The sequence below is a fragment of the Hoplias malabaricus genome, chromosome 13 (assembly GCF_029633855.1).
Source record: "Hoplias malabaricus isolate fHopMal1 chromosome 13, fHopMal1.hap1, whole genome shotgun sequence".
NCBI classification, from domain to species: Eukaryota; Metazoa; Chordata; class Actinopteri; order Characiformes; family Erythrinidae; genus Hoplias; species Hoplias malabaricus.
Window position 1 is genome coordinate 5569668 of NC_089812.1, and position 143334 is coordinate 5713001.

General features: G+C 42.3%; 5 protein-coding genes across 7 annotated transcripts; 3 read left to right on the forward strand and 2 right to left on the reverse strand.

The window, feature by feature from the left end:
* Positions 1–1174: 1174 nt before the first annotated feature.
* On the forward strand, positions 1175–24395 carry LOC136664707 (ethanolamine-phosphate cytidylyltransferase-like). Its single transcript, XM_066642061.1, has 13 exons — positions 1175–1396; positions 9387–9475; positions 10686–10847; positions 11853–11919; positions 12092–12176; positions 12269–12310; positions 16413–16551; positions 17455–17537; positions 17869–17946; positions 18056–18121; positions 18895–18960; positions 19407–19495; positions 20884–24395. The coding sequence occupies exons 1-13, from the start codon at positions 1275–1277 to the stop codon at positions 20996–20998; spliced, it is 1203 nt and encodes a 400-aa protein (XP_066498158.1). The 5' UTR covers positions 1175–1274; the 3' UTR covers positions 20999–24395.
* Positions 24396–24736: 341 nt separating this feature from the next.
* On the forward strand, positions 24737–45256 carry LOC136664779 (guanine nucleotide-binding protein G(o) subunit alpha-like). Of its 2 annotated transcripts, none has more exons than XM_066642179.1 (10): positions 24737–24978; positions 25769–25943; positions 27300–27391; positions 28934–29026; positions 31444–31604; positions 36596–36724; positions 41235–41364; positions 41546–41617; positions 43536–43623; positions 44926–45256. In XM_066642179.1, exons 1-10 carry the CDS (start codon positions 24946–24948, stop codon positions 45114–45116), a joined length of 1164 nt encoding a protein of 387 aa, XP_066498276.1. In that variant the 5' UTR covers positions 24737–24945; the 3' UTR covers positions 45117–45256. The 2 variants fall into 2 exon arrangements, with proteins under 2 accessions (XP_066498276.1, XP_066498277.1); XM_066642180.1 differs by having other exon boundaries at positions 24747–24978; positions 25790–25943; positions 44926–45250.
* Positions 45257–45340: 84 nt separating this feature from the next.
* On the reverse strand, positions 45341–49392 carry LOC136664781 (neuropeptide B-like). The gene is made up of 2 exons (XM_066642181.1): positions 48385–49392; positions 45341–46062 (listed from the first exon to the last, which is right to left on the reverse strand). The coding sequence occupies exons 1-2, from the start codon at positions 48637–48639 to the stop codon at positions 45937–45939; spliced, it is 381 nt and encodes a 126-aa protein (XP_066498278.1). The 5' UTR covers positions 48640–49392; the 3' UTR covers positions 45341–45936.
* Positions 49393–52704: 3312 nt separating this feature from the next.
* Positions 52705–62977, reverse strand: LOC136665287 (E3 ubiquitin/ISG15 ligase TRIM25-like). Of its 2 annotated transcripts, XM_066642847.1 has the most exons (8): positions 62757–62842; positions 61664–61839; positions 57562–58154; positions 56872–56967; positions 54538–54771; positions 54292–54457; positions 54113–54178; positions 52705–53714 (listed from the first exon to the last, which is right to left on the reverse strand). In XM_066642847.1, exons 2-8 carry the CDS (start codon positions 61692–61694, stop codon positions 52789–52791), a joined length of 2112 nt encoding a protein of 703 aa, XP_066498944.1. In that variant the 5' UTR covers positions 61695–61839; positions 62757–62842; the 3' UTR covers positions 52705–52788. The 2 variants fall into 2 exon arrangements, with proteins under 2 accessions (XP_066498944.1, XP_066498945.1); XM_066642848.1 differs by lacking the exons at positions 61664–61839; positions 62757–62842 and adding an exon at positions 62905–62977.
* A 52-nt stretch (positions 62978–63029) lies between these two features.
* rnf213a (ring finger protein 213a) lies at positions 63030–111523 on the forward strand. The gene is made up of 67 exons (XM_066642926.1): positions 63030–63239; positions 69894–69997; positions 70140–70300; positions 70429–71133; positions 71214–71380; positions 71841–72011; positions 72099–72301; positions 73041–73330; positions 73446–73705; positions 73792–74001; positions 74952–75144; positions 75325–75380; positions 76799–76970; positions 77080–77229; positions 77314–77412; positions 77495–77617; positions 78683–78866; positions 78955–79128; positions 80965–81117; positions 81212–81828; positions 81980–82139; positions 82495–82712; positions 82816–82953; positions 83033–83197; positions 83310–84594; positions 85161–85339; positions 85427–85582; positions 85682–89290; positions 89409–89533; positions 90645–90740; positions 90832–90953; positions 91060–91173; positions 91291–91349; positions 91426–91564; positions 91658–91793; positions 92342–92533; positions 92622–92752; positions 93217–93374; positions 93478–93687; positions 93812–93999; positions 94085–94205; positions 94295–94395; positions 94482–94664; positions 94809–94975; positions 95068–95173; positions 96657–96771; positions 97049–97250; positions 98226–98413; positions 99106–99228; positions 100580–100690; positions 100782–101024; positions 101120–101195; positions 101397–101431; positions 101523–101623; positions 101950–102106; positions 102308–102482; positions 104947–105038; positions 105373–105624; positions 106313–106445; positions 106534–106617; positions 106749–106929; positions 107091–107292; positions 107403–107480; positions 108342–108539; positions 108675–108764; positions 108893–109071; positions 110513–111523. The coding sequence occupies exons 2-67, from the start codon at positions 69895–69897 to the stop codon at positions 110664–110666; spliced, it is 15618 nt and encodes a 5205-aa protein (XP_066499023.1). The 5' UTR covers positions 63030–63239; position 69894; the 3' UTR covers positions 110667–111523.
* Positions 111524–143334: the final 31811 nt, after the last annotated feature.

Consider the following 143334-nt stretch of genomic DNA (forward strand, 5'->3'; position numbering starts at 1 on the left):
AAAAGGCACCCAACACTAAAGTCAACCCAAGCCGCCATTATTCACCTAAACCTCCAGCGCGGCGAAGGTCTCATTCTCATTGGAGCATGTCCGATGGTCACGTGACTGTTGGGGTGATTATGTAAGCGTGTCGTCTGTCTGCTGACTGAAGGAGTCGGTGGATTTCTTTTTCACGCCTCTATTCGGACAAACCCCGCCCCCTAATCTGTGATTGGTTAATTTTCCACAGTCTCGTCCGAATACGGGCGGGGTAGAGATACGCATCAGATTAAGGACTCTTGGAGCGCGTGTAGCAGTAGCCAATCATAGTTCATAAAATGGGACATTGACCAATCCTACCGAGCACAGCGGCAGAGTTAACCAATCACAGTGCAGGGAGCGGGGATTGTCGGGATACGAGCGGAATCAATAGAAATATTGAGCTTGTATATGTATTATTATATGATTATATGTTAAGATTATATATATAAATATATCAAATTGATTTTCTCGTTATGACAGAGATTATAACGTAACATTTTCTTTACTTAATTATTCCTTTATTTTTTTATTATTAAAATAATGTCATTTAATAATTAACTTTTTTTACTTGCTTTTTTCTTAAGAAATTGCTTTTTTTATAATGCTTTGACAACACAAATATAATTTGAGAGAGAGACAGAGAGAAAGGGAGAGAGGAAAGAGAGTGAGAGAGAGAGAGAGAGAGAGAGAGAGAGAGAATGAATGGGAGAGACAGAGAGAGAGATAGAGAGAGAGAATGAATGGAAGAGAGAGAGACAGAGAAAGGGAGAGAGGAAAGACAGAGAGAGAAAGAGAGAGAGAGAGAAGGAGAGAGAGAATGAGTGGGCGTGAGAGGAGAGAGAGAGAGAGAGAGAGAAGGAGAGAGAGAGAGAGAGAGAGAGAATTAATGTTATTTAGGAAGTGAAAAGCAGCTGCTTGCTGAAAAAACTGGAACATATTTGTTTTTATCCCTTCGCTCTATTCACTCCCTGTCGTTCAGCTCTCCCTAACGGGCGCCTCCTAGCGGTCCTCGCTGACACTGCAGCTGAAACAGAGATGCTAGGAGTTGTCAGACTGGCTCGGCGGGCGCTGGACGGAAAACGGGCGGAGAGCACGCGGACGCGGGTATCGTACGACTGTGGGGCTTCATGACGCCACTTCCCCATCAGAGGAGGCGTAGTACAGAGGGAACCGGCTCTACCGAGGAGGACGCTGCGGCACCGAGCACACTGCGGCTCTCTGCGTGTTCAACCGACAGTATAACCCCGTTCACTATGATGAAGAATGGACACCACCAAGAGAACAGAGCGGCGGAGGACAGAGACACGAACCCGGTGAGTGTCGCATGCAGCCCGGAGAAGAGGAGGCGCATCATCCGCGTGTGGTGTGACGGATGGTGAGTGATGATCTATTCACATTTATTTGTCTGTGATTGAGATTTTGCATTTATTACACACATAAACACACACATATATATGTGAGTGTGAGAGTATATATATATATATATATATATATATATATATATATATATATATATAAAATGCCCAAAATAGTGATATCTGATATGACCTGATCCATCAGTATTGAATTTACATAGAAATGTAACACATAATTGTAGAGGGTCACTGATACAGGTCAATAAATTATACCAAGTATGTCACTGTGCAGCAGGTAGTGTCTCTGTCACAGTGTGGTGTGTTCTCCCTGTGTCCGCGTGGGTTTTCTCCGGGTGACTGTCTGTGAGGAGTGTGGTGTGTTCTCCCTGTGTCCGCGTGGGTTTTCTCCGGGTGACTGTCTGTGAGGAGTGTGGTGTGTTCTCCCCGTGTCCGCGTGGGTTTTCTCCGGGTGACTGTCTGTGAGGAGTGTGGTGTGTTCTCCCTGTGTCCGCGTGGGTTTCCTCCGGGTGACTGTCTGTGAGGAGTGTGGTGTGTTCTCCCTGTGTCCGCGTGGGTTTTCTCCGGGTGACTGTCTGTGAGGAGTGTGGTGTGTTCTCCCCGTGTCCGCGTGGGTTTTCTCCGGGTGACTGTCTGTGAGGAGTGTGGTGTGTTCTCTCTGTGTCTGCGTGGGTTTCCTCCGGGTGACTGTCTGTGAGGAGTGTGGTGTGTTCTCCCTGTGTCTGTGTGGGTTTCCTCCGGGTGACTGTCTGTGAGGAGTGTGGTGTGTTCTCTCTGTGTCTGCGTGGGTTTCCTCCAGGTGACTGTCTGTGAGGAGTGTGGTGTGTTCTCCCTGTGTCTGCGTGGGTTTCCTCCGGGTGACTGTCTGTGAGGAGTGTGGTGTGTTCTCCCTGTGTCTGCGTGGGTTTCCTCCGGGTGACTGTCTGTGAGGAGTGTGGTTCCGGACCCACCGCCGCCCTGAACTGGATAAGGGTCACAGAAAATGAAAGAATAAAATATATCATACGTTTTACATGGCCCAATTTTTTTTAAAATTTATTTTAAAATCCATTAAATTTAAATTTAAATGAAGTAGGTGTGAATTAAAATATGCAGAAATGGCACCCGAATGTTTCATACATGTTCCTGAGAATGTCATCACAATGAGCAAGTTTTACTGCTTCTTTCTGTCAGCCTTTCTTTGATGATAGATGAAATATGAAAGTATGAAGTATCACTTTCAAAGCGATTGTTTCACTGGTTCCCACACTAACACCTGACAGCGTGAATTAGCTTGTTGAAGAGCAGAGGGCAGGGCCTTCAGTCTGAACTGGAGAACTAGGAATGGGGGTCTGGGTGCACAGCGGGTTTATTACTTTGCGACTGGGGCCAGACAATATGTGTTTATTCTTACTGTGATTTCTTAAAGATCACTGATCAACTGAACGGATCAGTCCTTAGATCAGAGTGAACTATTATGTATGGTTTTCATTTCTGCCTGCTCCTAATAATTAAACCACAGCTGTTCATTGTCCTGTTTGCAACCAGACGTTCGGTCCCCAGTACGGCACCCGCACCAAAGAATCATGTCACTCCAACCCATATAAGTCCTTGGGCAAGACTCCTAATGCAAAGTTGTCATACTGTAACCCGATAAGAGTGTTTTCCCAATGCAGTAAATGTAAGTGTGCATTAAGAAATTGTCTCCAGCTACTGGGGATAAGCCATTACTGTCCATTCCTAACCAGAGGAGTCCACAGTCACGCCAACAGTCAGAGCCATATCTATGAATTTTAGCCGTCGATTCAACGTTGAAATAACGTAACGACTGCCGTCTAATCAACGTCTTTTTAATGTTGAAAATGAAAGTTGAAAAGATGTCCAAACACAGACGTTGAAAAGACAACTATCAGAAGTATTTTGGACGTCCACTGACGTTATTAACTGGCCACCACTTAACTGATTTTCTAAGATGGATTTTGGACGTCCATTGACGTTTAAAATATGTCCTTGACAGACGGATTATTTTTAGACCTATTCCTTGTTTGCTCGGATGTGATCAGTTTAAACACTGATATTCATGTAGTACAGAGTTAAAATAAGTTTGGTTTAATGTTTATGACGCAGTTATAACAGACACATATATTCTGATCTGCCACAAATTTAAAACCAGGGCTGTTAAATCCCAGTCCCGGGGATCTACCACTGTGGAGATTTCAGATTCAACCGCACCACACTCTAATATCCAAATGCCCCTGTCGGCCTTCACTGCCTGGATCAGGTGTGTTTGATTAGAGTTGGAGCTGAACTCTGCCGGGTGGTAGATCTCCAGGAACAGCCCTGTTTAAAACCGGTGTAATAAAACTGAATATTGCTTTAGTGGTAACAGTGAAGGTGTCGGAGAGATCAGGCAGCGAGTGAGGGGGAGGTTGTTATATGAGTGGAAAACCAACCAGGAACCAATCAGAGAGTAGAGTCCAGTACCGTGCAGTGTAAAAACACTATAAGACTGAACTTTAAAAGTGTGAGAAACATCCCGCAGGTGCTTTGAAAAGCTGAAAGTGTCCTGACGAAAGTGGAAGCTGTAATAAGAGTGTAATTGATATTCTCTTTAGTTGTTGGGACATCTGTGCCTCCTGTGAAATGAAGTGTGTAACTTAAAGGCTATTCTGAGTGGACAGTAAATAAATGAAGGATGGTCTCTGACTTTTACACAGTTCTGTAGAATTCTCTCTCACTGAACCAGGGGCGGAGTTGGCTTTTCAGAATATCTGCATTCATTTGATAATGTGCTACTTTGAAAAGAACGTCAGTATAAAACTCTGTGTTGAGTCGAGCTACACTTAAGGAACAAACTGTAACACGCTCACTTTGGGCCTCCTCGGGCTTCACAGTGTGTGGGCCGCAGTGTGACTGTGTGCTCTACCACAGTCTTATGAATCACAGCGAAAACACAAACAAGCCCACTATTGTTCAGGGAACGCGCTTGTGTCAGAGTGGCCAGGGTGTACATTAACGTGGCCCTGTTTAGAACGCATGCTGGTTCTAACCCTGCGAGATGGCGGTCTCACCTGGGGCGTGCGGCTGGGATACGACAACCAAAAAAAAGGCTCTGAATCCATGTGCATATAGAGCGGGATTACGGGGGCTTTCTCTTAGAGAATTCCAGACATTTCGCTCTGTCCCTCTATTGTGCTTTAATGGAATGTTGCAGAATGTTTCGGATGCCTGAATATTAAACGGTGGGATGAGCTCGCAAAGAGGGACAGAGTAAACATGGAACGTTGCTGTAACCTCCCTAACCCCTGCCGCACACACCTGCACAGCCCTCGCCTTCACCCCAGCTGTGGCCGCTGATAACCTAGCCACGGTTCGTCGTGATTCCCAGCTGGGGCCCCCAGGCTAACGCCGTCTTGAGGATTAATCTCTAATCACTGTGGTGTTGCAGTGAGCGTCCAGTACCTGATATGAGCTTTTCCCAACGAGGCACATGAGTTTTAGAAGCAGGATCAAAGTATATCTCAAAAACAGAAACGTCACCGAGGGCAAAGTCTGTTCACGGTAACCCTGTTTTTTTCTGCTTATCCACGCCAAGGGCGGAGGGGAGGATGAACTGACATTTACAACTCAATATTTATTTTGAGATTGCGATCTCTACACGCTCAGCACTGGCTCCTCTCCTGTGTGAGGACTGGAAGCTTTGATATGGACTGACGTGTCTTGATAACGGATGTTCTGTTGGCTTGGCCTTGCCCATGTCGTACCTTGGCTAAAACAGGACAGCGTTTGACGGTATTAAAAGGCCTGTGTGTTAGTGATGGTGGGCGGTTTCTATGAAGCCTGTCTCGTTTGATATCGCGAGTCATCTGTCTCTCTATCTTCACTGTCGTACTGCTGTGAAGATCATATTCGGATGTCGATGTAAGGGCTGAAGTGTCAAGGCTTGTTTTGCCGAGTGAAGTGTAGTGCTGTGTCATACGTTATTTTGAATCCAGGATCAATGGAAGCTCTTGTCCGTTTTAAAACAGCTGAGGAAGTTTACATATTGATCTGTGATTGACAAGTGGAGATGAATCCAGAAGCTGACGTTCTGGAAGCTGATTAAGACCTAGTCATGTGTGAAATTCCATTGTCAGTGTAAAGACAGTCAAGTGAAAGTGTGTTAATGATAAGATTGTGATAATGAAAGCTGTGGTCTGTGCTTAAAAGGCAACAGCAATGTTTTTTGTTTTTTATTTTAAATCCAGGGTCCTGGAGGTTGTGGGTTCGATTCCCGCTCCGGGTGACTGTCTGTGAGGAGTGTGGTGTGTTCTCCCTGTGTCTGCGTGGGTTTCCTCCGGGTGACTGTCTGTGAGGAGTGTGGTGTGTTCTCCCTGTGTCTGCGTGGGTTTCCTCCGGGTGACTGTCTGTGAGGAGTGTGGTGTGTTCTCCCTGTGTCTGTGTGGGTTTCCTCCACGTGACTGTCTGTGAGGAGTGTGGTGTGTTCTCCCTGTGTCTGCGTGGGTTTCCTCCGGGTGACTGTCTGTGAGGAGTGTGGTGTGTTCTCCCTGTGTCTGCGTGGGTTTCCTCCGGGTGACTGTCTGTGAGGAGTGTGGTGTGTTCTCCCTGTGTCTGCGTGGGTTTCCTCCGGGTGACTGTCTGTGAGGAGTGTGGTGTGTTCTCTCTGTGTCCGCGTGCGTTTCCTCCGGGTGACTGTCTGTGAGGAGTGTGGTGTGTTCTCCCTGTGTCTGCATGGGTTTCCTCCGGGTGCTCCAGTTTCCTCCCACAGTCCCAAAACACACGTTGGTAGGTGGAATGACGACTCAAAAGTGTCTGTAGGTGTGAGTGTGTGAGTGAATGTGTGAGTGTGTGTGTGTTACCCTGTGAAGGACTGGCGCCCCCTCCAGGGTGTATTCCCGCCTTGCACCCAGTGATTCCGGTTAGGCTCTGGATCCACCGTGACACTGAATTTTATAAGCGCTTGCAGATAATGGATGGATGGATGGAATTTAATTATGTAGAAAAAATACATGGAATTCCCTTTAATGACAACGTTCACAAGTTTATAAAAAAATATACTTTTTATAAACTTCAGTGGATGTTTCCTCAGAAATTTGCTCGCTCTGCAGTCTGTCTGTGTGCTCAAAACCGCTTTAATGCCCCAGTGTCTGTAAATGGGTAAAAAAACAAAGTGTCTTGGTCTCGTGCTAGGCTTTCTCTCTCTCTGCTCACGGCAGAGAAACGCCATCTGGAGGTTTTTAGACAACGGAGAGACTCCAAAGGCTGAAAAGCACCAGATGAGGATGTTGCTCTATTTCAAGGTTTTTGTGATGATTCAAACAGCGAATAAAAACTTACAGACAAGTTCAACTTCACCTTACGTAGACAAACAAGAAAACAGTGTTTCCCTTTAAACCCCGGTTTAGAGAACAGCTCATGTATAAGGAACACCAACTCTCCTGACCTCAGTCAGTCATTTTCACAAAGAGCCCATTTCTCCTGCCTTGTTTTGGAAAAGGTTGAAGAACCATGCAACCAGGTGCTGATCCAATACCATGTGCCTAATTATTGCAAAATTCTATTCTGCTTCTGCATGTGATCTTTTGCTCTGTGGTCAGCAGAGCGAGGAGCTCCAATGCTGCGCTGGTGTCTGCTAACCAGTTCCACTAGTTAATATTTTATAGCTCCTCTGATGATGTGCTCGTGACCGGAGGGGCCTGCTTAAAGAAACAGTAGAGCATGACTGCTGTGAACTCCAAAGTCTGTCTTCACTCACACCCATACGTACACACTCACATATGTGCATTATGCAAGTCAACGTCAGCCCCATCCTCTCCTCCCAGCCCTTCACCTCCCCATGACCGCTCACATGTGACTGGATCTGCCATCTGCAGCCCACTCTCTGCCGGCTGATTGAGTGTTAGTGTCGATTCACATCATGTGGCCCGTTTTCTGCAGGCTGGAGCAAAGTAGCAGAAGATTTAAAGCCGTTTGTTCCCTAAAAAATGACTATAAATGAATGAGCGCTAGCTGGGATTGACTTTGTGGGATTACACTCACTGGAAAAGGGTCACACTGGGGTTCAGTGTTGTGCGTGAGACTGTGTTTTCATGTTTGTGTGTGTTATTTCTTTAAAGATAAACTACACACTTAGAAGAAGTTGAGACTTGACCTTGAAACAGTGGAAATCTCTTTCAAGGGCGGCACGTAAAGTGATAGCAGTGTGTCTCCACACTGTTGCTTTACTACAGGACCTCGACGTCACTTGCTTTACTTATTAATCAGCTGAACTCCTGCATGGATTTAATAGACATTTGATAAAATGGTACGGTAGCGGTACAAACCGTGTAAATCTATCTTTAAAGGTACAACAATGTTTAAAAGTCCAGTTGTATTCCCTTAAGGCACATTACATTGTGAACACTTGTAAGTTTCTTTATAGAACTGTGTCAATATTAAAAACATAGTATGAGAACGGGAGATGAAACTACAAACATAATAGAATAAGGTACAGTTATGTTTCTTGAGGGTACCACCACAGTGACCAATTTTCTTACAGTGTACCTTTACCTTTGAAATATAATGTTTTTGCATTTACAGGTTGTTGTAATAATCTATAAATAATACCAAAGTATCAAAAAGTACCTGGTGCATTCAGAGCATTAACTGAAACTAAGCTGCTGGACGCTTTGATGCGGTTGTGATGTGGTGCTGGATCATTCTCAGCGCTGCAGTGACACTGACGTTGTGGTGGTGTGTTAGTGTGTGTTGTGCTGGTGTAGAGTGGATCAGACACAGCAGTGCTGCTGGAGTTTTTAAACCCTGTGTCCACTCTCTGTCCACTCTGTGAGACACTCCTCCCTCGTTGGTCCACCTTGTAGATGTAGAGTCAGAGACAGTAGCTCATCTGTCGCTGCACAGTGTGACATCTGTCGGTCGTCCTCTAGTCCTTCATCAGTGACACAGGACGCTGTCGGCTGGATGTTTATTGGTCGGTGGACTGTTCTCAGTCCAGACACTGAGGGGTTTAAAAACTCCAGCAGCACTGCTGTGTCTGATCCACTCTACACCAGCACAACACACACTAACACACCAACACCACCACACCTGTTCTGTGGGGGTCCTGGGGGTGAACTTCTAGACCATTGTATAACAGGATAGAAGGTGGATAGCAATTTATACAGAGCAACAGATGGACACATATTGTATTTGGAGCGGAATCATTGAGATGGCTTTAATGCTTAGGACAGTTGACTGGTTTATATAAGCACATATAAGCCATTGCATTTTTAGTCATTGTAGGCAAATAAAAGCTTATTATAACTCCTATCAGCGTTTATGTTTCTCCTAATGATCTTATGATAAACATAACCTGGTCTTTATCTGGTGTTTACTTCCACTATGCGTGGATATGTATTTTTTTTATCCCAGTAGAAGAATATAACCAGGAATTCATCTGAAATATGTGGTAAGATAGCTGTAAGGTTTTCAGTAATATGTTCATTAATAAAAATGATATTATATTATATTATATATATATCTAATGCATGTTTGGGTAGTAGCTGTTTCTATGTTAAGCAAGTTGTAAATTACATCTGGGTTAATATCTTTGAACAGGGCCTAGCTAATGTGATTAGCTCCTCTGGCTAATCTGGATATAAGGGGCTCATATTCTGCGGTAGTGAATATTTATATATGAGAAATACTTGGTTAGCTTTTCTTCTGGGTGCTTCTGAGCATTTATCCCAAATGTATGCTGTCTCCCCTGGTAAACATCCTTCCTTCAAAATGAATCAGTCTCAGTATCAGTAGATGGGAGCTAGTGGAATTAAGGTGGAAAGGAAGTCATCCCCACTAAAGGCTTCCACAGACCCTGTTTTGTACAAGAAGTTATGTAAGAAGCTTTGCTAGAGCAAATTAAAAGGCTGTGGGTGGTGGGTGGGTAGCTCCGACTGTGTGGATCTGTGTGTCTCTGTCTGTGTTAGTGCCTTCCACTGTAATTCAGAAACTGTCCTTGTTTAATTCCCCCTTTAGTTATGACATGGTTCACTATGGACACTCCAATCAGCTACGGCAAGCCAAGGCAATGGGGGACTACCTTATTGTAGGAGTGCATACAGACGGTGAGTTTTCACGTTCACACACACACACACACACATGCACACACACACATACACACACACACACAGACTTTCTCTCACTTTCCTCTCTTTTTCCACATTCATTCCTTTCCAAATGTCTTCAAATGTTAGGTACATTATTAATAATAATAATAATTAATGCTATGGACAAATCTGGATTTTTATCAATTTTTTAATCCATTTTTGTGAATGAAGGTTTATATTGTAAAGTAATTAGTAACAGAATATTAATGGTATTTGACATACAGGACATTTTTAGACACACTGTTTTATTAATGTTATTCTGTTAAGCAAAATTGAAATACACACAGCACTATTTATGCTTTAATAAACCAGGCTGCCATTGCAATTTCTTAAAAACAAAATCTGTTTTATATTTAAACAACAACCACCTTGCGCCCAATGATTCCAGGTAGGCTCTCGACCCACCGCAACCCTGAACGGGATAAGGGTTACAGACAATGAATGAATGAATGAATGAATTTAAACAACATTAATTATATTTGGGCGGCACAGTGGAGCAGCAGGTAGTGTCTCTGTCACAGCTCCAGTGTCCTGGAGGTTGTGGGTTTGAGTCTCGCTCCGGGTGACTGTCTGTGAGGAGTGTGGTGTGTTCTCTCTGTATCCGCGTGGGTTTCCTCCGCATTGGAGACTCAAAAGTGTCCGTAGGTGTGAGTGTGCGAGTGAATGTGTGAGTGTGTGTCGCCCTGTGAAGGACTGGCGCCCCCTCCAGGGTGTGTTCCCGCCTTGAGCCCAGTGATTCTGGGTAGGCTCTGGACCCACCGCCGCCCTGAACTGGATAAGGGTTATAGACAATGAATGAATGAATGACTTAAATTTTGTCTGTGCATTAAATAATGTGCGCTAATAATGTGCGCTAACCCCTGGCCGGTTTGAAACTTAATGCAATGTAAAAACTAAATAATAATAGCATCATTCTTCTAAACAGTAGGCTTTAATTTGATGGAATAACAGGCTTGATGCTAACTGAGCTAAAGCTTCTTGCTAATGCTAGCAATGCTAGCATTAGCTAATGCTAATATTAGCATGCCAAACAACACAATGCGCTGTGTTTTTCAGCTACGTGAGGTGAACTGAAAATCGTATTTGTCTGAGTTTATCTAGCAGTGTACTTCTTGTCAGTGTGCAATGTCATATGTTCTTCCTATGTTTTGCCCTCTTTCAACTGTAGAAGAGATCTCAAAACACAAAGGCCCCCCAGTCTTCACACAGGCAGAGCGGTATAAGATGGTGCGGGCCATCAAATGGGTGGACGAGATAGTGGAGGGCGCCCCCTACGTGACCACTCTGGAGACTCTGGACAAGTATGCATGTGACTTCTGTGTACATGGAGGTATGGACCACTTCAGCTACAGCCTTCCGTTATTGTTGGCTAAACGTTTGTAACTGGTTAAGTTCACAGTTTACAGAAGTTTACATAAAGTTGTCACATGCCATAAACAAGGGCTGATTACTGTTTATCTTCATCAGATACTGTAATGTTGATTATAGTTTAATTTATGGTTTATTTTTGCATGCAACATTTGAAGATACACCAAGATGGTGGTTAAAATAATCTCCTATAAAATGGGATGGCCCTTCAACAGGGTGATACGTCATCAGAAAACACACACACACACACACACACACACACAAAATCAGTGCTTCAGCTGTGCTCTGCTTCAAGTCTGCAGAAATATGAGAGCATTACAAGCTTCTGGACCATTACATAGTTAAATGAAGGGCCTTAAAATATTTCCATAATCATATATTATCAGCCACCTCCTCACACTGTGTCATATGAAGCTGAATTCAGCTGCCTTATTGATGGCTTTTTGTAGGAAACCTCCAATTCCACCTTAACATTGTAGCCACAGGCACTCGAATGTCATCTCTTCTCCATTTAAGACGGAACTGGATATTCAGAGACATCTGCAAACTATTAGCAGGATTTTATGCTTGTTACGAAGTAAAGGGACATAATGCACTGAAACTACATGAAATTGAGATAATACCGTGTTTATCATAGTTTATTAAAGGACAAAATACTGACATTAGTCGCTGTTTTGGTCACTTACATACTTTTATTTTATATTTAATTAATCGTTTAAGCTCATTTTATTGTGTTTTTAAATTTGCTTCAATTATTTTAGAAGAGTGACAAAAATAACTCATGCCTAGTTCACTCAGTTTAACTTAATCTAATTTAAATGACATGTTGGTAGTGATTTAGAACAGATTAGTGGTTCCAAAATAACACAACTTAAGCATATTTTCTTTTTTGACAAAGGTCACTTCTGGTTTTCTCTGTTTACTTTGAAATATGTCGCCAGCTTCATGTTTATCTCCATTCCTTTAGATGACATCACTCTGACAGTGGACGGCAAGGACACGTATGAAGAGGTGAAGAAGTCCGGCAGATACAGGTAAGGGTGCTCACAAGGGACATATGTAAAAAAATGCAGCAGATGTTGTTCAGCGTGAGCCGTGTGCTTGTTAGTGGAATGACAGTTATGTTGTGGTGTATGTTTCGGCTGGTGATTGGATCATATATGACACATACCGTGACTGTAAATCAACACTCTGTTAACTTTTCAGGGAGTGTAAGAGAACTCAGGGCGTGTCCACCACAGACCTGGTCGGTCGCATGCTGCTGATGACCAAAGCTCACCACAGCAACATAGTGAGTCTTTATTTGTGGAACCATTGGACACTGTTTGCTTTGATTTCTTCTGGAGGAAATAACAAAGCCATCCACATTCTTTGCTCTTTCAGGGAAGTTCAGATTATCAACAACATACAGACAACTTTGGACGGGTAAGTGTTTTTTGAAAAGGGAAAATACCCTAAAACATCCTCTACAGGGCGATTCTACATACAGCTCAGTGAAATAAATTTTAGTTCAGAATGTATGTGTATTTGCTGAGTATCACAGATATTGGAAACAATTTAAACAATATAAAATGTGACGTTCAACTGACTGTAAACACCACATCTAGCTCTTACAAAATCTATTTGAGTCTTCAGCCAGCCTGGGTGTTGTGGGAGGAGCAGGTTAGAAGGAGGAGTTATGGACAAATTCCAAAGAAACAGCAACAATTAATCTTCTAAGCCATAAGGAAACAAGAGGTATTCAGAGAGCTGACTGGATTCTCCCAAGGCCAAACCCCATTTTGGGCTCACGGCATTCCACTAAACTCAAGGGAAAAGCACGAATAAGTATGAAATGTATTTGTAAAACATCTGTGAAAGTTTCAGTGTTTCATACACACACACACACACACACACACACACACACACACACACACACACACACACCAGTCAGTCATTTTTAAAGTACGGTGTCCACCCAAACAATAGGCTCATCTGTCGCTGCATCAGTGAAACAGGACGCTGTCGGCTGGATGTTTTTGGTCGGTGGACTGTTCTCAGTCCAGACACTGAGGGGTTTAAAAACTCCAGCAGCACTGCTGTGTCTGATCCACTCTACACCAGCACAACACACACTAACACACCACCACCACGTCAGTGTCACTGCAGCGCTGAGAATGATCCACCACCACATCACACCTGCTCTGTGGAGGTCCTGAGAGTTTGCAGAGCAGCATGTAAACTACAGTGTGTGACTGTAGAACCACAAGGTGCACTGAAGAAACGAAGAGTTCATTTTAATAATAAGGACGATCTGTGTAGGTTTTCAGATTCTGTCCTGACAGAATAAACTGTAAATATACCGTATTTTAAAGGCTGTTTTTACTGGGACCTAAATAAATCAAGTGTGTTCTGTGACGTTTGCACAACAAAGAATATGCAGAGGAGGCGGAGCTGATATTGATTAAAATATTCAAAGTTTTAACCAGTAATCAAGTGATCAGGTATATTTGATCTCATTTTAATAATGCTCTCACAATGTTGAACATAATTTATGGAAATGATCCTCAGAGACTTTACACATGTGCTTCCAGGAGATATTCCACATCCACAGGAAGACAGAGACAAGCCACAAATGTGCTTAGTCATCCCAGTCTTTTTATAGTTGTACTATTCGTTTTTCCACCCACATTTTCTCTCTTTCCCCCTCATCCCTCAATCTGCTAGCTTTGCCCTCACTCAGAGATGCCAACTTGGCACTCTGTCAAAGGGCTGTATTATGGTCTGGGTCTAGAATCAGTGTTGGTCACAGTTAGAAAGTGATGAAGGCCACTGCTGTTGCCGAGTTGTAAGTAAAAGAGGGAAACGATGAATTACTTTATTTGCATAAGACTGGCGGGTTATTAGTTACACTCTAAAGGATGAGAAAGAAGTGTTGGCAATGCTCAGCTGTTGTTGGGGATGTTTTTCCCAGACGACTTATCCCAAAGAAGATGAATATTTATTTTACTTCCTTCCATTAGGTGGTGCTTCAGAGACGTTAATGGTGTCGCTGGGTCATATCTCACAAAGCTGACACAATAGCTTTTCATACTAAAAGCCCATTGAAACACTGTAAATCTAGTCTGTGTCTGTGTTTAGAATGCTGTGATAATATTATACACTTAATTCCTTGGCATCAGGGTGGTGCAGCAGGTAGTGTCTCTGTCACAGCTCCAGGGACCTGGAGTCCCACTCCAGGTGACTGTCTGTGAGGAGTGTGTTCTCTCTGTGTCTGCTTGGGTTTCCTCCGGGTGACTGTCTGTGAGGAGTGTGTTCTCTCTGTGTCTGCTTGGGTTTCCTCCGGGTGACTGTCTGTGAGGAGTGTGGTGTGTTCTCCCTGTGTCTGCTTGGGTTTCCTCCGGGTGACTGTCTGTGAGGAGTGTGGTGTGTTCTCCCTGTGTCTGCTTGGGTTTGCTCCGGGTGACTGTCTGTGAGGAGTGTGGTGTGTTCTCCCTGTGTCCGCGTGGGTTTCCTCCGGGTGACTGTCTGTGAGAAGTGTGGTGTGTTCTCCCTGTGTCCGCGTGGGTTTCCTCCGGGTGACTGTCTGTGAGGAGTGTGGTGTGTTCTCCCTGTGTCTGTGTGGGTTTCCTCCGGGTGACTGTCTGTGAGGAGTGTGGTGTGTTCTCCCTGTGTCTGCTTGGGTTTGCTCCGGGTGACTGTCTGTGAGGAGTGTGGCATGTCCTCCATGTGTCTGCTTGGGTTTCCTCCGGGTGATTGTCTGTGAGGAGTGTGGTGTGTTCTCCCTGTGTCTGCTTGGGTTTGCTCCGGGTGACTGTCTGTGAGGAGTGTGGTGTGTTCTCCCTGTGTCCGCGTGGGTTTCCTCCGGGTGACTGTCTGTAAGGGGTGTGGTGTGTTCTCCCTGTGTCCGCGTGGGTTTCCTCCGGGTGACTGTCTGTGAGGAGTGTGGTGTGTTCTCCCTGTGTCCGCGTGGGTTTCCTCCGGGTGACTGTCTGTGAGGAGTGTGGTGTGTTCTCCCTGTGTCTGCTTGGGTTTGCTCCGGGTGACTGTCTGTGAGGAGTGTGGTGTGTTCTCCCTGTGTCCGCGTGGGTTTCCTCCGGGTGACTGTCTGTGAGGAGTGTGGTGTGTTCTCCCTGTGTCTGCTTGGGTTTGCTCCGGGTGACTGTCTGTGAGGAGTGTGGTGTGTTCTCCCTGTGTCCGCGTGGGTTTCCTCCGGGTGACTGTCTGTGAGAAGTGTGGTGTGTTCTCCCTGTGTCCGCGTGGGTTTCCTCCGGGTGACTGTCTGTGAGGAGTGTGGTGTGTTCTCCCTGTGTCTGTGTGGGTTTCCTCCGGGTGACTGTCTGTGAGGAGTGTGGTGTGTTCTCCCTGTGTCTGCTTGGGTTTGCTCCGGGTGACTGTCTGTGAGGAGTGTGGCGTGTCCTCCATGTGTCTGCTTGGGTTTCCTCCGGGTGATTGTCTGTGAGGAGTGTGGTGTGTTCTCCCTGTGTCTGCTTGGGTTTGCTCCGGGTGACTGTCTGTGAGGAGTGTGGTGTGTTCTCCCTGTGTCCGCGTGGGTTTCCTCCGGGTGACTGTCTGTAAGGGGTGTGGTGTGTTCTCCCTGTGTCCGCGTGGGTTTCCTCCGGGTGACTGTCTGTGAGGAGTGTGGTGTGTTCTCCCTGTGTCCGCGTGGGTTTCCTCCGGGTGACTGTCTGTGAGGAGTGTGGTGTGTTCTCCCTGTGTCTGCTTGGGTTTGCTCCGGGTGACTGTCTGTGAGGAGTGTGGTGTATTCTCCCTGTGTCCGCGTGGGTTTGCTCCGGGTGACTGTCTGTGAGGAGTGTGGTGTGTTCTCCCTGTGTCCGCGTGGGTTTCCTCCGGGTGACTGTCTGTGAGGAGTGTGGTGTGTTCTCCCTGTGTCCGCGTGGGTTTCCTCCGGGTGACTGTCTGTGAGGAGTGTGGTGTGTTCTCCCTGTGTCTGTGTGGGTTTCCTCCGGGTGACTGTCTGTGAGGAGTGTGGTGTGTTCTCCCTGTGTCTGTGTGGGTTTCCTCCGGGTGACTGTCTGTGAGGAGTGTGGTGTGTTCTCCCTGTGTCCGCGTGGGTTTCCTCCGGGTGACTGTCTGTAAGGGGTGTGGTGTGTTCTCCCTGTGTCCGCGTGGGTTTCCTCCGGGTGACTGTCTGTGAGGGGTGTGGTGTGTTCTCCCTGTGTCTGCTTGGGTTTGCTCCGGGTGACTGTCTGTGAGGAGTGTGGTGTGTTCTCCCTGTGTCCGCGTGGGTTTCCTCCGGGTGACTGTCTGTGAGGAGTGTGGTGTGTTCTCCCTGTGTCTGCGTGGGTTTCCTCCGGGTGACTGTCTGTGAGGAGTGTGGTGTGTTCTCCCTGTGTCTGTGTGGGTTTCCTCCGGGTGACTGTCTGTGAGGAGTGTGGTGTGTTCTCCCTGTGTCTGTGTGGGTTTCCTCCGGGTTACTGTCTGTGAGGAGTGTGGTGTGTTCTCCCCGTGTCTGCTTGGGTCAGTGTTCTAACCAGGTTCTAAGTCTGAAACAATTATCTGTGTTTTTGAACTGTTGATCTTTCAGGGTCCAAAAGGCCACAGTCCTTGGACAGGGGTCTCTCAGTTTCTGCAGACGTCTCAAAAAATCATCCAGTTCGCTTCAGGGAAGGAGCCACAGCCTGGAGACACCATTATATATGTGGCTGGAGCATTTGATCTCTTCCGTATCCTTCCAGATATACATCATTCAACACCATTTCATGCGTAATCTCAATCAAGGCACACTTGTGTGAGTGTATTAGATGCACAAATAAGTCTTAAAGCATTTTTGTCTAACATACAACTGTAAAACGAAACATTCACCCAAGCATTTGTCATGTTATGGTTTGCGTACTATTAAATGACAATTAAATAACACTAGCTATTTTAATAAAAACAAACAAACAAACAACCCTAAAAACCCTAAAAGTTAAGTATTAATAGAGTGTTCATGATCGCTTGCTGCTGACTGTCATTTTTAAAACTATGCAGCTGTTAACATAAAGTGATAAAAGAACGGGAGAATTTTTGAATATGCAATTACAAAACAAAAATGTATTTGTACACTTAATATTATGCTAGGTTTTACATCCATAAGTAGAGCTGATCATTCATTCATTCATTGTCTGTAACCATTATCCAGTTCACACACTCACACCTACGGACGATGTGAGAGTGTGAGTGTGTGTCGCCCTATAAAGGACTGGCGCCCCCTCCAGGGTGTGTTCCCACCTTGCACCCAGTGATTCCGGGTAGGCTCCGAACCCACCGTCGCCCTGAACTGGATAAGGGTCACAGACAATGAATGAATGAATGAATGAAATTAAAAATAAAAATGAATACACTTTCAGTCTCAAACATCTTTCCCACTGCCAGGTTGGGAGTGTTCCACCACCACCATGTTCCAGTCAAGAGAAGGTCTTTGATAAAAAACTGATCCTCTGAAATTTGAGCAATGATAACAGATATGATGTAATCCCTGATCATCACCACGTGATATAGCACAGGACTTTACAATAACGTGGCTGGTGATTTATGTTCTTTTTAAACACTGAAGACGTACTTTACCTTGACTTGATATTCTCCAGATATTGGTCATGTGGATTTCTTGGAGGCGGTATACAAGCTTTCAGACAAGCCATATGTTATAGTGGGGCTGCATTTTGATCAGGTAGGAATTAAAAAAACATTTTAGATTCTGTACATTGCTGAGACGCTGGAAGTAGATCTGTATGTTTTTTTTTTTTGTGGAAGAATGTGCTTTTTAAATACTGTACAAGTGTGAACTGACATTAAGAATTAAAAATGCAATTAAATAAGAAAGATCCAGCACAAAGAAACACATCACAGTTTTCTGAAACGTTTTCTGATGTAGCACTTCATACTTATTATTTAACAAGAATTACAGATTCATCAATGTCATAAATTTTAAATTGGAGAGAAGTAATTTGCCATTTGTATTGAACTTTTGTGTGTGTGTGTGTGTGTGTGTGTGTGAGTAGGAGGTGAACCGGTACAAAGGGAAAAATTATCCCATTATGAACGTCCATGAAAGGACACTGAGCGTTCTTGCCTGTCGGGTGAGTCTTCTCTTCTTCTGTCTATAATCATTTTTTTCTTCTGTCACAACAATTATTTGAAGGAGATGAAACTCTATTTGTTTCTTGTCATTTCTTTTGTCTTTAAAAGTATGTCTCTGAGGTGGTGATCGGGGCTCCGTACACGGTTTCTAAGGATTTGCTCGACCATTTTAAGGTACGAGGTGCCTAGAACAGGGTATGTTTTTCTGGGAAGAATATATTGGCTTTTTAATAGATTTTATCAAAGTAGAGATGTCATTTTGGTCAATATTTATATTGGGTTTTGGTTTTAGGCCGACATCAGAAACCCCCATGTGCCAGAAAAAACTAAATTTTGGTCATGTAACAATTCTGGGCATAAATGGCACATAGATACATAAGTAAAGTATTTCATTTAAAAACCGCTGACTTAAAAAAGCGGCGGCACGGGGGAGCAGCAGGTAGGTGTTGCAGTCACACAGCTCCAGGGGCCTGGAGGTTGTGGGTTCGATTCCCGCTCCGGTGACTGTCTGTGAGGAGTGTGGTGTGTTCTCCCTGTGTCCGCGTGGGTTTCCTCCGGGTGCTCCGGTTTCCTCCCACAGTCCAAAAACACACGTTGGTAGGTGGATTGGTGACTCAAAAGTGTCCGTAGGTGTGAGTGTGTGAGTGAATGTGTGTGTGCCGTGTGAAGGACTGGCGCCCCCCTCCAGGGTGTATTCCCGCCTTGCGCCCAATGATTCCAGGTAGGCTCTGGACCCACCGTGACCCTGAACTGGATAAGCGCTTACAGATAATGAATGAATGAATGAATGAATGACTTAAAAAAAATTGTTGGTATCGGCTCAAACCTAAAATACAGTGTTTCACCACCTCCATTTAAAGTGAATATGTAGATGTAATCCTCTTTCACTGCATGAACTGTCCTGCGATGTGTATTTAGTTTGTTTGCTGTATCTTTCCATTGTGCAGGTGGATCTTGTTTGTCACGGGAAGACTGAGGTGTTTCCGGACAGAGATGGCTCGGATCCTTACGCCGTGAGTGGTCTTCTGATACATTTCTTTCTTCATAAAAAGTGGACGCACATATAATGCCCTAGAATTTAAAACCTGTGTAATAGCAAGTGTCCAAACTGATTTTGTTTATTGTTTTAGTCAAAATGGCCAAGCACATCTTTGTGTTCATTTTTCAACTTCAGGGTAAAAAGCACATATTTTACCTATTAATCAGTATAAATTATTTGCATTCAGGAGACCGCTGACATATTTACCCACACTTTCATTGCTCACTTTGGTGCAGTACTAGTTTTTATATATCTATGTAATGTAAGTGCTATGTAATATAAGCTTTTATTTAATATTTCATAGTGCAGAGTGTTGCGTAATGATTCGTTTATATTTTCAGATAAGGAGATTATCATTGTGTAACAGAGTAATCTATATGTGTGTGTGGTTGTGGGGTGTGATTGTGTGTGTTTTGGCAGGTACCTAGGAGAAAAGGCATACTGCGGATTGTGGACAGTGGAAACAGCCTCACCACTGATGACATTGTACAGAGGATAATTAAAAACAGGTGAGGTTTTTCTTTGCTTCAGTGACCTGCTGTGTGCTGAAGACCATGGGCCAAGACTAACAGTTTGTGCTGATTACTTCCAGCTTGTAACTCTGAACCAACTCTGAGAGCAATACATTAAAACACTGACAACTTGATTCCATTCCAGGGAAGTGCTGTAACATTATAGCAAAGTTTCAGCAAAGGAACCTTTCCAATGAGACAAAATTGTTCATTTTATCGTGCTGAATTTTAAAAGATTAGTCTGGAAAATCAAAAACTTACATGTGCTTAGTGCTGTTAAAGTTTTCTACGTAAAATCATGTGATTAATCTGGAAAATTTAGCATGTTATTTTTCTTTTTTTTTGAGAATTTCTGAGCTGTTTGCTGCACCCTGCAATTTTCTCAATTAAAACTTGTGTCCGCACTTTGTTGTGTTTGATGCGAACACTCACTTTGAAACCTTTACTCAACAAATTTATTCTAATTCAAATACCATAAATAATACTCTGAAATTCATTCATTCATTATCTGTAACCCTTATCCAGTTCAGGGTTGCGGTGGATCCAGAGCCTACCTGGAATCATTGGGTGCAAGGCAGGAATACACCCTGGAGGGGGCGCCAGTCCTTCACAGGGCAACACAGACACACACACATTTACGGACACTTTCGAGCTGCCAATCAACCTACCAACGTGTGTTTTTGGACTGTGGGAGGAAACCGGAGCACCCGGAGGAAACCCACGCGGACACAGGGAGAACACACCAACTCCTCACAGACAGTCACCCGGAGCGGGAATCGAACCCACAACCTCCAGGTCCCTGGAGCTGTGTGACTGCGACACTACCTGCTGCGCCACCATGCTGCCATACTCTGAAATATTAAAATAAATTAAAAAGGACTATCTTCTAACCTGTTTGTTGTGCAAATGGCCAAGCACTCTAGGTATTTAAAAAAAAAAAAAGGCTTGTTTGTGTTGAGTTTGACACCACTCATTTTTAAGTTAGCCAGGCAAGGATATTGGACATTTGAGAGACTCCACACTTATTAACGCCAATTATCCTCATTTTTGCCATACATGCATATGTTAAATTATGTTTTATGGTTAATATCATAATCTGTGCTATTAATATAGTTTTGTTGTTTTTCGGGGTTCAGTACAAATCTGCTGCGGCCATATAAACTTGACCATTTGTAGTGGGGATTGGATAGTGATCGTTACATTTACTGTTATTTACTGTCATTAAGCTGTGGAAGTCCAACACTCCTTTAACTATTACAGCAGCACTGAAGATAATCAGATTGTTGTACAATGAAGTGGCTTTGATAGTAGCTGCTGCTTTGGAAGGTCATGTTATGTGCACAGTGAAATGGTTTTGATTTCATACTCTGTATTGTGTCTACCAGGCTGCTGTTTGAGGCCAGGAACCAGAAAAAGGAAGCCAAGGAGATGGCGGTGATTCAGGCCATGAAGCGGCGAGAGGAGGAAAAGGCTAAAGAGAGAGCACAGGCGGTGCTCTAGGAAGCTCACTCTCTAATGGGCTCTAACCACTGATCGAAGACTGTCCAGACCTTCTCCAACGTGTCCTTATACACTCTCCGTTATGCTGGAGTAGATACAACACCCACAAGTGTGAACCACCAGCAGCTGTGACAAACTAACCTTTAGCTTAATCCTTCATGTGTAGCCTAGCCTAGCCTCAATGCTTTGGCTAGGACTTTTAGCCCTGAAGACGAAACCCTTGTGTGTACTTTGCATCTACTGACAGAATCCTTACAAGAGTCTCTCAGTTTTCCTTGTTCAGTAGCCAAGTGGTAATTCTGGTTCTTTGTACCCCCAAGATATTCAAGATATAAGTGTTAGCAAGTGCTAGCATAGCCCTAACGAAATGCTGCGATTAGCTTGGCTCGCCATTGGGAACTAAGCACGATGTATTAGCTTCTCAAGACAAACTTTACTGTCTGATTTAAACACTAACAGTGCTTATATGTTGACTGAGCTAATACAAATCTGTTTCAAATTTGAGAAATTATTTAGGACTTGTTTGAGCGTTACTGACTGTGGAAGGTGCTATGTTATTTTAACACTGTACCCTTCCTGGCTAACACTGAGTAGGAGTTCCCAGCTGAGGGGACATTTTAATTCCTTTTTGGAAGTCTGAGTTTCAAGCTATAGTTGAATGCAGCATTATATTTGGAGTCTGACAGAGCTAATGAATGAAGATGCTATGAATTTGGGCACTCCTGGTCGATACGACCTGCTCCACAATGACAAATATGGTGTCTCTGTGATCAAATGCAGCCTGCAATTATCTTCTGAGTGTCAGACATTGTGCTGAACCACATTTTCTGCTGCACCACATTTGTAAAGTTGCATCGTATGAGATCACATTGCGTTTTTCTGTGACTGGACCTGTCCATTACTGCCTTGGACTGACTTGGAGAAAGGAGATCTCTTGATAGGGTTTTTCTGGGAGAAGATGCTATTGTCTCATAACATTTTGTCACCCTCACTCGCACTTGGGACTCCAAGGTTGTCCTTCTTTCTCACTGATGTTTTAGTAACAACCCACACTCTGGACATTTTACGACAAACACTTACTGAAATCTGCTCATATTCCTGTAAATATGTATTGTATGTAACATGTACCTATTATAATTGATCTCTATATTATATCTTTATCTCAGATTTAAATAAGTTATGCTGATAGATTTTGTTTTGTAACGAAGTTTAGTTTATTTTTAAAATAAGAGTGCATTTTAGAGTTAGTCATGTCCATAACATTTGACAACATGAATTTTTAATCTCTTCTACTGGCACAACAGACATAACCCCAGTAGGTAGAGGAGCATGTCTCAGGATGGCTTTAGTGTTAACTGTTTTCTTTCCCTGTGATTGGTACTTTAATGTCTTTACAACAGGAGTGTTTCGCTTTATGCCAGGTATGCGCGGCCTGCATGGTTTTATATGGACTCTAAGGGTTACGAAATCTAGGATCAAACTCCTAATGATATTACTAGAATGCCTAAAGAGGGACGTACGCATTCCTTTCATGACACAGCTAAACCCTACATAACCCTACATAAACATTAATAAAGGCTTATTGCAACAACGGTCAGTTTTCATAAAGGATGCTTTGGACAGGTTTGATGTAGTTTCCCCTCAGCTTGACTTATGAGAACTGAGGCTTGAAATAAGCCTTTATAAATGTCCATACTGATTTATACCTGTAATCGAAGAGTAATGTAGTGTGTGTAAATCTATGTGACAAATACATAAGTCTAATTAACTTAATTCTAACAAATTTCATAAAAGGTAGTATTCAGACAACAGTTGGCTTAAGACTTTACAATCTCTGAAGGTTTATAGCAGTCATAAAAATTATGACAAACATGATGACGCTAATCAGCGATAAACACTATGAACATTTATGAATGTGTCACTAGTGTAAATGATGTAATCAAGCCATTTGTGTGACGTGACCCTTTTCCAGATCACTTTAGTTCAGAGGTCAGGCCACACTCTACAGAAAGGAATGCTGATTAAGCTCAGCTGATAGACTAAAATCCCAGGATTGGCCACTTGATGTCACTGTGCCCCAAGATTTTTGTACGGTCGTAAACATTTTCCTGTGCTGACAGGTAGTTTTAGTGCAGCCATTTTCAGATGTAGGATTTACGGATCACATTTTAAAGCATTTGCTCATCCCACATGTAGCCTTAAGTCTTAAAAAGGAACTCCAGCAACTTTTCCAAATATTTTGCCATTGATTAAATAGCTAGGATGTAAACAAAGTCATTCTGAGTAATATGATGTGACATTCCATGCGACACCACTCTAGAGAATCCTATCTGTAATTCTTCACAGTGCTGGTGACAGAAAACACACATCCAAAGATTTGACTGTGCCCAATACCTACAACACAGGGAAACTACTCCATGAACTGTCTATGAATACATGACATTTGGCATCTGATACATGGTGGTAGATTAGTTTTGGCTTAAAACATTTTTGGAACAATTCACTGTCAGTAGATAAATGCAGGATGATGCAACTACAAATATGGAATATTTTTTCCCCCCAATTTCCCAATCATCACCTTGATACATAGAATGTCTCAAAAGATATCACTGGTGATTACGGAAAGGAAATAACAAAAAGGCTATGTTTGCTTGTTGATAATGTGCCACCTGGTTCCATATCACCACCACTGTAAAGTAATCCAAGGTTCTCTACAGTGCACCAGTTCACTTCAGACCACTCTGAATGACTGTAATAACATGAACTGTGGAGAATTTTGACAATAGGTGTATTTCCCCCCACACCTGAAACTGTATTTGTAATAATTCAGAAAAAGCCAGACTGATAACAGCTAAATTCATCAGTATGTTTATTTTTATTATATTTATAATATAATATTTAATTAATCCAATATCAATATTTTTTAACAAAGGCTGATGCAAACACTGACACTACATATGGACTTTAAGGGGAATTCTACCAATTTTTATTTTATTTTTTTTCAAAATTGTTGCTGTTGAAATACCCAAACAGAACTCATACATTGGCAAATGTATCTTTCCATTCCTTACTGTGGAACACAGTCACTGGCTCTGAAGGATAAGTCTGATTTTGATTAGAACATGTCAGATTCTTCAGATTCTAAGAAAGAGAGTGGACGAGTTGAGTTAATCTCATGAGCTTGGTTACTCACAGTGCTTCATCAGCGGCCTAGTTTATTGTACTGTCCCAGTGAACTTCATGTATGCCCTTGTACATACAATATTGTACAAAAAAATGTTACAATATATGATTGTCAATAACATCCAAAGCTGTGTCTGTGAGTTGTACCTTCCTTTGATGTAACAAGGTTGAAAAAGCTTGATTAAATTACAGAAATTGTAAGTTTATTGTGAATAAACCCACCCAAGAGAAAATAAAGACTTTAATCTGGTCCAAAACAGGCAGACAGTACCATGGCTGAGCATTTCCCATTAGCAACTGCAGTGTTCCAAAAAATAATAAGAGTACATAGGAGACATTTAAAGTCTTCAAAAATAGATTAAAGATCGATTAAACGACAGGCCTTTTCCCTCAGTTGGCGTCATAAGAGGTGGTGGAGTGAAAATTAAATCACATATCTCTAGTTTAGCAGTTTGTAAACCGAATGCCAACTTAGAATTATGAAATTTAGAAGTAAATGGAGGATGAGGTGAGGAGAAATTTGGTCACGAGGACATTTTTATTGGTTTTGTTTATGTTTTTCTTCGAGGGTCGAGTCGTAGCTGGTCACATGACAACGAAAGGCCCGCAAATATGGCGCTGAAACTCAAATCCAGAGAAGATTAGGTTTCATTAACTTGACGCTAACAGGACGTTTTGTGGCGCTGTTTTTTGTGTACACATTTCTTTCACTCACTTTCAGTCAAACGGTCTTTTAATCGTATTCCGAGTTGTTTGGCGGAAAAATGTTTCGCTGTTTCGAACTGTCCTTTCTGCAGGTAACGGCTTTTTTTTTTAAACGAGGCCTGGGTTTAACCGTTACACGCAGCTGATTAATAACTACTTTTTGTGTGGTGAAACTATATTCTTTTAATTCCTGAGTATATTATTATTTCTACTTAAGTAAGCTAAAATTAGTACAATTCGTATTTTTGTTAGCCCTATTTCATTGTGGGAAACAGAATCTGTGCTGCCTGTTTTAGCTATTACTATTTTATTTTAGACCACAAAGTGAAGAATAGGGCTGTACAAACTTGCGCTGCAGGTGAAGATAGATGCTAAAATATTCCACTCTAGTTCTGTACATTAATGAGTATTTAAGTGGATTTTTGAGAAAGATTGTAACTAGTTTGAATTCAATCACTTTTTTTTCCTCGAGTAACAATACATATATGGTCTTATGTGACATTTTTATCCATTGCTGTTGAATTTAGTTTTTCAAAAGGTTTTTTTTGCTTTAAACATCTTTAGTGAAGTGATTATTTATTATGCTCTATACATATTTCCGGTGACGAAGAAAGTAAGACAAGTGAGATACAGGCCCTGGATGAAATTGAGCAGGATCTCCACTAGACCACTAGATGTCATAGCTTTCATAACTTGGAAAAAAAAAAAAAAAATATATATATATATATATATATATATATACATACATACATACATACGTACAAACACAATAAATGTCTGGGAGTGTCTTCACTGTTTTGCTTCCACTGTCATTTTAAGAATAATTTTTTTTTGTTAAAAGTTTCTACACTTGAGAACAGTAAATGTTCTATGTTTTTATATGATGTTATGGAATGTGTGGAGGCCTGTGGTAGGTCATTGCGGCTGTGCCTCCAGCACAATGTGTCAGAAGAACAGAAGAAGCAGAAAAAGGCGCGTGACCGCAGCTTTAGAATAGAGAAAGAGCTGAGAGAGCACAACATACATGAGATGAACGTGGTCAAACTACTTCTGCTGGGTAAGAGTCTTTTAAATTAAGTTCCTCGTTGTGTCAGACATCTCAGAGCTGTTTTCCACATGATGGATTGAGAAACACAGCTGATAAGAATCCCAGTACAAGCCAGGGCTGAGGAATAAAACCACCTTAGTTTGTTTTTCAGTAGGAGATTTGTCAAATGTCAGCCATGTTTTGTTTGTGCTAATGTGTTCCTTAGTAGACCTTATAGCCTGTAGATAGAGATTTAAGAAAATGTGGTCCTTGGTACACAGCTGTGATTTGCAGGAATGGTTCCCTTCAAGCAGAGCTTTGTGATCTTATCAACTAAGGGCTGATCTGGCTGCAGGTTTTTATTGCAGTAAAGCAGAAGCACAACTGATTCTACTTTTCTAATCAACTTGTCTCAGTCTCCCAACAATCAGATTCATTACATGAGATGTGTTTCTACTTTGTTGAAATGAACACCTGCAGCCAGCCACACAGGAGCTTCTCAGGATAACACCAGCACCTTAAAGGAATAGTTTACAGGACCAAAAAAAAAGAGGGAAAAAGGTCTTTTAACTGAACAGGGTCTTTACCTGTAAGCCACCATTTTAGAAATCCTCAGCTTCCTTTTTAAGGATTGTAAGGGAATGATGATGCATTATAAACAATAAGTATTTTGTCTGAGCCATAAATTGGCGCTAACTGTCTCAGGTTTGTGGCAGTTTGTGTGATTTGGTGGGAACCAAGCTAAAGGATAGACTTGGCAGTGCTTAAATTGAGAGAAAGTGAGGATATATACGTATACTCTCACACACACACACATAAAATAACAAAGATAAAACCAAAGACTGCAAAACAACATAATTTGTGTCTAAAAATATCAGATTCAAAATTATATTAAAATAATATTTAATTTGATAAAACGAATAGACTAGTCTGGTGGTGCTGTCGGTCGTGTTTCTGTCACACAACTCCAGGGTCTTAAGTTTGTGGGTTCTAACCCTGCATTGGGTCTCTGTCTATCAGGAGTTTGGTGTGTTCTCCCTGTGTTTGCGTGGGTTTCTTCCATGTGATCTGGATTTCTCCCACATTCCACAAACACACGTTGTTAGGTGGGTTGTCCATGTGAAAGTGTCTGTGGGAGTGTGAAGTGATGGACAAGTGCCCCTCCGGGGTGTGTTGCTTCCTTGTGCCCAGTGATTCTGGGTAACTTTCGGACCCACTTCGACCCGGAACTGGTTAAACAGTCCCAGAGAATGAATAAATAAATGAAGTTCAAATCATTTCACAATATGTAGTTTTGAAAATGTGTGTAAATCAAGTGATAGTTTACACCCTTACAGTGTACAGTTTTAGATAACCATAAATACCACAGTTTGTCTGAATGTCTAGGAACTCCAGAGAGTGGCAAAAGCACCCTGGTGAAGCAGATAAAGATGATCTATAACCATGGTTTCACCAAAGAAGAGCTTGCAAGCTTCAAGGTATTATTTATTATGAATATTATTATTATTATTATTATTATTATTATTTTTGTATCCTGTCATGAGTTATTGTTTATTGAGACTGCTGTTTGCTGTGTAAACTGTGCTTTGCCTCAACAATATCTCATGGGCTTCTCAGGTAAAATTTCCTTCAAGGAAATACCCGGTGTCTCTTTGGAATTAATGCAGTGAAAATTGGTGCCTATTTTTGGACAAAACCCACTTTCTCTGAGGGTGCGGCACCAGATCATGGGAACATATAAATCCTACACTCAAGTGTTTGTTTGGAGATGCAGGGGAATATACAGTCCTTTGTCTGGATTTTGAGACCCTGCATGGTGCAGCAACATCTTACATTTTCCCCTTCTTACACCTTCTTCCCTCCTTCTTTCTCGTTCATATTTTTAATTCGTACTTTGGTTCTGCCCCAGAGCCCTATTCCTACTCTCCTACATCCTTATAATTCTCTCTCCTCTTTCAAAACTCTTTCAGCTTGCCTTCTCAATTAATTTCAAATTAATTAAAGCAGCACTGTTGTAATTTGCTAATGTTTGGTTAATTAATATTGTCTTTTACTATGTTTTACTATGTGCAGCGTCATATTAAAAATATTGTGGCCACCTATAGTTTCTACACTCACTGTCTGTTCTCTCAGCTCCACTGACCACACAGGAGCACTTTGTAACTCTAAAATCACAGATGGTACTCTATCCGTTGCTCTGCATACTTTGTTCAACCATTTTCACCCTGTTGTTCAGTGTTCAGGCCCCCGTACAGCAGTTATTCAAGTGGTGGATAATTCTCTTTTAGTTGGCTGGATGCTTTTGGTCGGTGGACTGTTCTCAGTCCAGACACTGAGGGGTATAAAAACTCCAGCAGCACTGCTGTGTCTGATCCTCTTGCATCAGCACAACACACACTAACACACCACCACCACGTCAGTGTCACTGCAGCTGAGAATGATCCACCACCACATCACACCTGCTCTGTGGTTTGAAGTAGTCCTGAAAACAAAGTTTGTCGTGCAAACAAGTATGCAGAGCTACAGGTTCAGTCTGTGCTCCTGTGTGGTCAGTGGAGCTGAGAGAATGAATAGTGAGTGTAGATACAAAGATGCTGCCTGACTTTTCTGGTATGACTGATTTTCTCAGTATTACTGTTTCCTCACTCTGATCTTTGGTGTAACTTTTTGTGGATGTTTGGTTAGAATACTCAACCCAGCAGAGTCTTCGTTAATTTTGAGGTTCTTAATGAAACCTGATTAGTCATCTTTATACAACACTATATCATGAAGTCATCCTAGTGCAGTGTGTGTGAAAGGCAGTGGAGAAACAAGAGTGGGCTGTAGTCTCTACAGCTATAATGTGATGCTGCCACAAGAGAATAATCCCAGAGACATTGCAGTTAATGAATGACGCAAGCATTTATAGAGCAGATCATTCATAGCCTATGCTCTGTGTTACGAAATATCACTTTGTTAATTTTTAGTTGTGTAATTAATTGTATTGTTTTTTTCCACCTGTATCTTGCTTCAACACTCAGCCTGCTGTACTAGACAATCTGTTGACGTCTATGAAGTTTGTCCTGCATGGTATGGGCATGTTACGGATCAATCTGGCCAACAGGAAGAACAGGGTGAGTGGTGGTGCCTCGAACACAGTTCATCTGTAAACGGAGCAGAAGGGAGCTCTGTTAGAGTATAATCCAGCAGTCAGACATTGACTCAGGGTTTTCAACTTCATGTCACTTAGTTGTGAGGTTATACCGTAAAGGTGAGTCCTCAGCCGTCCATGGAAGGGAGTCCAAGACATCACAATAACCCTCCTTCTGTGGACGGCTAGGACGCCTCCCCTCAGTCACAGAAGCACAGTGCTGGCAGCCACAAGTGTGTGTTGACTGACGTGAGAGATCTGGGCATTTGGCATTGTGGGCAGCGGGCTGAGCTGTCCAGTGGCATTGTGTTAACAACAGTGCCAAAACAGGTGGTGGCTGGCTTCATGCGTCTCAGAGGAAGCATGTGTTGGCTCTCGTCCTCCCAGGTTGGTGGCATTGTGAGTGATTTGGAGAGTCATAGCTAAAGGGTGGGATACGTTACGACAAATGATTGGGAAGAAAATTAATATAAAATTTAAAGAAATACAAAGCACTGATGAAATTATACTGTTTTGTGAGCATACACGTATTATAGAAAATGTTATCACCCTCATTGTTCTTTAAACAAATATAAAAAATATATATCCACGCTTGAACCGATTTGTGCTTCAGAAATGTGTAATAAATGAAGTGTAATCTTCTATGCAGCTGTAAGTGCAGCACAATTTGTGTTCACTTTGTTCAGTGTGACATAACTGTGCAGGACTTGCAAGACTTAATTAATACACAGCTTGTTGTTTTTTCATGTTTGTGTTTGTTTTGCTTCATTTAGTGCCATCTTTGTCCTCACACATTTAACCTGAACCTAGTGCAGTGATTGGAGTTGGAGAGTGGTACAGTTCTAAAGTCTGAATTTGAGATATATATACACTGATCAGCCATAACATTACGACCACCTCCTTGTTTTAACACTCACTGTCAATGCTCCCAGCTCCACTGACCACGCAGAAGCACTTTGTACATCTACATGTGCAGATTATAGTCCATCTGTTGCTCTGCATGCATTATTTGCCCCCTTTCACCCTGTCCTCCAATAGCCAGGACCCCCACAGGGTGGGTATTAACAGCACTACACTAACTTTAACATGGTGTCTTGTTAATTAGGTGGTGTTAGGACAAGCAGAGCCCCCCCCCCCCCCCCCCCCCACACCTGTTGTACACTTTGTGTTAGTCATTCTCTCTTCCATTATCAGTGCTCACTGGAGACTGCACACAGGATGGCGTAGGCTGGATGTGCTTGGTGGATTTTTTTTTTTTTTTTTTTTTTTTTTTTTTTTTTTAAATTCATAAGGAGCGCTGCTGTGTCTGATCCACTTTTACCAACAAACTGCTCCTATGTGGGCAGTGGCCCTGAGAGAATGGACAGCGAGCGTAGAAACAAGGAGGTTGTTATAATGTTATGGCTGATGTAAAGACTAGCAAGGGTTGAGTACAGCCAGAAAATGGTGTAAGTTTTATATATAAAACAAGTCTATTTAATTACTTTTAAAAATGGTTATGGGCGGCACGGCAGCAGGTAGTGTCGCAGTCACAGCTCCACTGACCTGGAGGTTGTCCCCCTCCGTGTGACTGTCTTTGAGGAGTGTTGTGTGTTCTCCCTGTGTCCGCGTGGGTTTCCTCCGGGTGACTGTCTGTGAATAGTGTGGTGTTTTCTCTCTGTTTCTGTGTGGGTTTCCTCCGGGTGACTGTCTCTGAGGAGTCTGGTGTGTTCTCCCCGTGTCCGCGTGGGTTTCCTCCGGGTGACTGTCTGTGAATAGTGTGGTGTTTTCTCTCTGTTTCTGTGTGGGTTTCCTCCGGGTGACTGTCTCTGAGGAGTCTGGTGTGTTCTCCCCGTGTCTGCGTGGGTTTCCTCTGGGTGACTGTCTGTGAGGAGTGTGGTGTGTTTTCCCCGTGTGTCTCCGGGTGCTCCGGTTTTCTCCCACGCTCCAAAAACACACGTTGGTAGGTGGATTGGAGACTCAAGTGTCTGTAGGTGTGAGTGAATGTGTGAGTGTGTGGTGCCCCCTCCAGGGTGTGTTCCTGCCTTGCACCCATTGATTCCAGGTAGGCACCGAACCCACCGCCGCCCTGAACTGGATAAGAGTTACAGACGATGAATGAATAAAAATGGTTGTGACAAATATATTGTCTCACATTCTCTACGTTTTAAGACCACTTGTTTAATGTTATTGCCATATTTTTTTCTTTGCAATACTGCTCTTGCAGAGGACGGTCATTACCAAATGGACGTGCTAACCAGTATCTCCCTCTTTATTGTTTTAGCAGTGTGTTTTTTCGTATGTTGTAAGTCATTCCTAAGTTTCAGAATTCAGTCGGATAATCACAGTATTAGTGTTTTATTGATTCATTTGTTTTTCTCTGTCAAATCTAACGTAAAGATTTTGTTTTGGACGTCCCAGGCCCATGTACGCTCTGTCCTGTCCTGTGAAAGCTGTGTTGGAGAGGACAAGGAGCTGCTGCCTTTTGTGGCTTACGCTTTCTGCAGCCTGTGGGGGGATCAGGGAGTGCGGGCTGCGGCATCCAGGGGCCACGAATACCAGCTGAACGATTCGGCATTATAGTGAGTGTTGTCTGCTATCCTCTAGTGTGAAATATGTTACAGTCTATCGATGTGTGTTGCTTCAGGCAGAGCCACCAGGAAATGACTCCTGTGACATTTACTGAAGCACCTTTAATTGCTGCCTTGTTAAAATGCGTTATTTGTGAGTGTCCTGGGGAAACAAAAGAAAATGGGAAATGGGCTGAATAATTACAGGAGAGAGGTCACATTTGATTTGTTGTTGCTTGCAGATGCAGTGTGTTGTGCATAGTCTTGTGTATTATTCAAACAAATAGTCAGTCAGCCAAAGATACGCAATACTGTAGTTTCTTAACCTTTTCGTTGGAGCTACTGTAACATGTTAAAGCAGACACCCAGGCTGTTCAGTACTTTTGCTAAAGCACAAATTTAAGATCTTCTTTATTAATGCTTTTAGAAGTGTTAGAAATGCCCAGTTTGACAGTTACCATGTCTCAGTGCTCAGCGAGCTCACCGTGTAAACAGCATCAGTATTCATTTTACTTTACCACACAGTGGTTTTCAGATTATATTGAAGATTTATTTGTACTTCAAGAACAGTGACCAACTGCATTTTCCTTTACAAAGAGAAAATACTTGAACAGTAAATGGGTTCTATTCTAGAGCAGAATATAAAAAGCTGCGTAAAATAAAGCATTTATATGGTTTTATTTTATTTTTAAATGTAGGACTGCTGCCACAAAAATAATAAAAAAAATAATAAATGTTGTGTATTTTAAAACTGTCTTGAAGTATTGTATGATGTTTAAATTTTGAGCATGTCTGCCACCCCCTGTGTCTATAAAGTAATGTAACCACAGATTAATTTGTAAGGTTTTGGAGGGAATCTTGTTTCTTTTGCTGGTTTTTATCTCAGGGAGTGGAAAGAGAGAGGTGGGTTTTGTGATGGCTGTAATTTTGTCCATTTTTATAGATTCCATAATATCACACAGTGTCAGACCATGTAGGAAGTATATGTGACATCTGAAGATTGTCTTATTTCCAGTCTGGACCTCCCTCAGGCTCTCTTGCACCTTTTTTGATTTATACAAAGACAGAGTCCAGTCCTTTGACAGCCAGGGCTTGAGTTGACGAGGGAAAGAGCATACTGCCCTTCCAGTTCATAAAATACAGACCAATTTACTGTTTACGTACTACACGTACCGTCCATCCTGTCAGCTTCACTGTCCATACAGGAGCACTTTAGTTCTACAGTTACAAAATCACAGGAGTGCTGGTGCGAGTGGATCAGACACAGCAGTGCTGCTGGAGTTTTTAAACCCTGTGTCCACTCACTGTCCACTCTGTGAGACACTCCTCCCTCGTTGGTCCACCTTGTAGATGTAAAGTCAGAGACAGTAGCTCATCTGTCGCTGCACAGTGTGTGTCGCTCGTCCTCTAGTCCTTCATCAGTGACACAGGACGCTGTCGGCTGGATGTTTTTGGTCGGTGGACTGTTCTCAGTCCAGCAGTGACACTGAGGGGTTTAAAAACTCCAGCAGCACTGCTGTGTCTGATCCACTCGCACCAGCACAACACACACTAACACACCACCACCACGTCAGTGTCACATCTGCTCTGTGGGGGTCCTGAGTGCTGAAGAACAGGGGAAAGGGGGATAACAAAGTATGCAGAGCCACAGACAGACTACAGTCTGTAATAGAACTACAGTGTGCTCCTGTGTGGTCAGTGGAGCTGAGAGAATGGACAGTGGGTGCAGAAAAAACAAGAAGGTTGTCATGATGTTATATGATGATGATTGCATTCCTCCATGTATTTTTTTTCACCCATCATTTATTAGCGTTTTTATCTGTTGTGAAATGAGACCATTTGATTAGTTTTTTTGGGGATGGGTCTGAACTAAGTGGAAATGATATGATCCCAAGCTTCAAGCTCCATGCATTGCCTCCATGTGTATCCTGTGTGAGTAGGAGTAGAGGTGTCTAAGAGGTCTATTGTGAGCTTTTTGTTTTTTAATAAGCTGTGGGCATTTTGGCTACAGTGGGCCTCCAGTGTGATCACTAGGTCCAGTTCTTGTGTGGGCTTCGTTGAGCACTCTTGAAACTGCTGCCATTATGCTGAGCCCTTCATGATGAAGCCAGCTAGACCCTGTTAGTTGCTGTGACGTCACTAGATGCTAATGTTGTTCTTTTCGTTCTTGGTCACAGGGTTGTTTTCTCTCATTTAATTTAGTTGTTATGATGATCCAATTTCTTAACTCTGTTGTGTAATCGATGAAAAAGATGGCTTAGTTTTATAAATTATTGTACAGCTAAGCTAACCTTTTTTTCACAAAACAAATCTGCTTAACAGATCTTTCATGTTGCCACTGACTATTTTTACGGATGACTACGTCAGGTTTTGAAAACGAACGCACGTATATTAACAGTGTCCTTCACACAGAGTCTGAAACTGACGGACTGTGACTCTGCATCAGGTTCTGTTTTCTGAACGATAAATTCATCATTGTTCTGACTCAGTGAACCAATTTCTTCCTCCTCTTCCAGCGTCTTCTCGTGATTTCAGAGTCGACATTGCAAGACACACGTTGGACTTGTTGTGAAGGTTCCACTATGTGTAAAAAATCACATTTGTTATTTTATGTAAAAAATTGTTTGGTTTGAGAAGACTTTTATTCAAAGCTTTGCCTTTTTTACATCTGAGGAGTATTTCTTGTTTTTACAGCTTCTATAACTGTTCTAATCCAAAGCACATCAAAAGATGACAGGCTTATCAGATGAATCAGAAAATGGCTAGTGCTGTTTATTAGATATCGTAATCAGCGAGCCACAGGTGGATAATGCAGCGGTTGATTGACAGATGGTTAATGGCTCCCTGGGCTAAGACCTGTGGCAATGTCCTAGTTTTGATCTAAATTCAATAAAACATCATTCCTTAGGATTAACTTTTTAACATGGCCTTCTAAGTAGATCCCTGCAAACTCTACATCAGCTAATCTACTCCCACATACCGAGCTGCAGGTTGGTGGGTGACTGTTGTGAGTAATTCTTCTTTCTGGTCACTATTTGGGTTTTGATCAACGGAAGAGGAATCATGCGTATACTGAGTATGTGCACAGTTCTGCCGTAACATTACATTACCTTTTGATTCTACACTCCACTGATCATACAGGTCCAGTTTGTATGGTCCATCTGTTACTCTGCAATGTTTAACCCGTCTGTGGCAGTGAACACACACACACTAGTGCACTAGGGGATGTGAACACACACTAGTGCACTAGGGGATGTGAACACACACTAGTGCACTAGGGGATGTGAACACACACCCAGAGCAGGGGGCAGTTGTGGGTTCAGTGCCTTGCTCAAGAGCCCCTCAGCCGTGGATTGAGGAGGAGGACAGTGCTGTTCCTTCACTCCCACTGCCGCTCGTGGGAATCAAACTAACCTCTTCTCTAACCATTAGGCCACAGCTGCCCACACTGTTCTTCAGTGATCTGGACTGCACAGGATCCCCACAGAGCAGATATGATTTGGGAGGTGGACCACTCTCAGTGCTTTGAGTTAGACACAGCTACATTTTGATTCCTCTTGTTTGATACCTTGTAGTGATTTGTTTATTGCTGCAGTGTTTGTGTCAGTCGTTCTCTGGTCTGTAATCAAAGGTCACCAGGCACTGCCCACAGGAAGCTTTGGGTTGGTGGACAATACTCAGTCCAGCTGCTACCTAAGGTGTTTATAAACAGCAGCAGTACTCCTGTCTCTAATCGTCTTGTACCAGTGCCTACACAACAACACCAACAGGCCATGTCACTGCAGTGCTAAGAATCATCCGCCACTCAAGCAGTATCTTTGTGGTCATACTGTGGAGGTCCATTCCCTTGAAGAACAAGGTGAAAGGGGCTAACGATGTTTACACACCAACAGACGAGCTATAAATTACACACACAGGCTGTTTTTAAATGGATAATGAGTGTGGAACAAGATGGTGACTTTGAAACTATCACTGCTGGTCCTTAGCTATAATTTCACCTACACCTATAATTCTTTTAGTCTTCATATCTTAACCTAGAGGTGGCATGGTGTCCATGAGAAAACATACAGGCAGCATTCAGCCTTTAAGACTGCGCTCATTTTCTATGTTGATGAAATAATCTAGCTACAAATGAGAGGTTTAGCTGTTTTTTTTTTTTTTTTTTTTTTTTTTTTTTTTTTTTTTTTTTTTAAATTTGCTTTATTCTGTTGGTTTGGAAAGTTCCCTGCACATTTTATCCTTTATTTAAATCACAACGTCCCTAAGTGACATTTACTGAACGTCCTGGGTGCAGTCACGTGTGTGTGTGTGTGTATACATGTGACTGCATTTACCGAGTGACAGTGTGTGTGGTGAGTTCATAGAGGCTACAGAAATACTTATTGTAAAAATGTATTTCTGTTCCTAAAAGGTGTGCTTTAACATTTTTGACCATTCAAATGCTGTAGTAACCTGTCCTATGTTACACACGACCCATTCAGATCCCATTTCAAGAACAACATGTTGGAATACAAGATATAAAACTGTTGCTGTGATGTCTTTGACACTGGGGATTTAGTTACAAATAATTACAGAATACAGTCTTCCATGTTTTATTTTTCTCATAATTAGGCTTCATGGTGATCCGAGTCTGGGCTTTTATGGGTTAAAATAGATTACAAACGCTAAACTTACAAACGTTTTCTACATGAGCAGCCTGAGTGCGCTGAATGAGGCTGCGCTGCCTGACTCCGGACACAGAGTGGAAGTGAGTAGGAGGCATTGAGGATGGCAGGAGTTGTCGCACCTTCTGCTGCCTCTTCATTCACTGTCAGCACAATGTTCCAAGTGGGGCTTGGTGTTCTCAGCCACTTGCAGTCAATAAAACTGATAGAAAACACCCAGTTCTTTTAGAGCTGTTAAATGTCTTTTCAGAGACAAAATTAGCTAATATTTATCGTCAAGGAAAGTTGACTGTATTCTCCCTGAAACTTTATTTCACTGTGCGCTGTCTACCTCTGCAGCTTCTTTGAGAACATGGGCAGGATCATTACCCCAAACTACACCCCAACTGAAGCAGATGTGCTGAGGGTGCGAGTGAGAACCAGCGGCATCATCGAAACACAGTTTAGCCACAATAACTCTATTTACAGGTAAGACATGAAACCTCGTCCTATAATGTAATTGTACAAACAAGCCCTGAATGTAAATGTAAATGAAACCAAAATGTAATAATGTTCAAACAATTTGTAATGTTTTCCACTAAATATAGGGCTCAAAGACAATATAATTTTTTTTTTTTTTTTTTAACTGGGAAATGTTACTGTTTTCTGAAAAAATAAAGGCCGTTTTTAATTTGATGCCAGCAACATGTTCCAAAAAAAGTTAGTATGGGGCTATAAAAGACTGGTAAAGGTGTGTAATGCTAGAAAAAATAGTTTTCAGTATGATTGGAGTTTATTCAGGGTGGCACTGTGACGCAGCACGGTGACACCTAGCTCTAGGGGCCTGGAGGTTGTGGGTTCAATTCCCGCTCCGGGTGACTGTCTGTGAGGAGTGTGGTGTGTTCTCCCTGTGTCTGCGTGGGTTTCCTCCGGGTGACTGTCTGTGAGGAGTGTGGTGTGTTCTCCCTGTGTCTGCGTGGGTTTCCTCCGGGTGACTGACTGTGAGGAGTGTGGTGTGTTCTCCCTGTGTCTGCGTGGGTTTCCTCCGGGTGCTCCTCCCACAGTTCAAAAACACGTTGTAGATGGATTGGCGACTCAAGTTGTCCGTAGGTGTGAGTGAATGTGTGTGTCTGTGTTGCCCTATGAAGGACTGGCGCCCCCTCCAGGGTGTATTCCTGCCTTATGCCCAATGATTCCAGGTAGGCTCTGGACCCACCGCAACCATGAATTGGATAAGGGTTACAGATAATGAATGAATGAATGGAGTTTATTCACACTCCCTTTTTGTAAAGGTCTTAATTGACTTGTTAAAACTGGTTAGAGCTGATAGAATTGTTGTCATAAAGGCAAACTATGACCCTTTAACAAAGTACAAATATTTGTTTAGAAAATGAGATGTCTTTCACTCTGTTTATCACCTCTTACTGGGCTTAAAGGACCAATCTGTTATAAACCCTTACTTTCAGTTATCAACTTTTTGCATCAGCACAGTTTATTGAAATGAAAAGCAATTGAATTAACCTTTTATCAAATGTTTACACTTTCCCCTCATTAACTAAGTAACCCACCCCATAAACACAGAGGGACGTTGGAGAATTTGTGTCACATTCTGCAAGTTTAAGTGCCGGTGTGTATCCTCTCTGTGAAATACACAATACACAATGCACAATACCACCACCACCACCCAAGGTAGAACAAAGCACAATCATATTTGTTCGTATCTTTGTGTGATTTATGAATTAGATGGTTGTATAAAAAAATATTGCAAAAGGAGTTTATTTGAATGATGTTTTGATGTTCTTCAAAACCAAAAATAGTGAGAATTCTCCAAAGAAAAATCATCATATTTAAGCTCTATATCCACAGGCAGTTGTTGAATGCATGAAATAAGATGATCACTAATATATATATAACGTTTTCTAAATACAAACCCTTACTGATGCCTTCGAGCTCATTAAAGGATAGATGCGTCTTTCAAACGGTGGAGATGGGTTTCTCCAGTACAACACGCGGATCTTTGATGGGGAATTTGGAGGATGTCAACACTTCAATTTTGTCATGTTCTTTAAAATGTTCCTGAATAATTTTTGTACTTTACGATGTCTATGAAAACATACACACGCCTGGATTTCAGACATAGTTCATCTCTACTATTTTATTTATTTATTTAGTAGAGTTGTATTGACTTGAATGTAGCTCTAGATTAGTTCTAGATCTTTTTGTTATTTCTATTGTGGGAAAGAAAATAAAAAAACCCAAAAACTTTAGTCTAGGCCTATGCATGACAAATGTTTAACATTTAAAGCTTCACTGGGTCAGTGGGTAGGTCTTCGCTGGGTAAATCATAACAGATCCACACAGCTGGAAGAGGATCTCCTGCTGTGGCCTGATTCTGAGCCATGAAATATTGATTGCCTGACTTGTGGAGGTGAGGACGTTGAGAACATTTCTCTTTCTCGTTCTTACCATTTTTCTCTCCTGCTATTTGCTCCTGGCTCCCTCAGAAACCAAAGATCTGTGTACCACCTTTCACACTGACCATCTGTTTCTGTCACAAGGAAACCTCAAAAAAGAGAAAGAGAACACCTACATGTACATCACCTAGTGTTCCCAGAAGCGTCACGAGGAGGCTTGGGAAAGGGTTCGTCGTCATATGTTCGTCACAGAAGTGGAAAAGTGATTTGGAGATGGTTTTAAAATGTCTCTGAGTGCCCGATCTTGTTTGTTTTCAAAAAGGACCTTCTCCCCTGTTGATTGTGTACTAAATTGGCAGGTGGTCTTTTTCCTGTAATTACCGCAGTGACACACAGTCCCAGGCCAGAAGCGGTACCGAACATTATTATCGACCTCTGTGCATAACCACATCCATTACTAGTGTGTGGTTCAAATATGCTGCACACTGTTCCCTTTGGTTAAAACGTACTGTACACGTTCAGTTTGCTGCAAGGAGTTACTTTTCTGAAAAATAAATGTTCTCTTCCTTGTGACGCCAGTATTGATGACGCTCAAACGTTCAGCCAAATCGTCTTCAACAATTGTTTTTAGAAAATGGACTATTACTGATTATTCAGACTGGACGTTGATGAGCATGGTGCTCCAAAATACACAGCATTAAGAATTGGCTCTTTATTTTTACCAGAACAGATTGCTCCTGTTCTTTACTCAATAAAATATATTATTCAGACGATTGCAAAAGAAGGCTGGGGATACCTAGCTTTCACTTGCACCTTTCTGTTTGTAACCTGATTTATAAGGAGTGTGTGCAGAGCTTGATGGCTGAAGTTTCTTCTGATGATGAATCATGAAGGTGGGAGGAGCCAGGACATTTTTGTGTGGTTTTGAAATGACCTAGACAAGTTATTATTTACGTAATAAATATTGGGTTGGTTAATAGCTGAGGAAATTCTGATTAATCCACCCCCCAATCCACTCCCCTCGTGCTTGGCTTCATCAACACGTTTATCTTTAGTCATTGAAGCTGGAACATGGAGATGTTTTATTTTCTGAGCTGTGAGCTTTCTTCCCCCCCCCCCCCCCCCCCCAATTAAAGCTTGTGTCTGAGCTTCGTTGTGATTTTATATTAACACTTTCCCTGAAACTTTTACTCAGACTGTTAAGAGATTCGAATTCAAATATAAAACAAATACTCTGAATTGTTATAATTAAAGTAAAAGACAGTTTCCTCTTAACACTTTTTCATGCATGCCACCAAGCTTTTTGGGAAAGTCCTCTGATTGTTCACATTGACTCTCTGGTGTTGCCATGGTACATTTTCCTAAAGATTAGTGTTAAGGTTTGGATCAGGGTTCTAAGTGTGAACTAAGACTGGAATGACTTGAAACGTGATGAATATTTTCACCAGATGAGTTCATTGATGTAGGATCTTGGGCAGTCAGGTCTCTTGTGGAATCAGATTGATCTCTCATCTTTCATTTCCTTTTCCTTTTGACACCAGTGTAGGTGTGATCAGCCATGCACAGGTGTTAAACGACCTTGGGCAACTTAAAATTAGTCTCTGGTCTTGTGTCAAAATATCAACATGGGATTTGATAGCTTTGTGACGCTACTAAATAGTAGTGGAAAAACCTTTTTTTTTTAAAGCAAGATTGAGAAGTCATTATGCAAACAGGTGCTTTATTCCAAAACTGCTCTCATGAAATCAAGACAAGGCTACATTTCAGAATGTGTGTCTCTCTCTTATTTCCTCACTCAATATAGGTGCAACAGTTTTACTAGTTAGACACATGGTCTGTACTGATGAGGCCACACTTTGTAGCATGTGCATGATGAGGCCTGTCACTGTCTTGCTGAAATAACCATGGACTTCCCAGGTAAATGTGCTGCCTTGTTAGCAGCATCTCACTCTCAAGTTTCAGTATATGCTCAGTTTTTGTCATCACACAGACACCCACCCATACCCTGATGGATTTGCTTTTGCTCCTTTGGCTGAAAAAAAATGTTTGGTTCCTTTCATCTTAGCCACTGAGAATTTGTTTGTTTTTCCTGAAAACAAGCTTAAATGTGGACTAAAGTCCACAGCACACATTTCCACTTTGTTTTTGACCGTGTCTGTATGCATAGAATTTGTGTATGACTTCCTTGTTGAGTAGGGTTTTTATTTATCTGACTGTAAGTGACAGTAGTTTTCGAGGTACTCGGGAATCCATGTGGCTATATTCCCCACAGTGCGCACTCATTAAAAGTGGTCACTCTGGTGGTACCCTCAGGGTGCATATTCAGTATTTCAGTTAGGGAACGTCATTGTACCATGTTCTATATTCATTGTAAATTAATTGATTTTAAAGTTGTATTTTTTTCCCCACACCCAGTTTCCATCTCCAGAACTCATGTTCTTTTATTTTACACAGTTCTATAATGAAACAAAATGTTTTCTTTGAGTGTATTTTTACAGAACCAAAGATTTTTAAAAGCAAATTGGGTTCCACCTACTGAGAACCTGTTTTGATAATTGATCTGGGTGTTGTATTGTTGTTCACAGAATGTATGATGTGGGCAGTCGGCGCTCGGAGAGGAAGAAGTGGTTCAGCTATTTTGACGATGTCCGGGCGGTGCTCTTTGTAGTGGCTCTGAGTGGGTATGATCTCACCCTTCCTGGACACCCCACTTTAGTGAGTAACAGTCAGTGGTATTTAAAGTTTTTGAAGCACAAAGGTATAATGAACATTTGAGTATGACTTGTCAATGTACAAAAGCAGTGAATTGTAGTGTCGGACGTGAGTTAATGAAGGAAGTGACCTGGAGGCCTTTCTTCATATTTTTCTAACTGCCTATGTGTCCTTTTCCCCGAAGAACCTTCTGCAGGAGAGTTTGGAGCTCTTCACCACTGTATGTAACTGTGCACACTTCAGAAAAGCTTCACTGGTGAGCTGACATTATTAAAAACACTCACTTTTTTCATTTTTTGGGCTGGTGTATTGAGCCTACGTCGCCTACATGCTGTGTTAATAATAAGTTATAGTAGTGATACCTTGATTATATTTGAACATGCGTTGTGGCTCTAATATCTACAGTTATTACAGACATCAAAGGCTTTCGATGCTTCTCAGTCGTGCTGTAGAACTGACTAATTACTTCCAACTATAGAAGTCTATAAAAAGCGTGATCAACTGTGGGGAGTCATTTCAGCTTTCAGACGTGTCAAGTTCAAAAGCCTCCGTCATGACCCGACCAAATTAGATTAAAACTTTGTTTCTATGATTCATGGATTAAATATTGACCATAAACCCCTTTGAGACTAATTGCTGTCCTTATCTTTTATGTAAGCGGATATTAAATGCATTTCAGTGGAACGGTTCACTAAAATGTGTGTCTAACTGTCTCAAGTTTAAGTTTACAGAGGGTCTGTGAGGTTTATGATTGTGTCCTGTTGAACATTGCAGTAAAGAACAGAGTAAACCAGTTGAGTGGAAAGTCTGAATGATTAATATTTAAATGATGTATTTAAAGTAATAAAACAAAATCACTTTTCGCTAACAGTTGCTGAATTTGTGTCACACATGAAATGTCAAAATACGTAAACACCCACTGGGATTGTACACATTGTGTACGCAAATGTGTAAATTCGTATAATCTTCGTTAGAAAATCATGAAATGGGCTGCTCTACTGAAGCTGCACTTGAGCCTGAAATCACCAAGCTCATTGCCAAGTGTGGGCCAGAGTTATGAAGCATTGTGCTGTGGAGGAGTTCAACTGTTCTCATTGGTGGTAGAGCACAGTTCCAATCCCTAAATGAGCGTAGTGAGTAGGTGGAGATACTGTCAATTTTTTTGCATTGGCCAATCAAAAAGCTGAAGTACCTGTCTATCATTCTTGTGCAGATAGTGGTGAAGTCGCTAAGGACCAGACCTTTACTAAGTGTTGAGGGTCTAATGTGTTTTGTTGTGGTGTGTGTTTTGGGCTGGGTAAATGACTCTCTCGTTCCCGTACTTCTGAGTCATCTTCAGGTGGAAGTTCATGTTGAGGTTTTATCAACACTCGCCAGATGTCAGTTGTAAGGTTTAAAGAGAGTAGACTTCTCTTCACAAAGAGCTTGTTGGTACAAATGTGTTGTAATGTACTTTGTTAAACTCCTCTTACTGTGTTGTAGCTCATTAACAAAATGCCTAACAGTTAACCAGCGTTACACAGGATTTTAAGACAGAAGCAAGTCCCACTGCATTCAGAATGCACTGTAAAAGTCTTTACTAACTGACATGAGTTCACACTGAGAACAAATCTCCTCCACCTCATGTTTTAACGGATAAATCAACTAAAATGTGGTTGACGGCCAATAGCAGTTTTTCATTGGCTGATGCAGAAAATGATTGACAGCTTCCTCCCTAAAAACCCACCCACTCTTGGTCTCCAGTCTGCACCATTCCCCTTCTCAACCACAGTGTTTTAGTATCAGGTGTGCTCTCCTGACTGAATGCAATCAAATCCTCACAGAAGAGGTGAAGACTAGGGTAAAGATCCCTCTGAAAAGTAGAAGCTGTTTGTGCAGCAAAGGGGTGGATAAATTCCCTATTAATATCTTTTTCATTTCAGAAGAAATGTGATGAGCAGGTGTTGGATGAATATTATTAGGCTTCAGTTCAATAAAATGAAATAAATGTTTATCGTGGTCAGATGAGGCAGAATGTTACATTCTATGTATAAAACTTAAAAGCAGTTGTATTGTGTAAACAAAGTACAGTGCCATTTATTGATGGTTTGCAGAGATGAAGATTAAATGATGTGGAGAATTCAGTCGTTTGCAGTTTAATTTTGATTTGCTTACAGCTCTGTATCTGTCTACAGCTTTTATTCATGAACAAAACGGATCTGTTTTGTGAGAAGATAATACGCTCTGGGAGACACCTGAGACTTTATCATTCTGGATTTAATGGTGAGGCCCACATCATCTAAAGTGAAGAACGTGTATAAACACCGTCACAAGCTGGTACAGTTCCCAAGTTCAACAGAATTCAGCTCTGAATACAAAACCCTAATACAGTAATCCCTCGCTACTTTGCAGGTTTTTTCAAGGGGGGGGGGCTTATAGCCACTATTTTGCAGATATTGAGGGAATATCTAGGAAAACCGTGAAAGTTGAATAGCCAAAATATTTCATTAAATCCATTAAATTTCATAAAATTCTTCTATATTTTTTTGCTATTGTTAGCCTATTATTAAAAAAGAGTGCACATCTTTATGATTTCATTTTCAAATCCTTTTCCTCTTTTTAGTTCATTTATTATTCTATACGTTATTAATTTGAATAATGTAGTAGACTCTGTGCATCCTCTTGGTAGCAGACGACACGCATCATACTGCACAGTAACTTCTTGCTGACAGTGCGTTGTAAGATGACCTGTGATTGGGGCAATTGGAGAGACGACGAATGTGATTGGTGCATAGATTAATGCTTTCATCTGCCCCTTTTTGTCTCTCTATTGTTCATGTCCACATCCGAGTGAAATTTACGCTAAATCACAGCTTAGGAATGACTCTATTAAAGAAACTGGTAGGAAATGACATGTAGTTCCAGCTGAAAAACATAGAATGAATGTTTAATGCAAAGAGTGGGTTGTTAACAGCACAGGGAGGGTTTTAAAAGTCCAAATACTCGTTAAATACATTAAAAAATATCCTTCCTCTACTTCGCGGAAATTCGTTTTTCGCGGGTGGTCTTGGAACGCATCCCCTGCGAAAAACGAGGGATCACTGCACATTTAACCACACACTTAACATTGGCTATGTGAAGTGTGTGGTGTGGGGGCTTTTTCTCTGCTACTTCATTTGTTCCTACTCAGAAATAAAAGTGAGCTTGAATCCAGAAGTGCTCCCAGATGTTGAGTGACATGACTTTGTTGATAAGACTCGCTCTCGCCGTGTGAACACAGGGTCAAGGGGAGATTTGAGACTAGATTGTAGTTCACATGAAACTTGTGTGAGTGTGTGTCGCCCTGTGAAAGACTGGCGCCCCCTCCAGGGTGTGTTCCTGCCTTGCACCCAATGAATCCAAGACAAAGTCCTTGTACTGTGTGTGTGGTGGTGTATGTAATATGCCCAGCCCGACTGGTGCTGTATTAGATTCCACTGTTTATCTGCTTTGGTCTTAACTCCACTGTGGAGTAAAGAAACACACACCACCACACACGCTCGCGCTCTCTCTCTCTCTCACACTAGTTTCTCTAATGTCCCACAGGTCCTGACTACAACGTGAATGCAGCCGCTCGTCACGTCACTGCTCTGTTTGTGGCTCGTTGCACCACCTCGGGCAAGCTGGTGTACCCTCACTACACCAACGCCACTGACACGGCCTCTGTGCGGGACGTGTTCTCCGCCGTCGTGAACACCGTCACGGGGCAGAACCTTGAGGCTGTGTCCTTGTTGTAGGAGAACGAACATTAAATCCTTAATCGTTATGTAAGGTTTTTATTTATCAATGTATTTTTTATTAATGTGTGTTTAATTTAACAAGTGCCCACTGTGGTTTATTTGATTAAATTATTTTTCAACAAAATATCATTGTGTTGCATGACTTTTTTTGGCTGTTAAAGCAAAGACAATCATTGACTTATTATTTTTGGACTTTTATTTCACATGTACTTACATTTTAAAACGTACTTGTTGCTCAGGTTTGTCTGTAGATGGCCTTTAATGTACACCACATGTTAATAGTGGCATGTTTTACAGAATACAGTTGTAAACAAAACCTTTATCTGACCAGGAAGTGTTTATTTTTCATCCCCAAATGACAACATTTACACACAAATACAATGTGTTTAAAATGAAGTGTTAGAACCTGTTTGTTTCCTAACTTCTTATTAAACTTAAGTCATGGGTGAGTTCAGTTTACACAGCAGCACCTGGTGTAATTTAAATAATAATTCCACTGAATAACTGGGCGTGCCGTGGTCTGATCTTCTCTAAAACAGCATTTCAAATCACTCCTGTGGCTTTCTTTAAATTTAACATTGAGTTACATTCGAAGGATGTTGAAAAACAAGTGACATTTCCCATTTAATGAAGAATTGATTCGCTGATTTGGAACCGTACTGAGGCTTGGCTCAGTTCTACTGCACAGAATCAGAGTTCTGGAACCGAGTGCACAACGCCCAGAATAATTGTACACATACAACACAAGTAGCTGCAGGGGCTTCGTCCATGTTTCTCGTGGAGGTAGAGAGTCTCCTGTCGATGAAGCCGTGGTTCTTCAGTTATTTTCACACTCTCTCGAGTCCAGTGAAATTAACACCGACGCCTCACATCGGAATAAAGCTCCCTCGTCTCGGGCCAGTTCACAGCTCTTCAGGTTCGTCACGTCTTTAACACAGACATTCTGCACACACACAGTGAAGAAACGTTCACAGATTAGTTCACATCTGCCCAAAAACGATTCAGATTCAGTGAGTCGGTTCTTTCAAGCGAGTCGATTCACTGGATAACATTCAATAACAAGAAATGTGAGGAACTACAAACGATCACAAAAGCAAAACGCTTAACAGTTAAAACGCGTTATAAACTACTGATAATATTTTAAGACAGAAGCAATTACCTCTGCATTCAAAATGAACATTAAAAATAATTAGTAACTGAGTTCACACCGAAAACAAATCTCCACCTCAGGTTTTAACGGACAAACGAAGCCCAAACCGGAATATTCCCCTCAGAAATGTGATCAGTCTAAATCCGCATTTCACAAGACACACTGTTAATTTGAGTAGTATTTACTTTCAGTTCCTTTATAATTTACTGGAATACTTTTAAAAATACACAGGGAAACTGACTAATCTGAGATCAAATTCGAAGTTTGATTCTTTGCATTTTCATTACCACAAATAAGAATAAAAGAAAAAAGAACCGATTCAATAGATCGATTCATTCACGAGTGTGTTTCTGTTTAAAACCGTGAATTCTCCAGAGAAACATTTTCATGGTGGAGTTTAAATGTTGAGGAACGTGTGGTTGTTTACTGCACCTTTTTGAAAATGCAAAGGGTTCTTCTACACAATTAAAACGATGGTTCTACAAGGGCTCTTCATTAAAGAACATGGTTCTTTATAGAATATGATTAAAGAATTATTTGTATCATGAAGGGGTTCTTCAGACTGATGGAGAACCTGCTGTAGAGGGTTCTACATGGCACCAAAAACGGGTTCCTCTGCTGTAACTTCATAAAAAGAGAACACTTTTTGGTGCCACTTGGAACCCCTTTGTAAAAGGTGCCCTATAGAACCATCTAGCACATACTCCACCGATCTGAAGAACCCCTTCACAGTCTAAAGAACCCTTTAATCATGCAAACGTTTCTTCACACGTTCAGGGTTCTACATAGAACCATTCCCTTTACTAAAGAGCCCTTGTAGAACCAACGTTTTTAAGTGTGTAGTGTTGTGATATTCAGAAAGACATTTATTTTGTTTAAAAAAAGAACCATGAAACAGGTACAATGTGAAATTGCACTTTTTCACAATCCAAATTGATAGAACCCATGGTTCTAAAGAGAACCTTGCCTTTACTACACAGCCACTGAAGAACCCTTTTTAATGTGTTACCATCATTACTCTCAGTGTTTACAGAGAGAATATGGAAATAAACCACTTTGTAAAATGTGAAGTTTCTCACTCATTGCTCTCTCTGTCAACTGTTCCATTCCACCTTAAATACTACAGCAGCTACATTAGGGACCTTCATTCATGCATTGTCTGTAGCCCTTATCCAGTTCAGGGTCGCGATGGGTCCGGAGCCTACCCGGAATCACTGGGTGCAAGGCAGAAACACACCCTGGAGGGGGCGCCAGACTTATATCAGACATAGATTAATATTGTTTATGGTTCTCTGGAGAGGTGGAATATTCAGGGGCAGAAAGTGAGTATCCGCCGCCCTGACTCTTCTGAGGCGGGAGGACAGGGTCTGAGACACAGAGCAGAGCAGAGTTCTTTTACCGACCAGATCCTTGGTGCACATTAATGTGCTTAAAGAACTTTAAACGTGATATTACTAACTTTACTGTTAAAGTAAAACCATGTAATATTTTGACCTAAAAACTGCAGCTTCATAATCACTGTGATGCTCCACTGAGCTGTGACCGGGGAAACAGAGCCTCTGTCACACCTACTCTGGGCTCAGCACTGCAGGAACTACACTGTGTAACTTTTGGAAGAGGATAGGAAACCACCCTCACTCCTTCACCTTCTGATTTCGGTACAGTGCCAGAGAAAAAAATGACAGAAGGAGGAGCCCCAGGAGTGTTCCCATATCTTACCTAGCGTTCCTTTAAATACAATGCTGTTCATGTTCTACCAGTGAGTCCCCACACTTTAAAAAAGAAGGTGCTAGAAAGGGTTCTTTGAGTGATGCCGTAGAAGAACCACGTTTGGTTCCATAAAGAACCATTGTTTAAATTGGTAAAGAACCTTAAGAACGTGCAGCTCGTTTGTGGAGTGTATATTGTACCAAAGGTAGTGATTTTCCTCTGGTGCTGTACAGATCTGTCTGTAATATTTAGTTTATAGAACTCCATGCTGCTCCCCATTTTACAGAAGAACCATCTCCAAAATTAAAGGGTCCCTCCAGGGTTTTCTGTGTCTGCAGCTCAGTGTAAGGCACAAAGGGAGTATCTTTTTGGAGTGATGAATGTAGGTGCCGTTGAGGGTCTTACCGTGCTGGAGAGCTCGTGTTCTCGGTGTGAGGGTGAGAGAGAGGGCAGCTGGTTGTCGGTGGTCTCCGGACTCCCCCCTGTGTCGAGCTCCCTCCTGAAGGGCGAGCGGCGCAGCCCGGACAGCAGACCCGAGGCTCTGCCCACGGAGTAATAGCTCGGTCCGGCGGCCTGTTTGTACCACGCCTCCGCGGGTCCGTACACGGAGAAGACGGAGAAAACCACGAGCACCAGAGCCCACTTCTCTACCCTCAACATGGTCAGAGATTACAGAAGAGGGGGCTACTTCTAAATCGCTCCTCCTCCTCCTAGCGGTCACCTAGACTCTGAACTTCACCTGAACGTCTCCCTCTCCCCCTCTCCTCTCCTCTCCGTGGTTTATATAGGCATCGAGATCGTGTCCTCGCGCTGCGATGATTCATTTCCGCCCCAGGATTCCTCCCTGTGCGCAGCTTCACAACAGAACCACCCTCATAAAGGCATTACATTTGTTCATTAAGTTTGTAAATGGTGTAAATTAATTAACAAAGCAGTTATTGCACAAAAAAGTGCAGTGGCCTAAAGCTTCAAATAATTATCCAGCCTTCATCTACACTGTGAATTAGGGTTTCCAACTTTCTGAAATGAAAATAAGGAACACAGAGGTGGGAGAAGTGCGCACTTGTAAATCTTTGTTGACTGTAGTCAGTCGGATAAAACATTTTTTGTTGTCAGACATTTATTAAGCCACCTGCCTTTAGAACAATGTCAATGAAGAAGCTGTCCATTCATTCATTGTCTGTAGCCCTTATCCAGTTCAGGGCGGCGGTGGGTCCGGAGCCTACCTGGAATCATTGGGCAGGAACACACCCTGGAGGGGGCGCCAGTCCTTCACAGGACGACACACGCACACCTACGGACACTTTTGAGTCTCCAATCCACCTACCAACGCGTGTTTTTGGAGTGTGGGAGGAAACCGGAGCACCCGGAGGAAACCCACACAGACACAGGGTGAACACACCATACTCCTCACAGACAGTCACCCGGAGGAAACCCACGCAGACACAGGGAGAACACACCACACTCCTCACAGACAGTCACCCGGAGGAAACCCACGCAGACACAGGGAGAACACACCACACTCCTCACAGACAGTCACCCGGAGGAAACCCACACAGACACAGGGTGAACACACCATACTCCTCACAGACAGTCACCCGGAGGAAACCCACGCAGACACAGGGAGAACACACCACACTCCTCACAGACAGTCACCCGGAGGAAACCCACGCAGACACAGGGAGAACACACCACACTCCTCACAGACAGTCACCCGGAGGAAACCCACGCGGACACAGAGAGAACACACCACACTCCTCACAGACAGTCACCCGGAGAAATCCCACACGGACACAGAGAGAACACACCACACTCCTCACAGACAGTCACCCGGAGGAAACCCACGCAGACACAGAGAGAACACACCACACTCCTCACAGACAGTCACCTGGAGAAAACCCGCGCAGACACAGGGAGAACACACCACACTCCTCACAGACAGTCACCCGGAGAAAACCCACGCAGACACAGAGAGAACACACCACACTCTTCACAGACAGTCACCCGGAGAAAACCCACACAGACACAGAGAGAACACACCACACTCCTCACAGACAGTCACCCAGAGAAAACCCACGCAGACACAAAGAGAACACACCACACTCCTCACAGACAGTCACCCGGAGGAAACCCACGCAGACACAGAGAGAACACACCACACTCTTCACAGACAGTCACCCGGAGGAAACCCACGCAGACACAGAGAGAACACACCACACTCTTCACAGACAGTCACACGGAAGAAACCCACGCAGACACAGAGAGAACACACCACACTCTTCACAGACAGTCACCCGGAGGAAACCCACGCTGACACAGGGAGAACACACCACACTCTTCACAGACAGTCACCCGGAGGAAACCCACACAGACACAGAGAGAACACACCACACTCTTCACAGACAGTCACCCGGAAGAAACCCATGCAGACACAGAGAGAACACACGACACTCCTCACAGACAGTCACCCGGAGGAAACCCATGCAGACACAGAGAGAACACACCACACTCTTCACAGACAGTCACCCGGAGCGGGACTCGAACCCACAACCTCCAGGGGTTGCCTATGTGTCTGTGATCAAAAATGTTTAACGATATTGTATTTTTGTATTAAGTCAATTTATTCTCATATATCTTGGTAATTTAATTTTCCATTCATTTACTATATTTATTCAAATTTTCAAAGCTCCTTAGTGTGTAATGAAGCAGAGGATGCCGCCCTCTTCTCCAGCTCCTCATTCTGCATTAAATCATCACACTCTTTGTGTTCGGTTTTGTTTAAATGCTCCTTTGGTCTGTGAAATGTTTCTTTTTTTCCACGGTGGTGTACATTTATAGTCATTTAAAGAACTGGGACCTTTCACTGTGCTGTTAAATGATTTATACAAAGCTTGTGTACATTTTTATCCTCAGAAAATGGCCACTTAAACATCCCAAATGTCCTTTGATGAGTCGTAGTTATAATGTTTAGTTCTATTTTATAAAACCCGCTTTAATTTAAACAAAAGCCTGGTCTGTGTGGAGTATCTGAGAGATTTGTCTAAAAGACGTTCTGTTCAAGGTCTCTGTAAAAGTCCGGTGATGAACCACACTGTAACTGACCGCCTTAGAGCTCCACCTGGTGGTGACATTAGAACATCACACTATGAAATAAACGGCGGGACTCGTTTGTGTAAACAGAAAGGTTTCAGCTGGAAAGTGTACTCTATCTGAACACAACCGGGACAGTGCCTTTAAGTTCGCACTGAAGGGAATCAGTTTCATTTAAAGGGTGAGGGGTCAACAACTCGCTTTAATTAAAAAACGTTTAGTAAACTAATGGATACACTATGTGAGGATCAGTGGTGCTGAAATATTCTGTTTATCTCCAACAAGTAAAATAACTCGAGTTTATTTATTTATTAATTCATTAAAGTGTAATTTGGGTCAAAACTAACTTCAACTGAAATGAGTCGATTCAATGTTCATTCAGTTTCCAATAAGTCATTGTCCATTCCCTCAGCTCCACTGACCACACGGGGGCACTCTCTAGTTCTACACTCACAGAAACGGGGAAAGGGGGATGAAAAAGACTGCAGAGACAGTAGAATTACATGTTCTCCAGTGGAGCTGATAAAATAGAGAATGATTGTAGACACGTGTTCAGTGTGTTATTACACTATATATTCAGACGCTAATAAAGATACAAATGGAACAGTTGGCCCAATAAGGAAGGTCGGTTAGTCTAGGGCAGGGGTCGGCAACCTGCGGCTCCAGAGCCTCTGATGCGGCTCAGCTTTTGAAAATAATTAATGAGTATTTAATTAAAATGTATTTTACTTTAGTTCGTTCATTTTCAAAATGTAATTCTATGAAGATTGTGGCGATCTTGTAACATCTAAAATAATATTTAAAATATTTTGTCGCTGTTGATACACGTCACAACTTCCAATGTGCGATACCCGCCAGTGTGCGGTTTCTTGAACTTTCTGACCGCTGACTGCACGGCGCCAGTAAAATAATGACGGCACGCAGAGAGAAGACAGCTTTTTTGTTTGCTGCCAGTGGATAAGTTCTGCGTTTTTTTCCATTACTAGAGTTAAAAATATTTTGTTGCATGCAGAAATGTTATTTCATTTTCTCTGCAGTCGTTCATTGATTTCATAAATGTAACACAGTATAGTTTGTTTATACAGAGCACAAAGGCAAAAAAAAAACCTGTTATGCGCAGTGTTATTTCATATAAAATTTCAAAAGGGTTTTGTGGCTCCCAGTGTTTTTTTGTACTGTGTGAAATGGGTCCAAATGGCTCTTTGAGTGGTAAAGGTTGCTGACCCCTGGTCTAGTGTGACCAGACGTCCTCTTTTACCCGGACATGTCCTCTTTTTTAGAGTTAAAAAAATGTCCGGCCGGAATTTCACAAACGTCCGGTATTTTGTTTTTCTAGAGCTTACATAGAACTTCGAGAACTTTCGTTCACAAACTAGTCCCGCCCTCCCCTACTCCGATTGGTTCGCTTGAGTGAGAAGGGGGCGTGGTGAAGTAGCCTAAAATCTTCTGATTGGACGGTCTGACTGTAGAGCTACCGTTATTGGTCGATAACCTTCTCTGTAAACATTCATGTCTGTCAACTGTCATGGGCGAGAGCTCATCACTCCACCCCCCCCCACCCTTTCTGCATCTCAGATCTGGTCACCCTAACAAAGTGCTCCAGAGGAGCTGATAAAATAGAGAATGATTGTAGACACGTGTTCGGTGTGTTATTACGCTATATATTCAGACGCTAATAAAGATACATATGGAACAGTTGGCCCAATAAGGAAGGTCGGCTTAGTCTTTCAAACCCAGTTTCTCGCAGCTGTTAGCGGCACACACTTCTTTTCTGATGGTCATTGTCTTCTCTGGGTCTCGGAGCCAGACTGCAGGGTACAGAGGTTCAGAAAGCAGTGCCTGAAATCTGTAGCAGAGCTTCACCTTAAAGTCAGACACAGTGAAAAAGGCCAGCCAGCCTCTGTCACAGTCCAGATGCACCCCTATCTTGCCAGGAGGCTCATGGGAGATTATGTGCATCTGCTGGTTATGGCAAGCAAAAAACCCAGTGACGGCTTTGTTTTCTTCCTCGTGTCCTTGTGTAGTGGTCTTCATGACCTTCTCGGGGACTTCTGACTCTGCTTTGTCTTCATCTGCCGCTTTATCTTCTGTTGTTTTTGAAGCCTGACATCTTTCTCCTCCATGTTTTTGCAGCAGAAAGTATTCCAGCTTCTGACCCTCAGATTTCTTATTGCATGTTCTCCCTTGTTTTGAATCCAGCTTTGTTTTGAATCCATTCTGTTCCTCCCTTTTACATGTGGCTCCTTCCATAACATTTGTCCTTGATGTTGCTTCCTCACCGTCTGTTACTCGGTTCCTCGTTCTATCAAACGTTTCCCACTTATCCCCGGCCTTCTCTACGTTGAGCCATCTGACGCACCAGGAAGTCTGGTCTTGGCCCAAGCTCTGGTAGCACTCTTTTCCGCTTTTATACGTCACGCCCACAGCCCAGTTGCTGTTGAGATCCTCAGGAGGACTGATCTCCCAGTAGTGCTGCCCTGTTGTGAAATTCTGAGAGCACAGCACCCTGAAGCCCATCTCTGTATTGACCTGGTAGTCTTTCCAGCCCAGGAGTCCACCACTCTCCACTGTGATAGACAGGCTGTCTTCAGATAGGAGCACTGAAGCGCTAGCAGTCAACGGGTCAAAAGTCACTTCACAGGAGTCTAGAGGTCGAAAGATAAAACACAAGAAAGGCTGGGCAATAGTTTGATATCAATACATATATATATCGCAATATAAACGTTTTGATAACATTTTTAAACATATTTTCAATATTTCAGTACATTATTTACACCATCTGTCACTGACTGACAGCCATTAGAGGGCGCTGTCATCAGTTCATTGAGCTCAATTTGAAATAAAAATAAGAATTGTATCGTGATATAAATTTTGGCCGAATCGTCCAGCTCTAAACACAAGTTTCAATTAGAGACATTTTTAAAAAGCATTTCTCGCTGAAAATCCTGACATGAAATACACTCTATTACTTCCTCTTCCTGCTTCAAAACCTTAACATAAAGATGAATATAGTCTTGTCCATTCAAACCATAGTATGTCTTACATTTCAAAAGGTTTTGACGTCGTTTGCTGTTCCCACTGACAACTTTAAAAGCCTCCAGTGTCAGATCTGTGTAGGAAAGAACCCCAAAATATAGCTGTGAGTGTTTTCCTTTGTCCTAAATACCATCAAACGTCTTATTTTCACATCAACACACAACGGTAAATCCAAACTTCCCTTGCCTTTGTCTCGCAGTTCTTCTCTTCTACTTAGGGTTGCACAAAGCTGAGATTCCAGACTTTCGTTGAGGTGTTGCAGGTCCAAGACCATCCTCTCCACGGCTTGACCATCCAGCTGAACGTCAGATTCCTGCAGTTGCCTGACGTTGGGGGGAAGTTGAGGCAGGGGCTATAAAAGAGACAGGTTAATCATTAGAGTAATATACTGGAGGTTATTCTTTTATCTTAAAGATTCAATCCCCCACTAACCAGAAGAAAGTTGAAGTAAGAGTCATTGCTTCTGCATTCCTTGATCTGATCCATGACACGGGATATGGAGAGCATGTGCTTGTCCAGACGTATCTCCTGCTCGTTTATATGTTTGAAGGCTCCCACTTTCTCAGCCTCTATGAAAGCTATGACTCTGTCCTGGGCATGTTCAATGGTGTCCCTCAGTGACTTGAAGCAGATGTCCACTTCCTCCTTCATCTTCTCTGCAGCAGCCTGAAGTTAGAACATAATGCAGACAGAAATATGTGGAGAGAAACGGCAACAGTGTCTCCAGGACATTGTGGAATGTTTGGAATTGTGTCTTCGATTTAATCCAGAAAGTTGGGACAGATTGTGATTTTTTGAGTAGCTTGTTGCAAAAAAAATCATTGGGCGCAAGTTGGGAATACACCCTGGAGAGGGCACCAGTACTTCACAGGGCAACACACACTTACACATTCACTCACACCTACGGACAGGTTGTGGGTTCGAGTCCCGCTCTGGGTGACTGTCTGTGAGGAGTGTGGTGTGTTCTCCCTGTGTCTGCGTGGGTTTCCTCCGGGTGATTGTCTGTGAGGAGTGTGGTGTGTTCTCCCTGTGTCTGTGTGGGTTTCCTCCGGGTGACTGTCTGTGAGGAGTGTGGTGTGTTCTCCCTGTATCTGCGTGGGTTTCCTCCGGGTGACTGTCTGTGAGGAGTGTGGTGTGTTCTCCCTGTGTCTGCGTGGGTTTCCTCCGGGTGACTGTCTGTGAGGAGTGTGGTGTGTTCTCCCTGTGTCTGCGTGGGTTTCCTCCGGGTGACTGTCTGTGAGGAGTGTGGTGTGTTCTCCCTGTGTCTGCGTGGGTTTCCTCCGGGTGACTGTCTGTGAGGAGTGTGGTGTGTTCTCCCTGTGTCTGCGTGGGTTTCCTCCGGATGACTGTCTGTGAGGAGTGTGGTGTGTTCTCCTTGTGTCTGCGTGGGTTTCCTCCGGGTGACTGTCTGTGAGGAGTGTGGTGTGTTCTCCCTGTGTCTGCGTGGGTTTCCTCCGGGTGACTGTCTGTGAGGAGTGTGGTGTGTTCTCCCTGTGTCTGCGTGGGTTTCCTCCGGGTGACTGTCTGTGAGGAGTGTGGTGTGTTCTCCCTGTGTCTGCATGGGTTTCCTCCGGGTGACTGTCTGTGAGGAGTGTGGTGTGTTCTCCCTGTGTCTGCGTGGGTTTCCTCCGGGTGACTGTCTGTGAGGAGTGTGGTGTGTTCTCCCTGTGTCTGCGTGGGTTTCCTCCGGGTGACTGTCTGTGAGGAGTGTGGTGTGTTCTCCCTGTGTCCGCGTGGGTTTCCTCCGAGTGACTGTCTGTGAGGAGTGTGGTGTGTTCTCCCTGTGTCTGCGTAGGTTTCCTCCGGGTGACTGTCTGTGAGGAGTGTGGTGTGTTCTCCCTGTGTCTGCGTAGGTTTCCTCCGGGTGACTGTCTGTGAGGAGTGTGGTGTGTTCTCCCTGTGTCTGCGTGGGTTTCCTCCGGGTGACTGTCTGTGAGGAGTGTGGTGTGTTCTCCCTGTGTCTGCGTGGGTTTCCTCCGGGTGACTGTCTGTGAGAAGTGTGGTGTGTTCTCCCTGTGTCTGTGTGGGTTTCCTCCGGGTGACTGTCTGTGAGGAGTGTGGTGTGTTCTCCCTGTGTCTGCGTGGGTTTCCTCCGGGTGACTGTCTGTGAGGAGTGTGGTGTGTTCTCCCTTTGTCTGTGTGGGTTTCCTCCGGGTGACTGTCTGTGAGGAGTGTGGTGTGTTCTCTCTGTGTCTGCGTGGGTTTCCTCCGGGTGACTGTCTGTGAGGAGTGTGGTGTGTTCTCCCTGTGTCTGCGTGGGTTTCCTCCGGGTGCTCCGGTGTCCTCCTACGCTCCAAAAACACACGTTGGTAGGTGGATTGGAGACTCAAAAGTGTCTGTAGGTGCGAGTGTGTGAGTGAATGTGCGAGTGTGTGAGTGAATGTGTGAGTGTGCGTCGCCCTGTGAAGGACTGGCGCCCCCTCCAGGGTGTGCTCCTGCCTTGCACCCATTGATTCCAGGTATGCTCTGGACGCACCGCAGCCCTGAACTGGATAAGCACTTACATGTAGAGCAATGTCAAATATAAAATTCAAAGGTCAAAATGGCAATTATCATTAATTCATTCATTGTCTGCATCTGTTTATCCAGTTCAGCGCTGCGCTGGGTCTGGAGCACAGCTGGAATCACAAAGCGCATGGTGGGAACACACTCTAGACAGGGCCGGCAATAATCAGTGATTTATAATTAGTTGAGAATTCTGGGAGATATCCAATGCTGGGCTTTTGAAATGAATGAAAAACTGTTGTATAAATATAAATTGCTTACATCTACACCCTCAAGCAGCCGATCTAAGGCTACATTGGCTTTTTCAAATGCATCTTTCCTGCTCTGAGTTTCTTCAGCCACTGGATCAATTGAAGCCTGGAAAAGAGGACAACATCACAACATGCAGTTACCGCTTTAAACATTATTATGCAGGAAAAGCATTGATTTAATTCAGTTTAAGCACTAGTTAAATTGAGGTAGAAAAAAAACAATCTTTAAGGATAGTGTTGAAACGTGCTGATCATCCACATCATGGTACGAATGTTACAAACCTAATACTGTTTTGTCATATGGAGGTTTGCCCTGCACTGAAATTGTCCTCACCACTTTAACAAACTCAAATATCTGACACACAGCAGCAGGACTGTAAAACGTGGTAATGAAAGTCTCTGAAAACCTCTCTAATGTGTTTACGAAGCCCCAGTGTCTGTAAATGGGTAAAAAAACAAAGTGTCTGGGTCCGGTGCTAGGCTTTCTCTCTCTCTGCTCATGGTGTAAAGTACAAAACCTGCCTGAGATAAACCTATCCATCAAACACCTGCCCAGTGGTTTCAACTGTTGTACAACCAATGGATTTTGTGTTATTGTCTAAATATAAGTAATACATCAAAATAACAGTCTCCTGTATGTATCCAGAGATCATTTCACACCACTTCCCCTGATGCTGCTTGTGGACTTCAGTTATCTCACCTTCCACTCCCTTCTCATGTCGTTCACTTCACGTATCTTGCAGGTGCGGTGCTTGGCTGAGCACTGCCAACAGAAAGCCACTCTATGAGTCATGCAGAACATCTCAAGCAAATGCCCATGCTTCCTACACTGCAGCTCCTTGATGTCCTTGACTGCCGCGCACAGACTGTGTTTCTTCAGCGCAGGGCTTTCTGCGTGGGGCAGCACGTGCACACTGCAAAAGCTGGCCAGGCAAGTAAGGCAGGTCTTAACCGCAGGCAGCTTACGACTCTCTTCGCAGACATCACAGTCGGCTCGTTCTTCATCCGAGTCAGAGCAGAGCTCAGGTTCTGCCCACACCTTGGCAACATGCTCCATTATGGAGCAGAGGACGGTGTTGGGTTGCAGGTCTGGCCTGGAGAGAAACTTTCTCCTGCAGTGAGGGCAGTAGAAAGGTGAAGATGTTTTACCCCAGTGGCTTTTGATGCAGTTCATGCAGAAGTTGTGCCCACATGGTGTGGTCACAGGCACTTTGACCAGTCCTTGGCAGATGGAGCACACCAACTCGTCCTCTGGGAGAAGCAGTGGGATGATAGAGGGTTTGGAGGCCATATCTGCTTGAAATAATAATGAAAAAGGCTTGTTGTTATATGTATTCAAAACACAGGGCTTTCAAAAATAGAGGAAAGCAATTGGGATTGATGAGAAATAATACAACAGCTACTTTCCTGGTTGTGTACTACACACTAATACTGTACTCTGTATAGGGCAATATTGATATGAACAGAATACAATCCAATGAAAAACTGCCAAGAACAAACAAGAAACATGACATCACCATCAAACATAGTCATACTGGCTTTGTCAATATTAATATTTGTAAACTAACTTTAAAATTGAGGGCAGTGAACTGGGAGGTGCCCTGTAAATACCATCAGTCAGTGACAGAGGCTGTAAAAAAACGTATGAAATATTGAAAATGTGTTTAAAAATCATATCATTGTTATTGAAAAATGTTATATTGCGATGTATACTGATATTGAATTATTGTCCAGCCCTAACTCTATACTATGTACTAACCCTAAAAAGAGTTCTGAAAGCTAGTACACAACATATTAACATATTATTCTTATTAACAGGACTGATGAACTGTTGCTATGACAACGTATGTCATACCAAGCTGTAGCTGCAATGTTGTATGTCTTTTTCAAAGTCTGAAACTTAAATATCTCCACACTTCATAGTGCAGTGTAGTTCACAAAATAATGGTTTTTACACTAATTTTATAATCTGTGAAGTGCACTATGTAGAGAGAAGGGCGCTATTTGGGATGTGAGAAGCTTCTCCCTTACTGTTTCCCATGACAATAGTGTCCTTCATAGACGTACTCAAAAACTGAATGGTTCTAAGTGTGCACTATGAACTTTTTAGTATACTCAACTTTGACTATAGTAACTGTAGTACATACTACATACTCAAGCAATGGTTAGAATATGTATAAAAAGTGTAGTTCATGATTATAATAAAAAAAAACCAAAACACTTATTATAAAATTTGGAAGGTGTTCTCTCTGTAGTTGGTTTGCTCTTGAAACTGCTCTAATGTGTTTACGAAGCCCCGGTGTCTGTAAATGGGTATTAAAAAAAACAAAGTGTCTGGGTCCAGTGCTAGGCTTTCTCTCTCTCTGTGCTAACGGCAGAGAAACGCCATCTGGAGGTTTTTGGACAACGGAGAGACTCCAAACACTGAAAAGCACCAATTGAGATGAGGATGTTGCTCTATTCCCGCTCCATAGGGGGGTAACACCAACTTATTTCTGCTGTTTCAGATCATTTAAGATGGAAATGTCTCCAAACTCAGGAGACGGCTAACTGCATTAGCGACAATGCTACAAAACTAAACAGCTACAAATGAGTTTCAGTGGGAATTCAAACAGTGATTAAAAACTTCAGACACCAACAAACAACAGTCGATATTTTCCACAATCGTAAATGTCCCCTTTAAGTGTGCAATTGGGACACAGCTAATGTCGTTTACCATGTATGAGTATAAATAAGCAGTTAGCCTACCCTTTTTTTACAGAAACAAACCCGACTCTGCTGGGAAGGATGTACACCAGAGGCGATTGCTCTAAGACTGCAAGGGAAGCTCGGATTCCCCTAAAATGTCAAAAAATAAGTGATCAAATATATACTGTTGTGTGTACATGTCATTGAATAAATATGCACTACAACGCGCTCAACTTTTGTTCAGAATCAGCTTCTTATCACTGGTAAAGACACGGCTTTTCTCTCAATCATTTCCGCAGCTTCACAGTGCTTTAAGCGTCCACAGAGTTCAGTAGTGAAGCAGCGAAACGAGACGAGTCATTGGATAAATGCTGGGCTTTGTCCCGCCCATCGGACGCTCAGCGTCTCTCAGGGTCTATGGGGCAGTGGGCTGGCCTCGGCTGGCCCGGACGCTCAGCTTCTGCATGATGATTGGATGATCTGTCTGAGGCTGAATCCCTTTTTGATTGACAGCGAAATGAGCGAATCAGCGATCCCTTGGTGTAAAGATCCGTGGAAACATTAAATTTTCATTTTGTTCTGAGTTGAACTGGGGACTTTCTTAAACCTCTTAGCTGCATTTTCTTTGTTAAAAACGACTAGTGACAAATCGAGCTTCTATTTCTGGTGGGGTTTTTTGTAGCTGCTTGTGTTTGGAGACTGACTTCTATCGCAGTTTCTGTCCAGCGGGTGCTGCTGAGCCCCTCCACCGTCACAAAGCACTCACAGATGGACACACTTCACATGGGCCAAGGCCGTTTAAGCAGCCTAGCTCTGCTGGCCATTGATAGCACACTAGTCAAGTCCCTGGAAAAGACGCCTTGTTGGTACGACAGGGTCACAGATCGTTTTCTTGAAAAGGAACAGAGGGTAGAATTTACGTATAAATAAACCGACACATTTTATGATGTAGGCCGAAACTGAGCTTCCCCTCCAGCATTCGCCACTGATGTACACTATAGATTTAGTGAAATACGGTCATGAGGATTTGGTTTTATTCAGTCACAAATGTATTAGTGAGGTTAGTTACTGATGTGTTTTCCACAGCGAAAGGCGTCAGACAGATCCTTCCTGTGGCCTTAGGAGGCATATATCTCCTGACTGTTCATACAGAGCACAGTTACTAAACAGTGTGTGAGTGATGTCGCTGAACTGTGGCTGACAGTGGTACTGCACTCTTAAATGTGTATAAGAGTGGGATAGTCTTCCAGCACGCTGAGTCACAGTGATGGAGAAAGGGGAAGCACTGCATTTCAGCGCTCTTCAAGAAAGTCCCTCTATGAGACGCTGTTTAAATATGGACTTTGTTCATGAGCTGGATTTGGATTTGAATAACAGGGGGTTTGTTAGCTGCAGTGGATTAGTCGTCTTCCCCAGAGTTTAGTCAGTTCAGAACAGGCTTTATGCATTTTAATTCAAACAGCAAAATGAAGAGTGATCATTTGCAAATGAAAAGACCCCCAAAAATAATAAAAATAATGCGTAATTAATCACATCTAATTATAAATTGTTGGACAGCCTCACTATATATAATCGGATCCACATGGGCCCATAGTGGTTTGGTCTTATTTGAATTAATATTTGACAGATTCGTCAGCATGATGTTTCATTTTGTTTTACTGTATTATATATCATTTATGTGTTTATTTTGAGATTGTTCTTTTTTATAACATCAACCTGCCCAGGGACTGCAGATGAAAATGAGCCATTCAGCTAAATCTGCCACATTTACTTTATGAAATCATGATGTAGGTTAACGTGTATTGTCCCTGTTATAAATAACAAATAACAAATATTTGCAGGTTTTGGTCTTTGTTTAACCCTGGTCCCTTCTCTGACCCTAAGGGGCAGCCATATTTGGAGACAGCCCATATCCTGTGATACCAAGCTGGCGGCCCATTATCTTAATGGTAACAATGTCCTAGCCAAACAATTATTTGTCATTGTACGATGTTCAACTAAACGTATCTTCCGCATTTAACCCGTCTGTGTCAGTGAACACACACACACACACACACGTACACTAGGGGCTGTGAACACACACCCAGAGTTGTTCCCAGTGTTTCAGCACTGACCTGCTGCTCTCAGCGCCCCCTGTGACTCCATTGGCTGCTGAACAATGATAGACAGTAACCTTGGCTGCTGATTGGCTAAATAAAGTTGAAGCCAATGGCTTGGCAGAAATGTTGGGATGGCATCGGGGATGGCCAATCATATTGAAGGGGCGGGGCACTGGCCACCCTGGCCTCCCCTTTAAAACCGTGCATCATTCAAACAGAAAATAGGAAGAAAGGTAAACTTATCTTTTGAGGCAATCGCTAGTTTACCATTCCCCACATTAGTGAGACGTCAGAGGGCTCACACACCCAACACCGCGCCTTAAATATGTCCTGAAGACAAGTTCTTACAGCATGTCTAGACACAGTCTTAAGACGTCTCAAGATGTAGGATGCATTTTATGATAAATAACATTTGCATGAAACATGTCCCAAAAACTAATGTCAAAAAATGCATCCCATTCATGTTAATTAAGTCATAGCATGCACACTAAACTAGTTAGTTTGGATCATAAAAGCTTGTTCTATGCACACAATGCATTCATTGTGAGCTCTGATTATTTCCAATCCACATCAGGGGTTATTCCACAAAACAGGATCTCTCAGTTTAGCCGGATAACTTAAGCCCAAAGTCAACCCTGTCCAATAGGAGAAGAGCGGACCCAGTAAACAAGGAACGTCCCTGGACGTTCAAAGTAGGTCTAAAAGTAGTCTGTCCGTCATAGACATATTTTAAACGTCAATGGACGTCCAAAATCCATCTTAATAAGTTAGTTAAGTGGTGGCCAATCGATAACGTCAGTGGACGTCCAAAACGCGTTTTATACCAGTAATTTATTTCGGGACCAATTAATAACGTCAATGGACGTCCAAAATACGTCTAATAGTCGTCTTTTCAACTTTCATTTCCAACCTTAAGAGAACGTTGATTAGACGGCAGTCATTACGTTATTTCAACGTTGAATCAACGGCTAAATGTTTACTGGGGAAGGATCTTCCTATCAATCCTCAGCGTTGCGTGTATCTTACTAACGGTGGAATAACCCCCAGAGCAACGCGTACGACTTCGTTTACCTCATCATTGAGTGAAGCAAGAATTGATGTAATTCACCTTTAAAACGAGATGCGCATCTGCAGAGAACCTGCTTTATTTCACTGCTATCAGTTCTGTAGAGTGCTGAGTCTAGTCTCTCAGCTGTGCAGCGTAAATCAGAGTTAATCTGACCCTTCACTCTGGAAATCGAACCCTCTTTTCCTACCGTGTTTGTTTATGGAAATTCCCGAGCTGGAGAACACGTGTTAGCCCTCAGTCCGCCGACCGGCCTCAGCTCGCTCCACAGAGAGAAGACGACAGGAGAAACCAGCTCGGGAAGTTAACGCCCCTTTCTCTCGAAACGAAACTTTCTCCATTATAAATACGCACTGCTTTCTTTCATTTTCTCTTCTCTCTCTCTCTTTCTGTGTTTCGCGGGGAGGTGTGCTCTAGGCACCACCGGTCCTCATAAACATGTCTTAGAGAGGCGATGTACCGCTCATATGAGGTCAACTACAGCTCGTTCCGTGTTTAAGACAGAGATACACATGTACGGTGCAGGTAAGTTAAGTCACCTGACCTTCTAATGACATATTACTGCATAGTGGTTTTCCTTTAACTAACGCTTCTCTGCGGACACACAGCTAAACAACAGTTCACCACCTCACACTGAGGAGAAGCAGAGTTGTACCGAGGGCTGAATTAATGTCAGCTAAAGCTACTGATGCTGCTAACATTAGCCTGTTAGACTGCTACCGTCATGATATATCAGGAGTGTCCCCTTTTATATTCGCTCATCCGGGGTTTAAACAGTTTTTATCAACTACACGGAGTACTGTCTTCTTCTTCCTTCTCATATTCCCTAATGACGAGGGTGTTCGCCAGCTTCTCCCTCCAAACTCTTCGTTCCACCTTAAAAGCTGCAGCAGTTCGCACCAGTGGGCTACTGAACATTTAAGGTGGAACGGAGAATATTATTAACTGCGAATATGCAGCTAATAAATTCACTCTAAACTCATATATTGTTCAGAAAAAAAAGAAAGTAGGTTGTAATTGTTTTCTCTGATATTTGTGATGATTGTGAAGAAGTGCAAAAGAAGCTGCGATAGTGAAACCACGATAAACACTGACCCCTGCCGGGCGACTGCAAAATAACCGACATTAAATCGCCTGAGGTACATTTTTTAACTTCGGGGCTAGGGTTCAAAAGTGGAATAACTTCAATGTATTCGTGAACACTGTCTGTTTTAATTTAAATGTTATGTAACTGTAGAGTTAGAAGCAGTAAATACAGTTGGTTCTGTAAGTTATGTTCCTTAAGTCAAGTCTTTATTAAGGAGATAATTCATATGCTCTAAAATTTAGTGAAGTTGAATTCCTGAAATTTGAATTGTTTACGTGAGTATTACATATTTATTGTTAGTCACTGTGTAAGTTACAGATATATTTATTTAATCTGTATTTATACACTGCACTTCTATCTATCACAGCCTACAACATTATCATTATTACCAATTCAGTTTCCTCATATCGGAGACTAACCTCCCTTCTGTGTCCCATGACTCATCAAAATACAGGCGGGAGTTTCCTCTCCCTGTTGTATGGTGTTGTCTGTGTTACATTAGGGCACACTGTTTCTCAGAGCAGGGCTGTGGAACTGCTATAAACACTACTCCCGCTTGCAGCATGTCCCGCTTTGTACTTTTATGCCACACAACGGCTATCGAGGCACAGAAGGACATGACAAAAACAGATAAGAATCTTTGGATGAGTTTTGGTGAAGTTAGCTCTTTGGTAAACTATAAAAGGATACAGTTCTGTTGTGGACAGTGTTTTTTCAGCTTTTACCTTGGATGAGCTATAACAGTATAATGACAGCGTGATGCACTGCCAGTTTTCCAGACTTGAGTTTGTGGGAGAAATAAGAAATCTAAAATAATTTATACAGGGTTATGTTCTTTTTTCAGATTGCTGCCCTGCAAATGAGCTCATAAACCGAGATAGGGAGACCTTCATACACAGGTCTCAGAGAGTTAACAGAGATATAAACACACCTAGAGAGAGAGAGCAGATAAAATGAAACACACACACTCACAGACAGGTCACACACACACAAAAACGTAGAATATAATACATTTTCTCATAAATAGTTCTTCAAAAGGTCATTGGTGGTTTTGTTTTTTCCACTTTGCTAATAATTTGTGTTTAATATGATGTTACTTTGAAACATTTACAGTATGTGTTCTAATACATTAAAATTTCAAAGGTTAACACACTTAATCAGCACCTCTACAAAACAGGCACAATTTGTGTGGAGGGTCATGGTCAGGATTCCAATGACACTGACGTGGTGGTGTTAGTGTGTGTTGTTTTGAATTGAATTGAATTGAATTGCATTTATTGTCACATACAAAGTTATACAAGTACAACTTGCAGCGAAATTACATTTCACTCAAACGGGTTAGGTGTGCGCAACAGACGCGACGGCAGCAGGTGCCCCGCGCCATCTTACAGTTAGAAAAAAAACAGCTGGATTACAACAGGGAAGTGGTGGTAAAAAAAGAAAAAGGTCACAGACTATGCCTTTTGATATGAGTAAATCAGACAGTCACTGCTGGACCAACTGAAAATCTTAAAAAACAGCATCATGTGGGCACTGAGGATGGCTACCACACATCGTGCAGCAACAGATTAGCTACTGTCTTTGATTGCACCCTTACAAGTTGGGTAGGTATGTCTAATAGAGTGTAGCAGTAAGGGACCACAGTGTTTAAAAACTCCTAGCAGCAATGCTGTGTCTGATCCGCTTGTACAAGCACAACATAAGGTAACTCAACCCAGTCATGTAAGAGGAAATGCTGCGCTTATTATTTTTCACTGTTCAGAATGTACCTGCTCTGTGTTGGTCCTTTGGTGGTCTTGACCAGTGAAGAACAGGGAAAACTTTAGAGCTAGAAAGTGCACCAACAAAATCCATTCCCAATCCATTAGAGCTTCACATAGGGTCCACCCCACTGTCTTCCAACCTGCAGCCACAACATTCCTGTTGTAATCATTGAGCATTTAAATCCTACACCTGACCACTAGGGGTGCTGTGGTCATTTATGATCGATCAGCAATCAGCTACAACACACACCTTACTCACTGGGCCCAGCTCTTGTGTACCCGCCTCAGTCACTGCATCACTAGCTTTTCACAGGTGTCATCAGGTAGGCACCTCCACTCGTCAGTGTTTAGCTGAATTAAGCCCATGACACCTCCGGAAGGCTCAACAGTGACGTCTGGCGTCCAAGACCCACCTCCCTTCAAGCCAGCCTTACAGTCCTATCTTACCCTTTACCATCCACACTGGCCTCCCTGGTGACTAAAGATGGACCAAGCCCCACTGGCACCGTTAATGCACCCCCAGTGCCACCAGTCCAATCAGCTACCTGCAATATCACACACTGTAAATCCACACTGGCGTGTTTGGTGACTAGGGCTGTAATAAGCCCCACTGTTTTTAAATCATCTGTGTCTTGGACACATTTTCCCTGTCTGTTTTCTGTTTCAAAGTTCTTACAAATAAGTTAAAATATATGGAGCTGTGGAACTGCAAAATCATTAAGAGTATGTTTATCTGCTGTGGAAAACAGTCAAGTGTTAAATGCTAGTGAAAAACAATAAAACATGACAGACAAAAGAGTAAAAACAGGAAGGAAGGGAAGACCTTTGCCTTCTAGAGGAAGGAAGCCAGTTTGGAGTCATAGGAAACAAATGAAAAAACAAAGTATAGATGTATTTTTTCAAATAAAATACCACTTATTTCATCTGCATTCAGAAGTTTTTTATTGGAATAATTACCCATTTGTAAAAGATTTATTTTTGGCGGTATGTATAACAAAGGGGTGGAGGTGTGTAGTTCAGATGGTGCAAAGTCCTGTAATAAAGATTATATGCAAATGGCAAGGTGTCCTCCTGGGTTTACCACCCTGTAACAACTGAAAAGGACCTAGTTATAAAAGGACAATTTTCTTGTGAATAGCCTCTGATCCACCCAGAAGGTTCATTGCATTTTATTATTTAATTTTTTAAAGTTAATTTTTCTTTAAGAAGTAGTGATTATACGTGAGAAAACATCCATGCAAAGTGTTTATCTGCAGTAATAAGATATTTAGCTTTATAACAGAAAAGATTTATTTTATTGTTTGATTGAAGCCAGGCGGAAAGGTGGTGCAGCAGGTAGGATCCTGGGGTTGTGGGTTTGAGTCCCGCTCTGAGTGACTGTCAGTGAGGAGTGTGGTGTGTTCTCCCTGTGTCTGTGTGGGTTTCCTCCGGGTGACTGTCTGTGAAGAGTGTGGTGTGTTCTCCCTGTGTCTGCGTGGGTTTCCTCCGGGTGACTTTCTGTGAGGAGTGTGGTGTGTTCTCCCTGTGTCTGCGTGGGTTTCCTCCGGGTGACTGTCTGTGAGGAGTGTGGTGTGTTCTCCCTGTGTCTGCGTGGGTTTCCTTCGGGTGACTGTCGGTGAGGAGGGGGGTGAGTTCTCCCTGTGTCTGTGTGGGTTTTCTCTGGGTGACTGTCTGTGACGAGTGTGGTGTGTTCTCCCTGTGTCTGCGTGGGTTTCCTCCGGGTGACTGTCTGTGACGAGTGTGGTGTGTTCTCCCTGTGTCTGCGTGGGTTTCCTCCGGGTGACTGTCTGTGAGGAGTGTGGTGTGTTCTCCCTGTGTCTGCATGGTTTTCCTCCGAGTGACTGTCTGTGAGGAGTGTGGTGTGTTCTCCCTGTGTCTGCGTGGGTTTCCTCCGGGTGACTGTCAGTGAGGAGTGTGGTGTGTTTTCCCTGTGTCTGTGTGGGTTTCCTCCGGGTGACTGTCTGTGAGGAGTGTGGTGTGTTCTCCCTGTGTCTGTGTGGGTTTCATCCGAGTGACTGTCAGTGAGGAGTGTGGTGTGTTCTCCCTGTGTCTGCGTGGGTTTCCTCCGAGTGACTGTCAGTGAGGAGTGTGGTGTGTTCTCCCTGTGTCTGTGTGGGTTTCCTCCGAGTGACTGTCAGTGAGGAGTGTGGTGTGTTCTCCCTGTGTCTGCGTGGGTTTCCTCCGGGTGACTGTCAGTGAGGAGTGTGGTGTGTTCTCCCTGTGTCTGCGTGGGTTTCCTCCGGGTGACTGTCTGTGAGGAGTGTGGTGTGTTCTCCCTGTGTCTGCGTGGGTTTCCTCCGAGTGACTGTCAGTGAGGAGTGTGGTGTGTTCTCCCTGTGTCTGCGTGGGTTTCCTCCGGGTGACTGTCTGAGAGGAGTGTGGTGTGTTCTCCCTGTGTCTGCGTGGGTTTCCTCCGGGTGACTGTCAGTGAGGAGTGTGGTGTGTTCTCCCTGTGTCTGTGTGGGTTTCCTCCGGGTGACTGTCTGTGAGGAGTGTGGTGTGTTCTCCCTGTGTCTGCATGGTTTTCCTCCGAGTGACTGTCTGTGAGGAGTGTGGTGTGTTCTCCCTGTGTCTGTGTGGGTTTCCTCCGGGTGACTGTGTGTGAGGAGTGTGGTGTGTTCTCCCTGTGTCTGCGTGGGTTTCCTCCGGGTGACTGTCTGTGAGGAGTGTGGTGTGTTCTCCCTGTGTCTGTGTGGGTTTCCTCCGAGTGACTGTCAGTGAGGAGTGTGGTGTGTTCTCCCTGTGTCTGCGTGGGTTTCCTCCGGGTGACTGTCTGAGAGGAGTGTGGTGTGTTCTCCCTGTGTCTGTGTGGGTTTCCTCCGAGTGACTGTCAGTGAGGAGTGTGGTGTGTTCTCCCTGTGTCTGCGTGGGTTTCCTCCGGGTGACTGTCAGTGAGGAGTGTGGTGTGTTCTCCCTGTGTCTGCGTGGGTTTCCTCCGGGTGACTGTCTGTGAGGAGTGTGGTGTGTTCTCCCTGTGTCTGCGTGGGTTTCCTCCGAGTGACTGTCAGTGAGGAGTGTGGTGTGTTCTCCCTGTGTCTGCGTGGGTTTCCTCCGGGTGACTGTCTGAGAGGAGTGTGGTGTGTTCTCCCTGTGTCTGCGTGGGTTTCCTCCGGGTGACTGTCAGTGAGGAGTGTGGTGTGTTCTCCCTGTGTCTGTGTGGGTTTCCTCCGGGTGACTGTCTGTGAGGAGTGTGGTGTGTTCTCCCTGTGTCTGCGTGGGTTTCCTCCGGGTGACTGTCTGTGAGGAGTGTGGTGTGTTCTCCCTGTGTCTGTGTGGGTTTCCTCCGGGTGACTGTCTGTGAGGAGTGTGGTGTGTTCTCCCTGTGTCTGTGTGGGTTTCCTCCGAGTGACTGTCAGTGAGGAGTGTGGTGTGTTCTCCCTGTGTCTGCGTGGGTTTCCTCCGGGTGACTGTCAGTGAGGAGTGTGGTGTGTTCTCCCTGTGTCTGCGTGGGTTTCCTCCGGGTGACTGTCTGAGAGGAGTGTGGTGTGTTCTCCTTGTGTCTGTGTGGGTTTCCTCCGAGTGACTGTCAGTGAGGAGTGTGGTGTGTTCTCCCTGTGTCTGCGTGGGTTTCCTCCGGGTGACTGTCTGTGAGGAGTGTGGTGTGTTCTCCCTGTGTCTGCGTGGGTTTCCTCAGGGTGACTGTCAGTGAGGAGTGTAGTGTGTTCTCTCTGTGTCTGTGTGGGTTTCCTCCGGGTGACTGTCTGTGAGGAGTGTGGTGTGTTCTCCCTGTGTCTGCGTGGGTTTCCTCCGGATGCTCTGGTTTCCTCCCACACTCCAAAAACACACGTTAGTAGGTGGATTGGAGACTCAAAAGTGTCAGTAGGTGTGAATGTGTGAGTGTGTTAATTTCCTGGTAGGCTTCGGACCCACCGCCGCCCTGAACTGGAATGTTAAATGCTGACACCATACCTAAATCATGATGAGCAGATAATATCTGCTCAGTTTTGTTTATTTTCCTGCACCCTTCAATACACAGTTTGTTGCTGTTTTTTTTTGAGTGAGCTGTGCAGTGTAGAGCTGCTCTTTTATTTGTGTTGTTTTGTTTTAATAGAAAACAAAAAGAAAAGATCTCTTCTTTTTTATTCCATTGTGAAAAAAGTTTAAATGACTCTGAAGCTTCTGTATCCCTTCTATACACTTCTTATAATTCACAGATATAATTAAAATACATCTTCATAATTCACAGATGAGCTGCTTATTTAGGCTACGAAACATGCATTATTCATATATATATATATTTATCCTAATCTTTTATCTTTGCACAATGATCATTGTCTTGTGTTAAGAATGTTAAGTCCAGCTCTTTGAGTTTTGTATATTGTTTTTCAGGATGAAGTGTCCCCGTTGTGATCATGAGTCGTTGGAGGAAACGGCAAGGTTCTGCAGTCAGTGTGGGACTAACCTAATACCACAGTCTTCAGAGAAAAAAGAAGGTAGGCTTAAATGGTGCAGTGAAAAGTCATACGTTTGCTAATCCATGACTGTTATGGCTTTGAAATTACAAATTAAATTCTTATTAAACATCCATTTCTATCAGAGATATTCTTAGATATGATGTACTTTTTGCATTTTTAGACAAAACATCAGAACACACTGCTCTGTCTTCAGTCATTTCACCGGACACTGATGCTGAAATGACAGAAACAAGGTCTGACTCCTTGACTACGAACAATCAGCCAACAACTGTGTCTCCTAAAAGGCCAAATGAAAGCAACAGTCCAACTCCCAAAAAAAAGGTAAATAACAACGAAAATGTTAGCCTTGGAGATAAAGCACTTGATCATTTATCCTCTGTTTTCGAAGCAGTCCCATAACATACTTTCAGTTATTATTTTGCCTCATTTTATTACTTCTGACCTTTCAGAGGAAGAAGAAGAGGAAGAACAAAAGGAGATTGTCTGATAAGGAGTCTTTGACTTCAGATCTCTCTGGCATCTCCCTCGATGAAAAAGCCACAGAGATCAGACGAGAGGAAGCCATGTTTTCTGACAGTGATGAATCCGCCTGTGCTACCGATGAGACGCCTGACTCACTCACGGACACGTCTGTCCAGTGTGAAAAGAAGGACAGTGTGTCTGCTGGATCCTCTGGCCTTAGTTCTTCAGAACTTCAGAGTAAAGCTGAAGAAGACAACCCTAACAAGGATAAGACTTCATCGGAGCAAAGCAAGAAGAGGTCAGCTCAGGAACCCACTCAGGAATGTCCTAAAAACGCCCAGGCTTCTACAGAGCAGAGCAAGACGGGTTGTCCTGACCATGTAAAAACACAAGGTCAGAAAACTCTGAACACTCACATGGACAAGGGCAGCGATGGCACCTCCAGTCCATCAGTGCCAGAATCAGATCAGACAAGTGACCAAAAAAACACCAAGGCTGAGTCTAAGAGCGTGAAGGGCCAGAAAGACACATCTAACAAAGCACAAGCCACACTGGACCAGAATGCCAACGTGGAGCAGAATTCAAGTATTAGAACCAGTACACGCAAACAGAAACAGAGCCAGGACAAGGACAGCCAGCAGTCTACTTCTGGCAGTAGTAAATATGTGTTTGGACCACAGAGCAGACCCGAGGTAAATGTATAGAACATGTGGTTTGTGGTTTGAAATGCACTTAGGCTTTCCCATTTAACTCTACCTTTCTCTACCTTTAGGCAACAAACCGAGGCTCCAGTGTACCATCAGAAAAAGCGAAAGTGGAACTGAGTCAGCATCAGCAGTCAGCTGATGCAAAGGGAGATGCTTCAAGTGGCACCCAAAGTGCACAGTCCACAAAAAATGAGGATGGAGAGGCCAAGAAAAGCATTTCACCTCCAAATAGGTATCTAGAATCTGTCTGGCTCTAAAGTGAGCTGTCAGACCATTTGTAGCATCAATAACAACAACTGTTTTAGAACTCAGATTCCACTTGAGAAATGCTGAATATTGAAAAGGATTGTTCATGTTTAACATATAACAAATCTGTTGTATTCATATGTGTTTTTCTTTGGTACGAGCTGCTCGAGTCGCTCAGTCGGCCTCTGTGTTTAGGTTCTCCTCCATGTGGCAGATAGCTTCAGAAACATGTGACTACAGCGTGGTAGCGTGGTATTAAAGGGACAGTACATGAACAAACAGTGAGGATATAACAGAATAAAAAAAAAGATTAGACTTCTGAATGTTGGTTTAGATTAATTTTCAGTTAATTGCCCAGCGCTACAACAGATCAAGACTAATAATGCCCTTAGTGTCTGAGCTTGTAGACCGGTTTACTCATACTATTCTCTCCATGTAATTTGCAGCATTCCTGCATCAACGCAGCAGATTTCATCCAGCGAGAGACTCAACATCTACTTTCATGCAGTCCTATCGAAAGATTTCAAGTTTGACCCAGACGAAGACCGCGTGTTTTTAAGGGCTGGCCGTCACATTGGAGAATGGGAAGCCAATTTGGTGGAGCTGTCTGTGTCACGGTAACAATTAGCTTTTTCTGAGAAGCTAGTTCTTATATTCGCGCTCTTATTTGAATTAATATAAGCAGGTCTTTTCTGTCTTTCCAGAGTTATCGATGATCATGGATTTCTTGTAGAAGGGAAACTAACCACCACCAAGCAGAAGGCAGCTACTGTGTCCATACCCTACAAATATGTTGTATATAGGAACAAGAAGAGTAAATATGAATATGAGTACATCTATAAACTGGATTCCAATGTAATCACCAACAGGTGCCTTTTTGTTAAGGCGCATCTGCTTAATGAAGAAGGTTAGTGAATTAAAGTTGGGTTTCTTAGAATCTGGAATTAATTTACATCTAACTGTAGTATATTGCGGTGGTGCAGCAGGTAGTGTCTCTGTCTCCGGGTGACTGTCTGTGAAGAGTGTGGTGTGTTCTCTCTGTGTCTGCGTGGGTTTCCTCCGGGTGACTGTCTGTGAGAAGTGTGGTGTGTTCTCCCTGTGTCTGCATGGGTTTCCTCCGGGTGACTGTCTGTGTGGAGTGTGGTGTGTTCTCCCTGTGGGTTTCCTCCAGGTGACTGTCTGTGAGGAGTGTGGTGTGTTCTCCCCGTGTCTGCATGGGTTTCCTCCGGGTGACTGTCTGTGTGGAGTGTGATGTGTTCTCCCTGTGTCTGTGTGGGTTTCCTCCGGGTGACTGTCTGTGAGGAGTATGGTGTGTTCTCTCTGTGCCTGCGTGGGTTTCCTCCGGGTGCTCCGGTTTCCTCCCACGCTCCAAAAACACACGTTGGTAGGTGGATTGAAGACTCAAAAGTGTCCGTAGGTGTGAGTGAATGTGTGAGTGTGTGTCGCCCTGTGAAGGACTGGCGCCCCCTCCAGGGTGTGTTCCTGCCTTGCGCGCAGTGATTCCGGGTGGACCCTGTAACTTACAGACAATAAATGAATGAATGTAGTATATTGGCTGGCATTAGCTGTGGGTTTTGAGAATATGGTTAAGGCCAACTCTAATCACAAATTTTGACACAAAAATCTCTCTCTCTTTGCATTTTCAGGAGACTGGCATCAGTACGATGATATAATCTGTGCAGAACCATCCAAGAGTATGTTGAAAAAGTTTAAAGATGCTTTTTGGCCTGAGCAGAGGAAAGATGTGATCCAAGGAAGAGAAATTGCAGGGCGGGTTATGCTGCAGACCATTTTTGACCTCCTACGAAGCTGGAGCAACATAAACCTCAAGAGTTTCATCAGCCAGCTCAGGCAGTTCCATCAAATCTATGGAAACCCCTTTGTATTCGAAGATACACATAAAAAGTGGTATTCTCTGGATTATAGCGAAAAAGATGTGAGTTGTATTAATGTGACAAATGGCTAAACTGACTTTTCTATATTCTGTCACACCCCAGCAGTGTCCAGACTGAATAATCACATTCAAATGGTTTCTTTATGGGTTCTTTTAGGTGAGTAACCTCCTGAAGAACTTTATGCTAGAAAGTGTGATACCAGAACTGCAGAAAGACTGCCCTGGTAAAAGTGCCTACTTTAAGGAACCTCTGAAGGCAGCCATCATCATGCTGTATGTGTGGAAGCAATACAAACTTAAGCTAGAAAAGGGGGAACTTGCCCGTCTCTGCACTGCCCTCTGTCTGCCAAAGTGGCCTAAAGATGAGTTCCTTCCGTTCTGGGCAGACATACAAGAGTCGTTTTCATTCCTAAAAAAGTAAGTACAGTAGGGGGCAGATTTCCAGTAGCAGTTCATCTAAGTATTCCACATCTTAATCTTCTGATTTCTCCTGTTCGGTTTAGTCTGCCTGACATGCTGCTGGAGCTAATGAACCATGTGAGTTATGAAGGGATGACCCGATGGGTTGTTGTGATTCCACTCTTGCATCTTCTCAAAGGAATTGTGAAACCGTTTGAGCCTATTTCACATACAGTGGAGGTCAGAAATGAACAGACATGGGCCGGACTCCAAGGACTGAAATCAACCAGTTCGTTATATTCACAAGACAAGAGGTACTTTACTGTCTCATAGTTTCTACATCGACTGAAAGCTCCCTCTTCTGTGGGAAATATGTTTTTTTTTTTTTTTTTTTTTTTTTTTTTTTTTTTTTTTTTTTAACAGTAAAAAGAGTTGGACTATTTATTTTTCAAAACAATTTGTATCTCAAAGCTACTGTTGTGCTTATATATTTTATTCTAAAAGTATATTTTTTGTTGTAGGAAAATTATATTTACATAAAGAAACAATATAAGATGTTTTCTGGTAACCTCACTGCACTGAACAACATCTGTGAAAAACAAGCAGTTCAGAAATAAATAAATGAATGCATAAAATACATTTTTATATGTATAATGTGTGTATGTTGTGCTTGTACGAGTGGATCAGACACAGCACTGCTGCTGGACGCTGCTGGAGTTTTTAAACCCCTCAGGGAGGAGTGTCTCACAGAGTGGACAGGGTGTGGATACAGGGTTTAAAAACTCCAGCAGCACTGCTGTGTCTGATCCACCACCACACCACACCACACCTGCTCTGTGGGCATCCTGAGCATTGGAGAACAGGGAGAAATGGAGTAAACAAAGTGTGCAGAGCACGAGATGGACTACAGTGTGTAATTGTTGAACTACAGTGCGCTCCTGTGTGTCAGTGGAGCTGAGAGAATGGACTGTGAATGCAGAAATAAGGAGGTGGTTGTAATGTTATGGCTGATTCGTGTTTGTAATGTTAATTTTCTAATGCAGGTTGGTTTAGTTTTAACATGACGATTTCATTACCACAAAGACACTGGGCCATTGATTTAGAATTTAAACCTAATTGTTCAGTCGATAACAGCTAATACACTACAGTAGATCAGTGTAGAACTGAACATGACATTAACAGCATGTAAAGCCAAACATATCAGTGAAATGTGTTAGTTTAGTGTTTTTAAATCATACAATTAATGGTTCATCTATCTCTTCAGGGCCATGCTGAACCTCATGAAAGGGAACCTTCACCTGGTGGAAATCGACAGACTGCTGCCTCGCTCATGGACCTGTCTGGTAACCATTGATGACCTGATGGAGTGCAGCACCAATGTTCATGTGGAGCTTTTGGACATGTTGCAGATCTTCTCTCAGAAAGTTCCTGCTGATATTTCTTACAGCAGTGCCACAGTGAGCGTGAAATCTTTGCTGTTTTGTAGAAAAAGTATTTAGTGATCAATATTGAATATGTGCTGCACAGAAAAATAGGAGTGGTATCTTTGTTCTCTTGTATATTTATATTAATAAGTTTTGTAATATGTCACTACAAGACTTTAGTTTGCTAAATAGAATCGTTTGCTTTTTCCACAGAGTGTTTCAGAGACTTTGACATTAATTCAGACCCAGCTTCTTGAGCATAAATACAGGTAAATCATGTTCACTTTATCATTCATTTATTCATTCACTGTCTATAACCCTTATCCATTTCAGGGCGGCGGTGGGCCCAGAGCCTACCTGGAATCACTGTTCCCTAACCGGGAATGCACCCTGGAGGAAGCACCACTCCTTCACAGGGCGACACACACTCACACATTCACTCACACACTCACACCTACAGACACTTTTGAGTCTCCAATCCATCTACCAACGTGTGTTTGTACGTGAAACCGGAGCACCTGGAGGGAACCCACGCAGACACAGGGAGAACACACCACACTCCTCACAGTCACCCGGAGGAAACCCACGCAGACACAGGGAGAATACACCACACTCATCACAGACAGTCACCCAGGGGAAACCGACGCAGACACAGGGAGAACACACCACACTCCTCACAGACAGTCACCAGGAGGAAACCCACACAGACACAGGGAGAACACACCACACTCCTCACAGACAGTCACCAGGAGGAAACCCACGCGGACACAGGGAGAACACACCACACTCCTCACAGACAGTCACCAGGAGGAAACCCACGCAGACACAGGGAGAACACACCACACTCCTCACAGACAGTCACCCGGAGGAAACCCACGCAGACACAGGGAGAACACACCACACTCCTCACAGACAGTCACCCAGAGGAAACCCACGTAGACACAGAGAACACACCACACTCCTCACAGACAGTCACCCGGAGGAACCCCACGCAGACACAGAGAGAACACACCACACTCCTCACAGACAGTCACCCAGGGGAAACCCACGCAGACACAAAGAGAACACACCACACTCCTCACAGACAGTCACCCGGAGGAAACCCACGCAGACACAGGGAGAACACGCCGCACTCCTCACAGACAGTCACCCGGAGGAACCCCACGCAGACACAGAGAGAACACACCACACTCCTCACAGACAGTCACCCGGAGGAACCCCACGCAGACAAAGAGAGAACACACCACACTCCTCACAGACAGTCACCCAGGGGAAACCCACGCAGACACAAAGAGAACACACCACACTCCTCACAGACAGTCACCCGGAGGAACCCCACGCAGACACAGGGAGAACACACCGCACTCCTCACAGACAGTCACCCGGAGCGGGACTCGAACCCGTAACCCCAGGATCCTACCTGCTCCTTTTAAACCTAGTCATGATATTCTCACCTGTCTCAATGTTTCAAAATGGTTCTTGAATATTATATAAACTTCCCGCTTTTATTTTGCTCTTCCCAATTTTAGTTGGATATGTGTTCAATTAAGTTTGAGAGAATAAAAATAACACCTGCATTTTTCCAAAGGGGTTGTACTATATTTATTGTTAATGCAGAAATTATATGAAGCTGATAAATTTAATAAATATTTGAATCTGATTATATGGATTGTTCTGTGTGTTCCAGCTGCTTCTCTGTGAAATATGGAAGAGACTGTGTAGCAGCAGCTGTAAAACTTCTGGAGAAGATATGCAAAGCTACCAAGTCTTCCTACACCCAGAGCCACACATACATTCCTGTTGCTTGCCTGAATCTTGTGGTTTCAGTTTCAGACTTTTCCCAATCTGTCCATGACCAGGTATGGTACACAATTCAAATATTATTTTCTGTAGAGTCATTTTAAAAAATGTCATGTCGTTATTTCCAGTTGAAGCTAAAAACTTTATTCTTTATCGCTTGTTTTTTAGGAGGCTCAAGACAGAGAGTCTCTAAATGCAAAAATCCTTGAGCAGTTGTCTGTATCAATGAAGACAGTTAGAACATGGATAGGACAGACGTTTAAGGCGAGACTGTTGCACAAACTCACGCTGAGTGCTAATCTGACATCAGAGATTGAGGTGAATTATTAATAAATAGTTTTTATAAAGTTGTTTGTGTCTTGTTCAGCTGTGATTATTAATCTTGTCTGTTTCGTTTTATAGCTGTGGGAAAACATTATCGCACTAAGCTTTCAAAGTGAGGACTTTACAAAGGAGTGGAGGGACACTTTTATACGAGACTTTGAAGGAAAATTTAAACAGGTTTGCCTCTGTTTTTTCACAATCGTATATTGGTTGAAGTGATGGTTATAAAATATCAACGGTCGGTTCTGTGTTGTTTCAGGAAAGCCCGTTAGACCAGGTTGAAGTCTACTGTAGCAAGATTGAAGAACTTGATAATACTCGTCCTTATGTAGCGAAAAGTATTGAAAAGTGTGCCCTCCAAGCCGTGAACTCAATGTGCCAGGTGAGGTCTCCATCAGTTTTTCACGTCTAACTTATCACCAGGATAAATGGCTATTTCCATACCTATTTCCGCACCCTGGAGGGGGCACCACTCCTTCACAGGGAGACACACACTCACACATTCACTCACACCTACAGACACTTTTGAGTCTCAAATCCACCTACCAACATGTGTTTTTGGAGCGTGGGAGGAAACCAGAGCACCCGGAGGAAACCCACACAGACACGGGGAGAACACACCACACTCCTCACAGTCACCCGGAGGAAACCCACTCAGACACAGAGAGAACACACCACACTCCTCACAGACAGTCACCCAGAGGAAACCCACGCAGATACAGGGAGAACACACCACACTCCTCACAGACAGTCACCCAGGGGAAACCCACGCAGACACAGGGAGAACACACCACACTCCTCACAGACAGTCATCCGGGGGAAACCCTCGCAGACACAGGGAGAACACACCACACTCCTCACAGACAGTCACCCGGAGGAAACCCACGCAGATACAGGGAGAACACACCACACTCCTCACAGACAGTCACCCGGAGGAAACCCACGCAGACACAGGGAGAACACACCACACTCCTCACAGACAGTCACCCGGGGGAAACCCACGCAGATACAGGGAGAACACACCACACTCTTCACAGACAGTCACCCGGAGGAAACCCACGCAGACACAGAAAGAACACCCAACACCCCTCACAGACAGTCACCCGGAGGAAAGGCTAAAATTAGCCTCATACCATGTGCACACTCCATGACTTTCTAAGTTGTTCGATCGCTGCACCTTTCACACTACACAACTTTATTTCCTCTAATCGGGACGTTAGCAGACTATGATCTGAACGGATCTGATTATTTAAATAATATGTTCTGTGAACATCTGTTAGGGTAATGTCTCACAAAATATGTTTCTGTTGTCATTAGCAACAAGGGCAGAAGCTGTAGCATAATAATAATAAAAATAATAATAGTTTTAGCTACTTCTTAAAAAGCATTTTCGTTACAGTTTTCCAAAATGTAATTTTAAAACAAGTTCCCTTTTTTTCTCCCACAGGCCAAGACTGAGGGTACACTCTTTGAAAGATTTAAAATAAACTGGAAATTTGGAAAGCTTGTGTCAGCGATCATACAGAAATCCTGGCCAAGGAACGAGAGCGGAGACTACAAAAGCGAAGAAGAGCTGGTTCTCCTGCACCTTCTTAACTGGACAGCAGCCAAGAATATCTTTCTACTTCAAGGTATCTACATTTCACCGTTCATCTCGGATGTCCTTTGCCCCATTACTCCTCCTGAACTTCAAGTACACACTTCTCACTGTCATTGTAGGTGCTGATGAGAAACTGATCAACGAGCTCTCAGACGAGGCTAAGGAGAGACTTGCCATGGCGACATCACTCTTCACAAATATTTCACGTCAGCTAATCACAGGAAACATAACAATAAAGCTTCTTAATCACATCTTGAAGAAGAAGAACACATTTATAGAGCTGGTGAAGATAGGTAAGTTCATGTGCGATATTATGGGATGTTGATTGTCTGTACAGGCAGTGGTGGTCCTAGACCATGTGAAGGGGGCGAGTGCAGGTTTGGGCCAGTGGCTCTTTCAGAGAGTCCGACTAGAGAGTTATTTTTACTATGTTCTATATTTTATAATGTTTCTTACAAACAGATTGACACATTATCACAGTTTAAGGCCTTGCTGAACCTTATTTATGCAGTCTTCTTTAATTTCTTGTTCAATTTCTGTTATATCAGCTGTATTCTGGGTTTTTATACAAATCTACAAACTCATTCCGTTTAAGGGCCTGCTTTGACTCAGTATTCAGTGCAGACAAACAACTTGGTCTCTCACTTGCCAGTGGTCCCCAGTTTTACTGTGGAGAAGCCTTGTTAACTGGGACTGAACAGCCACTTCGCAAAGTGCAAAGAGCTAAAAACGTCTTTAACAGGCTCAGTGAATTATGCCACCTCTGCAGCACTAGAATTCACAATCATTGCCACCTATACAGCACACTTAAGTCCACAGTCATTGTACATAGAGCATTAATTACCACACCTCAGTCTAGTCATGTTCTCTCACTGTATTCTTCTGAAACATCCTCATCCCTAAATAAATAAACTTATCAACTGCTTACATTTAAAGGCAAGTTGTTTTTAAACTTATTTGATCAAACTTTTTAACTAAAATTTAACTAAATAACAAAAGCTAATAAATGTTAGACATAAAATCTGTTCCGTTAATGTAAACATTTGTTAAACAGGTTAAAAACAACAATTTTTTATTTATTTGTTTTAATAATATGTGGCAAATTACTGCTCTCTGTAAAATGACTGCAGGAGTTTTTTAATCAAATCATGTGCACTTTGTGTCTGATTAGTTTTCCTTGACATTTTGTAATTGAGAGTGATATTACTGTTTTGTCCTGAACACTTTTTTTAAGGTTTATTTAAAAATATACACTAAGAGAAGCAGATCTTTGTGTACACATGATAAATCCTAAACTCATAAAATGGTTGTGTTTAAAGGAACACTAGGTAAGAGCTTGCTTTTTGCTCCTGGGGCTCCCACTAGTGTAATTAATTTTCACCCTACTGCACTAAAATCAATGGGGAGGGGTGATGGGGTGGTTTCCTATCCTCATCCAAAAGTTACTTAGTGCAGTTTCTGCAGTGCTGATCACAGAGTAGCAGTGACAGAGGCACTGTTCGCCCTGTTACAGGTCGATGAAGCATCAAAATGATTTTGATGCTGTAATTTTATACAGGGGGTCCTCGACTTACGATCCGTTCCTACGTCGCGTCGTAAACCGATTTTCGGTGTAAGTCGGAACATACGTACATACTGTACGTAAATAACATACTGTAAGCACTTATCCTATCCTAACACCTATCCTCCTCGGTCCCGAGCCGCGTAACCGTGTATTCTTCCGCTGCGCACACCAAACACGAAGTTCGCATTACGACGTTTACGACGCAAAACCACTTAAGTCGAAACTTTATACAATGAATGGGAGATGTGTCGTAACCACGAAACATCATAACTCGGAACTGACGTAACCCGAGGACCTCCTGTATTACGTAGTGTTCCTTTAAATGCACGAGGAATAGGAGAGGAATGTGGTGTGAGAGAGTGACATTGCAGCTCATTGCGTGAGTCTCATGGCTAGCGCCTAAGAGTCTGCAGTCCCTGGTTTGGATGTTGTTTATTATGCCACAGTTCTTGCTGGAAAACAGCCCAGTCAGCATCTGATCCGAATGAGACTGACCCATTTCTCCTTGACATGACCAGGGATGGTGGAGTTGTCTAATGATTAGAAATGATCCTCCCATCCCCAGACTGCCTTTGTGAAAACGAGAAGTGCAAAGATGTCAATGCCATGAAGAGGCTCCTTCATCTGCGACAGGACGAGGTGGAAGCCATAAAACATGACGGGGAGCTGGTTAAGATATTTGTGGAAATGTGCCGGAAACTTCAGGAGCATGTAACAGGTATGTGCTCTGTGGATATATCCATGTGTGTACTGCATACCATTTATTTAATTATTGATCATTAAAAAACTGCTTTACATTTCCCTTATCTCAGTTGATTTCGAAGGCTTAGAAGAAAAAAACCAGATTGACAGGGATGAGATGAAGCTGAATATGTTCATGGAAGTTCATCCGTTCGACCAGATCGCATCACCGATGGCAGGAGTGGTCACGTACTTTGACCTCGATGATGATTTTCGATCCATGGCTGAAGCCTTACACACCTTTAAAGAGAGTTATATTTTCAAGATGTGCTGGGAGAACCAGGCCGAGGAGTTTGCAGCTCAGAACAATGATGAGAGCTTCGATCAGAGTGAAGAACCTTACCTGTTGGTTACACCTGATGAGATTTACTCTGACATATACATACCATGCTACAATAAATACCAGAATATCTATACAAGCTTAAAAACGGGCAGCACGACCTTTGAAGAAGTTGATGCTATATTTAAGGCCTACAAGGGAAAATATGAAGAACTTGCAGAAGATGTTGCAGTGATGTGCCGACTGGATCCAGCAGACGACAAGCGGTGGATCCAGAGAAGGGTTCAGCAGATTGAACAGTACCATGAACTTCATCTTGCAGTGGAGTCTGCGCAGGTCGTGATGATGGTGAAAGAGACACTTCACCTTCTTGGAGACTTCCAAGTGCTGGAGAAGCTGCTCGAATTTGTGAGTTTTGAATTGCCATTTTGTTTTAATGCTTTTTCACCTTTCTTTTAACTTTTCTGCAAATTTGAATTAAATATGCAGCGGTTATTCTTGAATCATTACGTCAGCGATACTAGTTCTGATGAATGGTTTTGGGTTTCTGTAAATCCAGACACAGTTGGACTTTAAGAAGGAACACCTTGATAGTATTGACAATGAGCTGATGCAGGCCAAAACCGTACTTGTGGACATCACAGAGCCTCGTAGACTGTGCCTTCAGGAGTTGGGACTAAGGAAGAACTTTGTTATGTGGGTAAAAGAAGCTCTTGAAGGTAAAAAGGATTTGTTTATTGCCTTTATAAGTAATCCACACACTTTTTTTGTATTTTGTATGTTTTCTGTAAAGTATATGTACAGTGTACATTCTTTGAGCACTAGAGATACACCACTGGAGACAAACTCCTTGAATGTGTCAAAATACTTGGCCAGTAAACCTGATTCTGATTTTAATTTTCTTGTATTTAATCAAAAATAGTATTTTAAAAGCTCATAATTCAGTTGAGAGTGATTTGTGTGAAACATAAAATGTGAGCATTGCAGAGGATCAGTTTTTCTGTGGAATATTTATTTTCTTTTAAAGCTTAAAGCAAAATTTGTAAAAAATGCAATAAACACTTTTTAATGCAGATATCAATGAGTTGAAGGTGTTTGTTGACCTGGCATCCATCTCTGCTGGGGAAAATGATCTGGATGTGGACCGAGTAGCCTGCTTTCATGATGCTGTTCTTGGCTACTCCCCAATGCTGTATGAATTAAAGCCGGAGACTGGGTTTACAGTCTTCAAAGAGATACTCAAGAAGCTATGGAAGGCACTCGATAATGACCCCAACCTCCCAAAGAAACTGGTAGGACTCACCTGTGATTTAGTTTAAATCTAAATCAATTGTCAAACCTGGTAGGTGTTTTTTTTTTTAAAGTGAAGTCCCTGTGCCTCAAACCTGTTCACAGCGGGACACTGCGAGACACCTGGAATGGCTGAAGACTGTTAAGGACAGTCATGGTTCTGTGGAACTGTCCTCTCTGTCCTTGGCCTCCGCTATCAACACAAAAGGAATCTACATAATCAGTGCGGAAAATCAGAAGAAGGTTTGTAGTTGTTTTATAAAAAAGTGCATGTTAAGTATGTGATAAAATATGAACAATAGAGTATTTTTTTTCTCTTCAGTTGAGTCTAGATAAGGTCCTGAAACTTAAAATACCGGAGATGCATGATGAAGGCCTTGAGATGCGGTGTTACGCACTTGAGGATCTCAGGGATCTTCAGAATAAACTGATGCTCATGTCCGGCAAAGGAGATCAAGGGCAGAATGAAGTTGATCAGTTTGCAGAAGTAAGTAAAAATGTTCAGTATATTCAAACTCATCACAGTTTGTACAAACGTCTACGCTTTTGGGGCATGGATCTTGCAGGGACATTTTACATTCTCTTTTTGTGTTTTTCAGGTGTTTGCCAGTGTGCAGAGATTAGCATCTGCATTTATTGACTTGTTTGTGGCTGGGAATCCACTGTTCAGACTTTGGGAGGCTAATATCAACTGTAGCAGTAAGGAAGCATCCATTGTCATAGACTTCAACTTAGAAAATGTAAACATTGTCATGATGAATGGTAACGTGGCGGAGCAGCTTCCAGAAGTCTGTAAGAAAATGGAGAAATGCTTGAGCTTTTGGAAGGATTTCATGGATAAACAGAGATCACAGTATTACTACCTCAACTACTTCACCGCAGAGCAGATCGTGTACCTGTGCAGTCAACTGACTCCGAAAAACCTGACGAAATTGGAAGATCAAGCCCTCATGATGCTCTCCTTTATCAAGCCGAATTGCACGGCCTTGGATTTGAGGCAAATCTGGCATGAGCTTCAGTACGAGATGCTTATGAAGCCTCTCGAAGAAAATCAAGACCTAGATTTTCTAACCTTTATTGAAGTTCCCAGTACGATTGAAAGTGACATGGATATTGGAGAACTTTGTTCCTCTATGGACCCGCCAACTACTTTTGAGAGGAAATTAGAAAGTGAGGCAGGGAAGCTTGATACAATTTGGAATGAATACATGAGGAACATGAAAAGCTTCCTGCCCAGCTCTCTCGACGTAAGGAATTTAGGAAGACTCCTGGAAATTTTGGCTGAGACTCCCATTGCAACTGAAGAAGACGCTGAGGACGATGCTATCCTCAAGAGACAGGGATATTTACAAAGAAAGCTGCCCACAGGGCTAGCCACTGGAAAACCAAATCTCATTATCTGTCCTCCCACCGAGATTCTGACATCTTGCCTCTCCATTTACATGAGCAGTGAAGATGATCCACTGCCGACGTATGATGAAGTGCTTCTCTGTGGTCCGTCCACACCATGTGAACAAGTGGAACTGTTCCTCAGACGCTGTCTTACAGCTGGCCATAATGGAGAGAAGATATACACTATGCTGTATATTGATCAGCTGACCTATGAAGTGAGCTATAAAGTGGAGCAGTTTTTCCAGCGTCTGACGACTCACAGCAGGAATGACTACAAACTGGTGTTGATCTGTAGCTCTGACAGTGAACATGCCTATCTACCCTCAGTCTTTAGTCAGTTCCGGTTGCACATGGTACCTCAGGAGCCTCTGAACAGAATTCAGAAATACCTTGCTAGACACTACACAGTTCCAGATGACCACTCCAGTGCTGCAGCTGTTTTTAAGAACAGAAATTATGTTGGAGTTGTATCTTCAAGAAGAGCAGGTGTTGGTGAGTATATTATACACATACACACAAACTGAACGATAACTGGATCAGGAACACTTATACACAGGTCCATTCTCTGTCCATTCTCTCAGCTCCACTGACCACACAGGAGCACTCTGTAGTTCTACACTTACAGTCTGTAGTCCATCTGTTTCTCTGCATACTCCCACACCGCCCCTCGCCCCCCGCTCTCCAATGGCCAGGACCTCCACAGGTGTGATTTATGTCCTGTGGGCAGTGTCTTGTTTGTGGCGTCTGTCACTGATCAAGGACTAGAGGGTGACCAACACACACTGTGTCACTTCAGCGCTGAGAATGATCCATCACCATGTCACACCTGCTCTGTGGGGGTCCTGAGCGCTGAAAAAAAGGGGAAATGTGGTTAAAGTATGCAGAGAAACTGTAATTCTACACAGTGTTCCAGTATGATTGGTGGAGCAGCGAGAATGGACAACAAGGTAGAAGTGTAGAAGGAAAGAGGTGGTCATAATGTTATGATTGGACTGTGTACATGCACCAATTTTATTCATGGAATAATGTTTTGAATTATGTTTTTTTTTTTTTTTTAGGAAAATCACTTTATATACATCGAACATATGAGAAACTAAAGAAGATCACTAAGAAGCCCACAGAGTTCAGATGTATCAGGCTGATTGAACCCAGAGTAGATGAAAACGCAGTTCTTCAGTCAATGCTCGAAAGCCCTAAGAAGGGGCTTACAGTCTTTCATTTTGATGTCACATCCTCGGTAATAATCTTTAGGTTGTTTCTCAGTTCATTCAACATTCTATAAACGTTTATTATGGGACGTTTAACATGGGTTTTGCTTTTTTAGGTGCAGAAAGGCCTCCATGAATTTCTGTTTAGGCTTCTAATCTTGGGCTATCTCATGGATTCAGAAGGACGAATGTGGAAATGCAGTAACAGGCACTTGTATATAATTGAGATCCTCTTGTCTGATAGAAAAGCACCTAGAAATGTGCAAAGAGCTGTAAGTTGGTTGATATAATTTACTAAATTGGTCTTTGTCTAATTTTGCTAAAAAGCTGATGACACAGTTGACTGATTTCTGTTGCCATTGACTTGACAGGGATTAAATGCTGAATCTGCCTTCCTGAATGTGTTTCCGAGTGTCCAGTGCCGAGCTCCTAAAGAGGTCTTGGAGCTTGAGATGAGGATGCAACAAGGCTACGCCATAGCAGAGAGTGATGATCCCCTAATGGATGATCTGGAATTCAGAAGTGAGGCTTACCAGCGCCCGTACCAGTACCTAAAACGTTTCCACAATCACAATAACTTGGATGGTTTCATGTATACTGGAGTTGAAGGAACTCACGTGGAATGTCTTCAGATGCTGTTTGTGTACTGTGGAGTCCTGGACCCATCCTGGGCAGAGCTGAGGAATTTTACATGGTTCCTTAACTTGCAGCTGCGAGACTGTGAGACATCTGTTTTCTGTGATGCAGCTTTTACAGGAGACACTCTGCAGGGATTCAAGAACTTTGTGGTTGATTTTATGATACTCATGGCTAAGGATTTTGCCACTCCCTCTTTAAGCATCTCTGACCAGAGTCCTGGGAGGCAGCAAATGGATCTTTCTGGCATTAATGAGGAAGACCTCGCTCCATTCAAGATCAGGAAGCGATGGGAATCAGAGCCTCATCCCTATATCTTCTTTAATGATGACCATGTGTCCATGACATTCATTGGTTTTCACCTGCAGCTGAATGAGCAGAACATGGTGGATGCAATTGATCCATCAACAAAGAGAGTAATAAAGAAGAACATCATGACCAGAGAATTATATGAGGGCCTTAAGCTCCAGAGGGTTCCGTTCAATATAGATTTTGATAGTCTGCCAAGAGGAGAGAAAATTGAGCGAATCTGCAATGTTCTTGGGATTCAATGGCCTCTCGACCCAGACGAAACATATGAGCTCACTACAGACAACATACTGAAGATCCTGGCTATTCATATGCGCTTCAGGTGTGGGATTCCAGTCATTATCATGGGTGAGACAGGGTGCGGGAAGACCAGGCTTATCAAATTCCTGTGTGAACTTCAAAGATGTGGAGTTGCAACAGAGAATATGAAGTTGGTGAAAGTTCACGGAGGAACAAATTCGGACATGATTTACAGCAAAGTGAGAGAGGCAGAGGCCATTGCCTGCACAAACAAGCTGCATTATGGCTTTGATTCTGTGTTGTTCTTTGATGAGGCAAATACAACTGAGGCCATCAGCAGCATTAAAGAAGTTCTCTGTGATAAGACAGTGGAGGGGAAACCCATGGTGCAAAAAATTGGCTTACAAATTATTGCTGCTTGTAACCCATACAGAAAGCACACAGATGTCATGATTAAGAGGCTGGAGTCAGCTGGTTTGGGATACAGAGTGAGAGCCGAGGAAACAGATGAAAAACTTGGGTCCATTCCCCTCCGCCAGCTTGTGTACAGAGTGCAGGCTTTGCCTCCTAGCATGATTCCTTTAGTGTGGGACTTTGGACAACTCAATGACCGTACGGAGAAGATGTACATCCAGCAAATAGTCCAAAGAGTGGTCGAAAAGCACTCCTTCTTTGAGCACTACATCAAGATCATTACGGACGTCTTGTCAGCTTCACAGAAGTATATGAGGACGAGACAGGACGAATGCAGTTTTGTAAGCCTGAGGGATGTTGAGCGCTGCATGCAAGTGTTTGAGTGGTTCTACCAAAATAATGAAATGTTACTTTCGGAACTTGTCCGGTACGAGAATGGGCAGAGGACCCAGAGAAATGAAGAGAGTCAAAGGGACACTGATGAAAGAAATCCTATTTTGTGGTCTTTAGTCATGGCTATTGGCGTATGCTACCACGCCTGCTTAGAAGATAAAGAGAGGTACAGGGTCAAAATCTGCAAATGCTTGCCAGAGGCGTACAGCCCATTAAAGTTAATGCAAGAGATCTCAGTTATGCAAGATCTTCTTCTGAGTGGTGTACCCCTGGGTGAAACTATTGCAAGAAACAATGCTTTGAAGGAAAATGTCTTCATGATGGTGATCTGTATCGAGCTGCGTATCCCCCTCTTCTTGGTTGGGAAGCCTGGAAGCTCCAAGTCCTTGTCTAAAACTCTGGTTGCGGATGCAATGCAAGGTCAAGCAGCCCATTCTGACATGTATCGTAAACTGAAACAGATTCATCTTGTGTCGTTTCAGTGCAGTCCGCATTCAACCCCAGAGGGTATCATCAGCACATTTAAACAGTGTGCTCGTTTTCAGGAAGGCAAGAATCTACGCGAGTACATATCTGTGGTGGTATTGGATGAGATTGGTCTAGCTGAGGATTCTCCCAAAATGCCCCTGAAAACCCTTCACCCTCTGCTTGAAGAAGGATGCATAGATGACCAGCCGCTGCCTCACAAGAAGGTGGGATTCATTGGCATATCCAACTGGGCTTTGGACCCGGCAAAGATGAACAGAGGAATATTTGTTTCCCGTGGTGATCCTGACGAGAAAGAGCTGATTGAAAGTGCCAAAGGCATTTGCTCTTCTGATGCGATGATCCTTGACAAAGTTAGGGATTTATTCCAGCCTTTTGCCCGGGCTTACCTCAATATCTGCAAGAAACAAGGGAAAGGTTTTTTTGGTCTACGTGACTATTACAGCTTGATCAAGATGATGTTTGCCATTGCCAAATCCTCTGAGCAAAAGCCTAGTGCAGAGCAAATTGTGGAAGCTGTGTTGAGAAATTTCAGCGGCAAAGACAACGTGAACGCTGTCACTGTTTTCACCAGCAGGCTTCAGCTCAAACCCAACCTTGAAAGTATTAGTGCCATTGAACTCGTGAGACAAAACATCACAGCCATTGGTCAAGATGAGGAGTGCCGATACCTACTCATCCTGACGAAGAATTACGCAGCTCTGCAGATTCTTCAGCAAACTTTCTTTTCAGAGCAATACCAACCTGAGATCATCTTTGGCTCGAGTTTCCCAAAGGACCAGGAATACACACAGATTTGCCGCAACATTAACCGTGTGAAAATCTGCATGGAGACTGGCCAAACCATCGTGCTTCTGAATCTACAGAACCTGTATGAAAGCTTGTATGATGCACTCAATCAATACTACGTTTGTCTTGGAGGACAGAAATATGTAGATTTGGGGCTTGGGACTCATCGTGTGAAGTGCAGAGTGCATAAAGATTTCCGGCTCATAGTCATCGAAGAGAAGGAAATTGTCTACAAGCAGTTTCCCATTCCTCTGATTAACAGGTTGGAGAAACATTACCTGGACATCAACACTGTGTTAAAGACTGAACAGAAGGAACTTGTCAAAGAGCTTGAAAAATGGGTTGAACAATTCATTTCTCTTAAGATGCAGCATTCACACGCCTCTCATGTACAGAAGTATCATAAAGCTGATGTTTTCATTGGTTACCACTCTGATACTTGTGCCTCAGTCCTCCTGCAAGTTACAGAGAGGCAAAAAGATAAGATGGAGCTCTCTGACCCTGACCGACAGCTGTTGGACGAGGCCAAATTCATCCTGCTGAGCTGTGCGACACCAGACGCAGTCGTGCGCCTAGATAATACAGCTCTTTCACAAGTGGAAAGTGAACACCTAGCAAGGGTCTACTTTGAAGACCAGAAGCACAGTTCCCTGGCTGATTTTGTCCTTTGCCATACACAGCAGGAAGAGTGGAGCCATGCGTGCTTCACTGAGGTAAAGCTTTTATGTTATATTTTGAATCAAATCTGTAAATCGATCTTTGCAGTGCTCTACTCATATCACAACTTATAGCTCCAACAAACTTACAATTTTTGTTTTGTTAATTTTGCAGGTGACCACCTTCTCCAGACTTCTTACAGTAACTGACATTGTGCAGCTTCAAGAAGTGACTCCAAACATTGAGCTTCTTTCACTGCAGCAATTTGACACAGAGCATTCCTTCCTGAAGAAAATCAGGTATAATATTTGTAAATTCCATCATGAAAAAATAATTTTTAAATAATAAAAAAAAAAAAATGGTTTCAGTAAAACACTGTATGGTCTGACACCTCCTTATTCAGCAGAACTCCTCTGCCCTCACTGCCTCCCGTACACTCTGATCATTCTGATGCGGGTCTTCTTTCCATCCCTAAATTTAGACAGGTGTCTGCAGGGGGCAGACCTTTCAGTGTCATGGCCCCAAAGATTTGGAACACATCACCACAATCTCTCCATCTCTGTTCCTCCCTCTCTTCCTTTAAATATGAACTGAAAACACACTTCTTTTTTTCCTCTACATTTTCATCAGCTCCCTTTTGTATTAACTGAATGTTTTTTTAAAACCCCTCCCCTTCCCCTGTATTGATGTGCAGTGTGGGCCATTTATATGGATACACCTTAATGAAATGGGAATGGTTGGTGATATTAACATCCTGTTTGTGGCACATTAGTATATAGGAGGGGGGAACTTTTCAAGATGGGTTGTGACCATGGTGGCCATTTTGATGTCGGCCATTTTGGATCCAACTTTTGTTTTTTCAATGGGAAGAGGGTCATGTGACACATCAAACTTATTGGGAATTTGACAAGAAAAACAATGGTGTGCTTGGTTTTAACGTAACTTAAATATACCGTAACGTAACATATACCACACCATACCATCAAGATGTGCAGCACCTGAAACTATGGATATTGGAAGCCTGTGCTAGCATTTCTCCTGCGGTGTTGCTATCAGTGTTTGAATGTGGGAGAAGAGGGTTGCATTGACAATCCAACACAATGGGCAGCACTTTGAACACATTTTATAAGTGGTCAGAAACTTGTAAATAATGGCAGACTTCAAAATGGCCACCATGGTCACCACCCATCTTGAAAAGTTTCCCCCCTTCCATATACTAATGTGCCACAAACAGGAAGTTAATATCACCAACCATTCCCATTTTATTAAGGTGTATCCATATAAATGGCCCACCCTGTATTGATGTATATCATGTCTATATTGTGGTAAAGTGACATTGAGTGTGAGAAAGGAGCTATATAATTAAACTTAATAATAATAATAATAATATTTGCATGTTTTTTTCCCCAGGAACTTTTTAGAAAATACCACTGGACACAAAATACTCATTATTCAGACAGACTTTTTTGAAGAAATTCAAAGCTCCAATCTCATTGCATCTGCAAAGTGAGTCCTGCATCTGGCTGTATTTCATACTTGATGATAGTATGAGGGTTTTACAAAGGTATGACAATGTGAATTTCAAATTTCTCTTAAGGTACTCAACCATCAACGAAATCAATAAATGTAGGAACGAGGAGCACATCAGAATCTTCGTGTACTTTATCACCAAACTGCCGAGAATAGAAGGTGGAACCTCTTATGTTGGATTTCATGGAGGTAGGATAGCAGTTTGATTGAAATTTTTTATTGAGAGGATTTTCAAATGTTTACGCTGCATCTACATCTGTAATGTTTTACAAGAGTGGTTAATGTTTATTTTAAGGTCCCTGGAAGTCAGTCCACATTGATGACCTCAGACGATCAAAAGATATTGTCTCTGATATTAAAGCTTTGCAGTGCCTTACCATCAGCCAACTGTTTGAGGAGAAGCCAAAGGGTAAACTGCAAATTTCTCACTTTAGTTTTCGTGTTTGTTAAACATTAAATCTGACAAAACTCCAGCAGGGAATTGTTAAATTCCATAAATTATAAACATGACTTGTCTCTATCACAGCTATGGAAACAGAGGACATGTACACAGAGGAAGAGAACACTGGACAAGAGGACAGTGATGTAAGTTGTAACACCAGCAGTTTAGTTTTTTGGTTCAATGTAAATTTGCTTGTTTATTTTCCTGATCTTGACACAGAGCTGGGAGAATGTCCTGGACACCACAGCGTTGGTGCGTAGCTGTGTCCAGAGTGCAGTGGGCATGCTCAGAGACCAGGGCGAGGCTGGCTGTCGTAGCACCAGAAGAGTAGAAATTCTGTTAACTCTCCTAACTGATGGTCAGGAACTTCACAGTGTATATGCAGTAATTTCATAACTGAAAGTTTGTAGATAATGGTAAGTCAAAGTTGTTTTTCATTTGTAATTAACAGCTGTATTTTTGAAAATGGTGAAGTCGCGTCTTCACGCCCTGTTGACAACTCATGATGAAAATACTGTCGCAACCAAGAACTGGGTTTTCAAGGAGGCATCTAATATTGATGCCCTGCAAGAGGGTGGTACCTTCAGGTAAGTAAACAATTACCTGTACTATACTTGAGCATGTGAAATTAACACACAACCACATCCTGTTTATAGAAACCTGCAACAAAGTATAAATACAGATTTTCAAAAATCTTCACGTCTATGGACTGGAGCCAGTGAATTGTCCAGAGAAATGTTAGCAATTTTATGTTACATTTGTTCTAAAAAGCAAAAAAAAAGCAAAAAATAAAAATGAAAAATTAAATAAAAATTTAATTTTTCATTTTTATTTTTTGCTTTTTTTTTTACTTTTTGACAATGGTTTGACAACTACAGCTCCTTTCAAACTCTTATCATTGCATTATCTTCTCACAGTGACAAGGTTACTGGAAATTGTATGTTTAATCTGATGGTGGCACCGTGTCCTATTTTCTGTATATTTTTAAAGTATACATCACTCTAGGCTTGGAAACTACAAAATTGGATTTGAGGGGAAATTGGTCAAAACTTGTACACCTTTTATATTCTCTGTAGTTGGTGTTACTAAAAGTAATAAGCAATGAGACATTTTATTTTATTTTATTTCATTTCAGGCATACACTGTGGAAGCGAGTTCAAGCTGTGGTTATTCCTTTTCTGGCACAAATCATCTCAGTTATTGACCGGGACCGCAATCTTGACCTTTTGCTGGATGAAAACTCGGGTGAATTAGTGAAGAAACTTTGGTTGGACATCTTCGGAAATTTCAAGTTACTGCGTATTCCATACACGAGGGTGGATGCTAAGTAAGCAGTTACTGCGCTGTGTGGAAATATGTCAGTTTTATAAGCGTGTTTCCAACGTTTAATATTTTCATATTTGTGTCTTTTACAGCACGGAGACAAAGACATTTCTGGTTCAAAACTACATTTCTGTGGATAGGAATTTGGGCTGCACCATGCCATTCAGCTGGAGAATCAAAGATTATTTGGAGGAACTTTGGGTACATGCCCTGCATCGAGAAGGTACACTGGACAGCACTGTGTTTGGATAGTTCAACATAAACGTTCTGCAGATGCTTATTTTGGCTTTAACAGTCCTTTAGCTCTGTTATTGGGCACTTATTGTAGAACAAAGATGTTGAATGTTTACATACAGAGCTTATGTCGCCACAAATAAGATTGTAATGGCAGGGGCAACTCTGGAGGAGCCATATTTCACCATGGTCTGTGCCATGAGTCGATTAGAGAGGTATAAACCTTGCCAGCATTTGGCTGCAGAGCAGTGGAACTGCGTTTTCCGGAGCGATGGAATACTAGCTAAAGCTTCTGTGATGTGTTGAAGTGGCATTTGTGATTCTCTATATATTTTATTAATACTTTAAACATTTATTGATAATAAAGAGGCGCAAAATAAATAAAGTATGTGTCTCTTAGAAAGTGTAATTTTATTTGTAAAAGTTCTGTGCCTATGTATTTCCTCCACAAAGGTCACTCACAGAAGCAGTTCGATGTGTTCTTTTGGAAGACACCATTGGGGAGGTACATTGCGAAAGTTGAGGAGGAAATGCAGCTTGAGTTTTTCCATAGGTATCTTCAGGATTTCATCTGTCTGACCATGAATATATCTTCGGAAGTGGAACTGCAGGTCGGTACAAAAGACGTTTTTGTAAAAGTCATGTGAGCTTTCATAGAGCTTTTAAATAAAAGTACAGTAAAAATGTACTGTCTGTGTTTGTGTGTAAACCCAGCTACTGTCTGGAGCCCTTCAGTGCTGTGTTAATGAACTGAGAGGCCAGCAGGAGGCAGTACAAAATGATGTGTTGTCTTTGCCCTGGGTGCACGCTGCCTACCACGAGTTTAAAAACCGCCTGCAGAACCTCTACAGAATGATCACTATGGAACCCCAGATTGCTCAGGTGCTCCTGGACAACAGACAGTCCAGAGAAGGCATGGAGATGGTAAATTATATATATATATTTTCCCTTATTCCAAATGATTATAAATTGAGTGTAATCATTAAAGAGGTGGTAAAAGGTCTAAGAATAACAAGCTTTACTTTGACTGGTCTCCTCATGTCTTCAGGTGCTGGATGTATATGCTGCTATGGCCTGTGTTGAGTATCTGGAGCCTAGAGCTCTGAACACATTTCCTCAGGCAGTGACATGGTTGCGACAGGTGAAAAAGTTACAAGTACCAGTGGAGCTGGTCTGCTCAGAGGAGAGCTCCCACCAGTATAGAGAACTGAGCAGGACCATGGTTGCTCGTGTGCAGTAAGTTATTGAGTATTGTTTTGTTAAACAAACATAAAAAGATGGGTCAGTGTGTTTAATTTGACATATCTGACGTGGCTCACAGGCACGGCTGGCGTCGTATCTATTCCCTCTCGTTGTTTGTTGAGCACATGCTCCTTGGAGTGGAGGATGTGGAGGAGAAGTTAAAGCCGTTGGTTCTAGAGCACACTCGGCAACTGGCTCAAGTGAGTCAGCTTTCAGATCCTTGGCTCACTTTTCAATTCTGCCTTGTGCTAGCGCTGATTATATTTATTATTTTTCCTCCCAAATGTAGGCTTTGGACAAAAACTCAGACCTTAAACTGAAGCAGCCGTTCGAGGCGGTTATCACCATACTCAAAGCCTGCAAAGATGGAGCAACTGACCGCATTTTCAGGTATAAACATGATTTAAACACGCTTTATGAAATCGGTGGATTATTGCATTTAACTGGAGACAAATAAGCCCTGATACTGTTTCCAGGTTTGGCTTCCAGCCCTGTCCTGTGTGTATGGGGGACCCTCATGACCCTCTGACTTTGCCTTGTGACCATATCTACTGTCTGGCCTGTATCAGGCAGTGGCTGATCCCAGGACAGATGTACTGCCCGCTCTGCATGCAGGCCGTAGATGATGACTTCCAGCTCCGGCCTTCAGAAGCAGTTCGGTATGTTTTTTTTTAATTCATTATATGCATTACATGTTTGTTATCTTTGAGATGCGTCCTACTTGACCATCTCTGTAACAGTTTAAGTTAAAGGAGTTGTATCAGTTTAAGGAGGTGACGTTGTTGTGTTTTTCGGACCGTTAGGACTCTGATCAAACGGAATACTCAGTTCAGAAAGCAGTGCAACACCTTCTTCATTGACCTGGTCACCACCGTGTGCTTCCGAGATAACTCTCCACCCAGCAGATCCATCATCCTCCACTTGCTATCGTTTCTTATGGTGAAGGCAGGATCTGTGCCAGTTTTCAGAGGTTTGAGATTGAGTGTTATTACAGAAGCTATGTGAATGTGGGCCTGAATGTTCCTGAATGTTTACTTAGTGTCTGCTTTGTCCGTTCACAAGGTCGTGACCAGCGTTTTTTGACCAAGGCTCTGTCTCCTTTTGATGACTCTGTGGACAAAAACCCCGTTGTGCGCTCTGTGGTGCTGAAATTGCTGCTGAAGTACAGGTGAAAGTGATGGCATGGATGTATTTGGTTCATTTCATACATGCTGTAAAATGAAGTGCATAATAAACCTCAGGTTATATTTAACTTCTGAAAATAGCAAGATCTGTAAATAATCACATTCTGTGATTATTTCTCTTTTTTTTTTTATACGTATGGATGAATTTGGAAACAAATGCTTGTATTTAATGTGACTCACATCAAAGAGATGTGTTCTGTCCCTGCTTCAAGTGTAGGACACCTTAGATTTTAATATTTTATTGGTAACACTTTTATTGGTACTTTTAATAGTTTATTAACTATAATTAATTAATTAATTCATTATCCAATGAATAGCGCTTATCCAATTCAGGGTCGCGGTGGGTCCAGAGCCTACCTGGAATCATTGGGCGCAAGGCAGAAATATACCCTGTAGGGGGCGCCAGTCCTTCACAGGGCAACACAGACACACACACACACACAGACACACACACACACACATATTCACTCACACCTACGGACACTTTTGAGTCGCCAATCCACCTACCAATGTGTGTTTTTGGACTGTGGGAGGAAACCGGAGCACCCGGAGGAAACCCACGCGGACACGGGGAGAACACACCAACTCCTCACAGACAGTCACCCGGAGCGGGAATCGAACCCACAACCTCCAGGTCCCTGGAGCTGTGTGACTGCGACACTACCTGCTGCGCCACCGTGCCGCCCCTTATTAACTATAAGCAGTAGTTAATTAATGATTAACAAGCAGCTAATAGTCACTAATTTAAGATGAATATATTTGTACAAACATGTTATAAATGTCTTTATACAAAGTATTGACTACTGGCCACTCAACAGATACTCAGAGTAACCACTTTAGTTTAAATGTCTTTGTAAGCCTGTAGGCATGTTCACTATTATTCACTATTATTGTAGATATCAAAGAGCACAGTTTGGTGTAGGAAGTGTTTATTATGAACTCTACGAACTCTAACCTGGTCATTGTGTATTTATTGCTGGTTCATAGTGATCACCAGGAGACTCCAGTATAATCCTACCCTGCACACGTGCTGCAAATAAGTTCATTTAATAACAACAACTACCAGTTTAGATCAGTCTGGATTTAAGTGTTTTTACCTGTTTATATTCTAGAGTCAGGGCGCCGTATAAAGACTGAGGTCTGAAACTGAATATTACAACTCTAACTATTTAGGACCTTAATAAATAAACAGTTCACCTGTTTAAATAATTTTAAAAATACATTAAATAAATGCATTGTATTTTGCACATTTATAAGCGCTTACAACGGATATGTTACTATTTAGTAAGTAAAGGTTCATTCCTTGTTAATATTTAATTAAACTGCTAGCTAAAAGTTAATTAAGAAGCCGACCTTAAAATAAAGTGTTACCAATATATATTTTGTGCCAGTGTCAACTACAGAGAGTTTGTAAATGTTTTCTACTCGTGCACACATTTTCAATATGTACTTTTCAATGTGCTTTAGTTTTGAGGATGTGAAACACTACCTTCAGCAGCATCTCACAGAAGTGGAACAGAGCATCATGCTGGAGAAGGCAGATAAAACTGAGCTGTACGCCCTTTACATAAACTGCCTGGAGGTACACTTTTCCTTTTTTCTAATTACGGTTGTTTGGGTACATGGCTAAATAAAAACATTAGTTGCGTTTCTATGAAAGTGAAAATAAATATATTTTACTCTACCATTAATCATCCTCGGGGAAAATACAGTATTAATGTGTATTATTACATTTGTCATGAATTGAGTATAGACCACATTTATGAGAGTATTTTAAACTCTTTAAACTCACCTTTGCTTGTTACTTGTCATGGTTTATTTCAGTTGTTTTCATATCGTATCTGCACCTCTGTGTTTAGGACTCTATGTTTGAGCGAACCCAGTGGCACTCTCTGGCTGAGCAGCAGGCGTGTCTGCAGGAAGAGAGTAACTTTCTGCTGGAATTCTTGCGCACTGGGACCAGAGCGACTAACACTGCAACTATAGAGCACTTGCAGCAAGTGGCCAGGATCCGTCTGTGTCTGGATATCGCAGCAAATCTACTGGTCAGACTTGCTGCAGGTAACTATTGATAAGAAAAGTGTTTTGTAGTGCTTCTACTTTACTCTGAAGACTCTGGTACTTTTGCCTTAGAATAACGTTCACATACAGCACGTCTACATCAAATAACATCTGCTTTGTGTGTTTTATTCTCTGGATTTAAGGAGGACATATTATGAAAAAATTTAAATCTCTGGGGATCTATACTGCCTTTTGGATCTTGAAACTATGCAGCCCAGTGCGTTTATTATGGGCTGCCTACGTGAGAAAACATGAGGTTAAATTGGGCATCCTGACTTTGCTCTGTGAAAAGTTCTGAGAAAAACTTGAATTCTTCATTCACAGCTCAGTGTGTGGCGCTCAGACAATGTCTTTCTAAATATTCAGATAAATCTCAAAATCCAAAGAGTGTTTCTCTAAATATTCGGACTTTATTCTGGGAATTTTTCTCTCTTTAATCTCAGAATTATTCCAACTTTTTTTTAATTGCAGAATATTTCTGACTTTATTCTTGGAATGATTTTATTCTATTAATTTATTCATTCATTCATTTCTTTGCAATGGCGTGGCCCTAGAACTGTGTTGTAATGAGTTGCTGCGGTGTTATTGCTTTTCTCAAATAACTTTATACAAGATGCTGGAATATTGCAAAGTGATGATTTGTAATATTCAACCACGAGAGCGTTAGTGAGGTCAAGAATGACACAAATCCAGTTCTGTTTGATACTCCAGTGCTTGGTATTGTGCAGAGGGAGCTTAGCATCCTGTGCCACTGTTCCAGGGCATTACTGCAGTTGTCAACAATGGGTATACCTTAATGTAGCTAAGTTACAAGATATGTGTAGATAGTTTAGGAAATTTCACAGAAAACAGTCTAAATTGTTTATGAAGGAAGAGAAACATTTAACTCCAGTTCAGACTCCAGTTTTTAGAAAATATAATTATTATCTTTTGCAGAATTAGCGTTTTGTTTTTGTTCATTTTTATCCGCTACAGAGGAGACACCAGCTGGAGTGTCTGCATTTTTGAAGAGTGTGATGGATCTTTGTCAGAAGAGTGGCAATGACTGGTACAGGGTCTACCTCATCAGGAAGATCTGCAGCCTTAATGGAGTGGAGTATGTCCAGAAACTTCTGCAGGAAGACCAGCTTAGATGGCTTTTTCCTCAGGAGGTGCTCCAAATGGTGAGTTTTTTCCCGCTCTGAAAGAAGATTCATAACATGAAAACACCTTTTCTTTAATGCCAAACAGTGAATGCCAAATAATGCCTTCTGCAGAGAGAATAGCACAAACACTACGTTCATTAACCAAATTAATACACATGCAGCATTCAGTCTGTTGTGTTCATTTAAAGGTATGTATATGTAAAATTTTGGATATCAATGCATCTCTACTACTTATCTAGTCACAGTCATTTAGTCAGATCTCCAACACACACTGAAGGTAGCCTCCTTGATGATTATACACCACCAAAGCGTCTGAAACCACCACTGAGCTTAATTCTGACCATATTGCTTTTTCATTATTTTTTAATTCCCATAGGTCATCTAAACATTAATAAAGGAACAGCAACATAGTCAAAGCAGTTGTATTTCCTTTTAAAGTTTGCATTTAAAGTTGTATAAATGTTTCAGAAGGTCAAACTTCGATACATATATTTTGCAGTATGTATCTCTGACTTTAGCGAAAACAGCTTGTCAATAAACCCACCTTTTCCACATTATTTTACACCAACCTCCAGTCAGCTGGGTGATGGAATTGTCTACCACAGGAGCTCTATGTCGCTGTGGTTCTTCATTTAACTGACATTATTTGTCCTTGTTTCTATAATGGCATCTAATGTTGTTTTTTTTTTTTTTTTTTTTTTTTTTTCCAGAATCAAAATAGCAGCCAGATTGATCAGTATCTAGTAGCTGGAGAGGAGTACAAGGCTGTACGAGATGCAGTTGCCAAGGCCATGTTAGATGCAAAAATGGAAAGAATACAAGACACCTGCAAGGTATTCCTTTACTACCAATGTGTGTAATTGATCAACTACTCCTCCTCCTCCTCCTCATTACTAGTGAATACAGCTACTTTAGGGTGCATTCAGTGTTGTAATTCCATTCCCTTAGTCCAGATCAAATGGGAAAATACTACATTGCTACATTTTAGTCCTAGTTTGGTTCGAGTTCACACAGAACTAATACACAAAAGAAACAAAACAGGTAAACACAACTAGACACATGATGTGTGTATGACTTTTCTTCATCAGCTGGGTTTTAACACTTATCGGGATCATGTGTGTTTACCTGGTGGTGGCATTACCACCTGGAAACAAAGCAAGAGGTGATAAAATCGATAAAGGATTCAAAACGGCGCCAGAAATTCCTAAACTGCACGACCAAAGCAGGTCCCTCACAGCACGGTTATTATTATATTTTGTGTCTTGAGGTCCTGTGTTTGTTTTGGTTCATACTGCGTTCACATTTAAAACGTACCACACTAAAAGGAAGCGCTTTCATTTACTCTAATCAAGCCGAAGATGACAAGTTTGAACACACACTTAATGTGCAGCCATTACACCTGCATTGACCAAGGCTTTCACTTGTGCACACATAGTCATAGTGGGTCATCTCTATAGAAAAGCAGTGTCAACTGATGCTGTGGAGCAGCCACACAAGCCTGAGATCTTCTTGCTCAGTGCCAGGTGTTTACCTCCCAGAATTTGGGCTGTGGAGCAGTAGAGCTGCTTTCTCCGAAGTGATGAAGCTCCATCTGATTGGAGACAAGTTGGAGTTGTGTTTCTGATCAAAATCATACAACATCAGGCAGGGGCTAATCCCAAGATGCACTGCCCATTCTGCGCTCAGAAGATGACTTTCAGTTCAGACCTGAGTGTGCTGAATGCAGTTGAACAGCCATCTAGAGTAAAGCGTTTTCAGGAAAGTGATGAGATAAAATTCCTAATACCCTTCCTTTTACGCTACTGCTATTAATTTATTGAACTCCCTACACATGAAATAGTACAGCACTTTATACAGGGAGCACTGCATATTATGGAGGGTTGGTCTTGCTTCTGCACGAGTTTATCGTCTCATTTATTGCTGATCTTAATAATGAATCATATATTTTGTATATTTATGTCAAATGTGGTCTATTACCCTGGTTGGCATTGGTCTTTTTTAATGAATACTGCTTGTGTTTTATGATCCATGAGGAGATGCAGTTTCATTGTTTCTGAACAGTGACAATAAAAGGCATTAAAGATAAAACACAAGGAAAGGTGATGTGCAGGTGTCTGTCAGTTCATATGACGTATGATATGATCTTAATCAGTGCTACAGTTCGTTGGGTTGTGATGTGTACAGGCTTGCAGATGTTCACCTGTGAAGAAGACCGTGTACCTGTTATTAGCTCTGTTCAGAGAAGTCACCACCTTATACAGAGCTACCAACACCAACATCCACCCTAAACCTGAGGTGAGAGCAAAGGCCACTTCCAATACTCCTCCGTTCCCATCTTCTCCTGCTTACATCAGAGGTTCTAACTGACCATCTTAATTTTTCTTAGCAATTAGCTGCACTTGAGGACTTCAACAAGAACTCTGACATCTTTGTGAATCCAGAAACCAGGGCTTTTGCCCAGGCCCTGGTCTGGAACCGGCTCGGTGCCCTTCGTGTACGTCCTGACGCCTCAGGGGCTGAGCATGCAGTGGTGGAGCTCGCTGTTCATCTGGCAGCAGTGCTTCTCTGTGCAAACCAAGCAGTGTTACAACCTCTTCTGCAGCTTGCTCTTTATCCTGCCACAATGCAGGTGCGGTTCCTTATCAAATGTCGTTGTCGTTGTGAAAAAAGCGCTGTGAAACACATGATGATGTGCTCTAATGTATGCCTTATTGTCCTGTACAGAGATCCTTTATACCCACCATGCCAGATGACATGCTCTCTGTGGCCCAGCAGGCCATGGGACCTCTGCAGTGGTATTGTGAGTACGAATTCTGTGATTTTAAAAATGTGCTGAGCATTATATACGGCTAAAGAATGTGTAGACCTGGCTTGTGATGCTATCTCAGACACCTTGTCCCTCACATTTAATAAAATGCTCCATAAGAGGTGCTGCTCACTGCCATGCCTCAGTTAAACTGTCCTTTATTTTGTGTGTGTGGTTTTTTTTTCTGTTTTCCAGTTTGTCCAAATGGTCATCCGTGCACTGTTGGTGAGGTGGGTCAGTTTAATAAATGATCTATATCTACTTATTTCTTCATTCGTTAATACACAGGTTGAGTCTAATACTAGTGTTTAATCCATTTAGTGCGGTCAGCCGATGGAGAAGAGTCGCTGTTTAGACTGCAATGCGGAGATCGGAGGCATTAACCACGCACCTGTTCATGGCTTTCAAGTCATGCAAACACAGTAAGAGCAATGGGTTTATGCTTCTCAAGGTAGTGTCAGGTTATTTTTTATAGATGCACATGTGCACATATATATGATTTACCTAACAGCTGAAATAATTCTATAGCATTAAGAATAATCAAAAATGAAGAATGGTAAAAGTTAACTGTAAGTTCGCAAAACTGAGGCAAAGATTTATAAAGATATTTGCAGCATAGCACATGAAATATTGAGTTAAACCTATACATTATGGTGCCTAGTTTACATTATTTACATTATTTAAATCTCTGTTTTATATCATGCCATGGTGTGTTCTATAGAAGGATGATGTCTTTTTGTGATTGCAGGGGAGACCGCACTCAGACGGGCCACATTCTGGGAGATCCTCATCGCAGGGACCAGCCAGACATGCAGGACACAAAGAATATATCCCCTGCTCCATTCACCCTGCTCAGGATGCTCACTCACATGGCCATGCTGCTAGGAGCCTCCAACCACCCCCAGGTACAGCAATTAAACTTTCTGATCCTGTTTTAGCAAATATCTGATTGGCATTAGGGGAATTAGAGGGGAATCTAAGGGGATGAGTGTGACTCAGTTTCTGCTTTGTGTAGATGTGTTCATCAGTGCAGTCTGTGAACATATGTACTGTATTAAAGCCTTTTTTATTATTTATTTTTTTAATTTATGACTTCCATTTTCCAGGATATCGCCCCAATCATTAAGCCCCCTATAGCAGAGCCTGGGGTGTTTTTCAAGGCCCACCTGCAGAAGGACATAGAGAAGCTGAGCAGAGCTCTAGGAAAGGGTGTAGATGACACAGTCTGCACAGGTCACTTGATGATAAGCAACCTGCTGGAGCCCCATCAGCCCAGTCAGTGTAAGAATCCCCTCCATATACACCTTTTTTAAACCAGTATTTCATTAAAACAAAAATCAAAGTCTATGCGTTTTGGGATCAGATGACAAACTAGTGTTTTTGGGTATTTGTTTTTGACAGTCCCAAATCCTGTTTACAGTAATACATCTGTATAGATGCTCTTTTGCTCCTAGGTGAGTCTAGGTTAAAATTAGCCTTGAGATTTGGCTTGCACTGTAGGCCTGAGTGTGACTCAAAAGTATCCGTAGGTGTGAGTGTTTGAGTGAATGTGTGAGTGTGTTTGTCGCCCTGTGAAGGACTGGCGCCCCCTCCAGGGTGTGTTCCCGCCTTGCGCCCAGTGATGATTATCCTGAACTGGATAAGGGTTACAGACAATGAATGAATGAATCTTTCATTGACCATTTAATCCTAAACCTAAGGGTAGTCTATCATCTTAAGATGCTCAGTGGGCCCAGCTCAATGAGATTTATATAAACCTGTATCACCCTCGTGAAAACATAATCCTCCCCTAAACCTAATAACTGCTTGTGCTGCTGCTGACAGTAACAGCTTTGTCATGTGCTTTATTTTGTTCCTACCGTGTTCTGTGTGTGTTTGTTTATACTGCCAAATGCACTCTTGATTTGTTTGATTGGTAGAATTTGAGGTGGTCTTGTTGGTATAATTTGAGGTGACCTTCCTTGTAGAATTTGAGGTGGTCTTGCTTGTAGAATTTGAGGTGGTCTTGCTGGTAGAATTTGAGGTGACCTTCCTTGTAGAATTTGAGGTGGTCTTGTTGGTATAATTTGAGGTGGTCTTGTTGGTATAATTTGAGGTGGTCTTGTTGGTATAATTTGAGGTGGTCTTGCTTGTAGAATTTGAGGTGGTCTTGTTGGTATAATTTGAGGTGACCTTCCTTGTAGAATTTGAGGTGGTCTTGTTGGTATAATTTGAGGTGGTCTTGCTTGTAGAATTTGAGGTGGTCTTGCTGGTAGAATTTGAGGTGGTCTTGCTGGTAGAATTTGAGGTGGTCTTGCTGGTATAATTTGAGGTGGTCTTGCTGGTAGAATTTGAGGTGGTTTTGTTGATAGAATTTGAGGTGGTCTTCCTTGTAGAATTTGAGGTGGTCTTGCTGGTAGAATTTGAGGTGGTCTTGCTGGTAGAATTTGAGGTGGTCTTGCTGGTAGAATTTGAGGTGGTCTTGCTGGTATAGTTTGAGGTGGTCTTGCTTGTATAATTTGGATCATTGTCCTGAGGCATAAAACAAATGTGCGTTTCTTTTTTTTGGTAGAGAGCAGAATTCATCTGTTGATTAGTTTTGAAAAAAGGTCCATGTCCTGAAGAAGCAAAGCTGCCCCAGACAATCACATTACCACCACCATGTTTGACTGTTGGAATGATGTTGTAAGCATGTCTTCCTAAATGGTTCCACCTTTGGACCCATCAGTCTACAGAATATTACCTCAGAGATCTTGGAGTCTTTGGTAAATGATGGATGTGTTCTTTGTGGATGTCAGGTTTAATATTCTTGTGTAAACCTGTAGACTGACCTTAACTAAGGCCAGCGGGGCCTGCTGTTCTTTAGATCTTTGTCTGCATTATTTTGTGTCCTCCTTGATGAGTCCACAGCTGTGCTCTTAGTGATTTCTGGGGGGACAGCCACCCTTGGGAAGGTTCACCACTTCCAGGTTTTCTCCATTTGTGGTTAATTGCTCTCACTTTGGTTCACTGGAGTTTCAGAACCTTAGAATTAGCTTTGTTACCACTCCAGTCTCGTAGATTACAATTTATTGTTTCACTTTACAATCTGTTTTCACATTACTTTAGAATGTATCTCTTTGGAACATATGCTGCTTTTGTCTACTTCCCATTAAAAGGTTCTGATTTAGGGATATTAAGATTTAACTGGACTGGCAGTAGTAATGTCTGGGTGCGGCTGGTGAAATGAAACCCAGTTGTTAATTAAATGTAGTTATGTTTGAGTTAGTGGCAAAGGGGGCAGGCGCTATAGGGCTAGGTGTGGCTTAACAGTAGTTTTCATTCATTAAATTAAATCATTTTTATGTTTACTTGTGTTATATCGGTCAGTATTAAAGTTAATCTGAGGACCTTAAACTAGAACACATTGGGAAGGGGAAAATCTTTTTTACAGCACTTGTGACCTCTCAGTATTTAATTGCAGACCTGTAGTTAGCTCCAGCTGGTAACTTCCTGGCTACATCTTTTTAAACGACACACTAACAAGCGACTGTACGCTAATAGCTTCCACATGTTAAGCAAATTGAGACTGCTCAACTTTTTCAAGTCAGTGAGTGAGATCCAAAGCCACATCTGTGTAAAAGTGTTGTCAGAGTTACTCATGCGGAGGTGTAGGTTAATTGAGGATAGGCAACAACATTATTGATTCACATTCAAGGAGCACATCATTGAAATTCCTCGAGTCGTTTTCTGTGAAATACTTGAGTTTTGCTCTTCGTCCGAACAGGGCCTGCACATGATCACCTGCTTACAACTAAAGATGCCAGGAATAACTGGGAGGTGGCCGTAAACACTGGCATTATCACCCAACAGCTGAAGGTAATTGGTTAAGTCTTAATTGGTTGTTTTCTTATCTTATACGTTATGACTCCCTATGACGTGTGCTTAAATTGAATAAGAACACATTAGTCCTGATTGATGAATAATGGGTTTTTATTGTTGTAATTTCTTGTATTTTCCTGAACTGATGACAGCGCCCCCTAATGGCCGTCAGTCAGTGACAGATGCTGTAAATAACGTGTACTGAGTTATTGAAACATTTTATATTGCGATTATATATTAATATCGAATTGTCCAGCCCCATCTTTCAGACATGCTCCATTTTGTTACATAAAATGTCTACCGTGTCCCTTGTGTGTCTTATTCTTTGCAGACTTTGGACCGGCAGTTGGCGAAGGTGAATGCCTTCATCAGAGAAGATGACAGAGTGTCGTCCAATCCAGTGATGAAGCTGACGTTTGGGGAGCCACAGCTTTTCCTGAGCTCACTGCCCCGGGACTCTCTTATTCACGGCTCCGGCGTGTGGAGCTGCAGAGAGCGACTTTCTCTGCTCAGTCTGGCTCACATTGTGGAGCAAAACGATGGCAAGGACACACTGCCTGTACTCTGGAAATTCCTACAGAGGGTAATACAGATCATAAATAATTATATTCTGGCTTAGATCTCAGTGAATGGTATCAGTTGTAATTGACAGCCCTGTAATGTACCAACGAACCTTTCTTTGGAGAAACAGTCTAGGTTAATACTCCAGTAATAAACTCATAATAAATAGGCAGGGGGCTAGAGTGCAGAATCTGTGAATATACACTCGGTCCCGGAGTCTTCAGAAAATATACTTTAGCCTCTAACCAAAAGAAAGAAAAGTGTGATTAAAGTGTACACTTTCAGCTTTAATCAAAGTGGTTTAACTAAAATATTGCATTAACACTTTAGAATTTACAACAGTTTTTGAACATGTTCCCTTCCTTTTCAAACATAATTGGATTATTGACTAATAATCAGTTTCATGTGTGGCTTGATAAGTTTGTACAGGTTTAGTATAAATATATGGTCTGTATGGACTAGTGTTTATGAATCCGTAAACGTCTTATGCTTCAATAAAGTTAGAACCACTTTCAGTATATGATCTCGTTTTAAAACTAGTCGAGTTTCTACCATGTGTTTTGGGAAATGTAAAGCACTTGCTGCTATGACCATATAGCTTTTTGTGTTATTGAACGATCAATAATCATATTTAATAATTAATTACATGCACAACATTAGCACGTTTGAGCACAACAGAATTGAGTAAATAAATGGGTGTTGTGCTTTAGGAGGCAGAGTTGAGGATGGTGAAGTTTCTCCCAGACATCCTAACTCTTCAGAAAGACCTGGTCAAGAGGTTCCAGAATGTGATTGATATTCCCTACAACACCATTGACGAGTTCCTCAGGAGCCAGAAAGCAGGTACTGCTGAATTTATTTATTTAACATGTACATGTTTAAAAATAGGACCAGACCCATTATTCTTTCCATAATGTAACTTTCCCTTCAGGCTCAATGATGGCTTCATACGAGAAACTGATCAAGATCTTCCTTTCCACATGGAACCAACTTAGAGTGTCACTGGCCACCAATGGTACGCCTCACCTCATACATTCAATGAAAAAACTTGTTTTCTGTATTAAACAAACAGTAGCCTTTTATTTTCACTTACAATTACTTCTCGAGTGAAGTGGAAGGTAGATTGGTTTCTGTTTTGACTCACAGGAGAGATCAAGCTCCCTGGAGAGTACTGCCAGGAAGATCTGGACCTCAGTGCTGATCTTCAGCTGCTACTGCCACGGAGACAGGGACTGGGTCTCTGCTCCACCGCTCTAGTCAGCTACCTCATTGCGCTGCACAACGAGATGGTTTACACAGTGGACAAGCACACGGGAGAGGAGACTAGGTAAAGAGTCACGTTTTTTAACTAATGCTAGTTGGAGACGTTAGGTGGTTTTCTCTTTTGATGGGGTCTGGGTAGGGCAGGGGGTCTAAATTCCAGTTGGGAAAGTGGGGTAGTGGTGAGCGCAGGACCATATACAACTCTTGTCTTCTTTTCAAATATAGTTACACAGTGAGCCCCGCAGACCTGACCGAGCTTCATGTGATTCGGTATGAGGTGGAGAGAGACCTGCTGCCCCTAGTGCTGTCCAACTGCCAGTACAGCATGGAGTGTGGCAGAGAGACTTTGTCGGAGTACGACCTGCCCAAGATCCAGCAGCAAGTCCTTACCCGGTTCCTACAGGGCAAACCCCTCATCACAATCAATGTGAGTCTCCAGACAGATCAGGATCCTACTTTTACTTGTGTGTGTGTGTGTGTGTGTTTAGGGGGTTAATTGTATGAAAATGCTAAAAGACTGTTTGTTTTTCTTCACAGGGCATTCCAACTCTAGTGAACAGACAAGACAGAAATTATGAGAATATTTTCAAAGATGTGAATGCGAAGATCCCACAGGTAAGAGACGATGAGCCGTGGGTGTCATGGTTTGTCGGAATATTGTGTGGGCTACTGATCGAGAGACATCTCGACAAAGTTCTGCATCCATATACGTGTGATGTTTTTGTAGCGTGACCTTGCTTTTGTGACCTTTGTTTATTGTGTGGTGTTATGGCTGTCGGAGCTGATGCAGTAAAACATCGATAGAGACAGAGAGTGAGAAACAGAGAGGGACAGACAGAGACAGTCAGAGAGCGAGAAACAGAGAACGAGAAACAGAGAGAGAGAGTGAGAGAAACAGAGAGACAGACAGTCAGAGAGCAAGAAACAGACAGACGGAGAGAAACAGACAGCGAGAAACACGGAGAGAGAAACAGAGAGACAGACAGAGCGAGAAACAGAGAGAGACAGAGAGCGACAAACGGAGACAGACAGAGAGAGAGTGAGAGAAACAGAGAGAGACAGACAGAGACAGTCAGAGTGAGAGAAACAGAGACAGACAGACAATGAGAGAGAAACAGAGAGACAGAAACATAGACAGAAAGAGAGAGAGACGGTAAGAGTGAGAGTTAGTTATGAGGTTTAATCCATCTTTCCATGAATATATTACAGAACGTTGAGGCCAACTTGGAAAAATGTTTAAATTTCGTTAAAAATAATACTGTTATAGTTTCCAGATTAATCTCATGCGTTAACGTTGGACAGCACTAGTTAACACACGTTGTGTGAACACATTAGGTATATTTACACCAGACAGTTTGCTTGGGAGATCTGTGAATCAGTCACTGAGGAATAAATTAACAAACTCTGAAAACAGGACAAAAATAATATGTTTGTAAAATAATATGATGAAAATGAACAAGCTTCTGCCTGTTACAGGAGCCACTCTCCTCCCTGAATCAGTCCACACTGGCTCAGGAGCTTCAGTCTTATAATGATGTGTGTGAGGCCCTGTCCACTGTGGAGCTAGCCCTGGGCTTCCTGGCCATGACCGGAGGAGACGCACAAATGCAGCTGTGCAGTTACCTCAAGGAAGTACTGCAGATGGCTGAAGATACAGCTCCACACATCTTTAAGGTTCTTCATAATGATTCCACTCTTTCTTTTATTTATATATATGTGTGTGTGTGTGTGTGTGTGTATAATTGTGTCCAGTCAAACTGATTTATATAAATATCGTGTGTATAAATGTGTCCTGTGCTCTGACTGCAGGCTTTGAGCAGGTGCACTCTGAAACATTGTTTGGCTCTTTGGCAACTCCTCAGCTCCCTCAAATCTGAGACCATGCTTCGCCTAAAGAGGGTACAGCACTGTACTCATTTGTGATGAACATTACATTTAACATATTTAGTGTTTGCTGAAGTACTTCAGAATCCATTCTATTTATAAACTGTATAGTTTTTAATGGGCATTTTTTCATATTTGTTTAGGACCCATTTTTAGGAATAAGTAGGGAGTATAAGCAACCTCTGGGAGAGGAGGAGAAGAAACTGCTGACTGGCTACTTCACAAAAACCAATGCAGACTCCTTCCTGCTGGAAATGCATGAGTTCCTGTTGCTTGTTTTGAAGAGCCCCAATGCAACAGACACCTACAAACCCAACTGGAGGTGAGACTGGACACTTTTAGGTCTGATAATATAGGTCATAGAGGTGGCACCGTAGCACAGCAGGTAGTGTCACAGTCCAGGGACCTGTCTGAGGAGTGTGGTGTGTTCTTCCTGTGTCTGCGTGGGTTTCCTCCCGGTGACTGTCTGTGAGGAGTGTGGTGTGTTCTTCCTGTGTCTGCGTGGGTTTCCTCTGGGTGACTGTCTGTGAGGAGTGTGGTGTGTTCTTCCTGTGTCTGCGTGGGTTTCCTCCCGGTGACTGTCTGTGAGGAGTGTGGTGTGTTCTTCCTGTGTCTGCGTGGGTTTCCTCCCGGTGACTGTCTGTGAGGAGTGTGGTGTGTTCTTCCTGTGTCTGTGTGGGTTTCCTCTGGGTGACTGTCTGTGAGGAGTGTGGTGTGTTCTCTCTGTATCTGCGTGGGTTTCCTCCGGGTGACTGTCTGTGAGGAGTGTGGTGTGTTCTCCCTGTGTCTGCGTGGGTTTCCTCCGAGTGACTGTCTGTGAGAAGTGTAGTGTGTTCTCTCTGTATCTGCGTGGGTTTCCTCCGGGTGACTGTCTGTGAGGAGTGTGGTGTGTTCTTCCTGTGTCTGCGTGGGTTTCCTCCCGGTGACTGTCTGTGAGGAGTGTGGTGTGTTCTTCCTGTGTCTGTGTGGGTTTCCTCTGGGTGGCTGTCTGTGAGGAGTGTGGTGTGTTCTCTCTATATCTGCGTGGGTTTCCTCCGGGTGACTGTCTGTGAGGAGTGTGGTGTGTTCTCCCTGTGTCTGCGTGGGTTTCCTCCGGGTGACTGTCTGTGAGGAGTGTGGTGTGTTCTTCCTGTGTCTGCGTGGGTTTCCTCCCGGTGACTGTCTGTGAGGAGTGTGGTGTGTTCTTCCTGTGTCTGTGTGGGTTTCCTCTGGGTGACTGTCTGTGAGGAGTGTGGTGTGTTCTCTCTATATCTGCGTGGGTTTCCTCCGGGTGACTGTCTGTGAGGAGTGTGGTGTGTTCTCCCTGTGTCTGCGTGGGTTTCCTCCGGGTGACAGTCTGTGAGGAGTGTGGTGTATTCTCCCTGTGTCTGTGTGGGTTTCCTCCGGGTGCTCCGGTTTCCTCCCACGCTCCAAAAACACATGTTGGTAGGTGGACTGACGCCCCCTCCAGGGTGTGTTCCCGCTTTACGCCCAGTGATTTTGGGTAGGCTCCAGACCCACTGCCGCCCTGTATAATCTTAAATGTATATTCAAGACAAATACAATTTCAATTTAAGTACAGCACAGACAGTTTTCTAAATAAATCCTTAAAACTTGAAATATTCTGGCAATTATAAAAAGTAATTCTACAAAAGAAGAAAAATCTGTTTTTAAATATTAAATATCAAAAAATATCAGATTTTAGAGATCCCTTAAACATGGAAGAATTTTAAAAAGAATGTATTTTCAATCTAATTTGTTTTAACCTGGTTCCCTTTCATTAGTGTGAGAGACACGGTAGTGTCCTACATGGAGCGGAAAGACCTGGACGTCCCTCTGGATGTGGAGGAGTTCTTTCCTGGAGAGATCCTCGTAGCCCAGTACATCGAGGCCTGGAAGTTCTGCATGGTTCTGAAACAAGAGCGAAATCAAAGATAGCTTGTATTTTCCAATTCCTTCTCCCATCTCACACGAGGGCGCCGGCTCCGACTGGAAGTAGTACAATTCATGTTTACAATCATCAATCCTACGTGTGGTTTCCTTGATGCCTTTTTTAAAAGTGCCACTGAGGTACAGTTTGAAGTGCAATACATTGGTCAACACAGTGTTTCAAATGCTGCAACATTATGTGCAAATGTATGAAAAATATATAGAAATAAGAGCCATAATTTGAACAAGATCAATGCACCTCTTTAGGCAGACGAGCAAAATGTTTTTAAATGTGTTTCTTTTCCATTCGCTTCTTCAGTCTGGGATTAAATTGCTGACGTGTTTAGACTTTCTGGCTGGGATTTGCTCAATAGAGACATCTGCTGATAATAAAATGCTGTAATATCAGTTTAAACTGGACTCAGGGTAACGGAAACATACCGTAACATAACGTTGGGCTCAATTCAGGCTGAAATTGGAACACTGAGACCAGACTAAAACTTAATCATTGTTAGTGAGAGGTACAGAGAGGATTTAAGATTGTGGTGTTTGTGTTTACCACTGACAATAACGTTGCCTTACACTGAACCCTTGTTCTTTCTTTCCATATACAATCTATCTGTTCTTAAGGACCAATCTGTTGAACTATTTCTTAATTAAAGCAATTTGCATATGTTCAAAAGTGTATTGTGTTTTCCTTTGTACACGTAGCTGCTTTGGGAGAGATTTTAATCAATGTGTAATCTGTAACAACCAGAAGCACCTTGGTTTCAAAATATTTCACTGTGTGCCTTGGGCCCAGGCTCACTTTAAAAAGCAGTGGTCCTTTTTATATTCATTTATTTTCATCAGATTCACAGCAAACAGCATACTACAGTAAACTGGATATTGATTAAATACATAAAAAGAAACTCCTATAAATGACACCTATAAAACTCCTATAATTTTTTTCTTTTTTTAAAATGGAAGAATGAACATATTTTAATATTACATAGTACAGTTGTGCAATTAAATTAAAAATAATAATTGCATATTCACAAAACATTTATATTAAGGTTTTGTGTTATAATAGATGATCCAGAATGCTGCAGCACGCCTAAGAGCACGTGTCACGCCTCTATTAGTTGAGCTGCATTGGCTAACCTTAGCTGCTCGCATCAAATTTAAATCACTAATGATGGCCTTCAGAGTATTCACTGGTTCTGCTCCCATCTTCCTCAATAGACTCTTAAAACCATACGTTAGCGCCCGCCCTCTCCGTTCCTCAAAGGAGCGCCAACGAACACGACCAACCCCCCCGTACAGGTCAGTCGAGGCTATTCTCATCTCTGGTACCACGCTGGTGCAACGAGCTTCCAAGCACCATCAGAGCAACAGAAACCCTCTCCGCATTCAGGAAATCCTTGAGAACCCAGCTCTTCCGAGAGTATCTCTTGCACTGACAGTCTTTCTTTAATGCACTTAGTACTTCCTGGAATATTGCACTCAATGTAAGGTAATTTGTATAAATTGCGCTGTAGTTTGAATGTTAGATCCTCTTTTGTAAGTCGCTTTGGATAAAAGCGTCTGCCAAATGCATAAATGTAAATAAGTATTATAAAAGTATTATTGGAGTGGGGAGAAGGCTGTGTAAAGTTACACACGTTTGAATCAATTTGCTTAAATCCAACCTGCTTTTTACAGGCTGCATGTTCATTCAGTCAGTGTAGTACCTCCTCATATGGAGAGAGATTAGTCTCAAAATACTTTACAAATGCGTAAGTGTTAATCCACAAATAAAACATAAAAGTGAATTTTATCGTGAATTTTCAATAACACGTTTTCACTGTTATTATTCAAAGTTAATAAATTCAGATAGAAAAAATTCAAACAATATATTTCGAAGCTGCTCAAATTCGGTAGACGACATTCAGACACCACAATACGAGTTACAAAACACTCAGATACACATCCGGGTCACCAAGGCTGAGCAATCGATTCATGAGGATTTTCTCTTTCACCTTAAATGGTGCACTAGTTGCATTCTGTCGCCGCCATTTTGAGACACTGAAAATACAGAGATAATATCCGCGGAAGGAAGCTAAACGTGTAGTTTTTTCGTATTTCGCCATCTAGCGGTCATCTAAGTCTAATGAGACAGATTTGCTTCAATACAGATTCTACATTTTACAAATAAATTTTAAATTTGAGACTTTGACTTTACAAATATTTGCAATGTAAATTTAAACAAATGTATTTATTTTGCATAAAATTGTGATATATCTATGAAAACCAATAACGTGTTTATGAATGTAACTGTATTTGTACAAACTGCAGACTGTGAGACACAGATTGCAGATGAATGTGTTAATTTGTGAACAGTGAAACATATTAGTGACTTGTGTTTTATTTGTGGATTAACATTTACGCATTTGTAAAGTATTTTGAGACTAATTTCTCTCCATATCCTCAGGCCTGGGGACTAATGTTTGAGAGAATAGGGAACTGCAACACACCTTTTCGCCGCTTGATGGCGCTATGAGCCGCAGTCTTGACAACCACAGGCAGTGCATCAGCGGCTGAACCGACTCTTCAGAACTGTTCGGTTCAGTGAACCGAATGACCACGTTGAACCAGTCATTGATTCAGGACAAGTTTTTTTTGTAATAAAATAGAGACAAGTTGTTAAGAAAAGATGACATGTACAATTCAAGGTTTTTATACACACACAGTCAAACACACACACACACACACGTTTATAGCAGAAAGGGGAAAATGTGGGAGACTTTCCTCACTCCTTACTGACACAGGAAAAAAAAAAAATAGAGCATATCATTGGGGATCTAATGTCTGATTATTAACATGAAGTGTCTACAGAAATATAACATTAGCCTATAAAACTTGTCATATCCAGATTGTCTTAGAGATATTAGCTAAAGGCTGAACAATGTCATGGCCCTCAAGCTAAACTACCGTTCATTGTTACTGCATCGTCAAATGACATTGGGACAGTGTGGCGACACCTTGTTCCATTTGGCCCTGGAGTTCATTAGCCCTGCTGCCAGGGCACATGTGACACACTCTTTCACAATGAGGCATCAGGGGTGTGCTACAGAAACAAACGGCCTGGCCCTGAGGGAGCAAGCCTCAGTGAACAAGCTCAATCTACCTTCCTTCCACATAACTGAGCTCTTCAGACACAGTCTAAAGCACACAAAGGATGGAAAACAACAAACGAGCGACTCCCGCAACTGTCTCTGTGCTTCTGATTGAGGGAAACTGAGGTAGTAAAGGCACAACATAGAAGGGTTTCACCCTCCATTAAATCCATGCATGCTCTATAAAATACAGCAAACATGCTGACATGGAGAAAACAAAAGCTGCAGGTTGCCAAATCTGAGACAGAAATTCTGATATAGTAATCTAGGATCCCTTAGGTATCCCTCAGATATTCTATAAAAACAATGTCCAATTTTAATTCAGTATACTTTTTATAAAGTTCAGAGAATGTTTCTTTAACACTGGAAAAAGTTCAGTTGTTTGTACGCAGCCCTGTCTCAGTAAATAGGGAAACAAACTAAGTGTCTCTGTCCGAACTGGCTCAGGCTTTCCTTTTCTCTCAGCCACGGCTGAAAACTTTATCTGGAGGCATTTGGGCAGTGGAGAGATCTTCAAACATTGAAAAGCATGAAAATAGATGAGGATATTGCTCTATGCCTGCTCCATGGGCAGGTAAAATTGACTTATTTGTTCTGTTACTGTCGCATTACTTAAGGAGGAACTGACTCCAAATTTGGGAGTCTGCTAACTTCATGACATTAAACGGATACAGAAGATGCTATAAATTAAAAAGTTCAAGAATGAGATTCTGTGGGAATTCAAAAAGTGAATAAAAACTTTTTTTTAAAGTTACACTTCAGCAACAAATAAGCTACAATCACTTTCTTACTTAATAATACCATTCCACCTTAAAAGATGCAGAGCTGAACTTGCACAAACATTATGCCAAAATATTTATTTTTGCATAAACCGATAATATATCTATGAAAACCTAAAACACACAAATCATGAATGTAACTGTATTTGTACAAACTGCAGACTGTGAGACACAGACTGGGACATGTTTATTTGTGAATAATGAAACATATTTGTGACTTGTGTTTAACATTTACGCATTTGTCAAGTATTTTGAGAGTAAACTCTGTCTTTGATCTCTGTTCCCAGTGGTTATATGACGTAATGTGTGTGTGCTGTGTAATGTAGTGTAGTGAGAACACATTGACAAAGACGTGTAACAGTCTGTTGATGGCCACACAGATGGACACCACACAGAAACAACACAATATATTTACTACACGTTGATGATCAAAACTAGCAGCTTGTGTGCATACATTTGAAGGCACCATAAAAACACTGCACTGAATCATCAGTTTTTTGTTGTGAGTTTAACTTTACCATGATTTTTACATCAAACCGGATTCCAAAAAAGTTGGGACACTAAACAAATTGTGAATAAAAAACTGAATGCAATGATGTGGAGGTGGCAAATGCCAATATTTAATTCGTAATAGAACATAGATGACAGATCAAAAGTTTAATCTGAATAAATGTAACATTTTAAAGGAAAAATGTGTTGATGCAAAATTTCACAGTGTCAACAAATCCCAAAAAAGTTGGGACAAGTAGCAATAAGTGGCTGGAAAAAGGAAATTGAGCATATAACGAACAGCTGGAAGACCAATTAACACTAATTAGGTCAATTGACAACATGATTCGGTATAAAAAGAGCTTCTCAGAGTGTCAGTGTCTCTCTGAAGTCAAGATGGTAAGAGGATCACCAATTCCACCATTGTTGGGCAGAAAGATATACCTGAATGGTGTTACCCAGTGTAACATAGCAAAGACTTTTAAGTTATCATCATCAACCCTGCATAACATCATCAAAAGATTCAGAGAATCTGGAACAATTGCTGTGTGTAAGGGTCAAGGCCGTAAAACTCTACTGAATGCTTGTGATCTCCAGGCCCTTAAACGTCACTGCACCTCAAACAGGAATGCCACTGTCAAGGAAATAACAGAATGGGCTCAGGAATACTTCCAGAAAGCATTATCAGTGAACACAATCCACCGTGCAATCTGCCGTTGCCAGCTGAAACTCTACAGTGCAAAGAGGAAGCCATTTCTAAGCAAGATCCACAAGCTCAGACGTTTGCACAGGGCCAGGGGTCTTTTAAAATTGAGTGTTGCAAAATGGAAGACTGTTCTGTGGTCAGATGAGTCACGATTTGAAGTTCTTTATGGAACACTGGGACGCCATGTCATCCAGACCAGAGAGGACAAGGATAACCCAAGTTGTTATCAACGCTCCGTTCAGAAGCCTGCATCACTGATGGTATGGGGTTGCATGAGTGCTTGTGGCATGGGCAGCTTGCATGTCTGGAAAGGCGCCATTAATGCAGAGAACTATGTTCAGGTTCTAGAACAATATATGCTCCCATCTAGACGTCATCTCTTTCAGGGAAGACCCTGCATTTTTCAACAAGATAATGCCAGACCACATTCTGCAGTAATCACAACATCATGGCTACGTAGGAGAAGGATCCGGGGACTGAAATGGCAGCCTGCAGTCCAGATCTTTCACCTATAGAGAACATTTGGCGCATCATAAAGAGGAAGGTGCGACAAAGAAGGCCCAATGGGAGAGCATTCCTATTTCTAAACTTGAGAAACTGGTCTCCTCTGCCCCCAGACGTCTGTTGAGTGTTGTAAGAAGAAGGGAGGGATGCCGCACAGTGGTAAGAAATGGACTTGTCCCTACATTTTTGGGATTTGTTGACGCCATGAAATTTTGAAACTTATATTTCCCTTAAAATGATACATTCTCTCAGTTTAAACTTTTGATCTGTGATTTGCGTTCTATTCTGAATAAAATATTAGATGTTGGCACCTCCACCATTGCATTCAGTTTTTATTCACAATTTGTTTAGTGTCCCAACTTTTTTGGAATCTGGTTTGTACATTTGTGTCATGTACTCAAATTCATAATGGAAAAATCTAGTTCTTATTTAAGATTTAAGAACTATCACATGTTCAGGAATCTGAGATGCTTTTAACCTTCAGAAAACATCAGCATATTTTTCTTTTCTTTGTACATTAGGGGATCCAGTAACATTCTCCACCAGGATCGCCGCCATCCAGACGCACTCCACTGAAGGAAAATGAAGATGTTAATGATTAAGGTATGAATCCATTATGCTGAAACACCCCTCCACTCAGACTCTTAGCAGGCAAGCTACTGTAGATTCTAGTGGGAGTTCTGTGCGCTTTACTGGCGGTCTGGGTAAATGTTTTCTTTAAATTAACCCACCTGGGTGCTGCTGTTATTGCATTATTATCGAATTAGTGCGATTTAATCACGACGTCATCGGAAATACATGTGCTACCAGGTCAAGGCTGTTAAAAAGGGTACGTTGGGCGGTGGTGGGAGTGGGGGGGGGACGCGTTTCATGTTGCCCACTGCTCGTCTGAGATGGGGTGCACAGACATGGGACCTTGAGCCAGTCCAAAGATCTTTGAGTTATATTGGGTAAGCAAATGGGCTTCTCACTGTGCTCAACACTTTCCCTGCCCTCCAGGCAGAAGGAAGAAATTAAGAGTACCACTGCCATGTTTTTCTATTGGGTACAGCAAGGAGAAAATACAATTACTTCTTAAGTGGTAACATACCAAAAGGGATTATTGGGGTCTTGGTGTTTTGGCTCCTTGCTCTCTTTTTCTCAGCTGGGTTGATTTAGATTTTCTTTAGAGAAGACAACAAAGGAAAATGTAAGTGCTTCACTTTTTTTTCTTTTTTAAAACCTCTTTTTATAAAATTCAGAGGATATTTCTTCATCATGTGCTTACTTTCCTGTCCCTTTGGGTGCAGAAAACAGGTCTGATGCTAGCCTTTCTCTCTTTCTCTCTGGAATGAAATCTGGAGGTTTTTAAACAAAGAAGAGACTCCAAAAGCTGAAAAGAATGTTGCTCTATTCCTGCTCCATACGGGGGTAACTCTGATTTTTGCCGTTTCAGAAAATTTAAAGGGAACGTCTACGATTGTGGCGAACTGCAGTTCTCTCTGGTTTGTTTATGTTCAGAAGCCCCATGGTGGAATGGTGTGTTTTTACTTGGCTGAAGTGTAACTTGTCTGTAAGTTTTTATTCACAGCAGAGAGCGAGGAAGCCTAGCAGTCTGACCAAGCCATTTTGTTTTTATACTTGTTTATTGATAACGGAGCTTTGTAAAACATTACACTGGTTTTCAGCGCGACAGACTGGAGAGCAGCACATGGTGAGGAAACATCAGAATTTTATAAAATGTGTTTTTTGATTACAGTCGTGAACGTAAAATGTCCAAACTCGGGAGACGGATAACTGCGTTACTGACAGTGCTACAAAAATAAGAACACCTCAAATTACAAATAAATTTCTGTGGGAATTCAAACAATTTTTTTTCATCTTAAAAGATGCAGATCTTCTGAACGTAAATAAATCAGAAAAGCAACCGTAGACGTCCCCTTTAAGTGTCAGTAATTACATGAGAGGCAGATTGGAGCCTTCTACTATTAATTTAAAAAATACTTTAGCCTCGAAACATCAGTCCTACTTCACACCAGTCTCAGTACAGTGGCTTGAATTTCAATACCAGAGCTGTCTGTATCGGGCAGACGTTTCAGTTCTCTTCCTCGCGGCAGTAAGACCTCGTATTAAACCTCTGTTATGGTAAGATGATAGGGTGTTGGAGAAGGGCCGAAAACATGTGTAGTGTTTCACAGAGAACAATAAAGAGCAGTTTCCAGTGGGACTGAGGCATCAAATAACATGTTATGTTTATAAAGTGAGAGAACGGGGCTTGTGTCATTCTGCCGCTGGTCTGTGAACCGCATCAGTGTCAAAAACAAGTCTGGCCTTCACCGTTTCCTCACCAGCTTGGCCCATTTATCAAGATTAGATTATGTTCGAAGAAGATGCCGTGTTTCCAGGTCAAGAGGCAGGTTTTTAAAGAGGTGCTGAAAGAGTGGGAGTAGAAGGTGAACAGAAGGTGGTGCCATTATTTTACAAAACTATCAAATGTTGTTAGTTTTTAACATTCATTTGTTTTTTATTATTAACATATTCTGAATTTTTAAATGATATTTCGTCTTTTAACGTTGAAATGAGAAATGGCCCAATACTACATTTTATTAACTATTCTAAATGTGTTTCTTAAATACTACAAACCTGGGGGACGTCATCTGGGGCAACTGTCTCTGTTGTAGAGAAAATGTTTTTCACTCTACTCATTGGGATACCAAGTACAGTACCCATTTAAAACCAAATCCAGAGTAAAAGGTTCATCTGTTCTTCATCGTTGTGACTTTTTTTGGGTCTTGTTTTGTTTTCACTCTTAACATTAAAGTGGCTTTAGAATACTATTACCATTCCAGCATCTCATCACACAGTATAAATGTGTTCCACTATAAGGAAAAACCTGTTACACTGATATCTGAGCATTACAGATGGTATCAGCCCAATAGCGAGCATTCGACTGGAAATTAGGTCTCAGCTGAAACTCGCTGAAACCCTGTTTCCACATTTTGGTTTTTAGCGGGGCCACTTTTGCAGTGTTTACAGTGTCTTCTGGGTCCTCTGGCTCCTGCAGATGCTGTTGCTAGGGTTAGGGTTTATAAGTTGGAGCAAAAATAATTCACAAGTAGTGGCACATTTGAACAACGTTTATGTGAATCACAGCTCTTACGTTGAACAAAAATGTATCTGACGGTGCTTTGTGGAGAATGTTTTACCTGCTAAATGTGAGTGAGTGAGTGTGCTGGAGTATAAGGTTCCATTCTAATTACTTTCAAAACTTTGACATCATTCAGTGTTTTTCTTTTCAACAAATCATTTTGTCTATGTTTTTTACGTTTTTTTTTCTGTTATATCCACATTGTGGTCTGAAAAGGAATGTGCTATAATTCATCAGAGTAATGACAAAAACACAGTCATATTAGACATACCCATACCTATATTTTCTCTTTTTTGGTGTTAATATGTAGAGCAGCACACTCTGGAATCTGTGTATTTCATGTGAGGAAAAGCTGTCTGGGAAAATTATATTTCAGGTAGTCAAAAACAGCAAAGACGTAGTGCTGCACCCAGGCTCCAAAAAGGATTGTTTTCTCTTTCCGCTCGTATTCTGTAACAAATTTGTGGAATAAATCAGTGACTGCAGAAGTGAAAGTATCAATTTTCACACTTACAAAACTGTCAGTATGAGGCAAAAACCCATTGCCCTGTAAGAGTGCTGCCAGCTGAACAGAGAAATAAAGACGCTGTTGGCGGAATGCACCAGAATGTTATATAATACACTTACAGGCCCCAAATGGATCTGCCCTTCTGTTTCTCACTTGTTCTGTCTCTCAGTGTTTGTTCTTGTCTGACGGCTTTGGAGTTGTGGTTAGATAATGGTTCTGTTTGGAACTGGATCTGCCTCAAAAACCATCAGGATCAGTGACTTTATTATTTCAGGTTGCATTTTAATAACACAACAAGGGAGCTTCTCATACTCTTAATCAAGGTTCATTACGTGGGGGACTGAGTTGTCCAACTCTCCTGATTAAGATTTGAACCACACAAAACAAGCCCAGTCAAAATCAAGTCACATTTATAGAAATAAAGTGGAGTGCTGTAAAATAAAAACAATTTAAGCTAAAAAACTCAAAAAAGAAGGGACTAATACATATAAGACTTATACATATAAAAAAACAAAGAAACAAAAGAGCTACTCATTCATTCATTGTCTTCAGCCCTTATCCAGTTCAGGGCGGCGGTGGGTCCGGCGCCTACCCGGAATCACATGGTGCAAGGCGGGAACACACCCTGGAGGGGGTACCAGTCCTTCACAGGGCGACAGACACCCTTACGGACACTTGTTTTTGGAGCGTGGAAGGAAACCGGAGTACCCGGAGGAAACCCACACAGACACAGAGAGAACACACCACACTCCTCACAGACAGTCACCTGGAGGAAACCCACGCAGACACAGAGAGAACACACCACACTCCTCACAGACAGTCACCTGGAGGAAACCCACGCAGACACAGGGAGAACACACCACACTCCTCACAGACAGTCACCCGGAGGAAACCCACGCAGACACAGAGAGAACACACTACACTAATCATAGACAGTCACCCGGAGTGGGACTCGAACCCACAACCTCCAGGTCCCTGGAGCTGTGTATTTTACTGGTAACCAGTGCAACAGCGTGAGTAAAATGGTAATTCTGTCCTTTTTCTTGGTACCAGTCAGGAGCCGAGCAGCTTCAGAATCCTGTAAAGTGGACCGTACCTGCCTTACTCCCATCATGGGTCACATATTGTTGTCCTTTCCCTTACTGGATGAAATAAGACTCTAGTTCACTGTCACTGTATAATTCACACTCTGCTCTTAATAATTACTGAATCTAATTGAATGAGCTCCTACTGTGGAAAAAGGGGTCAGTTGTCTGTGCTCAGATTGTATAATCTCCAAAGGAAGGCATGAAATGTAATGGGACACGCAGGAGTTCACCGTGCCCAGTGTAAGTTTAAATGTCTTATGTCTACTTGGCCAGACGTTTGAAGATGGATACTAATCCATCTACAGGACATTTGTTGATTGTCTCTGCAGTCGCAGTGGTTAGTTTCTGTTTGGGTGTCAGAGGGAGGGAATGGGAGGGGTTTAAATCATTGGCTGAACGCGGGGTCCTCGTGTTCTGTGCACCTCCTTAACCTCTGACGTCTTCAGGACTTCAGCGTGTCTCTGGAGATGCGTTCTCATTGCTTGGACATGCTGCCTCTCCACATGCCGCCAGGGCCATTAGAGAGCTCGGGTTCCCCACCGTCTCGCCCGCTCCCAGCAAAAATACACAACATCCTCTCCCTCCGCACTTAATAATATTTTCACACAATTATTACACTGCACCCTTGACTTCAGCTGGAGTGGGGAGAGAATGGGGTACGACAGCACAGCTCTGCTGCCAGAATTCCTGACCGGAGAGGGGATAAGGACCACACGCCAGGAGAAGGGTCTGGGACTAGCAAACGTTTGTAAAATATTAATAATAATAATAATATAAAAAATATTAAAAACTGTATTCGGTTCAATCTTGCTTTTAGGACGTAGTTGGCACTGTCTGCACTGTCAGTATTAATACTAGTGAAAAAACTGGTACTAGCACAATTATAATTATAATAATAAACATGTCAGATAGTAAATGTTGAATTAATGTAAACAACAACGGCAACAAAAATGATAAAAATAATAAAGGTGTATTCATCCAGCTGATGTGCTGATTGTGAATATTAAAACACAGTGCACAGAAACCAGACGCACTTTTAAAGAATGAATAATAACTGAGCAGAAAGATGACTGTGGGTTTAATGTGCATCGGTGTGTCACAGGATCCTGCGGAGCGAAGAAAATCTGAGTTCTTCCAGAAGCACAACAACCTTTCAGCAGCTTTTATTTCTGGCAAATATTAGAGAGAGTTAGAGAGAGAGAGACACACACAGAGAGAAAAAGAGAGAGAGAGAGAGAGACACAGAGAGAAAAAGAGTGAGAGAGAGACAGAGAGAAAAAGTGAGACAGAGAGAGAGACTTAGAGAGAGACAGAGAGAGAGGAGGGGAGAGAGAAGAGAGGAGAGAGGAGGGGAGAGAGAGAGAAACAGGTGGTAGAGAAGGTGAGTGATAGAATCGATGGAGAACTGGAGAGTTAGTGACACAGAGCACTGAGGATGTAACAAAAAAGAACCAATGAAATGAATTAGAAGAAGAATGAGAAATAGAAACAGACCCAGAGAAAGCGGCTGTGAGAATCACCAGTTCCATGACTTGAATTGTTGTCTTATGTAGGCCATGTTCCTCATTTCAGGCCTCGCTGCCCTCATTCCCCTCAGAGGGATATTTGTCAATGTTTTCAACAGGCCAAGCAGCATTACTCAGAATGATGAATGATGGAGAGTTTTTTTACCTTCAGTCAAGAGCATGACTACAGCATCAGGCGTTAACTCATCTGTCAAAACGTCTGTGCTTCTGTGCTGCACACTAACACTGTGGAGCGTGTAATGGAAGCTTTGTGTAATAGTTTAGAGGCCAATGACAAATTATACTTTCAGAATTATCATTAAGTAAATACTTATTAACAAAACAGATGATGTGTAGTTTTTGCATCTGGACAAATCTGTGCAATTTACAAGGTTTTAACTCGTAACTTTCGGCCTGTTTTTCAATGGTCAGGACCCACACGAGACCCCTGCATGGATCAGACACAGCAGTGCTGCTTGTGTTAAACCCATTGGCCCCTCTGTTAGACACGGCCCGCTTGTAGCTGTAAAGTCACCTGTTGCTGGTCGTCCTCTAGTCATTCATCAGTGACAAAGGACGCTGTCGGCTGGATGTTTTTGGTCGGTGGACTGTTCTCAGTCCAGACACTGAGGGGTTTAAAAACTCCAGCAGCTTCTGCTGTGTCTGATCCACTCTACACCAGCACAACACACACTAACACACCACCACCACGTCAGTGTCACTGCAGGGCTGAGAATGATCCACCACCACATCCTGGTGGGTCCTGATGACTGAAGACAGGGGGAACAGGGCTAACAAGGTAATTGTAGCACTACAAAGAGCACAAAAAGTGTGATTAAAGGAACACTGTAATATACAGGGGTTAGACAGTGAAAGTGAAACACCTGTCATTGTAGTGTGGTAGGTTTCATGGCTAAATTGGAGCAGCCTGGTGGCCAGTCTTCATTAACTGCACATTGCACCAGTAAGACCATGTGCATCCAATGGTTCAAACATTGTGTCCTGAAGGCGGTGCCGTGTATCAGGACGACAACGCACCAATACACACAGCAAGACTGGTGAAAGATTGGTTTGATGAACATGAAAGTGAAGTTGAACATCTCCCATGGCCTGCACAGTCACCAGATCTAAATATTATTGAGCCACTTTGGGGTGTTTTGGAGGAGCGAGTCAGGAAACGTTTTCCTCCACCAGCATCACGTAGAGACCTGGCCACTATCCTGCAAGAAGAATGGCTTCAAATCCCTCTGACCACTGTGCAGGACTTGTGTATGTCATTCCCAAGACCAACTGACGCTGTATCGGCCGCAAAAGGAGGCCCTACACCGTACTAATAAATTACTGTGGTCTAAAACCAGGTGTTTCACTTTCATTGTCCAACCCCTGTATCTGCCTTCATTTCTGTCATTGCTAGTTTGGGCTCTGCACTGCAGAAACTGAAATATGTGACTTTAAAGGGGGGTAGGTAACCACCCCCTTCCCCTCCCTCCCCACATTCATTTCAGTGCAGTGCTGTAAACATGAATTACACTGGAGGAGGCCCCAGGAGCAAAACCCCAATCTTAGTATTCCTTTAAAACAGACGATGTGTGTGGAGGCCATTTTAAGGTTTTGTCTGATTTTTGTATATATTTTTTATGTATTATAAAAACCTATTAAAATGATCATCAATTACAACATAAATACATTTAATATTTATATATAAAATAGAAGTCTCAGTGTCATTTGCATTTGCACTTGAACACTGTATAAACAGATTATTATAAATGATGAATTTACAGATGTTTAAAAGAATAACTGAGAAGGGGCCACCACGCCCTTCTTACTGAAACACTAGTAAAAAATTTAAAATAAAAGTCCTTTGATAATTGGCAGAGACTGAGAGTCAGTAACTGCCTCTTTAACCTGTAATGCCCGTGGGCAGATCTGTGCCCAGTTGTTGTTTCTGGCAGAGAAGAGTCCTCAAGGTCCATCAGCAGTGACCGACCAAGCCCAGAGAATATAACACGTGTCATTTCCTGCCGGCAGCAATAATAACGTGATTGCCACTCGTCTCCGGCTGTGCCCTCAGGACCAGCCTCTAGATTTCCCGAAAAGAAAGTTGTATGTTTTCCTTTTGTCGGCGAGCGCAATCTTTCCAGAAAAATCACGAGCCGAGTCCAAAACGCTCGATGTGCTCCATGTCAGAAATCAATTTATAATGAACCTTATGAAAAACCTGAATCAATCCATTTATAAACAAGCCCTAAACGTGGCTCTTTCCTTTGGGGAAAAATAGCCTATTTATATGTCCAAACCTTGAATGCCTCATGTGATGGATTTTATAAACTGTATATACAGGGGGCTTACACAAACAATGCCAGCTAATTGCAAGGTATCTTAAATTTCATAGCACAGGGGGCTTGTTTAAGGAAAGGCCGATAACAGCAAGTCACAAGTAATTGCGTTTTATTGATGATCTGGCTGAAAAATCAGATGCCATCTGACCATAAATTATACAGAGCTTAGAGCGCACTAAGAAGAGGTGTGATGCTTTATGAAACTGAAGCATTCTGAGCTCTTAATGAAATATATAATGCTTGTAAATGTCTGTAATATCAACTCCTGTAATCCCTGAAAAGAAAATGGGTTCAGGATTCTCAGCACGGGTTTAAAAACATATCCGCAAGCTCCTGCGAAAGGCCTGAGAGAGACCTCTGGCCGAATGTTGCTCAGTGTAGCTGCAGCAACAGCCTATAGGGTTTGAGGAACGCTTTACGCTGACATTGCTGTGGGGATTTGATGGCATTCAGACACATAAGGATAGTGAGATCAGGTAGCGATACTTGATGATTATTTCTCCAGCTCATCCCAGATGTACTGCTTATTCTGCTTTTCACCTCTTAGCATTTGACCTGGTTACTGTGGAATCATGTGCAGCTGCTTCAGAGTGTCCCATGACTCCGAATGTTGCACACTCTGTGTCTGTGTGAGCAGTAGATGAACCTTAATGTAGTTTAAAGCAGTCATTAGAAGAGGTCTCCAAAAACGTTTATAAATATATATAGTTTATTTTCTCCACAGTGCACCAAAGGATGGCGCTGTCCACCAACATTTCAAGGCTGCAGCAGCTTCCTCAGAGTTTCCCCAAACATGAGGAAGAACAGTGCATTAACCAATGTGACGCCGTTTCTCTGAATTCTGTTTCGAATGCAGCGCTAATAAAGCTCACTGACAGCTCTGCTTCACAAGAAATGCTCTGACGACGTCTGTTGCATGTTAGAACCTGCGGCCCGGCTCACAGCATCTGTCCCCGAGCTCGGCGCATTATCCTGATCAAACCCAAACCCAGGCCACTTCCCCCCTGCGTTCTACTGGGGAGCACAAAAAAACAGAGCTGGATGAAAAATTCCCAGGCACAAAGCCCTCATTTGGCTGTAATTAATGGGCCCGAATGCGTATTTTGCTTTGTGTGACTCCTTTATGTGGCTACAACAAAAGACAGAAACAAAAGAGGAGGAAAAACAAAGAGGTTTTTGGATTGGAAAAAACTTAGGGGTGACTCAAAGGGACGGGGGACGAGAGATTTCCATTGGGCATGTGCAGCTGAGCATCGGTATTCCAGACGCACATCCACTGGGGATGGACGGCGCTGTGGGCAGCTCTCCAAAGGGGCCGCTAATGGCTGATTACGCCACTCAGGCAGGTGGGCCTCTCGGGTCTGTGCCGGGGGGGGGGGGCTGTCCAGGGCCAGCCACTCTTAGATAAGCAGAGGAAGGGAGGATGCAGAGGAGTGTGCGTTTGTGTCTATTCCCGTGATTTGTGCACTAACAGCCTTGAGCGATGCGGTCTGTGATGTTGTTGTTGTCCAGAAAAGAGGACAGGGATGATAGGGAACGTTGACCCTTAGGTGCACTTTCCTCCTATGGGAGGTCACCCACTCACATTATAGTTAGACCACGGCGTCTCTGCAGTGATAGCAGCGATGAAGTCATGACAGCAGTGGGATAAATCAAGAAAGACCATCTCACAGCATGTGAGGCTTAGACCTACAGAGTTTCCAAAAGTTTCTGGACACATGCTCATCCAACATCCCTTTTTTTCTGTAGAACAGCTTCTACTTTCCTTGAAAAGGCTTTCCACTGGATGTTGGAACATTGCTGTGATGATTTAATGGCATTTAGCCTTGGGAGCATTAATGAAGTCAGGTACTAATATTGGGTGTCACCAAACGGATTGAATCTGAAAGGAATTGAATGATGCTCCAACACAGTGGATGATGTGGGGGGGGCTTTACACCCAGAGATGGGGTCAACATGTGCTGAGGCTCTCCTGACTCTAGCTGCAAACGAGGAACCAGATCCATGTTAATGCCCTTAGAATAATTTAGAATGGGATATAGTTTTAGTGTGAAGTCTTCCCAATAGTTTTGTCCATACAGAGTATGAGGTGAATACACATACACCATTCTGGAGAACAGGAGTAAGACATAATGCACAAAGGGAAGCATCTTATGGAAATGGGTTTCACTCACTCACTCACTCATTCCTGGTCATATATTAAGTGTACAAAGGAGTTTTAAAGCATTGCATGGCAACTGTGGCATAGTATTAAAATGATATAAGGTCATTTTATTGAACACAAATAACTTAAAATTGAAGTAGATTGAAAATGGCAAGAGAGAAGAATTTATTCGTTCCAGCTTTCATTATGAGTTCCATTAAAGAAATGTCACTGCATCTTCTTTGGATGATATTCTGTGTGTGTTTTGTTTTAGACAATTTAAAGAAGGCATTTTTGTCTTAGTGTTAGTTTATTTAAAAAAAAAACACTGACTATTGTCATTCTTATGTAACAGTTTTCATAAAATGACAAAAGAGCAGGAGATTGTTTGAATTTTGAATTACAATTCTATGAGGCATTAATTCTAGGGGGCGTCATGATGGTGCAGCAGGTGTGTCACAGTCGCACAGCTCCAGGAACCTGGAGGGTGTGGGTTCAAGTCCTGCTCCGTTTCGTGTGTTCTCTCTGTGTCTGTGTGGGTTTCCTCTGGGTGACTGTCTGTGAGGAGTGTGGTGTGTTCTCCCTGTGTCTGCGTGGGTTTCCTCCGGGTGACAGTCTGTGAGGAGTGTGGTGTGTTCTCTCTGTGTCTGCGTGGGTTTCCTCCAGGTGACTGTCTGTGAGGAGTGTGGTGTGTTCTCCCTGTGTCTGCGTGGGTTTCCTCCGGGTGACTGTCTGTGAGGAGTGTGGTGTGTTCTCCCTGTGTCTGCGTGGGTTTCCTCTTCACAAAGGCAGTGGTTTGTTGACAAAAAAAAAATGAAAAAACTAAAAAAATTATTAATGTTAATAAAGTAAATATTAAGGAAGTGGAAATACCTTTCCATCTGAATCTCAGCTGTGTGTTTCTGTGAGTATCTGTTTAAAAACTCCCACAAACACATCTGTGACAAGGGGCTCACAGACCACTCGACCTTGTTAATACCAGCCTCCCAGGCTCTTAATCTAGAAGCTGCCGGATGGGATACAATACATTTGTTTGTCTCTTCCCCCACCTTGGCTCATTTACTGAGCACTATCAAACACACAGGGCACAACCTCCAGAGCTCTGTTTTAGTGGAGGAAGAGTAGAGGGAGGATTCTGTCGTAGACCACTGTGATAAAGGCTTACGATGGCCTTCAGACCCCTCATCTGATTCTAAAGTAATTCTAAACAAATAAGTTGATTTATTCAATGAAATGAATACACTGAACGGCTTTACCTCAGTATTACTTTACTTACCTCACTTGTATAGTTTTTACTCTTATTTACTTAATTCACAAATGCAATAAATTACATTTATAAATTATATCATTTTCCTTAAATATTTTTGACCCTTTAAATAATTCTCTTTTGTGGGATTTTTAAAATAATATTTATGACTTTTATGAGTCCTTGTGATATTAATGGTTGCTTTATCCTTAAATAAAGTGAGATGCTGAAGTATGAAGGTGCTATAAATAATTTTATTAAATATTAACCCTTAGGACCCCAATTTTTGGGATTATTTGGTTATCTTTCTGACTGCATCTGTGGAATCATTCATTAAATCATTCTTTTATTCATTCCTCATCCGTAAACACTTCATCTGGATAACTTTCCATGTGGGTCTGGAATCGTTGGGTGCAAGGCTGCAAGTGCATCATAGGGCATCACACACTCACCTACTCACTCGCACACACACTCACTGGGGGTCTATAGTGGGCGCGTGATGTTGTGCTTCCACTGCACACTGCTGCAGAATGAGAACATTTAAAAAACAAGACTCTTTTACTGAGTGCTGACTTCAGCCAGTGCTTTGACCTCCATGAAATGGAATGCAAGCCTTAACTCATACAAAAACTTGTGGAAATATATGTGATTTTAATGAGCAGCTGTTACCTAGTTTTACTTTGTCTATTAAGTTAGTCATGAGTTGTAGAAAACCATTCTGCACTCGTTAGACTCAACATGTTTTACCAGGTCTCTCTTCGATGGACAGTGTGATTTTTGAAGGAATTTAAATCACACCAGGGCCGTGGGATTCTGAGGATGTCAGGGAGTTCTATGTGGTAAAATGTATTCATTCATTGTCTAGAATGGGACAAAGAACATATAGTGGACAGGGTAGCAGTCTATTGAAGGGCATCACACGCTCACCCAGTCACTCACACAGTCAAACCTATGAACAATGTCAGGCAGCTGACACATGCTCAGTAGGAGTCGTCCTCAGGACACATTAGATTTGAGGCTCATATTCTTTGGCTAAACTGAGAAATCTTGCTTTGTGGAATATTCCCTGAAGAGCACAAGTGGCCTCACTCTCTCTAGGAGGGTACAGCTAGTCAGTGTGGGTGTCTGTTATATGATACTACAAACCTGGGCAGCCTCCGTGGTCTCCTCCGGACGTGTTAAACTGGCCCATGGTGTTGTGTAAGCAGCAGTTTGAAAAGAAGTGGTAATTGATTTTCCAAGTGTTGGAGGAAGTATGTGCTTGCCTTTATCCAATCAGTGTGTGTTCTGATTGGATACATTGTGGAATTGGTGATGACCAATTTGGGGAAAGTGTTGAAATAAAACTGAACAAATACATTTATTAAATAAATAAATTGCTAGGAATATTTCAGACAAAAAGCTAAAGCTAAATTCTCTGAAATTTGAATGGCTCTACTACGCTCTGCTTGAGTCTAAGGCACTGGCGCACGCTGTAGTGAACCATCCATGTCAATTTAATTTCATATTGATCTAAAAAACGATTACTCATATCTGGGAACAGGCGGCAGGTCTCTGTGGTGGGAGGGGGTTATTTGAAAATGAACTGAAAATCAAATAAGCATTTCATTTCCTTTTGAACTGTGACAGAGATTGGCGCTTGGTGGCATTATGTCAGTGTGTGATGGCTTTAGCACACGGCCGGCCTTCCCCCAGCAGGGACCGTCTGCCTTAGTTCTTCAGGGTCCACTCGCTAGACAATGAGGAATCTCTCCGCCTGCCAGAGAGGTGTTTTAACACACTCGCCGTGCCCCTGTGGCCGGTTTTATCAGTCATCACACAATTCCTGGCTCTACCCTTTGCTGTCTTAGGACGGCTGCCCAGCTGGCACAGTTCCGCTCAGGAGACCATGTCACTTTCCCAAAATAATGTCATGATCACTCACTCTCACACAGAGGGTGTCGTCAGCGAGTGTGCAAAATCACTTCTCAAACATTGCCTTCCAAGAAGAACGATTGTAATTGGTTACTAGCCAACAAGCGAGACTGAATGTGATTGGTTAACGTGCATTGGGAAGAGATTTTCAGCTCTAAATTAGTTAAAGCTATGAACTAATAAAGCTCCCCCTTGTCCCCCATGGTTAGCCTGCTCTGACGGTCAGAAATGTCCTAGGTAGAGTGTAATATAAGTCTCTCTTTTTTTTTTTTTACTGTGGCCTTAAAGGGAACATAGATGATTCTGGGGAACTATACTGTCCTCACAGCATAGCAAACTCTCACCTGTCTGCTTTCTTTCAGAAGCTCTGTATATTTTAAGGTGGGGCGGTGTGTGTGTGAGTAAGAAGCGACTGTATCTTTTAAGGTTAACAGTGTGTGTGAGTAAGAAGTGACTGTATATTTTAAGGTGGAGCGGTGTGTGTGAGTAAGAAGCGACTGTATCTTTTAAGGTGGAGCGGTGTGTGTGAGTAAGAAGTGACTGTATCTTTTAAGGTGGAGCAGTGTGTGTGAGTAAGAAGCGACTGTATCTTTTAATGTGGAGCGGTGTGTGTGAGTAAGAAGCGACTGTATCTTTTAAGGTGGAGCGGTGTGTGAGAGTAATAAGCGAATGTATCTTTTAAGGTGGAGCAGTGTGTGTGAGTAAGAAGCGACTGTATATTTTAAGGTGGAGCGGTGTGTGTGAGTAACAAGTGACTGTATATTTTAAGGTGGAGCGGTGTGTGTGAGTAAGAGGTGACTGTATATTTTAAGGTGGAGCGGTGTGTGTGAGTAAGAAGCGACTGTATCTTTTAATGTGGAGCGGTGTGTGTGAGTAAGAAGTGACTGTATCTTTTAAGGTGGAGCGGTGTGTGAGAGTAAGAAGCGAATGTATCTTTTAAGGTGGAGCAGTGTGTGTGAGTAAGAAGCGACTGTATATTTTAATGTGGAGCGGTGTGTGTGAGTAAGAAGTGACTGTATATTTTAAGGTGGAGCGGTGTGTGTGAGTAAGAAGCGAATGTATCTTTTAAGGTGGAGCAGTGTGTGTGAGTAAGAAGCGACTGTATATTTTAATGTGGAGCGGTGTGTGTGAGTAAGAAGCGACTGTATCTTTTAAGGTGGAGCGGTGTGTGTGAGTAAGAAGCGACTGTATCTTTTAAGGTGGAGCGGTGTGTGTGAGTAAGAAGTGACTGTATCTTTTAAGGTGGAGCAGTGTGTGTGAGTAAGAAGCGACTGTATCTTTTAATGTGGAGCGGTGTGTGTGAGTAACAAGTGACTGTATATTTTAAGGTGGAGCGGTGTGTGTGAGTAAGAAGCGACTGTATCTTTTAAGGTGGAGCAGTGTGTGTGAGTAAGAAGCGACTGTATCTTTTAATGTGGAGCGGTGTGTGTGAGTAACAAGTGACTGTATATTTTAAGGTGGAGCGGTGTGTGTGAGTAAGAGGTGACTGTATATTTTAAGGTGGAGCAGTGTGTGTGAGTAAGAAGCGACTGTATCTTTTAAGGTGGAGCGGTGTGTGTGAGTAAGAAGTGACTGTATCTTGTTTGTGTCTGAAGTGTAAATTCACAGTTTGAAATCCCACAGAAACTCATGTGTAACTCGAGCTGTTTAGTCTTGTAGCACTTTCACTCAGTGTTTACTTTCATGCAACTAGCGCGCTCCTGAATTTAGCGTCAGTTCCACTTTACGTAATCTATAACAACAAAAATAAAATCAAGCTACCCACCAATGGAGCAGAAATAGAGTAACATCCTCAACTCTATTCATGCTTTTCTAATTTGGGGGTCTCTCTTCTGTCCAGACACCCCCAGATGCTGTTTCTCAGATATGGCTCAGCCAGCGACGCACAAAGAGCCAGATTGGGCGGAGACCCTTGTTTTGTCTTTTTTCATTTACTGAGCTAGGGCTACGTACAAACACTGGACCCTTTTTCCAGCGTACAAACAAAACCGAGAGCTAGCGCATGGCGAGGAAACATCCTCTGAATTTTATAAAAAGTGTTTTTTAAGTGGAAAGTAGGGATTTTCCAGCTTGCATACAGACTGAAATATAATTAAATGCGCCTGTAGGCCCCATTGTTGAGAACTTCAATTCCTACTCTCCTCCAAAAGGTACATAGTGCAGTTCTGTAGCAACGACTGTCTCAAAATGTGTCTCAAACGGCTCAAATATTTTTCATTATTTCCACCTTCCTTGTATTGTACACACAGGACAAACACATTAGAACTAACCTTTACTGCACGTTTGTACATCACAGAGTGAAATACATGGTTTTAGACTTTTATTTAGATACTTATCACTGCTGCAGAGAGACGCTCTGGTTCCCACCACAGAGCTGATGGGGTCTCGAGAATTCACTGTGGGGCTTATTTACTTTCACCGAGACTTGTTCTGTATCACTAAACACACTGCAAAAATATTGTCTGGGAGCTGTTTGAAGAGATTTATGCAATCCTGGAGAGTGTTTCCAACCATGGAGACACACACACACACACACACATACACGCGCTGGAGGGGAGCAACCATTGAAAAACACTCCTTTCTGACTCCAGCCTAGAAAACCAGACATTGATAACACTTCTCTAGACAGACAGACACACACACACACACACACACATGTACACACACACACATTATTTCTACATTGATGGGGGTTAAAATGACATGCGCGCTTGGTTCTCTATGCGAATAAATACTTTGAAATTGCATTTGTTTGCAACCATTCCCTGATTGACTTCTATTTATTTGCTGACTTTTAACATATTTCAAAAAGGTAGTTAATAATATATAAGATATTTGAGGAGGCCAGATTTTATGCTTAATTTCTTTTCCCCAATTAGTTCACACCAATTAAACAGTAAATATTTACAAATGTTTTCATAAAACTATAAATATTAATGTTTCTAATGGTCTTTTGACTGAAATTAAATACATTAAGGGCGGTCTGTGCGTTTTCCAAAGTAAGGGGTGTGTTTAGTAATATGTGATATTCATTTTCGGTCATTTCTGGTTTCTTCTGTAAACACCAGAAATGAATGTTCCCTTTGTTAGTTGGATTTATGGTTTTTGGTTTCTCCATTAAATTGCACAGAAAGCACCCCCCCCCACCCCACCCCCCCACACACACACACACAAACTCATATTCACCTACAGACCACAAGCAAACATATCAAAGCCATAGCTTATTAACACGTTTCCAGAACACGTCCTGAGTGCAAATCCAGATAGGATCCAGATAATAGCTCAGGCTCATTATCACTTTGTCTTCAGACGCAGCCAGATTGTGAAGTGCTTACTGTGGGCGAGTGTTCGGGGGTCAGACAGTCCACTGAAGCAGCCCTCTTCTTCCTTTGAGAGCACTGTGGTGGGGATCGGAGGCCATTTCACTCCCTCAAAGCACGAGCGGTAAGCTGTAGCAGACATGATGCTGATGGAGTGTTTGTTTGGAGAGTGGTGCTGGTAGCTGAATGGCTACATTGGAGGTAGTGAAAACATGTCGGGTTTGCAGCGGGCTGTACAGTGTGCTAACAGGTGTGGACACTTTGTCAACTACAGGGGAATTATCTTCACAGCTGGACCAACCCCTGTGTTTGTGTGTGTGTGAGAGCATGGGTCTGAAGGGAAGTCCTTGGTTCCCCATATTACCTGTGTCTGTCATCATAGTAGCCCTCAGGAAACCCCCAGTGGCACTACTGCAGTGGACAGATCGCCCTGCTGTAGAGTACTGTTGAGGATATTGGCCTCCAATAGGGATTTCCTCTCAGAACACTTTCTAATATCGATCTTAAGCAGAATCTGAATACATCTGGTCAGATTTAATTTTGCCTTGATTTTCCAAGTGAAACACACACTTTCCAGGGAACAAACTTAAATTGACATATTTCTGCAGATTTAAGTAAAATAAAACATGAACTATAACTGTTTCACATGCTGCATTTAATGTTTAACTCAATACAAAAAGAGGTAATTGTGGATTAAAAACCCCTTCTGAGAAAATCAGTATTTTTTTTAGTGTTCGTGTGATGCTCTTTTTTAACTCGAATATGTATCACGAGTGGCACGGCACGTAACACTTTATAATATAGCCGGTGTTTCAGTGTACTTTATCCGTACTTACAAACAGTGTATTTCCCTTGTGTTTACAGTGTAATGTGATATTTTAGAGTGAACTCTTCCCCATAAGCTTCCCCTGAGCAGTTCCTACTTGAAAAATAATGTATTTACAGTGGGCGACAAGAGCGCACGAGCTGGGGACTTCTAGATTCTACCAGAACTTACAATGTAACTCCACAAATGGCTGAATCTCATTTCACCACTAATCCCTACCACTTAGCCCTACACCTCCATTTTAGGGATAGGATGTGTCAAATGTTGGGAGAGAGGGGTAGGGCAGAGGGGCAGGACTATAAACCCCTTGAAAAGGAGATTGTTCAGGTGTGCACTCCAAACAAAGGGCTACAAATGCTTTGTGAATCACCAGCAAGATGGAGGCACAAGCGACTAAAGAAAGCCACAAATAACAGGATTTTCACCTTTACACATTGTGATAACTGTGATATGTACTGGCTTACTTTCATAGTTTCAGTGTGTTATGTCCTTTTACTTCATAACAACCATAAAAAATTGCTAGTTGCTTGCCAATGTCTCTGAATTTCCAGTTCCACCTTAAATGATGAAGCAATTACATTCTAACATCTGTGGTTCCCACAGCATTTAAGGTGGAACTGGGAGTTTTGAAGAGAAAGATGCCTAATAAGCCACTGAATTCTGTGAGGTAGGAGTAGGTGAAAATATACGATTGTGGAATGCTTTTGAAGGAATGATGCCCTAAATATAACTGTTTAAAGTGCAGAAGCTCTGATATTGCTGCAGACAGACAGGGTAGGGGTAAAATTAAGAAATGGGATTCACCCTTAAATGCATACATCTTAGTACAAGTAGGAATGGCTGTGATGTCACAGTTGCTTTACTCCCCCGCCTTATACCCCTGCCACTCCCACTCCCAGTCTAGGGGCTTGAATCAGCAACCTTTTGGTCCCAACCCCATTTTTTAAACGTTAGGCTTCACTCCACAGCTGCCACTCCAGGTCAAGTTACATTCTAACTCTTCAACCAGCACCCAACCAGACTGACATTTCATTGAATAAATTAGTGATAAAAATTTCTTAGATGCTGATTATTTATTTACAGATACAGGCAATTTAATCACATTCATCTGTGAAGGCTTTGAGCACGCCTGGTCTAATCACATTCACTGAGGAAATGAACAAATCACATCATCATATTTGGCCAAGGATGTCTGAACATCTGCATATGCCTGTACATCATAAGATAAATGATCCTTTATAAAGCACTCCATTCATCACAGCAACACGTCCTCCCAGTAAACCCTTCTCTGAAATTATGCCATTGATCATGTTGCTGGTGTTTTGGGATTACCCTGCTTTCAGCATCGCAGCAGCAGTGCTCTTAGAGCTGAGGTCTTTTGCTAGGGATATTGCATTATGCCCTGCATTTGTTGCGAATCCAAGAACAACAACTGAATCAGTGCACACTGGCTCCCTTCATGTTGTTGTAACACTCACTTCATTGCTATTTATTATTCGCCTTAATGCATTGACATGTGTATGTCGGGAAACAGCATTAACATTGTAGTAAAAAGCCTAAGCTCCCTCTTGGGAAAGTAGCAAATGCAGAAAACGAATGAGAATGTGTGCATGCTACAAGCACGGGCAGATTCTTAAGGATGCACAGACACAAGGGTTCACTGATCCTTGTAACAACATGAATGGTGAGGAAGGACCCTTTATTCTCTGTGCGTTTAACACAGTCCACGTTCGATGCTATAGAGCACAGGCTGAAAACTTTAGGAATCCATCACTTTACAAACTTTGACGCAATGAAGAGAAAAATATCTTCCTTCATTATTAACCACTGGGGTTGGGAATCTAGCAGTTCATTCCATTTTTAGTAAAAATCATTTTGCTTTTGACGTTTGATTCAACATGATGTTTCAAACAATGGATCAAATGAACTTGGCGTGGACAAAAAAGATGGGACCCTTAAGCTAATATTTTGTTGCACAATCTTTAGAAGCAGTTACTGCATACAACAGATTGCTGTAGCTCTCAGTAAAGGTCTGCACCAGGTAGTTTGATCGACACTTCCTGAGCAAATAACTCCAGCTGTCTCAGATTTGAATGGTGCTGTCTCCAGACCCACAGATGATCAACAGGATTCAGATCAGACTTATTAGAAGGCTACTTCAGAAAAGTCCAATCTTTTGTTCCTAACCCTTCTTGAGTGCTTTTAGCTGTGTGTTTTGGGCAGTGTGTTAAATACCCACTTGTACTCAGAGGTCCCTATGTTCTACTATATGGGCTGAACACTTAAACATGACATTCACGATTTCACTTTATTTTTATTTATAAAACTCTGAGTGTGTGTCCTCTCTATGTGCTGCTCTGCAGTCGGTTTGCTCTGGAAACCGCTCTAATGTGTTTCTGAAGCCCCAGTGTCTGTAAATGGGTAAAAAAACAAAGTGTCTGGGTCCGGTGCTAGGTTTTCTCTCTCTCTGCTCACGGCAGAGAAACGCCATCTGGAGGTTTTTAGACAACGGAGAGACTCCAAACGCTGAAAAGCACCAACAGAGATGAGGATGTTGCTCTATTCCTGCCCCATAGGGGGGTAACACTGACTTATTTTTGCTGTTTCAGTAGCATTACTTAAGGTGGAACTGACTCTAAATTCAGGAGAGCGCTAACTGCATGAAAGTAAACGCAGAGCGAAAGTGCTACAAAACTAAACAGCTCGAGTTACACGAGTTTCTGTGGGAATTCAAACAGTGAATAAACACTTACAGATGAGTTAAACTTTTCTCACGTACAAACAACAATCGTTTTTTTCCGTTCCACAAACTTCAGAACAGCGATTCCTCACCATTGCAGACGTTCCCATAAGGCTTATTTTGGTTTTAGAAAATATAAATGAATAATTCCGATTGCTACTGCAAACTCTAGGCATAACACAGATAGGTAAAGTGCATCATACATGTATATGCTACTCAAACTTCATATAAAAACCATGCCATCAAACCAGCATCACACAAGGGCCACTGCCCCTAAGGCATGTGCTGTATTTGTGTTAACAGTAAAAGAGAACTTGTGACATTCCACCTTTTGGAAGGGAGTTAAAGCAGATCAGAGTAAGAAACATTGTCACTGTTTCCTCTAGCAGCAGAACTTCTCCATTTTGAGGGGAAAACAGGCTCTTTTTCTGAATTCCAAAGTAGGTGTTTATTTTTGTCACAAAGTCAGTTGAGAAAACAGACTCCATAACACTGTTATATGTTCTTTAAGTTTTTTTTTACGGACCCACAGAATGATTTTGTGGCTTTCAGGAGGTCCAAAGGGTTCCTTAGGCGGTCCTGGACCCCCCCAAGACCAGCTGTATTTTGCACCTTTGATATGGGGCTTTATGCTGTTAGACTCATGACCTGCAGAGACAGAGTTTCTCCAGAGTTCTGCTCCAGAACGCTTTGATTTCTTTGAGATATCATTTTGCCCTGCAGAGAGTCAAGGCCAGATGCAGCAAAACAACCCTAAAATAACTGTGCCCGGTTCCTGTCTTCACTGTAAGTATGGTGGTGTTTTTTTTTTTGAAAGCTTAATTGTTTTCTTCTGTGAACATGTTGCCAAAGAGGCCCAGTTGTGTGTCATCTGTCGAAAGGACATTCTCCTAGAAGAATTGTGGCTTGTCAATAAGCATTTTAGCAAATCAATTCAGACATTTTAAAGTTTCCCTTCAGCTGTGGAGTTCATTTGGGTCTCCTTTCATGGAGCCCACAGCTGCTTATAAGCGATGGAGGGTGTGATCACACACTGATACTTTGACCTAAGAGTTCAGCAAACCCTAGCTCATGTCTCTTTGCAGGGTTTACTTGGATATGTGGCTTCCATTTGCACCATGCTCCTGTTCAATCTGGAGTTCAATCTAACCCTAACCCTTGTGTGGCCAAGTCCAGACAGGTATTCTACGTTCCCATAGACCTTAAACATCTTAGTAATATTTGTCACTGTAGTCACAGGAACATCATATTTTAAGTTGGTTGTATAGCCTTGACCTATACCGCCCTTGTTTAAGCTTTTCTTTCTAATCTCTCCAGACAACTTTCTCTTTTGCATTTTCTGGTTGAGGTTCATACCAAACATTCCAATGAGAAGAGTGACTAATTTTCTCTATTTAAACAGAATGGCTGTTCAAAAGATTGAAGACATGTGTGAATCTTACTACAGACAAGAGTCAGTTTAACATAACATTACAATCCAACGATTCTGTTTAAGCAATTTTAGCGTTTATTAGTAAAATAAGTAATGATTTATCTGTATTCACACATTCTTAGATTTACACTGTGCAGGTCGTCACCTTTCAGGATCAGAATGATTATTTCACTGAGCTACATGGGTAACAATAAGAAACGTGTGTGTACATCTTATGTATTTGAGGCTGAGACTGAGAACACGTGCATTAGGGCACTCCAGAGTAATGAACTAAAACACATTTCCAAACATAAAGCATTGCAATATTCCTGTGTTCATGTTACTTTTACATTTTGTTTAGTTTTTATGCTCTGATCATAAACAGCAGGCATGTATAGCAGTCTGCACTGCAGAAACGTTTATTTCCAACTGCCCTTACACCTCTGAGGCTGGTCTGAGATGATTACAGAGGCCAGGCGGCTGGAACGAATTCCTGGTAGGAATTTTTACTTACTTTTTTACTTTTGCCACCTCAGTTGATACGTTTTATTAGAGCTTTAATGAGGTTTTCAACACAACTCAAGTTGGAATAGTGTGTGTGAGAGAGTGTTTGGGGGAGGGCATCACTGTTTACAACCGTGCAAACATGAAACTAGGTAAACAAAGTGCAATGGTGTAAATAGAACAATCTCTACATGGTTCTGAGTGGAAAACCTCTCAAGGAACCTGCAACATGAGGACGCAGAGAAGGCAAAGAGGATTAGGGCATGTTTGTGGACAAAGTGTAGAGACCAGCTGAGCTCAGGCTTTGGCCTGCAGTTCCTTTCTCACCGACATGCAGAGTTGGCACAGCTGCAGAAAGTCTGTGGATGACAGAAATCTATTTTGAGGCTGTTACAGCAGTGTCTGTCTCTAAAGCCATGCGTTAGAGCTCATTTGCCGCTGAGGTTTTGACGTAAATAGTGGTTTTTCGATTTTGCGTTGGTGGTGTGGCCCTGTTCCCTTGTCTGCAGCCCACAGGGTTCGTGCCCAATTCAAAATGCTTCATGTGATGGATTTAGCCACAGTTCATGTTCTACATTAAATGTTTCTGGAAAGCCAAGCAAATGAAAATCCAAGCCAAAGCGGATTAGGCTGCTCATTCATTTTGTTGCCCAAATAAAACACAGCAAGATCATTAATTCTCACAAAATCACTTTCTCTGGCATTTTAGCACTCAGGGTAATATTAGCATTATCATGTTAGAACGTGTAGAGCCAAACCGTTTCTAATATCTGCAGAGTCAAGCAGGTTCTGTTTTGCCTCCTAATTGAAAATTGCGATGAAGTGCCCTAGACTTGGCAGAAAGGACCCAGCGTTCGCTCAAACATCTGTTACAATTGACCTTGGCAAATGCTTTGGCTAGGCATACTGCAATTGTTATTTTTCTCTCTCTCTGAGTTTTTCTAAGGGGGGAATATTGACTTGAACAAGCAAATACTCTACTCCCCGAGTGGTTCAGTGGCAGCTTGCGCACATTAAACACCTTGTATAAAAGATAATCACGCTGCACAATCCATTTGGGCCTGGCATCGGGAGCAGTGTAACTCAATGATGTTTCCACAAGTGGGTGGTTAAGACGGGACGAAGTAAACGGGAGGCATCATTCAACCCCAAATCTGTGACTAGAGCGCGAAATTCACGGAGGGATGAGTCTTTCTGCAGCTGAGTCATTGAAATAGGAACACGCCTTGGGTGCCTCATTAAATAAGACCCCGGGATCTGATGACTGCTGACTTTGGGGTTGGTAGGTAGACTGTTGATGGAACAGCTCTTCACCTCTACCCTCCAGGGCAATTGAAACATCACTCTCCTTCAGTCTGGGCAGCCGTGGAGCCTGCCATTAATAAAAGTCGGCCTCCTCTTACTGAGGAATGCTGTGGTTAGGGGCTGTCATTGGATTCCAAGAGGATTCTCTGTTATGGCTTCTCCTGAGACTGGAAGCTCAGTTTCCTCATGCTGATTCTCAGCTCCTGTGTCCTGAGATGGCGTCCGGAGTGGCTTTACTCTTTTCTCCCTGTCCTGGCAACCATCCACGATCCACACTTACACCTCCTAAGAGAGCTGTAGTCGCAGTGCTATCTCGCTGGATGCCTGGGAAGTTCTCAATGTCACTTTAACCCTAATTTATGGGATTTTCAGCAACTTAAGTCCATAAGCAGGGATTTGTAAAGCCATCGTTGGCTTCGTCTGGTTTTTGGATTATTTAGATGCCTTAATTCTGCCAGTTATTCTAAAACAGTGCAGCATTTTACAAATGTTTTTAATGCAGTGCAGATGCTACATTCCACATATCAAGGTCAGTCAAACAACACATTTATTAATTGATTTATTCATTACTTCTTTTATCGATTCATTTCTGTAACCGTTTTATTCTGTTGGGTCCTCAACCTCCTTGAAATTATGGGGCGCAAAGCGAGAGTCCATCACAGAGCACCACACACTCACACATTCATCCATACACCCCCTCCCACCTACCCACTCAAACACACAACAAGGACACATTCAAATACAAAGTCCACCTACTAGCATATACTTTTAGAACCGTGGGAGAGAACTGGAGCACTCTGAGGATGCTCTGAAACAGGGAAAACACACCAAGCTCCTCACAGACCGTGACACAAAGTTGGGTTTGAACCCTGGCGCTGTAGCAATTTCTGTAGCAATTTACCATTCATTGATGTTGATAGACTCTTATTGTTATTAAATGATGATCCTGCCCAATCTGGGCATCGAACTCTAGTACCATTCTCTTACCATTCCACAGAGTTTAAAAACATCTGGTTTTTACTTTTCTTTGCTCTACATCAGTTGAATCCCACACAGAGTAGACAAACAGAGCAGAGATCATTTAGAGAGGTTTAAGGTACAGTAATAAACGCAGTTCATCGTCTTACAGTTTGCATAAAGAGAGGTTGGGAGATGGCCATTTAAACTTGAGTAAATACCGCAGAAATGTGAAAAGAGGAAAAAAATATTAAATGCGAGAATTATGAAGCATATTTGCCCTTGAACAACTGGACAATGAGTGCAGTAATATTCTGAGATCTGACTATAAATGCTACCATGTGTCTGACAATAGTTTAACATCTGAGCATTCTACACTGATTTGAAGGACCCAGTCACGGCTATACATTATTTCAACATAATTTTGTATCAGCAAAATTCTGTCTCATATTTGCAAATGATAAATTATTAAAAGTCATTCAGACCAAACCCAGGAAGCATGTGGATATGTGTCACTAAAAAGTGAGTTCTGGTGGCTGGTGACATGTGGCCGTGATCCATCAGCTGCATTTTTAATGTGGTTTTATTAAAACAGATAACGGACATATCCGATTCATTTAGAAGGAAACCGCCCATTACTATGCTTCTTTATTCTTGTGCATACACTGCCACAGCACCACGCTCCACACAACCAAGAAAGTGTTTATTTAGTCGGGAGTATTTTTGAGAGTACACTGGAAAACAACTTGGAATAAACCAATTGGATTCCTGATTCAAGGCCCACCCTTTGACTTAAAGCCCATAGAGCCAGACTAGATCCCTTATTTTAGAAATAATTTGAGAATCAGCTCTTCGGAAAAGACAATTATGCTTGGAACAGTTGAAGGTAAAAGAGGAAGAACACAGCCATCAACAAGATGGATGAAGACAATCAGAGGAGTCATGAACAAGGCTTTAAAGAGCCTGAAGGCCCAAATAGAAAACAGAATATTCTAGAGAAGCACCATCCAACCATCTGTATAGTCGCCAGTAGTCAGAATGGTCTGCACTTAATAATGCAGTGACTCAGTATACTTTCACTTTGGTAAAAATTCTCTGTATTTTTCAGCCCCTGATTTTCCAGTGGTTAGAGCTGTGTGTAACTAGTAACATGTGCTCACTTACTCAAACTTATTAAAAATACTGAAGAATTTTAAATGGCCAAAGCTTTACTTCTACTCATATATATAAATGTTTAGTTTTTTTGGTAAGCTGCTCTGTGATTGGTCCAAACACTCAGTATTGAGCTGTTAAGGTGACATAGCATCTTCCATTAGCTAACACACATTTCTATAATTCACAGAGGCTCTTATTATCTCATGTTTTCTGACTTAGACGAACCATAACATGTGATTGGGTTTTCTCTTTTTTCAGTTTGTTTCTCACTGTCAGTCTCATTGTCACTAAAAGTACAAACAGGGTAAATGTACCTTTAATTAAAATACAGTCGTGTTCCCTAAAGGTACATTTGCTTGTACGAAGCACGCCTGAGAATGCTGAAACGAGGAGGCAGCTTAGGAATGTGTGTGAGTTTAGAGGGTGTATTTAGGGCTGAGGGGAGGTGTTTGTCAATGGTCCAACTCCCAAAATGTTGTTACATAACTGCAATTACATTGTTTTCTACAGAAGCAGAGGTGAAGCTTTCATTAGAGATTTTCCTATTTATAATGTAACATAAAGAAACAGTCCTGGTGATGAAATGCGGGGTATGAAATTAACTCGATGATTATATAGACACTGTACAATTATGATCCTGACTAAAAATGACTGATTATGTAACTGTGAGGGTACCATCACAGTTTTCAAATATGTTTTAGACCAATAAATATTAAAAATGCCAGCAGATTTACACCTAAGTCAGAGCATGCAAATCCACTGAAATTAAGCATGTTTGGGCCTGGCCAGTGTGTGATGTACTATGGGATTGTTTATTGTTTATTATGGGATAGTATTGGTCTAAGGACTTCTTTTGCTGATTGATCCTGGATGAATTAATACGTGACACTGACGTGGTGTTGGTGTGTTAGTGTGTGTTGTGCTGGTGTAGAGTGGATCAGACACAGCAGTGCTGCTGGAGTTTTTAAACCCTG

Excerpts from the sequence above, each read along its gene's own strand:
- LOC136664707 (XM_066642061.1), top strand. The coding sequence starts at position 1,275 with ATGATGAAGAATGGACACCACCAAGAGAACAGAGCGGCGGAGGACAGA. Across the intron at positions 17,538-17,868 it reads TGGGGCTGCATTTTGATCAG|GAGGTGAACCGGTACAAAGG; the intron begins GTAGGAATTAAA and ends GTGTGTGAGTAG. Across the intron at positions 17,947-18,055 it reads TGAGCGTTCTTGCCTGTCGG|TATGTCTCTGAGGTGGTGAT; the intron begins GTGAGTCTTCTC and ends TGTCTTTAAAAG.
- LOC136664779 (XM_066642179.1), top strand. The coding sequence starts at position 24,946 with ATGTTTCGCTGTTTCGAACTGTCCTTTCTGCAG. Across the intron at positions 25,944-27,299 it reads GGTCAAACTACTTCTGCTGG|GAACTCCAGAGAGTGGCAAA; the intron begins GTAAGAGTCTTT and ends CTGAATGTCTAG. Across the intron at positions 29,027-31,443 it reads TGGCCAACAGGAAGAACAGG|GCCCATGTACGCTCTGTCCT; the intron begins GTGAGTGGTGGT and ends TGGACGTCCCAG.
- LOC136664781 (XM_066642181.1), bottom strand. The coding sequence starts at position 48,639 with ATGTTGAGGGTAGAGAAGTGGGCTCTGGTGCTCGTGGTTTTCTCCGTC. Across the intron at positions 46,063-48,384 it reads AACACGAGCTCTCCAGCACG|AATGTCTGTGTTAAAGACGT; the intron begins GTAAGACCCTCA and ends GTGTGTGTGCAG.
- LOC136665287 (XM_066642847.1), bottom strand. The coding sequence starts at position 61,694 with ATGGAGTCACAGGGGGCGCTGAGAGCAGCAG. Across the intron at positions 54,772-56,871 it reads GGCTGCTTGAGGGTGTAGAT|GCTGCTGCAGAGAAGATGAA; the intron begins GTAAGCAATTTA and ends TTCTAACTTCAG. Across the intron at positions 53,715-54,112 it reads ACGTCAAAACCTTTTGAAAT|ACTCCTGTGAAGTGACTTTT; the intron begins GTAAGACATACT and ends TTCGACCTCTAG.
- rnf213a (XM_066642926.1), top strand. The coding sequence starts at position 69,895 with ATGAAGTGTCCCCGTTGTGATCATGAGTCGTTGGAGGAAACGGCAAGG. Across the intron at positions 71,381-71,840 it reads AGCATTTCACCTCCAAATAG|CATTCCTGCATCAACGCAGC; the intron begins GTATCTAGAATC and ends TGTAATTTGCAG. Across the intron at positions 92,534-92,621 it reads TACACGAGGGTGGATGCTAA|CACGGAGACAAAGACATTTC; the intron begins GTAAGCAGTTAC and ends TGTCTTTTACAG.